The following is a 138,452-nucleotide window of genomic DNA, read 5'->3' as shown; positions in this document are numbered from 1 at the left end:
TAAAACGTACTGAAGAAATATTTAGTGTTTCTGGCTAAGGTTCTGCTAACTGACCCCAGTGATCAGAGAAACATAAAGCTGTTTCAAACGTTATTTTACTTCTTACTTAAGATTAACATACTTTACAATCACCCTTGTTTCATTTCCCTTCTTCAGTGGAACTGTAGTTCACAAATATTTGTGAATTTTCTGCTTTTCCTATTCTTCACTAACCAAGTATGCACCCATATTGTATTACTACGCAAAAGTAGCACTTTTTAAATATTCAGTGCTCCAAACTCTGTTACATTCGGAATTACCGAAAACAGTGGTCATACGGACGGTGATCACTAAAAGCACGTACGCTATCTAATCATGTAGGGCAGGAGCGCACCAGGGGGGACCGTCCAATACTGTGGGGATGAGTCCATAGTAAGCATGTGCGTCAGTGATGCTTGGTATACACATGAACGATAGTGAAAAAACATTTCAAATAGCTTAAAAAGATATGACTGTCAGGTTGGTCACACAACTGTATATTTTCGCCGACTTTTAATCATCAGGTAAAATATTTTATTCGAGTGAAAAACATTTGTCTGATGCTTAAATTTCGTATAATTTTATCAATTTCCTTGTTAATATTGATATTTTGGGGGACGACATGCGTAACTTACCCATTATTTGCGTCTTAGTTTACACACATTACCACTGTCGTTGGGGTGTTTGCTCCCTACGCACTCAGGGGTGTCATTTAGAGGGGACAGTTGCCCCCCCCCCAAAGAGTTTGAGGTTTGCGTATACTTTAATCGATTGTCTACTAATATATTAGTACACATGAGTCTTACGTCAGTTATGCTTTTGCTCCCTTCAAGCGAAGTCTGAAATGAAGGCCCTGTACGGACGCACCACCGCAGGGAACCACCAGATTAGCCCTGCCCTACTTTTTGACATTGTAAAAAAATGAAATGAAATCTTTGAGTTTTACGTCCCACGCTTATGCCGGTTAGGCTAAAGGAGACGGTGATGATGAGTAATGAATGAAATGGTGGAATGAAGAAAGTGGGAGGAAACGGGAGAACCCCGAGAAAACCCACGCACACGGTGTTTGTCCACCACAAAGTTCACTTGGCGGGGGCTGGGATCGAACCCGGAACCCCAAGCACCAGAGATGAACGCTGTACCACTGAGCCACCGCGGCTCCTTTTGACATTGTAGTTTGTATGACATATGTTCGCACGCTGTGTACGCGTAACGGCTAAGTGCACCGAGAAATCCAACTCCTCCCATACAAAAGAATATTTCAAGGTTCTAGAAGTAGATTTCCTCTCGAATGAAGTACAGATACAATAAATTCATATATGGAATCATAAGATACGTCTGTACACAAAAGTGTATCTACAATGAATTTACGTATGGATCTTCAGTCTAAACATTGTTTATAAAGAAGCAAACGATGCTGAGACTTTCGACTTATGAGTATAGGCTACTTTTGTTTTCGAAATGTAAAGTAATTCTCTAAATTTTCCTTTTTCTGAAGCAATTATTCGAAGTCTATCTTCATTATCTCATCCTCTTGAAAGGAGCCTTTTTGATAGACACAGGCACTGCATTCTAGATGCCTTTATCCTAAGTTTGTAATAAAACTTAGGTTACAGTATGTGGATAATCGCAATTGTATTTGGTTGTGAGAATACTGGTGTCTTGTCTCATATTTTTAAAATTTTTTTGGCAGAATTGGTAATTTTATGATTGTTGAGTATTAGTTGCTGCTCAATATTCTTTTGTTCATAATATACAGGGTGGCCCAAAAGTAGGTATATAGTACCGATCTGATCAGTTCACAGCATTTTATATAATTTCTTATTGTTATCCATCAGGCAGATTTAATTTCTTTAGTATTTGTTCTTAATGTGTTGTAGAAGGCCGAAGTCCTTCTCCTTCATCTGCATATCAAAATGCAGATGAGGGGCACATTTACATATTATTATGTAAATAGATTAATTTGTGATACAATTAATTGCTTGAAAATTAGTATGCATATTGAATATTATCTAGTTATTATGATTAAAGATGTTTAAACACCGAGCGTAGTACGGAAATATTAATACAATATTGTATTATATTGTATTTATTCATGTATGTTATTTCTTTTATAGGCTAGGTATATTCAAGTTAATTGCGTGCATCTCATTACTGGGTCATTGTATTATATATAGTATACATGGGAAAGAAGGAAGAGAGTTATTATATTACTCTACATTGGATTAATTAACGAAGAAATAAGCATATTCTATGGAATCATGCACTGAGTTTAGAATCTTGGAAGACGGAGCTACGCTGACAGAGAGTTTTTTTTTTTTTCTCGCGACTCTTCGTCGCCTGGAATACTGTATGTGAGGTCCTTCACAACTCACAGTTGCAGGAAAGCACCATATGAGCGTGAGAATAAGACTCATTATACACAGGAAGGATTCTACTCACTTCCTTTAGTGAAGCAACGTTGATTTGGAAACATTGCTTACAGACGCTCAACTTCTATTGTTGAAAATGTTGTAAAAATTTTAGCATCAACATGTGAGTTTTTGGATTTGTATAGGTGTGATTTTGTGAGCAGCGAGCTTGAAGCGTCTCTTCCGCCTCCCCTTCACCCATGTCCAGTATCGTCAGCGGACGGGCCTAGAATTTTTACCCAGGATGCACAGCAGTTTTGAAATGTTTACTTTATTTTGATTCATTTTTCTATGTAAAATATTAATATTAACGTATTACGCTCACTCGTTCTTGGAAATACCGTTCAAAATTCATGACTATTTTTGTCAACGTGTATCCCTTTCGTACAAGACATTTGGCTCTTGTAATTGTCAAAATTAACAATAACTAAAGATGTTTTCCGCTCTCCCGCTCCTACAAACATGGATGCCGATTAGTAGCAGACAGTTGAAAGGCAGCCGCAGGAAAATAGGCTTATTTCAAGTACTGTGAGAGATGACAGTTTATGACACTATTATGAATGTATTCTATGTAAAATTTGCTTTATTTCTGTATATAGTATCATGTATTTCTCTTATTTGTAGTATTAGTTACAAGTGAAAATAATTATGTGTTTTGGAAAACTCCATAGACTTCAGTTGTGAACAGGATTTTCAAATGTTACCGCTATTTGAAATGATGGCAGCACATGTCAAAGGATGGCTGGAAGAATGAGCAGCCAGAAGCAGGCTTCCGAGTTGGTATTTGCGGAAGACCTCCCAGTAGAATCGCCGGAGGCATAACAACCTTTGTTGAAAGACTCGAAAAGGAGCGAGTCCTTCCTTTTCTTGGTTTTGGTGCGTTTAATATACTTGTTCGGTGAGTGAACAAGTTAAGTTGGTTCTTAGCTCGAGAAGAGTAAACATTATACGATTGCGGAAGGAAGTCATCTATACTTCCTTAATTATCGGGCAGTTTTGACCCAGGAAAACGTGTGAGCATCGGTCTCCCAAGGATTTCCTGTTGAACATACATGAACCGACATGTATCGGGAAACCGTGTGTGTGGTGAACTTTGCTTTTACTCAGTGCCTTCTATTGTGAGATACATCAAAGCGTTGAACAGTGCTAATATTTGAAAGTTGTGAAAACTAAGTCATCCGTATCAACGACGATTTACCATGAAAAGTTACTTTTAACATCATTTGTTTTTTTTTTATCACGACACAGTGCTATCTGTAACTCGTATGAAGCAGAACTAAGTAGACAGTTTTGTCTAAAAACCCTATGTTAGCACAGGGGAGCATTTACAACTTCCAGTATGGAAGTGGAAACATAAATATACAATATCTCTAGTTGAGATATTATAGGCCTGTCACGTCATTTAAGGCAGTGCCTCCTTGGACTTTTGAACAAGGATCTAAGCAATAGGTAAATTGCTTGTTTAATGGATATATAATATGTCCACGTCAAGATAATTCGTCCTCCAGCTTATTAAATTGAAAGAACATTGCAGCTTCTCCAGTGGAATGGAAATGTACAACGACGTGGTGACGTTAAGCAAGAACTGTGCGTGTGAGTGTTACTTCTGATACTGGAACAGTGCGCCGAACATATTAACATATTTATCAGTTTATTTTTTTTTTTTTTATTTTATATTCTTCAAAGTGTGCATCAATATTATTTGTGTTTGAATTCCTCCTCTCTGAGACAGTCAGACATATTAACTCACAAAATAATGAGGAGCTAAAAATTTGTAGTTTAAATTCAAAGCATTTTCTGAGATCAAACAGATCTCTAAAATTCAAGTTTCAACACATCCTCTTTTATTTTTTTTATATATATATAGTGAAAAGAAAATTTTAGTGTATATATATATATATATTTCATAGTGTGTGGTGAGTAGTGCACTACTGGAATAAAGTTCAAAGTTAATGTGTAAATGGAGTGTTAACGTATTATCAGCACTCATCCTATGTTCTACAAACACGGAAATAAACCGCCATCTTTACCCAGTATTTCCATTGGTGTTCTTGCTGCAGGGTGAGTACCTGTTACTAATTCAAAATGTTTTGTTTCAGGAGTGTGAGACAAGGAAGCATTTTCCCTTGTTGTTTGTATATCTGACCAGCTCTCTGAATGGGGCCCAGAGAGTATTATGCCCATAGAACCAATGCTTACAGTCATGAGTATAGTGAGTTTAAAACAGGCTGCTACCTGTTAGTTTAAAGTAAAGATTTTTTTTTAACCTATTTGTTATTTGCATAAACTCACTAAAGTAGCTTCTAGGCCATGACTGTCATACAGAGTACCCTGAGATCTGTTGTTCTGGTTTAACTAAATTTCATATGCTCTACCGAATTTATATTTGTGGCAGTGGCGGCTTCACAGGAGATTACTGTTCTCTCCAAGCAGGGAATTAGGTATGCAGATGCCGGTAATTTGCATTTTATGAAAATTTTGAACCTTGTTTTGAATATTCCCAGCCACTCCACCTTATTTTATTAATTTTATTTGTGTTGGTGTTCTTTGGTATCCTTGGTTTCGGCTCTGGCTACCTGCACCTCACAGTGTGTTTACTTATATCTTAAGCTCGAAAGAGCCGAAGAAAATAAACCCCTAAACTAGAATGTTATACTTGATCTATCTTGATGTTATCTAGTCAATGCAGGGGTGTATACCTACTTTTGGGCCACCCTGTATATATATATATATATATATATATTAGTATTCTAGCTGTAAAATCCAAATACAGAGAAAAGTAAATATAATCATAGTAGGGGTGTTATTATTGTTAATATTATTTTAATAAATTCGAGTTGCTTTCGTGCATATATTGAAGACGACTTTTTATTAGCTCCTGAATCTGGGAAGTTAGTATTATATCTACAGTAACCAGTATTCTATTCATAATTTGGGCGAACGTTACAATACACGCTCTAGCTTGCATCGATAAGTAGGGCCACTTTAAGAGGATATAGTACAGTAAGATAGGGTAGAGTAAACATATGGTAGGGATAGGACAAGGTTTCTACTGATCTGGAGAAATCTATTTTCCTGACTTTCCCACGAAATTCCTTGACTTTCATGATAGTTGTTGGATGATACTGATCTAAGTAATGAATAAATAACTGTGAAGGCAAGAGTTTACTTTGTGCCGATCAGCCTTTTAATTTGCCCAACCTCTGCGGGGCTTCTAACCTGTTCCTACTGCTACTCCTACTACTACTTATACTACGGAGTACCGGTTCTAGTCACTGTTCGGCACAAAGTGAACTCTTACCACTGTGGCAATTTATATATGAGAACATTTATTCTATATAGACAAATAGTAATCAATTGCTCATACGTACATTCCACTTACCTCCCATAAAAATCTGAGCAACGTCCCATACTATGATCATTATCTACTCACAAACTTCTGACAACCAATCACTCTGAAGATACTTCTTATACATTCATTTGGCTGAAACTGACGTACAAATAATGTTAGAAAAAATTTATATTTTATAAAATTTCCCTGATTTAGTCTTTTTCCCTGAGCTTGCCTGACCCGCACCATTTACCCTGAGATTTTCTTGACTTCCCTGACCATTAGGAACGGATCAGCATTAGGGAAGTTTTGATTCATTTCATAAAATTAATGTTTCTGAGTCAGTATACCAGCTGGAGCGGGCATTGTAAAGTTAACCCCATATTTTTATAACTCAACCTTGATAAAAACTATATGAATGATGCCAAGATGTAACTACACAATATCGCAATAACAGAGAATGAGCGTAACATGTAAGAGGTACATAATATACTTACTTCGTAATGGGATTCGAAATTTAATATATCTGACATTTTGTACCGCGTATTCTTAACTTCTCATTTCATAATTACACTTCCACAAGCTACACCATTAGTAAAACAAACATAATTAAACGCATTTTGACACAACACTTTCTTTGTCGTACCACGGTAAAAACTCCGCTCATACAGTGTTGTCAGTTAAGCAATAGTAACTTTCCTGTTAGCAGCCTGAAATTCCCCAAGTGGATGCATAATTCCCACCGAAAACTTAGTATTTCTTCTGAAGAGGAACAGACATGAACGTGTCATCCAGACATCCGAATCAAACCTAGTCCATTCGATAAACATAACAAAAATATGTTCATGCAAAAAAAAAAAAAAAAAGTCATAAGCAACGGAGTAAGTCCCTGGGGCCCATTTAGACGGAAGTATTTATCGTAGCATTCCTCGTAGCAAAAATCGTATCATCGATATCGTACCGTGTAAAGTAACAAATGCTATAGCATTTTCCGTGCCATGGCATATCCTATGGCATTTCTTGTCGATAGAACCTGTTCTATTTCGTAGCATTTTCCCCAGCATTTCTGGTCTGATTGCAGTGCCGTGATGTGTTAAAACGAAGCAAAAGATTTTGGGCCTTATGCAGAGTCGTTTTGACGTCTGATTAAAGTCATACTACTGGGTTGACTAACGAATGGTTATCAAAATTGTATTCAGAGTCTCTGATTAGGTCGTAGTATTTGTCGAAGTTAATCACATGTGACTAATTAATCTAGAGCAGAAGCTAATCTTTTACCCACGGTTTACCGTGCGACACAATATTTCGTATTTCATATATTTTCATTTTTACAGACTACGCATGCACTCATCTACTTTTCCGCAGTTGCCACATTTATTTTCCTCACCCGATGCATTGGAGTTATATAAGTTAATTATACCCAAATCATCTTATTAGTTGTACTCAAAGTAGACTCTGAATACCATAACGTGCACCTTCCTTAGTAAAAGTTTAGTATGCCTACTAACTAGTCCGTGACTAAACTTCGATTAACGACTTCTCTCTGAATACCGCCCTTTGTGTCAAATATCCAGGCTCTTTGTTTTGTGTGGGAAATTGAATTGTAGTAAAGAAAAATGAGTTGGAGTAGGGATGCTCTTTGCCCACATACTTCTTTGCGATTTTCGTTCTTTTAATATGACCGGCGAGAACTGTTGTTACAATTACTATAGGTTTAGCTACCTCACGCTTAATTTCGGAGTCATAATTGCGCTCTTCTCCAGTGATTTGTTTGCTATGTCACGACAGATGCTTATCAAATGCTACCGTTTAAAAGCACCATATATTTTTGATGCCATAGAATATTGTATGAAATTTTTGGGAGCACATCTGCTATGAGAAAGCATCCTTACTCCGTCTAAAACTAGCCTTGGTATAAAGAAAATCGTAGACTCGCAGTGAAATAGCTATTGCATCAACACTATTCATAGTTTATAGTTCATTCTAGTAGTAATGGCATGACTTGAGGCAATTTTCCGCCCCCTGGAGCGTGGCGCCCGCCGCCGCCGCAAAAATTTTGCGCCCCGGACGCCCATTTTGGGGGTTGCATGTTATGACTCATAGGGTCACGTGATGTTAGGCCATGTCTTTTTTGGGTTACGTGATGTTAGGCCACGCCTTTATGGGTTACGTGGTGTTAGGCCACGTCTTTATGGGGTAGTTTTACCGAGGGGAGTTGATTTTGTTTTCTTTTACGGCATAAAATTTTGGAGATCGTTACTTTTTAATGGAATATAGGTGTATGTATAGTTTACTTTGCGGTATATAATTTCAATTTTTGCGCCCCTAGGCCACACCCCGTTCGCCTTTATGGGGTAGGTTGTTGATTTTGTTCCCTTTACGGTATAAAATTTGGAGATTGTTACCTTATGATGGAGTACAGGTGTATGTGTAGCTTATTTTGTGTTACTTGATTTTAACTTTTGCGCCCCTGGAGTGTGACGACGCTGAAATTTTGCGCCCCCGGCCCTTTAGTTTACATAGTTTACGATCTGCCTTTATGGGGTAGTTTCGCGTATGAGTTTATTTGTTTCCTTTTATGGTTATAAATTTGAAGAATGTTATTTCCTTTTTTTACCTTATAGGATGTATATATAGCTTTCCTTATTTTTGTTCCCTTTGATACGCCCATGCGCACACCTTAGCATTACGTCATGGGGTCACGTGGTGTTAGGCTTTATGGGTAGACCTACCGAAGGGGTGCAGGGGTACATAGGACCACATCCCTTAAATTTTGGAAATTGCCAAATCTAAAAATTTGGTATGGTAGCCTAGGATCATAGTATGTACCTCTACTAGTATTGGGGGTTCACCTCGTTTCCTTTCTTGGTTAAAAAAAATTGCCAAAAATTTAAATTTCGGAGGATTTTTGACCTAATTGATTCCTTTGATGAGGTCTTATTACCCTATCTGGATATAGTGCATATACAGGGTCAATTACCTTTCATAAGACATGGGTATATTTGTGCACCCCTTTAAAAAATTTGGGAGGAGTACCTTGGCCCACCCCTTAAATTTTGGAAATCGCCCAATTTAAACATTTGGTATAATAGTATAAAACTCTAATATAGATTACTATAAATTTGGGCGGTCTACCTCGTTCCCTTTTAGGGGTATAAAATTGCCAAAATATAAACGTAAGCAATACGTTGTATCACGAGTTTGGTTTTTGACCTAATTTATTCCAATGGATGAGGTCCTATTACCTTATATGGTCATGTATAGGGGTCCATCTCCTATTATAAGACATAGGTACATTTGTGTACCCCTTGAAATTTTTGGGAATGGTACCTTGGTCCACCCCTTAAGTTTTAGAAATTGCCAAATTTAAACATTTGGTATCATAGTACTGGACCCTAATATATATATTACTATAAATTTGGGTGGTCCACCTCGTTTCCTTTTAGGAGCCATTTTGTTCTGCTTTAGGGGTGAACATGGATACAGTGGTCCACCTCGTTCCCTTTTAGGGGGCATTTTGTTCCGCTTCAGTTGTGAACATGGATACCTTGGAATCGTCCCGAGTTCGATTCTTGGTGCTAGTTTAAGAAATGTTGAATTTAACGTCACCGCGAAAACGATGGTGAGAAATGATAGGAGGAAACATGAACTTGCTTCGTTGTGGATTGAAGCAGAGACCTCATACATTAGAGACAAGCACTAAGCGACCGTACACGTGTGTTGATTACTATGTAATGGTCCCGAATTTGATTCTTGGTGCTAGTGAAATAAGAAAACATCATAAACTTACTTGCTTGCGGATTGAAGCAGAGACCTCACACATCAGACATAAGAGCTGAGTCACCATACTCCATTGAGAAGTTCAGTTTGTTGATTACTATGTAATGGTCCCGAGTTCGATCTTTTGTGTTAGTTTCAGGAAACGTTGAGTTTAACGTCCCCCTTGTAACGATGATGAAAAATGATAGGAGGAAACATGAACTTACTTCGTTGTGGATTGAAGCAGGAACCTCACACGTTACAGACAAGCGCTGAGTCACCGTACTCCATTCAGTGCGAACAGTTTCGCGTATGAAAAGAAGATGAGCAGATTTAAACAGATTATGTTACATTACACATTTCAGTGCGAGCAGTTTACACTAGGTTTATGTTTCATATAGAAAGATAGAAGATCTGTGTTGTCATGTTTATACTTCGTGTGCGACTTTGACCTTGAAGAAAACCTTGCTGACTCAGTGCTAAGCATTGACATATACACATAATCTTATTGTTTAGTTGGCTGTATTTAGAGATGAATCAGACATTTGAGGTTGTTGGTTCGAATCTAGTTGTGTTCGCTGTAACTCAGTGCCTGAGCGATACTTACCGAAATTTTCCAGTGTTGCCAACACTATCAGGATGAATCGATTCATTTAGTCGGAGCAGTTTCGTGACGAAAACTGATTTTTGTTTTGTACACAAAATTTTTTCTGAAACAGAATTTTGTTTGTACATAAAATTTTTTTCTGAAACAGTTTTTGTTTTGTACACAAAAAGATCTGAAACAGAATTTTGTTTTCGTACACACAAAATTTTTTTCTGAAAACATTTTTTTTCGTACACAAAAAATTTTCTGAATCAGTTTTTGTTTCGTACACAAAAAAATCTGAAACAGAATTTTATTTTGTACACATTTTTTTTATTTCGTACACGAAAAAAAAGTTCTGAAACAAAAAATTTAGTTTGATTTTTTTTTCATAAAACATTTTTTAGAAATTTTATTTTATCGGTTAACTGATTCAGAAAAAAGAAATTGAAATCGCAGGACATGAAAAGAATTTGATTTTAGGATGTGAAATAAAACACAGAATCATGTTTTTGTACATTTATTTTTAGCATGTGAAATAGAATACAGAATTTCTTTTTCTTCAAAGGAAGACGTGTCCGTGACGGGTACAAATTCTGTAAAGAGAAAATAAAACATATGAATATGCATGATAATATTTATTTTGTTTCCTGTGAAAGAAGAAAAACAGATTATTAACATCGAACTAACTGATCAGGAGAGAGTGAGGTGAGAAAAGAAACGCAAATGTGACGTACCTAAATTCTTTTTTTTTTTCCACTGGTTTCTGCAAGGTGATGTCATCTGTGAGTTTGTCTCCGCTCGTGCATCGTTGAAGCATGTCCCGTGCACCGTCTTGATTCTTTGCCCCGTCTTTGGGAGGTGATGTTGGTGGGGTTAGGGAAAAATATGGCTGTTATTCTGTTCTGGCTTTTTTATACCCATAGGGCAATGTCTCGTATGTGTCTGGTATTAATCGGCGTTTTTTATAGTTGAAACTGTACTTCTTTTCTTCAGGTTTTGTGACAAGATGATGATCGTGGGTTCTGTAAATTTTGTGCGGCGTGCTAATGGAGATTTTTTCACTCGATTGATTTATGATCATTTGCTCCAGACTATTAAAATTTAACTTTTGACTTGCAGTATAATTGAGTGTAAACCCACGAATTTTGCATACATAACTGGTTGATTTCGTGTCGGGGTCGTAGATTTCCAAGGCGTATTGTTTTGGGCCACCAGACACGAATTTTTTAATGTATGCTTTTGGTCCAATTGATTCCAGTTCATTTGACATTGAACCAAGAAATACTTCTGGTTCTATTGTGGGCTGTAATGGTCGCTGCGTGAATATCACGGAATCTGTATCGAAATATAGTACTTTTTCTTGCAGCAATTGTAAATATTTGTAGAGTTCCAGACGATCTTGACACGTTGCAAATGCTCCAAGGACAACATTAGCATTGTGATTTTGTACTGGAACATCATCTTCATACTGCCAATAAAGGTATAACAATGAATCATTAACAGGTAAAATTTGGTTGACTTTTATATCTGGAGCAGTTAATTTCTGATACAGTTCTTTGGGGTCGTTAATGATGGTCGTTTGGCTGAAATTGTCTCTTATAGCGAGTCGTCCCCAGAAGGCATTCATACAGAGTTTTGCAAGACTACGACGTGCTGAATTTTGAAATTATATTTGCTGCATCCAAAGTTATGCCTTCACGTTGTTGTACCATTTGAATATGCTGCTGCTTTTCTTCTTCGGTGACGCAATTGGCAGGCCAACCAGAAGCTTCCAGCTTCGATTTCAAAAATGTGTTAATGTATTCGTTGAATAATCCGCCAGTCTTGGTTTCTGGATCATATACGGTGATGTCGTAATCCCAAATTTCGTAAATTTCAATGACTTGATACCCAAGTTCAATGGCTTTTTGAATTTCATAGGACACCCACGTTCCTGTTAGACTTCGTTCACTGTCCGAATGTGCACATTCAGAATCTTGATTTAATGCTGTGGCACAGGCAGCACAAAGTGGAAACAACAACTTCTTATTTGAGCGAAATGGCAGCACTGGATGAAACACATTTCTGCTAGGCAAAATCTTCAACTTGACCAATCCGTTGACATCTTGAATGTCGGGCATTTCTGGATCTCCCTGTAGATATATTCGTGGATGCCCTATTGGATACCGTCCACATTTATTCACGTAAGGATACAGGGAAACGATATCCAAGAATTTTATTTCTTCGCCTTCATTTTCATTTGCGACGTGATACAATTTAATGGCATTTACACGGCCACCATAGAAGCTGTCTCTTGGATTTAATGGTGTCTTATTAATATGAGGATGTGTGCTTAAAGAAGAGGCCAATGCTGGATTGGATTTTAACACTTGACGAAATTCACATTCCCACATTGCATGTATTTTATATCCCATGGATCGTAATAACTTCATTTTACTCTGTGTTCTCTCGGAGCGATAGTTAATTGTTTCTTCGGAGTTCTCATAAATGGGCTGATCACGGCCTGTAGGGATACATAGAGGACAGCCATGATAAAAACAGCCGGCATGCTCATACACGTGTTCCTCTTTAGTGTCGGGATCTTGGTAGTAGCCGTCCAGATGAAAACCAGCAACATAAACTTCTTTTCCTCTCGCAGCATGCAGAATTGAATGACCCTCTTTTTATCCATGTAGGCAAGCCACTGCAAAGCAATCCGTGACTGATTGTTTCTGTGACGATATCCTCGTGCAGGAAGAATACTAATAGTATTGGGTTTTAAGAAATTTCGTCGAAATACTAAATTGCAGTACTAATAATTGAAATACTAATAAGAGAGAGAAATTATCGTTCAATAAAAAGAGTATTCAACATCTGAAAATGGAGAGGTTTAGGTTAAAGAAATTAGAGAAGAACCAGGAGAGAGGGGAATACAAAATTGAAGGGTAATAAATTCTCGTTGTTAGAAGGATTTGAGAGCACTAATGTTGAGGACACTTGGGTTCAAATTAGGGATAGCATTAAAATTTCAACAAGAGAAAAATTGTGGCACACGGAAATACATAGGAACAAAATCATGGTTCGACCAGGAATGCACTAAACTAACGGAGAAGGGCAAATACGTGAAACTGCTTTGCTACAAAATTCGAACAATATTACTACACTAAATTTCGTTGATATCAGACGCCAAACTTCTATCATGTTTAGAAGAGAGGAGTGTGATTTTTTGAAAGCTTAAATTAATGAACTTGAAAATAATAGTAAAAGAAAAAAGTTCGAGGCATGTTTAAGGGCAGAAGTCATTGGGTAAGGACAGAAGTCATTGGAGAGGTTTTATGAACGCGGCTTTGAATCTCTGGGTTCTATAGGCCATAGAGTTAGTTAGTTATTTTTTTATGGTAAAAATATTTTGTGAAATATAACGGAAATTCAGAAGGTTTATGTTCTGTCTGTACGTAGATAGATAAAACAGAGCACAACCAGGCCCGTGCTGGCCCTTCGGGACACCGGGACGCGTCCCGGTGCGCCCTCCGAAACATCACAGTATAAATGAAGGTACTAGTTTTTAGTAATAAATTCTTACAGTTTTATTGGTATATTGGTACTCACTGCGCCCTTTACATTAGACGCCCTTGCGAAACCACATCGAAGATGAACAATTTTATTCACTATTCTGTATACCGCAGTTCTGTACAATAAATACATACAGTTACTGCTGGTAAAGAATCCGTGAAAGGTACAGTGCGCCCTTTACATAAGTCGCCCTACGAAACATCACATTATAGATAAGCGGTTTTAGTTATCCTGTATACCAGCTTTGTATAATAAATTTAAATAGTGACTGTTAATAAAGAACCTGTGAAGGATAGAAGGCGCTCTTTACATAATTACCCTGCTAAATATCACATTACATTAAAAAAAAAATATTCTTCTGTATTTCAGTTTTGTATTCTAAATTCATACAGTTGCTATTAGCAGAGAATAGGTAGAGTATAATCACTTACAAAAACATTATAAAGTTAGGTAGCTATAAAACGAAACAATGTGATACATCAAGAAGAATTCGGATAGTCAAACGTACCATGCATTCATGAAATACTTCATTGACACTAGCCTCTAATTTACGATTTTTACGGCATCGAAGCTTTCACAGTCTTAATATGCATCTATATATCCGAGCATATTGATTGTTCCTGTGGATTTTAAAGGAGTGTTCGGATTATCAGTACCTCTTGTATTTCTAAAATATAGCTATATTAATTTCCGTGAAATGTGGTCTTCCTGTCACCACGGCATGGCGCGTCCTCAGGTTGTGGGTCAAGGAGAAGGCCTCTAGATATAGAGGTTAGCTGCAAATATACTGAATAAGCAGTCGCGGACAGACAACAAGGAGTGATCTTCCAGCTTGGGGATTTGGTGTGAGGCTAACAATCTCATCCTATATATATATATATATATATATATATATATATATATATATATATATATATATATATATATATATATATATATATATATATATATATATATATATAAGCATTGTTCAGATATACCCGCAGAATCATCGGATCAGAACTGATAACTTGGCACGAACTCAGCAAAGTAAAATCGACATGAGATTTGGAACATGGAATATAAGAAGTCTCTATAGGACAGGCGCCTTAAAATTTGTAACGAATTTGTTTAGAAATCAAGCATGGACCTAGTGTGATATCAGGAAATTAGATGAGAAGGAAATGGAGGAGTCAAGTCGGGAAATTTTACGTTCTTTTACGGGGAACGCATTAAAAATTACCAATTAGGAACAGGGCTTTTCGTTCACTAACGAATAATATCAGCAATTACGTGGGTTGAATTTGTTAATGATAGATTTTCTTTTACTTCTCTTAAGGGTCGGTAGTGTAATATTATTGTTTTAAATCCACATACCCCAACAGAAAATAAGGATGACGATAAAAAAAGATAGTTTTTAAGAAAGAATAGAACGTGTGTTTGATCATCTCCCGCAATACCATATGAAAATTCTGTTAGGCAGTTTCAATGCGAAGGTAGGACGAGAAGCTATTTTCAAACCGATTATAGGGAATAAATGTCTGCATAAGGAAGGTTGTGACAATGGCGTTAGACTCGTGAACTTTGCAACATCCAGAAACCTTATCGTGAAGATTATAAAATTCCATCACGACATTCATAAATATACTTGGACTTCATGACATGGAAAAGCACATAATCAAACTGATCACGTTTTAGTAGACAGAAGAAAACACTCTAGCACAACTGATGTTCGGTCGTTCAGAGGAGCTGATTGTGATACTGATTACCACCTGGTAGCAACGATAATAAGAGAGAGACTATCATCGAATAAAGGAAATATTCAATATCTGAAAACGGAGCGGTTTAATATAAAGAAATTAGAGGAGAGTCAAGTGAGAGTGGAGTCAGATTGAAGTGTCAAATACATTCTCGGTTTTAGAAGATTCGGAGTGCACTAGTGTTCAGGATACTTGGTTGAAATTAGAGATAACATTAAAATTTCAGGAAAAAATATTGGGGCACGCAGAAATACATAGGAACAAACCATGGTTCAATCAGGTATGCACTAAATTAGCAGAGAAGAGAAAACAAAAGAAACAGGGTTGGCTACAAAATCCGAAGGAAATAACTACATAAAACTTCATTGTCATCTTGCGGAAAACTTCCAAAACTTTTAGAACAAAGAAATGCTATTTTTGAAAGCTAAAACTAGTTAACTTGAAGATAATAATAAAAAACAAAAACATTCGGGACATGTATAAATGCATCGACGAACTTAAGAAAGACTATCAACCTCGTGCTTATCTATTAAAGAAAGCCAACGGAAGAGTTCCCACTGATCAGGATTGCATCTTAAATAGGTGGAAAGATTTCTGTGACAATTTGCTTAACACGTAGCCAAAAACAAATATTCATGGAGAAAGTGAAATGCATACAGCAAAACCGTATATTTCAGAACCTAACCAGACAGAAATAGAAATCGCTATTTAAAATTAAAGAAACACACATCTCCCGGTGTAGACGAAATTCTGGTTGACTTAATTTTAGCTGGAGTGGAAAAATTGTAGAGCAAGATGCACAAACTCATTCTCTTTATCTGGAACAAGGAGGAATTTCAATAAGAATGAATAGAATCAATAATTGTTCCAGTTCAGAAGAAAAGCAAAAAAAAAAAAAAAAAAAAAAACTGATTTAATAATTATTGATTCATTTCTCTACTGTCAACATCTAATAAATCCTCTTAAACATTCTATTTGCAAGATTAACTCCATACGCAGATGAAATTATTGGAGATTATCAGAGCGGATTTAGGTAAAATCGATCAACTATTGACCAGATATTTACCATTCGACTAATACTTGAAAAGAAATGGGAATACAATATCCTGGCACATCAATTATTGACTTTAGACTCAGGTAGGAGGGAAACATTGTACAACATGCTTATAGAATTTGGAATATCGAAAAAGGTAGATTAGTTAAGTTATGTTTAAATGAATCTCAAAGTAAGGTTCTAGTAGAGAAATTCTTGTTCATGAGCTTTCACGTTGGCAATGAACTGAAACAAGGAGATGCGTTATCACCATTATTATTTAACTTTGTTCTGGAGAACACTATATGGAAAATCAAAGCAATCAGGTCCTAGAGTTGAATTGCATATAACGTATGCTGATGATGTAAATTTAATAGGGGATGATAAAACAATGGAAAGGAATGAAGAAATCTTAATTAACGCTCGCAGGGATATGGGCTTAGAAATGCAGAGAGAAATAAATACATGGAAGTTTGTCGAGATCGTAATACTGCATTTTATGGATGCGTTAAAATAGCAAATGATATATATTTTCGACAAAGTGGATACTTTGAAATATCTGGGATCATTATTAACAGACCAAAACCATAATCACTAAGAAACTTGATGTCAACTGAAAACAGGGATTTCGTGTTATTATTCAGTTAAAAATCTTTTGTTGTCGCGAATTTTGTTGAGGAATTTGTGGCTTAAAATATAAAAACGAGAATCATGCCTGTTGTTCTGTATGGTTGCGAAACATGATCACTGACTTTGTTGGAAAATCGGAGATGAAAGTATTTGAAAATAAGATTCTTAGATCAATATTCAGACTCCAAAAGGAACGGAAAGGGGGAATGGCGGAAACTTCATAACGAGGAACTGCATAATTTATACGTTTACCGAACATTGTTAGGGTCATCAAGTCTAGGAGGCTCAAATGGGCAGGTCATGTAGCCAGAATGGAAGAAATTAGAAACGCTTTCAAAGTTCTAACTGAAAATTCAAATAGGAAAACGACCATTAGGAAGACCGAGACGCAGACGGGAGGACAATATTGAAATGGTTTTCGCAGAGATTGAAATATAAAGTAGAAACAGGGTTTCTAGGTAGAAACTAGAAAAGGACAGAAATCAATGGAGAGCTTTTGTAAACGCAGCAATGAACCTCCTACGTCCATTGGCGTGCTATATTAAGTTGTTGATACATTTAGCTTCTTTTTATTTGACAGAAATGTTATTACAGGAACTAAAAAGTTTTTCTGTAGTAAAGAGGATTTCGATTCGAGGTTAGCTATTTACGTTAATACTAAAACAAATTTGGTGGTGATTTTGATATAAAATGGCACCCATACTTTCTTTCAAAGTCTCTCTCTCTCTCTCTCTATATATATTCCCGTTTGGGGCCGCGGTGGCTCAGTGTTAGAACGTTCACCTCTGGTGCTTGGGGTCCCGGGTTCGATCCCAGCCCCCACGAAGTGAACTTTGTGGTGGACAAACACCGTGTGCGTGGGTTTTCTCGGGGTTCTCCCGTTTTCTCAAATTTTCTTCATTCCACCATTTCATTCATTACTCATCATTACCGTCTCCTTCAGCCTAACCGGCATAAACGTGGGACGTAAAACTTAAAGATTTTTATATTCCCGTTTGTATGGGCGCCCTTTTAGTAGACTTGTCCACCGCCCTCATTAGTATCCCAGCACGGCCATGGCTGAAGACCGTGGAGCATAGAAGCTTCTCAGTTGCGGCAAGTGATCTGCCAATAATGTCAGAATACCTATCATAACGACCACGGGCGTCTCTGGCTGGGGGTGGGGGAACGAGGGGGACGCGTCCCCCAATATTTTGAAGTACAAAATATTCAATATTTTATTCTAATTTAATTTATATGCTAACGACAAAATAACATATAAATAATAATAGCTATGTTTATTTGGAATATGACATTCAGGCTGTGAAACGATTATAACAAAGTTCTTGATATAGCTCAGGGGCCCCAGAAAGGTAAACAGAAAGATAAGAAATGGAATCGAAGATAATACACAGGTTGGGCTAGGTTTCCATTTAAATAACTTTCTTTGTTGTTCCCTCGAAATTTTACATGTCAGAGACGCCAGTGATGACGATGAAATCATATGAAACTTTATTCACGAGGCGAGATGCAGCCTACTTGTCATGCCTACTTAAATACCGCCAATTAACCGTTCATTCTGCTTTTGGAGATATGTATATCTTGCCAATTTTCGTTGATTTTTATTAAACTTTATAAAAAATATATTATTATTATTATTATTATTATTATTATTATTATTATTATTATTATTATTATTATTATTATTATTATTATTATTATTATTATTGTATGTGATATCACAGAGAAAATAAGATAATCTTGTTATTTTCTCTGCGGTGATATCGAAAATTCAGATTTGTAATTAGGAAGGGTTAGCCAAACTCGAACTGGCAACATTGATCGAATGGCGGGTTAGGATTAGATTGAATAGAATCAGCGTTTATTTTACTTTCGTGCTCTGAACGTAGGTAAAGACATTCTGGTCTCATTGTTTTAAATGAGCGACCTTTCCTTGTCTATCCAAACTAATTGTAATTTTATTTTTATTTACAACGTAGAGTGCGATTATGGTTTAACGGAATGTATTACGCATTTGTCTATCACTTGTTATTCTTATGGATATGGTGCAAAACAATAACAGTTTTTATATATAAGTAAAATCTGTTATACGGTGCATAATAATAGCTGTCATGTTAATTCAAAAAGGAAGACTGATTAAGGAAATTATACCCTTCGTGCCGCAGATAAGGTCCAGTATTTTCAGTTTTAAAAACTCGGAGGTAATAGTATACATGAGAACCCCCTGTCTTCCGTGCGCGAGGATACTTTATATTATATATTTATACGTTACCAAATTAAATCACTGCGTTGTCTTCATTATATGTGCTTAACATTCTATTTTTACTTTCTAGAATAAATTTTGTTGATTTCGATTCGAAAAATGTTAAATATTTTTAAATTTATATCATGATGCAGACCAAAATCCTTGTTGCATATAATGTAATGCGCTATAGCATATAAAGTACAAGGGCAAATAGGTACGTTCTTTTTTATTTTCGTATCAGTGGATAAGTAAATGAAAGTGGGTTTGTTACCTCCTTTCTAAGTTCGTAGATACTCAATGAATAATCCCTAAAAGTATGAGCGTCCAGCTTCTTCTGGAACTCAGACGGTCTTACGTATACTATATCCAACTCGGAATTTTTGTCATTTATGAGAAAATTCATTGTTATTACCTTAGAAAATGCTTCTTAATCCTTCGGTGCACATTCGTTTTAAGACAGCTGTACCGTTTGCATAAAAATACTGTGTTCGGAAATGTACCATGAATACTAGTGTGAAAAACGAACTGTGCTAGATGGCCACTAAATAGTACGAATTCTATGTAGCCAAGTCACGGCAGAAGTGCAGCAGGGACCGAAAGATAGTGAGCGGGTGCGTTCGTAGGGAGAAGGGGCGTCAGCGATGGTGGGTATGTGCGTAAATGAGGAAGTCGCAAAAAATACCAAGTTCCTTTTTTAATTTTGCACCAATACTCCATAGATAACTAAACTTTATCTTGTTATCGACAACTTTGTGTCCTCGAAGAAATAATAGCTTTTACTGCCGATTTTTGCAATTACGTTACATGCTATCAACACCATGCGGGTTTACTTTTGGCGCACCACGCGAAATATTTTTTTGAAAAATTTTAATTGAGTAATTTCCTTTTCATTCTCTCCTAAAAGATTTGAATTGGGCGACATGAAAATATTTAACTTCAGATAGATATAATTAAAGGGGATCACCAGAAGCAATTGTTACAAGTTACATTTTCTTTTTACGATTTGCGTATAAATACGGTTTCCGGATGTATGACAAAAAGTAGGGGTTAAGTTTAGAGTTACCCCTCCGCTTTTTATAAAAATGGTGTAAGAAATGATAATTTGAAGTTCTTATTTGATGTTTAGGAATGTAAGTTCGGCAGGAAATTTATGTTTAATAGGAGAAAAGATATGTGGAAGTTAGTACTATTTGCCGGATGCGGAATCATACGCGGAAGGTTTCAGCAGCATGGTAGTTGTAAAATATGGCGAACAGTTGTAACGGATGCGTAAGAATAATGAAGAAAACCTTTTAAATTTTTGTGAAGCCCACGGAGTACTGAAGTCAAGTGAAATGTAAGAATTTTTAATACTTTAAGCACTGTTTTTTGTATGTTGCAAAGTCCAAGGGCACCTTCAGACTGGAGGGGCAATTCTAAACTTAAGCCAAAAGTAGTGTAATACAAAGCAACCTGTGCTAGGTGGTCACTAAACGCACGAATACTATCTAACCGAGTCAGGGCAGTGTCAAGCTATTGGGCCCTCGCGGCTTGCGTTCGAAGTCAGCAGGTGCATCTGCGATGGTGGGTATACGCGTAAATAAAGATAGTGAAAAGTAACATTTAGCAAAGGCAGAAGTTTCAGTAGCACCTGTCATGGTTTCATACTAGTAACGCTTTACTTGTAAACATAAAATATGACATCTGTACACTGTGCAGAAATACACCACCGGTGAAAAATAACATCTATTAGAGTCATCTTTCATGTGCACTCACATGTCAGTTTATCAATCGTAAAGCACTTGTAGTGATTTTACACTAGTAACCCTACACTTGTAAACCTAAAACACATCTGTATTTCTTTGTATAAAATTCTATCGCCTGCAGAAATGTGTTACTTATAAATATGTCTTTTCATACAAAGTATTCAATTTTACCTGTAAATTTTCCAAAATGTGGTGCGCCAAAAGTAAACGAGCACCATCCAACACGATGTTAGCATTTGAAAATGTAACTGTTCCTCCATTTCATTATTTTGGCAGTTTTGGATTTGGATGTCAGAATGTTTTTGAGGTAAAATTTCGTATTTTCTGTATTTTTTGTTGGTTCAGGTTAGAATAGGTTACTTTCAGTTAGGTTAACTTTGTATTGCCCCCCTCGTTCCAAAATTATCCCTTTATTTTTAATGCCTTCCTATGTACCGTATATGCCACACTTTCTGCTGAATTTTAATAGTCTGTGCCGCTCCATGAAATAACTCATTTTCTTTACCAATATAGGTTGTTATAAATGTCATGGGAATGACAGATCCGTCACATGCAACTGTTATCTTTGAATGCTGAGAATTAATTTCCTCACTGCATCGTAATGTCTGACGTCAGCATATCTTCACTAAAAGTAGTACCAACCGCACCCAGCTACTCACACTTGCATATAGTATATTACATTTCTTTTGTTAGCATGCTTTTATATGTATATATATATATGGGTGATACCACGAAAAAGGGAAATTTTCACTTGGAAAATTTTTGTTCCGTTGATGGTCGCCTATTTCGAAAAAAAATATCAGATGCACTTACTACTACTAAGTACATGTTAATTAGGTGTTCAGCAGAGCTGAATCGTTATTGGTCTAGTAAATAAAAAATAATAAACTTTTCAGCACCCACGGAGTTCAGACCATAGGTCACGGAGTTGAGATTAGTTAACACGGAGTTGAAAATTGCTGTGGAGTTGAGAAACGTGATACATCTGGGTGATAAGTTTTGGTTTATAAGTGGTTAAGCGTATAATTTACATAAAAATTGAAATAATTTTCCAATAGTTTTTGTAAGTTAGAATTATTCTCCTTATGTTGAATAAAATTCTAACAAAGTAGATGACACGTAATTTGTTATACAAAATTACTCCAGAAAACACTGCAAACATATGAAAATATATCTAATGAAGGTTCAAAAATTGAGTATATATATATATATATATATATATATATATATATATATATATGAATATGTGACGCAAATAAGAAAAAAGAAATACACATACACTTATCGAATATTGAAAAATTATTGCGCTTTCAATATGTTGACTATCATATGGAGAGGATAAACTTTTCACACCAGCTTATGAAACTGACGAAGTAGTCACTAAACCTGTCTATTGTCTACTTCATTTGTTTTCTGAACTTATGTAAACCGTCCGTCTTCTCTGTGTGATCAAGTCAACACGTTGAAAGTGCAATACTTTTTCAACATTTGGTAAGTGTATTTGTACCGTATATTTGGTATATATACAAGGTGTTTCTAAACAATTCACACATCGTTTGGGAGCTGATTCCTGACACCAAGATAAGACGAAAAGTATAGACAACTTTGTGGACAAATGCTTCCTTTCGGAGTTATAAGCTGCCGAAAACATGAAAAAATGAACTTTAAAGGTCCATAGCTCCAAAACTATGAGACCTGCCGTATCGGGTCACGACTTCACTTAGGAACTAATATGTGCACTATCCAAAAATATGTTTCAGAATCCTGAGGTACTCACGAAGCAATTTTGATAGAGGGAGTTTGGCTACGGGCGTATAATCTGAAGTACTCACCAACTACTTCTATAAAAGTTGTTGTGGAAGTACCGCAAGATTCTGAAACATGGATATTTGGATAGCGCAGATACTAATTCCTAAGTGAAGTCTGACCCGACTACGGTAGGTCCCATAGTTTTATGCTATGGACCTTTAAAGTTCATTTTCTTCATGTTTTCTGCAGCCTATAACTGCGAAAGGAAGCATTTGTGCACCCAGATTGGTCTATACTTTTTATCTTATCTTGGTGTTAGGAATCACCTCCCCAACATTGTAGGTATTGTTTTGAAACGCCCTGTATAATGCACACTAAATGACAGTGTAAGGCACTCATCGTTTCTGTTTTCTTTGGATAATTCGATGTTATTTGTTAAGTAGCCCTCATTTTCCACTCCAATGAAGGAAATGCCTTGAGGAAACAGGGAAGGGCTGTTCTAGTCTACACAGAATGACAACTGCCAACGCTTTTTAAACATCAGGTTTAGTAGGCCAGGAGAAATTTCTCCCGATCCGCGTCATAAAATTGACTCAGACTCTTCGACAATCCCTAAAAAGAAAACAATTAGCTGATCATAAGATTGAGACGTCAATAGGTTAAAAACAGATACCATCCATCTTGACTTGACTGAAGTTTTACCTCCGGCTACCTGACAGCCCCAATTCTGAACTTCCGCGAAACACTCCTTAAATGGGCTAGGACCCACCAGCCGGCCTTTGAGTGTGAATGACACGTGGTCAGCTTGTTGGCTCCTACGACCGTTGTGATGGTCTGCGCGATTAGGTTTCAGTACATCTCTACTCAAATGAGTTTTTCAATTGCCTCACTGTGCGAAGTAAACACCATTAATTTTTGAGCTTCCACCGGGAAACAAACCAAGAACCACGCACGAAAGGCGAGCATACTAGTCACTAGACCACAAACGAAGTTTATTTCTATCAATATATTGAAAGAACAAATATTTGGAAGAGCATGAGCATAACAAACACTATAGGATTCTCAACTCCGTGAACTTGTCTCAACACCGTGGATTCCTTAGTTTTCAGATGGACATGGAGTTGAGAACCATGGAGTTGAGAAAATCGAATATAATTTATCTTTACCGGCCCACTTTTTAACCAGTACATGTGAGTAATTGTGTACGAATTTTCTACGTTAAGGCGTAGGTTCCTCAAGGAAAAGAAGGTATATACCATACAAATACATTCAGTAATAAATGCCATGGTGTTGAGTATCAATTAATATACACACCTGCTTTCCACACACAAAAATATTTTTCCTATAGCTTTTAACACATGCACACAACTTTTTCTGTTCTTCAGTCAAACATGTCTGCCTTGTCTTCTTGTGGGTGTTGCCAATGTGGACGACCATGCTATCTGTTGAGAGCAATGATCATTTTTTCTATTGCCATGGAGTTGAGACGAAATAGAGGTGACAGAAACGAAGCATAGTCAAGCTTTCGAAAATAATCGTTATAAAGGTTTATTTTCCACAAAACTGAAACATTGAAGTGTTCTCTTCCATTTAATTACCATTAAATGATGTTTGATTTGCGACTTCAGTTGTAATTTATTGATTAAAATCAGTCAACTGTAGTCTGTGACAGCCCACGGTGTTGAGAAATTAGGTAATAATTAATTTTTTACATATGTTTCGTGTTACATTTGCAAACTGTTATACATGGCATACCTACTTTGTGACAGTTACTACCAAACAAAATAAAAATGAGGTGATTCTTTCTAGTAGTAGTTTGAAGAAATGCCCGTGACAGAAAATTTCCCTTTTTCGTGGAATCACCCATATATATATATACAGAATTTCTAAACGATGGTTTCTGGTCTATTTTCTCGTCTCTGCATTGGGAAAAGTCTTTCTATGAAACACTTATTTCGAATTTCCAAAAATATTGCTATGCTCCAGTTGGTGTTTATTTAGGATATAAATATCATCTGAAGCTTTGAGTTTTCAGGGTTCCACCAGGAAACGTTCTTTTACCAAGTTATGATGTGAACAATTTAAATATCGAAAGATGTCTTCCTCAAGTGTCCAACACCTGACCTAAACCTATCCATGGTAAGTCCAGTCTCAGATCACTCATCAAAAAATTCTAGTTAAATCAGTTTTACTAAGGTTTCAAAGGTTGAGTTAGGTTAGGTGGAAACCCCAAAGGAGAGATTTGAAAGATCTTCACTAAGACCTGAAAAAATATATAAAGTCATATTATGTCCAATCCTGTAGTATTCTAGAGCTGAACCATGTAAACAAAATTATCAGCCAGGTCTTAAGCGTCCTGACGTCAACTGGATTCGAACCAGGAGCCTTCCAAGAACCCTAGACTGGTCTCGTAGAGAAAGACCAAGAATCTCAATTAAAAAAAAAAAACTTTCTAACTAAATTTCATTAACAAACGCGCAAGCTTGTTATAATAAATAAAAAGCAGCATTTGGTCTTTATTAAATAAAAAGAATAAATTGAAATAAAATTTTGAGTTTTACTTCCCACGGTTATGCCGGTTAGGCTAAAGGAGACGGTGATGGTGAGTAATGAATGAAATGGTGGAATGAAGAAAGTGGGAGGAAGCGGGAGAACCCCGAGAAAACCCACGCACACGGTGTTTGTCCACCACAAAGGATAAATTATAACACAAGAAAACAGAAAAGTATCTTTCAAGTAACCCCATGGACTCCTCTTGTCAGTTTTGTCTTATATACGAGTGTTCTTTTCTTCTAGTACAGTCCGCGGCATAAAATTTGTTACAAAAATTCTAAGTCCAAATGAATAACAAACTCTTGCCCAGTTTTCTTATGCATTCCCGCAATACATGTATCAATCGATTAGTTGCTTCTGGTATTTATTCCAACTCCTCCCCGTCCTCCACCTCTCCTTGTCTAAAGCAGTGTGTGTGACGTAGTACACTTTCCATTCAGCTGAAAAAGAAACAGGAATCAAGTTTATAACGTTATAGCTTTGAAACAGTCTTTTCCATTCGTTTGTTCTGAAATATTTTTAAGAGCCTAAATTAAAGGAAAGTCACACAATCTTCCCAGAGCTTCATAAATATCTTTAGTTTCATTCTTTTCTTTCTTTAAAGAGTGCAAGCTAGTAAGATGCTCCCTAAGAAATCTATGGAAATTGCCAAGAGCTCTAAAATATCTACGGACAGAAACAAGTTTTATTCAATGATTCATTTAATTTCTTTTCAGTAAGTGCAAGCAAATGTTTCAGGGGCGTCATTTGGGCAGGACAGGAGGGTGTAATTCCCCCTCTCTTGAGCTTCATAAATACGTATTTTTTGATCAAATGTATAGTAATACACTAATAAAAAGTGAAAATCTTACGTCGCCGGAGAATCTCTTCCTCCCTCCCCGAATAAAGTCTAAAAGACACTGGTTTTAACAACAAACCTATAGAGCTACGATAGCATATTGCTAAAGAGCTTACATTTGGTTTCAAGAGTCGAAGGTTTGATCTCAAGCCATATTACTTCCTAGGTGACATTGAGAGAGAGAGAGAGAGAGGAATTCAAGTATGAGACAGAGAGGGATGATTTGTATACACAGATTTAGAATTGGGGAAAAAATGATCGGACAGCATTCGTATTATGACGAAAATTCTGATTTTGTGAAAGATAAGAAGGGAAGTTTTCGAACTGCGAGGATCACACTAGGCAGTTGTCGAATTAATGTGGAGAACTCTTTTTAGAGCATCAGATGATTACGAAAGGAGAGAAAGATTTTCAGAACTGAGGAATTAAGATTTTAAAAAATCTGATTTCGGCGACGGGTTTCGAACCACGAACCTTGTGTTTATCGAACCATGACTTTATCCATTCTGCTACGGAGAATTCTATTACTCGTTCACATACGTTTCCCTTAGCTGCGTTGAAAGCTACCTTAAGGGGATATTCCAAAAGTTGACTCGGTGGATGCGCCGTTCAGATAGGACGTAAACCTCTTGTAACTTAGTTACAATGTGCAAAATGAACTTCCTCTTCTTCAGGACGCTTTTTAAAGCTTTAAAATTTGTTACTATTGTTTTAATTAAGTTACATTTGATAGAACCATCTGATAAAGTAGTGCCAAGCCCTGTGCGTCATTGTCTGTTAGGTGAATGGTTAATGTAAGTTACTTTTACGTGGATGGTCCGAGCTTCCAATCAAGACCATTCTTATTGATTATTTTATTTGAGCTACGCTCATACTGTATATTCCACAAGTTCAATTTTGAAGTAATGTAGTCACAGCTAGTTTAATTCGAAATAATTTTCCAATATTATATTTGTTACTAAATTGACATGGCACTCCTCACTGTTTGTAGCCCTGTGCATAAATGCAAAATTGTTTTAAAAGTATATTTTACTTTCAAGTTTTATTGTTTTTTTTTTAATTGTCCTTCAACTTTATTTTATAATTATTGTCTATTTCTTAATTATAACATATTTTCTATTTATATTGTATTCTATGTTACACGTTTATTATTTATATTTTATGTCTTACCTTTGAAGAGGAGCTTTTGACAATTCAGAGGAGCAGGGACATACACAGGATGCAGGCCTTGGCAATCCAGAGCTTTTGCCCCCACGAAATCACTACTTTTTTGTTTGTATATATATCTAATTTTATAGATGGTGATAGCAGGGGCGGATCCAGGGGAGTGTGTTTGGGGTGATCGCATCCCCCAGAATAGGGAACTTTTTATACTTTTTATTTTAAAAATAAAAGATATCCTAAGTATTTTTCATCTTTGTATTATAAACGTAAATTAAAACCTAAAGTAGATAGGCCTTACTTTCTTAAGAAATTTAATTCTACAGAAGAGCTCTTTCTCATTTTCTATTTTTTTCTTTTCTTTTTTTGCAATCCACTCTTACCTTGATTTGACTTCGAACGACCGCCCCTCCCAAACAATCATCCTGGATCCGCCCCTGGATGATAGACATTTTAGTAAAATATGCCCTCAATCGCTGAAATAAATTCCTGTCAAGCTTTCGATAGCTGAAATAAATTTCTGTCTACGGCCCTGCAAAACAGTGACGATTTTAGGGAGTGATCAGTTAGTAATGCCTCCCTGGAGCAACGACACTTCCCCAGAAGTCATATCTCCGATAATTCAGAATGTGATTTGTGCATTATCACTTTTCACTCTGTGTCTTGAAACGCACCGAAAAGGAACTGTTCTGAAGTATTTACTGGTTCTCCCTATGACCCCATTTCAGTATGGCCAACCTTGGACATATACACATCTGAAATATCACCTTTTATGTCAGTGATCCCGAAAACTATCCATTCGACACAAATATAGGATATTTTCGATTCTTTATTCCTGTCACCCTCCCATTGTCAACTCGAAGCCAACCAAGGCTTATTTTGGACTTACGCAGCATCCACAGTGTCACTTTTCATCTTTGCATATGAATTCGACACTAATTTCGTTTTATTTGACTACTTTTACATGTCACCTTCACCTCTTGGTAGGGATTTTTTTCAGTATCTCGCCCCTACAACTATGGAGAAATTTCAACCAACTAAGTATAATTATAAATTATCATCTGAAACACAACAGTACGGGTGATCTTTTTCGCAGAGGAATTCGTTAACTACTGTTTCAATATCAATGTATTGGCTTTTTTTGCTCTGCATGCCGGAGATTGCCAAACAGCTAAACTTCATTCTGTACTATTGTGCTATGAATATAGTGGTTTAATTCACTGAATACTCGCTTAGATGATGCTCTCGTCACAGGAAAAGTGATATACAGTTATAAAAGAAAAACGAAACGAAATATTTAAGTTTTACGTCCCACGTTATGCCGACTACGCTAATGGAGACAGTGATGGTGAGAAACGAATGAAATCGTTTAATGAAGAAAGTGGGAGGAAACTGGAGAGACCCGAGAAAACTCATGCACACGGTGTTTGTCCATAATAAAGTTCATTCGGCGCAAGCTGGTATCTAACCAACAACTCCATGTACCATAGGTAAAGTTATAAAAGAATAGCGTCTAAACAAATACGGAACACTACTATCAATGAGAGTTGTATAAGATTAGATTTTTATTTATTTCATTCTAAGTTGAAATTTCAATCAATCTTGATCTTCATTACTGTTCGAAATCCGGACCAACCAGTATTCCCTACTAGGGTAAAAATTAATTGATCGCCAACAGAAATCCAAAATCCTCTGTATAACCCCACGTTCCATTATTCCATATACACAATTAAGAGTTCAGCGTAACCTACCAGTTAATAAGTTTTCTTCTTCTTATTATTATTTTTAACACCTCAAAAATATAGGCTCATAATTGAACCACTGATCGGAAAAAGGAAATAAGTACATAAAAATATTTTTTCCACTTTTAAGCTTTTCTCACCAATTGCAGTGCTACAATACAAGATTCAAGATTCTTCTTCTTGTCTTAGAGTTTGTCAGTTTTTTTGCTACAATTAATGAGTTATACATGTGTTGAAACAAATACAAATACGGCTCGGGAAAGTTTTTTAGCGTTTCTGAAAACTTAGGTCTGATGTACTTACTCCCTTTTGCTGGAAATAGTTGCTGCAAGGACGTGATAAATCTTTTCAGTAGACTTCACAGTCTATAGCTGAGTGATTCCATTTCAAATCGTCCAGGGACTGTCTCAGATTTAGCTTATATTTTAAAATAAGAAACTACGTACAAAATTATTAGACCCATATTTTTTCTTTTTGCTGAAAAAAAATTTTTTTCGATATACAGCCTTCCTAAATGGCCGCCCTCCTCTCGGATTGCCCGAAAAACTGAAAAACATGTCAAATTAAAACTTTTATTGTAGAGAAACGAGTGTACTTAGTATCATAATCGCAATAGCAGGAAGAGTATAAAGTTGTATGTTTCGTTGGAGGGCCAAAATTCGTCTATTGGTCCAATAGGAATCGCGCAATTCACTCGCAATGTTCCCAACTTTGATGAAATTTTTGCTAACTTCAAACATTTTTTTTCCTGTCCTCACGAGCAATATCAACCATCTGCTTCTAGCATCGAAATCTACTCCATAAGGTCTCTTGAAAATGTAAAGGACTTACGTTTCTGATTACTACAATGTATAAATGTTTTTTTTTCTTTGTTAATTATATTATGATTGTATAAGCTTATAAAAGTCATAGTTATGTATGTATTACATTATCTGTAAGTTTTTTTTATAGCATATATGTAATTATTTCGTAATTTTGACAACTGTATGCGTGCTCGAGAATATTCTCATTTGTATGCAAAACAGGCAAATAAATAAATAAATTTTTACACCTCCTCAAACATATTTATATAGATTTTTACCCCCTCCCCAAATATTTCAATGACGCAGTTTGCGTCTTAGCCCCCCCTCTGTGGGCACCCCTGTCTTAGATGAACCCTCTGGGTGGGAAAAGTATGGTTGGATATTTACATTATATATAGACCTGGATATTTGTAAATCGTGAGTTGGAAAATACAGAGGATTTGTGCTTGCCAAATAAGTGGGAACCGTGGTAATTTTCTTTAGATCTTGTGTTACGATTATGTACCTTAACATCTTATAAATGTTTCGTTTGTGTTTCACGTACATTATACAATCTACTTCGTAAAGAGTTAGTAAAAAAAGTTCGTTATGAATTCTAAATTCTATATGTATGCGTGTGTTTGTTATTTGCGAATTTTTCAATTTTGATCCCTCCATTCGATAGAGCATCAAAACCTATCTGAGAAAATGATGGAATTTTTCGCGTCACTCTTACCGTTCCTGAGATATTTGCAAAAAAAAAAAAGTTCTAATTTCAGATTTAAGGAGCCATATCGTAAGTCGTAGAGAGATGATATTTTGCGAATTTTTCAATTTTGATCCCTCCATTCGATAGAGCATCAAAAACTATCTGAGAAAGTGATGGAATTTATCGCGTCACTCTTACCGTTCCTGAGATATTTGCAAAAAAAAAAAAGTTCTAATTTCAGAAGATTTAAGGAGCCATATCGTAAGTCATAGAGAGATGATATTTTGCGAATTTTTCAATTTTGATCCCTCCATTCGATAGAGCATCAAAACCTATCTGAGAAAATGATGGAATTTTTCGCGTCACTCTTACCGTTCCTGAGATATTTGCAAAAAAACAAAGTTCTAATTTCAGATTTAAGGAGCCATATCGTAAGTCGTAGAGAGATGATATTTTGCGAATTTTTCAATTTTGATCCCTCCATTCGATAGAGCATCAAAACCTATCTGAGAAAATAATGGAATTTTTCGCGTCACTCTTACCGTTCCTGAGATATTTGCAAAAAAAAAAAAAGTTCTAATTTCAGAAGATTTAAGGAGCCATATCGTAAGTCATAGAGAGATGATATTTTGCGAATTTTTAAATTTTGATCCCTCCATTCGATAGAGCATCAAAACCTATCTGAGAAAATAATGGAATTTTTCGCGTCACTCTTACCGTTCCTGAGATATTTGCAAAAAAAAAAAAGTTCTAATTTCAGAAGATTTAAGGAGCCATATCGTAAGTCATAGAGAGATGATATTTTGCGAATTTTTAAATTTTGATCCCTCCATTCGATAGAGCATCGAAAACTATCTGAGAAAATGATGGAATTTTTCGCGTCACTCTTACCGTTCCTGAGATATTTGCAAAAAAAAAGTTCTAATTTCAGAAGATTTAAGGAGCCATATCGTAAGTCATAGGGAGATGATATTTTGCGAATTTTTCAATTTTGATCCCTCCATTCGATAGAGCATCAAAAACTATCTGAGAAAATGATGGAATTTTTCGCGTCACTCTTACCGTTCCTGAGATATTTGCAAAAAAAAGTTCTAATTTCAGAAGATTTAAGGAGCCATATCGTAAGTCATAGAGAGATGATATTTTGCGAATTTTTCAATTTTGATCCCTCCATTCGATAGAGCATCAAAACCTATCTGAGAAAATGATGGAATTTATCGCGTCACTCTTACCGTTCTTGAGATATTTGCAAAAAAACAAAAAAAAAAGTTCTAATTTCAGAAGATTTAAGGAGCCATATCGTAAGTCATAGGGAGATGATATTTTGCGAATTTTTCAATTTTGATCCCTCCATTCGATAGAGCATCAAAAACTATCTGAGAAAATGATGGAATTTTTCGCGTCACTCTTACCGTTCCTGAGATATTTGCAAAAAAAAAGTTCTAATTTCAGAAGATTTAAGGAGCCATATCGTAAGTCATAGAGAGATGATATTCTGCGAATTTTTCAATTTTGATCCCTCCATTCGATAGAGCATCAAAACCTATCTGAGAAAGTGATGGAATTTATCGCGTCACTCTTACCGTTCCTGAGATATTTGCAAAAAAAAAAGTTCTAATTTCAGAAGATTTAAGGAGCCATACCGTAAGTCATAGGGAGATGATATTTTGCGAATTTTTCAATTTTGAGCCCTCCATTCGATAGAGCATCAAAACCTATCTGAGAAAATGATGGAATTTATCGCGCCACTCTTACCGTTCCTGAGATATTTGCAAAAAAAAAAAGTTCTAATTTCAGAAGTTTTAAGGAGCCATATCGTGTCATAGAGAGATGATATTTTGCGAATTTTTCAATTTTGAGCCCTCCATTCGATAGAGCATCAAAACCTATCTGAGAAAATGATGGAATTTATCGCGTCACTCTTACCGTTCCTGAGATATTTGCAAAAAAAGGTTCTAATTTCAGAAGTTTTAAGGAGCCATATCGTGTCATAGAGAGATGATATTTTGCGAATTTTTCAATTTTGAGCCCTCCATTCGATAGAGCATCAAAACCTATCTGAGAAAATGATGGAATTTTTCGCGTCACTCTTACCGTTCCTGAGATATTTGCAAAAAAAAAAGTTCTAATTTCAGAAGTTTCAAGGAGCCATATCGTGTCATAGAGAGATGATATTTTGCGAATTTTTCAATTTTGAGCCCTCCATTCGATAGAGCATCAAAACCTATCTGAGAAAGTGATGGAATTTATCGCGTCACTCTTACCGTTCCTGAGATATTTGCAAAAAAAAAGTTCTAATTTCAGAAGTTTTAAGGAGCCATATCGTGTCATAGAGAGATGATATTTTGCGAATTTTTCAATTTTGAGCCCTCCATTCGATAGAGCATCAAAACCTATCTGAGAAAATTATGGAATTTTTCGCGTCACTCTTACCGTTCCTGAGATATTTGCAAAAAAAAAGTTCTAATTTCAGAAGTTTTAAGGAGCCATATCGTGTCATAGAGAGATGATATTTTGCGAATTTTTCAATTTTGAGCCCTCCATTCGATAGAGCATCAAAACCTATCTGAGAAAGTGATGGAATTTATCGCGTCACTCTTACCGTTCCTGAGATATTTGCAAAAAAAAAAAAGTTCTAATTTCAGAAGATTTAAGGAGCCATATCGTAAGTCATAGGGAGATGATATTTTGCGAATTTTTCAATTTTGAGCCCTCCATTCGATAGAGCATCAAAACCTATCTGAGAAAATGATGGAATTTATCGCGTCACTCTTACCGTTCCTGAGATATTTGCAAAAAAAAAGTTCTAATTTCAGAAGCTTTAAGGAGCCATATCGTGTCATAGAGAGATGATATTTTGCGAATTTTTCAATTTTGAGCCCTCCATTCGATAGAGCATCAAAACCTATCTGAGAAAATGATGGAATTTATCGCGTCACTCTTACCGTTCCTGAGATATTTGCAAAAAAAAAGTTCTAATTTCAGAAGTTTTAAGGAGCCATATCGTGTCATAGAGATGATATTTTGCGAATTTTTCAATTTTGAGCCCTCCATTCGATAGAGCATCAAAACCTATCTGAGAAAATGATGGAATTTATCGCGTCACTCTTACCGTTCTTGAGATATTTGCAAAAAAACAAAAAAAAGTTCTAATTTCAGAAGATTTAAGGAGCCATATCGTAAGTCATAGGGAGATGATATTTTGCGAATTTTTAAATTTTGATCCCTCCATTCGATAGAGCATCAAAAACTATCTGAGAAAATGATGGAATTTTTCGCGTCACTCTTACCGTTCCTGAGATATTTGCAAAAAAAAAGTTCTAATTTCAGAAGATTTAAGGAGCCATATCGTAAGTCATAGAGAGATGATATTCTGCGAATTTTTCAATTTTGAGCCCTCCATTCGATAGAGCATCAAAACCTATCTGAGAAAATGATGGAATTTATCGCGTCACTCTTACCGTTCCTGAGATATTTGCAAAAAAAAAAGTTCTAATTTCAGAAGTTTTAAGGAGCCATATCGTGTCATAGAGAGATGATATTTTGCGAATTTTTCAATTTTGAGCCCTCCATTCGATAGAGCATCAAAACCTATCTGAGAAAATGATGGAATTTATCGCGTCACTCTTACCGTTCCTGAGATATTTGCAAAAAAAAAAGTTCTAATTTCAGAAGTTTTAAGGAGCCATATCGTGTCATAGAGAGATGATATTTTGCGAATTTTTCAATTTTGAGCCCTCCATTCGATAGAGCATCAAAACCTATCTGAGAAAATGATGAAATTTTTCGCGTCACTCTTACCGTTCCTGAGATATTTGCAAAAAAAAGTTCTAATTTCAGAAGTTTTAAGGAGCCATATCGTGTCATAGAGAGATGATATTTTGCGAATTTTTCAATTTTGAGCCCTCCATTCGATAGAGCATCAAAACCTATCTGAGAAAATGATGGAATTTATCGCGTCACTCTTACCGTTCCTGAGATATTTGCAAAAAAAAAAAAGTTCTAATTTCAGAAGATTTAAGGAGCCATATCGTAAGTCATAGGGAGATGATATTTTGCGAATTTTTCAATTTTGATCCCTCCATTCGATAGAGCATCAAAACCTATCTGAGAAAGTGATGGAATTTTTCGCGTCACTCTTACCGTTCCTGAGATATTTGCAAAAAAAAAGTTCTAATTTCAGAAGTTTTAAGGAGCCATATCGTGTCATAGAGAGATGATATTTTGCGAATTTTTAAATTTTGATCCCTCCATTCGATAGAGCATCAAAAACTATCTGAGAAAGTAATGGAATTCTTCGCGTCACTCTTACCGTTCCTGAGATATTTGTAAAAAAAAGTTCTAATTTCAGAAGTTTTAAGGAGCCATATCGTGTCATAGAGAGATGATATTTTGCGAATTTTTCAATTTTGAGCCCTCCATTCGATAGAGCATCAAAACCTATCTGAGAAAATGATGGAATTTATCGCGTCACTCTTACCGTTCCTGAGATATTTGCAAAAAAAAGTTCTAATTTCAGGAGTTTTAAGGAGCCATATCGTAAGTCATAGAGAGATGATATTCTGCGAATTTTTCAATTTTGATCCCTCCATTCGATAGAGCATCAAAAACTATCTGAGAAAATGATGGAATTTTTCGCGTCACTCTTACCGTTCCTGAGATATTTGCAAAAAAAAAGTTCTAATTTCAGAAGATTTAAGGAGCCATATCGTAAGTCATAGAGAGATGATATTCTGCGAATTTTTCAATTTTGATCCCTCCATTCGATAGAGCATCAAAAACTATCTGAGAAAATGATGGAATTTTTCGCGTCACTCTTACCGTTCCTGAGATATTTGCAAAAAAAAAGTTCTAATTTCAGAAGATTTATATAGCCATATCGTAAGTCATAGAGAGATGATATTCTGCGAATTTTTCAATTTTGATCCCTCCATTCGATAGAGCATCAAAACCTATCTGAGAAAGTGATGGAATTTATCGCGTCACTCTTACCGTTCCTGAGATATTTGCAAAAAAAAAAAGTTCTAATTTCAGAAGATTTAAGGAGCCATATCGTAAGTCATAGGGAGATGATATTTTGCGAATTTTTCAATTTTGATCCCTCCATTCGATAGAGCATCAAAAACTATCTGAGAAAATGATGGAATTTTTCGCGTCACTCTTACCGTTCCTGAGATATTTGCAAAAAAAAAGTTCTAATTTCAGAAGATTTAAGGAGCCATATCGTAAGTCATAGAGAGATGATATTCTGCGAATTTTTCAATTTTGATCCCTCCATTCGATAGAGCATCAAAAACTATCTGAGAAAATGATGGAATTTTTCGCGTCACTCTTACCGTTCCTGAGATATTTGCAAAAAAAAAGTTCTAATTTCAGAAGATTTAAGGAGCCATATCGTAAGTCATAGAGAGATGATATTCTGCGAATTTTTCAATTTTGATCCCTCCATTCGATAGAGCATCAAAAACTATCTGAGAAAATGATGGAATTTTTCGCGTCACTCTTACCGTTCCTGAGATATTTGCAAAAAAAAAGTTCTAATTTCAGAAGATTTAAGGAGCCATATCGTAAGTCATAGAGAGATGATATTCTGCGAATTTTTCAATTTTGATCCCTCCATTCGATAGAGCATCAAAAACTATCTGAGAAAATGATGGAATTTTTCGCGTCACTCTTACCGTTCCTGAGATATTTGCAAAAAAAAGTTCTAATTTCAGAAGATTTAAGGAGCCATATCGTAAGTCATAGAGAGATGATATTCTGCGAATTTTTCAATTTTGATCCCTCCATTCGATAGAGCATCAAAAACTATCTGAGAAAATGATGGAATTTTTCGCGTCACTCTTACCGTTCCTGAGATATTTGCAAAAAAAAGTTCTAATTTCAGAAGATTTAAGGAGCCATATCGTAAGTCATAGAGAGATGATATTCTGCGAATTTTTCAATTTTGATCCCTCCATTCGATAGAGCATCAAAAACTATCTGAGAAAATGATGGAATTTTTCGCGTCACTCTTACCGTTCCTGAGATATTTGCAAAAAAAAAGTTCTAATTTCAGAAGATTTATATAGCCATATCGTAAGTCATGGAGAGATGATATTCTGCGAATTTTTCAATTTTGATCCCTCCATTCGATAGAGCATCAAAACCTATCTGAGAAAGTGATGGAATTTATCGCGTCACTCTTACCGTTCCTGAGATATTTGCAAAAAAAAAAGTTCTAATTTCAGAAGATTTAAGGAGCCATATCGTAAGTCATAGGGAGATGATATTTTGCGAATTTTTCAATTTTGAGCCCTCCATTCGATAGAGCATCAAAACCTATCTGAGAAAATGATGGAATTTATCGCGTCACTCTTACCGTTCCTGAGATATTTGCAAAAAAAAAAGTTCTAATTTCAGAAGTTTTAAGGAGCCATATCGTGTCATAGAGAGATGATATTTTGCGAATTTTTCAATTTTGAGCCCTCCATTCGATAGAGCATCAAAACCTATCTGAGAAAATGATGGAATTTATCGCGTCACTCTTACCGTTCCTGAGATATTTGCAAAAAAAAAAAAAGTTCTAATTTCAGAAGATTTAAGGAGCCATATCGTAAGTCATAGGGAGATGATATTTTGCGAATTTTTCAATTTTGATCCCTCCATTCGATAGAGCATCAAAACCTATCTGAGAAAGTGATGGAATTTTTCGCGTCACTCTTACCGTTCCTGAGATATTTGCAAAAAAAAGTTCTAATTTCAGAAGTTTTAAGGAGCCATATCGTGTCATAGAGAGATGATATTTTGCGAATTTTTCAATTTTGAGCCCTCCATTCGATAGAGCATCAAAACCTATCTGAGAAAATGATGGAATTTATCGCGTCACTCTTACCGTTCCTGAGATATTTGCAAAAAAAAAGTTCTAATTTCAGAAGTTTTAAGGAGCCATATCGTGTCATAGAGAGATGATATTTTGCGAATTTTTCAATTTTGAGCCCTCCATTCGATAGAGCATCAAAACCTATCTGAGAAAATGATGGAATTTTTCGCGTCACTCTTACCGTTCCTGAGATATTTGCAAAAAAAAAGTTCTAATTTCAGAAGTTTTAAGGAGCCATATCGTGTCATAGAGAGATGATATTTTGCGAATTTTTCAATTTTGAGCCCTCCATTCGATAGAGCATCAAAACCTATCTGAGAAAATGATGGAATTTATCGCGTCACTCTTACCGTTCCTGAGATATTTGCAAAAAAAAAAAGTTCTAATTTCAGAAGATTTAAGGAGCCATATCGTAAGTCATAGGGAGATGATATTTTGCGAATTTTTCAATTTTGATCCCTCCATTCGATAGAGCATCAAAACCTATCTGAGAAAGTGATGGAATTTTTCGCGTCACTCTTACCGTTCCTGAGATATTTGCAAAAAAAAGTTCTAATTTCAGAAGTTTTAAGGAGCCATATCGTGTCATAGAGAGATGATATTTGGCGAATTTTTCAATTTTGAGCCCTCCATTCGATAGAGCATCAAAACCTATCTGAGAAAATGATGGAATTTATCGCGTCACTCTTACCGTTCCTGAGATATTTGCAAAAAAAAAAGTTCTAATTTCAGAAGTTTTAAGGAGCCATATCGTGTCATAGAGAGATGATATTTTGCGAATTTTTCAATTTTGAGCCCTCCATTCGATAGAGCATCAAAAACTATCTGAGAAAATGATGGAATTTTTCGCGTCACTCTTACCGTTCCTGAGATATTTGCAAAAAAAAAGTTCTAATTTCAGAAGATTTAAGGAGCCATATCGTAAGTCATAGAGAGATGATATTCTGCGAATTTTTCAATTTTGATCCCTCCATTCGATAGAGCATCAAAAACTATCTGAGAAAATGATGGAATTTTTCGCGTCACTCTTACCGTTCCTGAGATATTTGCAAAAAAAAAGTTCTAATTTCAGAAGATTTAAGGAGCCATATCGTAAGTCATAGAGAGATGATATTCTGCGAATTTTTCAATTTTGATCCCTCCATTCGATAGAGCATCAAAAACTATCTGAGAAAATGATGGAATTTTTCGCGTCACTCTTACCGTTCCTGAGATATTTGCAAAAAAAAAGTTCTAATTTCAGAAGATTTAAGGAGCCATATCGTAAGTCATAGAGAGATGATATTCTGCGAATTTTTCAATTTTGATCCCTCCATTCGATAGAGCATCAAAAACTATCTGAGAAAATGATGGAATTTTTCGCGTCACTCTTACCGTTCCTGAGATATTTGCAAAAAAAGTTCTAATTTCAGAAGATTTAAGGAGCCATATCGTAAGTCATAGAGAGATGATATTCTGCGAATTTTTCAATTTTGATCCCTCCATTCGATAGAGCATCAAAAACTATCTGAGAAAATGATGGAATTTTTCGCGTCACTCTTACCGTTCCTGAGATATTTGCAAAAAAAAGTTCTAATTTCAGAAGATTTAAGGAGCCATATCGTAAGTCATAGAGAGATGATATTCTGCGAATTTTTCAATTTTGATCCCTCCATTCGATAGAGCATCAAAAACTATCTGAGAAAATGATGGAATTTTTCGCGTCACTCTTACCGTTCCTGAGATATTTGCAAAAAAAAAGTTCTAATTTCAGAAGATTTATATAGCCATATCGTAAGTCATAGAGAGATGATATTCTGCGAATTTTTCAATTTTGATCCCTCCATTCGATAGAGCATCAAAACCTATCTGAGAAAATGATGGAATTTATCGCGTCACTCTTACCGTTCCTGAGATATTTGCAAAAAAAAAGTTCTAATTTCAGAAGATTTAAGGAGCCATATCGTAAGTCATAGAGAGATGATATTCTGCGAATTTTTCAATTTTGATCCCTCCATTCGATAGAGCATCAAAACCTATCTGAGAAAGTGATGGAATTTATCGCGTCACTCTTACCGTTCCTGAGATATTTGCAAAAAAAAAGTTCTAATTTCAGAAGTTTTAAGGAGCCATATCGTGTCATAGAGAGATGATATTTTGCGAATTTTTCAATTTTGAGCCCTCCATTCGATAGAGCATCAAAACCTATCTGAGAAAATGATGGAATTTATCGCGTCACTCTTACCGTTCCTGAGATATTTGCAAAAAAAAAAAGTTCTAATTTCAGAAGATTTAAGGAGCCATATCGTAAGTCATAGGGAGATGATATTTTGCGAATTTTTCAATTTTGATCCCTCCATTCGATAGAGCATCAAAACCTATCTGAGAAAGTGATGGAATTTTTCGCGTCACTCTTACCGTTCCTGAGATATTTGCAAAAAAAAGTTCTAATTTCAGAAGTTTTAAGGAGCCATATCGTGTCATAGAGAGATGATATTTTGCGAATTTTTCAATTTTGAGCCCTCCATTCGATAGAGCATCAAAACCTATCTGAGAAAATGATGGAATTTATCGCGTCACTCTTACCGTTCCTGAGATATTTGCAAAAAAAAAAGTTCTAATTTCAGAAGTTTTAAGGAGCCATATCGTGTCATAGAGAGATGATATTTTGCGAATTTTTCAATTTTGAGCCCTCCATTCGATAGAGCATCAAAACCTATCTGAGAAAATGATGAAATTTTTCGCGTCACTCTTACCGTTCCTGAGATATTTGCAAAAAAAAGTTCTAATTTCAGAAGTTTTAAGGAGCCATATCGTGTCATAGAGAGATGATATTTTGCGAATTTTTCAATTTTGAGCCCTCCATTCGATAGAGCATCAAAACCTATCTGAGAAAATGATGGAATTTATCGCGTCACTCTTACCGTTCCTGAGATATTTGCAAAAAAAAAGTTCTAATTTCAGAAGATTTAAGGAGCCATATCGTAAGTCATAGGGAGATGATATTTTGCGAATTTTTCAATTTTGATCCCTCCATTCGATAGAGCATCAAAACCTATCTGAGAAAGTGATGGAATTTTTCGCGTCACTCTTACCGTTCCTGAGATATTTGCAAAAAAAAAGTTCTAATTTCAGAAGTTTTAAGGAGCCATATCGTGTCATAGAGAGATGATATTTTGCGAATTTTTAAATTTTGATCCCTCCATTCGATAGAGCATCAAAAACTATCTGAGAAAGTAATGGAATTTTTCGCGTCACTCTTACCGTTCCTGAGATATTTGTAAAAAAAAGTTCTAATTTCAGAAGTTTTAAGGAGCCATATCGTGTCATAGAGAGATGATATTTTGCGAATTTTTAAATTTTGAGCCCTCCATTCGATAGAGCATCGAAAACTATCTGAGAAAATGATGGAATTTTTCGCGTCACTCTTACCGTTCCTGAGATATTTGCAAAAAAAAGTTCTAATTTCAGAAGATTTAAGGAGCCATATCGTAAGTCATAGAGAGATGATATTTTGCGAATTTTTCAATTTTGAGCCCTCCATTCGATAGAGCATCAAAACCTATCTGAGAAAATGATGGAATTTATCGCGTCACTCTTACCGTTCCTGAGATATTTGCAAAAAAAAGTTCTAATTTCAGGAGTTTTAAGGAGCCATATCGTAAGTCATAGAGAGATGATATTCTGCGAATTTTTCAATTTTGATCCCTCCATTCGATAGAGCATCAAAAACTATCTGAGAAAATGATGGAATTTTTCGCGTCACTCTTACCGTTCCTGAGATATTTGCAAAAAAAAAGTTCTAATTTCAGAAGATTTAAGGAGCCATATCGTAAGTCATAGAGAGATGATATTCTGCGAATTTTTCAATTTTGATCCCTCCATTCGATAGAGCATCAAAACCTATCTGAGAAAGTGATGGAATTTTTCGCGTCACTCTTACCGTTCCTGAGATATTTGCAAAAAAAAAGTTCTAATTTCAGAAGTTTTAAGGAGCCATATCGTAAGTCATAGAGAGATGATATTCTGCGAATTTTTCAATTTTGATCCCTCCATTCGATAGAGCATCAAAAACTATCTGAGAAAATGATGGAATTTTTCGCGTCACTCTTACCGTTCCTGAGATATTTGCAAAAAAAAAAGTTCTAATTTCAGAAGATTTAAGGAGCCATATCGTAAGTCATAGGGAGGTGATATTTTGCGAATTTTTCAATTTTGAGCCCTCCATTCGATAGAGCATCAAAACCTATCTGAGAAAATGATGGAATTTATCGCGTCACTCTTACCGTTCCTGAGATATTTGCAAAAAAAAAAGTTCTAATTTCAGAAGTTTTAAGGAGCCATATCGTGTCATAGAGAGATGATATTTTGCGAATTTTTCAATTTTGAGCCCTCCATTCGATAGAGCATCAAAACCTATCTGAGAAAATGATGGAATTTATCGCGTCACTCTTACCGTTCCTGAGATATTTGCAAAAAAAAAAGTTCTAATTTCAGAAGTTTTAAGGAGCCATATCGTGTCATAGAGAGATGATATTTTGCGAATTTTTCAATTTTGAGCCCTCCATTCGATAGAGCATCAAAACCTATCTGAGAAAATGATGGAATTTTTCGCGTCACTCTTACCGTTCCTGAGATATTTGCAAAAAAAAAGTTCTAATTTCAGAAGTTTTAAGGAGCCATATCGTGTCATAGAGAGATGATATTTTGCGAATTTTTCAATTTTGAGCCCTCCATTCGATAGAGCATCAAAACCTATCTGAGAAAATGATGGAATTTATCGCGTCACTCTTACCGTTCCTGAGATATTTGCAAAAAAAAAAAAGTTCTAATTTCAGAAGATTTAAGGAGCCATATCGTAAGTCATAGGGAGATGATATTTTGCGAATTTTTCAATTTTGATCCCTCCATTCGATAGAGCATCAAAACCTATCTGAGAAAGTGATGGAATTTTTCGCGTCACTCTTACCGTTCCTGAGATATTTGCAAAAAAAAGTTCTAATTTCAGAAGTTTTAAGGAGCCATATCGTGTCATAGAGAGATGATATTTTGCGAATTTTTCAATTTTGAGCCCTCCATTCGATAGAGCATCAAAACCTATCTGAGAAAATGATGGAATTTATCGCGTCACTCTTACCGTTCCTGAGATATTTGCAAAAAAAAAGTTCTAATTTCAGAAGTTTTAAGGAGCCATATCGTGTCATAGAGAGATGATATTTTGCGAATTTTTCAATTTTGAGCCCTCCATTCGATAGAGCATCAAAACCTATCTGAGAAAATGATGGAATTTTTCGCGTCACTCTTACCGTTCCTGAGATATTTGCAAAAAAAAAGTTCTAATTTCAGAAGTTTTAAGGAGCCATATCGTGTCATAGAGAGATGATATTTTGCGAATTTTTCAATTTTGAGCCCTCCATTCGATAGAGCATCAAAACCTATCTGAGAAAATGATGGAATTTATCGCGTCACTCTTACCGTTCCTGAGATATTTGCAAAAAAAAAAGTTCTAATTTCAGAAGATTTAAGGAGCCATATCGTAAGTCATAGGGAGATGATATTTTGCGAATTTTTCAATTTTGATCCCTCCATTCGATAGAGCATCAAAACCTATCTGAGAAAGTGATGGAATTTTTCGCGTCACTCTTACCGTTCCTGAGATATTTGCAAAAAAAAGTTCTAATTTCAGAAGTTTTAAGGAGCCATATCGTGTCATAGAGAGATGATATTTTGCGAATTTTTCAATTTTGAGCCCTCCATTCGATAGAGCATCAAAACCTATCTGAGAAAGTAATGGAATTTTTCGCGTCACTCTTACCGTTCCTGAGATATTTGCAAAAAAAAAGTTCTAATTTCAGAAGTTTTAAGGAGCCATATCGTGTCATAGAGAGATGATATTTTGCGAATTTTTCAATTTTGAGCCCTCCATTCGATAGAGCATCAAAACCTATCTGAGAAAGTGATGGAATTTATCGCGTCACTCTTACCGTTCCTGAGATATTTGCAAAAAAAAAAGTTCTAATTTCAGAAGTTTTAAGGAGCCATATCGTGTCATAGAGAGATGATATTTTGCGAATTTTTCAATTTTGAGCCCTCCATTCGATAGAGCATCAAAACCTATCTGAGAAAATGATGAAATTTTTCGCGTCACTCTTACCGTTCCTGAGATATTTGCAAAAAAAAGTTCTAATTTCAGAAGTTTTAAGGAGCCATATCGTGTCATAGAGAGATGATATTTTGCGAATTTTTCAATTTTGAGCCCTCCATTCGATAGAGCATCAAAACCTATCTGAGAAAATGATGGAATTTATCGCGTCACTCTTACCGTTCCTGAGATATTTGCAAAAAAAAAGTTCTAATTTCAGAAGATTTAAGGAGCCATATCGTAAGTCATAGGGAGATGATATTTTGCGAATTTTTCAATTTTGATCCCTCCATTCGATAGAGCATCAAAACCTATCTGAGAAAGTGATGGAATTTTTCGCGTCACTCTTACCGTTCCTGAGATATTTGCAAAAAAAAAGTTCTAATTTCAGAAGTTTTAAGGAGCCATATCGTGTCATAGAGAGATGATATTTTGCGAATTTTTAAATTTTGATCCCTCCATTCGATAGAGCATCAAAAACTATCTGAGAAAGTAATGGAATTTTTCGCGTCACTCTTACCGTTCCTGAGATATTTGTAAAAAAAAGTTCTAATTTCAGAAGTTTTAAGGAGCCATATCGTGTCATAGAGAGATGATATTTTGCGAATTTTTAAATTTTGATCCCTCCATTCGATAGAGCATCGAAAACTATCTGAGAAAATGATGGAATTTTTCGCGTCACTCTTACCGTTCCTGAGATATTTGCAAAAAAAAGTTCTAATTTCAGAAGATTTAAGGAGCCATATCGTAAGTCATAGAGAGATGATATTTTGCGAATTTTTCAATTTTGAGCCCTCCATTCGATAGAGCTTCAAAACCTATCTGAGAAAATGATGGAATTTATCGCGTCACTCTTACCGTTCCTGAGATATTTGCAAAAAAAAGTTCTAATTTCAGGAGTTTTAAGGAGCCATATCGTAAGTCATAGAGAGATGATATTCTGCGAATTTTTCAATTTTGATCCCTCCATTCGATAGAGCATCAAAAACTATCTGAGAAAATGATGGAATTTTTCGCGTCACTCTTACCGTTCCTGAGATATTTGCAAAAAAAAAGTTCTAATTTCAGAAGATTTAAGGAGCCATATCGTAAGTCATAGAGAGATGATATTCTGCGAATTTTTCAATTTTGATCCCTCCATTCGATAGAGCATCAAAACCTATCTGAGAAAGTGATGGAATTTTTCGCGTCACTCTTACCGTTCCTGAGATATTTGCAAAAAAAAAGTTCTAATTTCAGAAGTTTTAAGGAGCCATATCGTAAGTCATAGAGAGATGATATTCTGCGAATTTTTCAATTTTGATCCCTCCATTCGATAGAGCATCAAAAACTATCTGAGAAAATGATGGAATTTTTCGCGTCACTCTTACCGTTCCTGAGATATTTGCAAAAAAAAAAAAGTTCTAATTTCAGAAGATTTAAGGAGCCATATCGTAAGTCATAGGGAGGTGATATTTTGCGAATTTTTCAATTTTGAGCCCTCCATTCGATAGAGCATCAAAACCTATCTGAGAAAATGATGGAATTTATCGCGTCACTCTTACCGTTCCTGAGATATTTGCAAAAAAAAAAAGTTCTAATTTCAGAAGATTTAAGGAGCCATATCGTAAGTCATAGGGAGATGATATTTTGCGAATTTTTCAATTTTGATCCCTCCATTCGATAGAGCATCAAAACCTATCTGAGAAAGTGATGGAATTTTTCGCGTCACTCTTACCGTTCCTGAGATATTTGCAAAAAAAAAGTTCTAATTTCAGAAGTTTTAAGGAGCCATATCGTGTCATAGAGAGATGATATTTTGCGAATTTTTAAATTTTGATCCCTCCATTCGATAGAGCATCAAAAACTATCTGAGAAAGTAATGGAATTTTTCGCGTCACTCTTACCGTTCCTGAGATATTTGTAAAAAAAAGTTCTAATTTCAGAAGTTTTAAGGAGCCATATCGTGTCATAGAGAGATGATATTTTGCGAATTTTTCAATTTTGAGCCCTCCATTCGATAGAGCATCAAAACCTATCTGAGAAAATGATGGAATTTATCGCGTCACTCTTACCGTTCCTGAGATATTTGCAAAAAAAAGTTCTAATTTCAGGAGTTTTAAGGAGCCATATCGTAAGTCATAGAGAGATGATATTCTGCGAATTTTTCAATTTTGAGCCCTCCATTCGATAGAGCATCAAAAACTATCTGAGAAAATGATGGAATTTTTCGCGTCACTCTTACCGTTCCTGAGATATTTGCAAAAAAAAGTTCTAATTTCAGAAGATTTAAGGAGCCATATCGTAAGTCATAGAGAGATGATATTTTGCGAATTTTTCAATTTTGAGCCCTCCATTCGATAGAGCATCAAAACCTATCTGAGAAAATGATGGAATTTATCGCGTCACTCTTACCGTTCCTGAGATATTTGCAAAAAAAAGTTCTAATTTCAGGAGTTTTAAGGAGCCATATCGTAAGTCATAGAGAGATGATATTCTGCGAATTTTTCAATTTTGATCCCTCCATTCGATAGAGCATCAAAAACTATCTGAGAAAATGATGGAATTTTTCGCGTCACTCTTACCGTTCCTGAGATATTTGCAAAAAAAAAGTTCTAATTTCAGAAGATTTAAGGAGCCATATCGTAAGTCATAGAGAGATGATATTCTGCGAATTTTTCAATTTTGATCCCTCCATTCGATAGAGCATCAAAACCTATCTGAGAAAGTGATGGAATTTTTCGCGTCACTCTTACCGTTCCTGAGATATTTGCAAAAAAAAAGTTCTAATTTCAGAAGTTTTAAGGAGCCATATCGTAAGTCATAGAGAGATGATATTCTGCGAATTTTTCAATTTTGATCCCTCCATTCGATAGAGCATCAAAAACTATCTGAGAAAATGATGGAATTTTTCGCGTCACTCTTACCGTTCCTGAGATATTTGCAAAAAAAAAAAGTTCTAATTTCAGAAGATTTAAGGAGCCATATCGTAAGTCATAGGGAGGTGATATTTTGCGAATTTTTCAATTTTGAGCCCTCCATTCGATAGAGCATCAAAACCTATCTGAGAAAATGATGGAATTTATCGCGTCACTCTTACCGTTCCTGAGATATTTGCAAAAAAAAAAAAGTTCTAATTTCAGAAGATTTAAGGAGCCATATCGTAAGTCATAGGGAGATGATATTTTGCGAATTTTTCAATTTTGATCCCTCCATTCGATAGAGCATCAAAACCTATCTGAGAAAGTGATGGAATTTTTCGCGTCACTCTTACCGTTCCTGAGATATTTGCAAAAAAAAAGTTCTAATTTCAGAAGTTTTAAGGAGCCATATCGTGTCATAGAGAGATGATATTTTGCGAATTTTTAAATTTTGATCCCTCCATTCGATAGAGCATCAAAAACTATCTGAGAAAGTAATGGAATTTTTCGCGTCACTCTTACCGTTCCTGAGATATTTGTAAAAAAAGTTCTAATTTCAGAAGTTTTAAGGAGCCATATCGTGTCATAGAGAGATGATATTTTGCGAATTTTTCAATTTTGAGCCCTCCATTCGATAGAGCATCAAAACCTATCTGAGAAAATGATGGAATTTATCGCGTCACTCTTACCGTTCCTGAGATATTTGCAAAAAAAAGTTCTAATTTCAGGAGTTTTAAGGAGCCATATCGTAAGTCATAGAGAGATGATATTCTGCGAATTTTTCAATTTTGATCCCTCCATTCGATAGAGCATCAAAAACTATCTGAGAAAATGATGGAATTTTTCGCGTCACTCTTACCGTTCCTGAGATATTTGCAAAAAAAAAGTTCTAATTTCAGAAGATTTAAGGAGCCATATCGTAAGTCATAGAGAGATGATATTCTGCGAATTTTTCAATTTTGATCCCTCCATTCGATAGAGCATCAAAAACTATCTGAGAAAATGATGGAATTTTTCGCGTCACTCTTACCGTTCCTGAGATATTTGCAAAAAAAAAGTTCTAATTTCAGAAGATTTATATAGCCATATCGTAAGTCATAGAGAGATGATATTCTGCGAATTTTTCAATTTTGATCCCTCCATTCGATAGAGCATCAAAACCTATCTGAGAAAGTGATGGAATTTATCGCGTCACTCTTACCGTTCCTGAGATATTTGCAAAAAAAAAAGTTCTAATTTCAGAAGATTTAAGGAGCCATATCGTAAGTCATAGGGAGATGATATTTTGCGAATTTTTCAATTTTGATCCCTCCATTCGATAGAGCATCAAAACCTATCTGAGAAAATGATGGAATTTTTCGCGTCACTCTTACCGTTTCTGAGATATTTGCAAAAAAAAGTTCTAATTTCAGAAGATTTAAGGAGCCATATCGTAAGTCATAGAGAGATGATATTCTGCGAATTTTTCAATTTTGATCCCTCCATTCGATAGAGCATCAAAAACTATCTGAGAAAATGATGGAATTTTTCGCGTCACTCTTACCGTTCCTGAGATATTTGCAAAAAAAAAGTTCTAATTTCAGAAGATTTAAGGAGCCATATCGTAAGTCATAGAGAGATGATATTCTGCGAATTTTTCAATTTTGATCCCTCCATTCGATAGAGCATCAAAAACTATCTGAGAAAATGATGGAATTTTTCGCGTCACTCTTACCGTTCCTGAGATATTTGCAAAAAAAAAGTTCTAATTTCAGAAGATTTAAGGAGCCATATCGTAAGTCATAGAGAGATGATATTCTGCGAATTTTTCAATTTTGATCCCTCCATTCGATAGAGCATCAAAAACTATCTGAGAAAATGATGGAATTTTTCGCGTCACTCTTACCGTTCCTGAGATATTTGCAAAAAAAGAGTTCTAATTTCAGAAGATTTATATAGCCATATCGTAAGTCATAGAGAGATGATATTCTGCGAATTTTTCAATTTTGATCCCTCCATTCGATAGAGCATCAAAACCTATCTGAGAAAGTGATGGAATTTATCGCGTCACTCTTACCGTTCCTGAGATATTTGCAAAAAAAAAAGTTCTAATTTCAGAAGATTTAAGGAGCCATATCGTAAGTCATAGGGAGATGATATTTTGCGAATTTTTCAATTTTGAGCCCTCCATTCGATAGAGCATCAAAACCTATCTGAGAAAATGATGGAATTTATCGCGTCACTCTTACCGTTCCTGAGATATTTGCAAAAAAAAAAGTTCTAATTTCAGAAGTTTTAAGGAGCCATATCGTGTCATAGAGAGATGATATTTTGCGAATTTTTCAATTTTGAGCCCTCCATTCGATAGAGCATCAAAACCTATCTGAGAAAATGATGGAATTTATCGCGTCACTCTTACCGTTCCTGAGATATTTGCAAAAAAAAAAAGTTCTAATTTCAGAAGATTTAAGGAGCCATATCGTAAGTCATAGGGAGATGATATTTTGCGAATTTTTCAATTTTGATCCCTCCATTCGATAGAGCATCAAAACCTATCTGAGAAAGTGATGGAATTTTTCGCGTCACTCTTACCGTTCCTGAGATATTTGCAAAAAAAAGTTCTAATTTCAGAAGTTTTAAGGAGCCATATCGTGTCATAGAGAGATGATATTTTGCGAATTTTTCAATTTTGAGCCCTCCATTCGATAGAGCATCAAAACCTATCTGAGAAAATGATGGAATTTATCGCGTCACTCTTACCGTTCCTGAGATATTTGCAAAAAAAAAGTTCTAATTTCAGAAGTTTTAAGGAGCCATATCGTGTCATAGAGAGATGATATTTTGCGAATTTTTCAATTTTGAGCCCTCCATTCGATAGAGCATCAAAACCTATCTGAGAAAATGATGGAATTTTTCGCGTCACTCTTACCGTTCCTGAGATATTTGCAAAAAAAAAGTTCTAATTTCAGAAGTTTTAAGGAGCCATATCGTGTCATAGAGAGATGATATTTTGCGAATTTTTCAATTTTGAGCCCTCCATTCGATAGAGCATCAAAACCTATCTGAGAAAATGATGGAATTTATCGCGTCACTCTTACCGTTCCTGAGATATTTGCAAAAAAAAAAAAGTTCTAATTTCAGAAGATTTAAGGAGCCATATCGTAAGTCATAGGGAGATGATATTTTGCGAATTTTTCAATTTTGATCCCTCCATTCGATAGAGCATCAAAACCTATCTGAGAAAGTGATGGAATTTTTCGCGTCACTCTTACCGTTCCTGAGATATTTGCAAAAAAAAGTTCTAATTTCAGAAGTTTTAAGGAGCCATATCGTGTCATAGAGAGATGATATTTGGCGAATTTTTCAATTTTGAGCCCTCCATTCGATAGAGCATCAAAACCTATCTGAGAAAATGATGGAATTTATCGCGTCACTCTTACCGTTCCTGAGATATTTGCAAAAAAAAAGTTCTAATTTCAGAAGTTTTAAGGAGCCATATCGTGTCATAGAGAGATGATATTTTGCGAATTTTTCAATTTTGAGCCCTCCATTCGATAGAGCATCAAAAACTATCTGAGAAAATGATGGAATTTTTCGCGTCACTCTTACCGTTCCTGAGATATTTGCAAAAAAAAAGTTCTAATTTCAGAAGATTTAAGGAGCCATATCGTAAGTCATAGAGAGATGATATTCTGCGAATTTTTCAATTTTGATCCCTCCATTCGATAGAGCATCAAAAACTATCTGAGAAAATGATGGAATTTTTCGCGTCACTCTTACCGTTCCTGAGATATTTGCAAAAAAAAAGTTCTAATTTCAGAAGATTTAAGGAGCCATATCGTAAGTCATAGAGAGATGATATTCTGCGAATTTTTCAATTTTGATCCCTCCATTCGATAGAGCATCAAAAACTATCTGAGAAAATGATGGAATTTTTCGCGTCACTCTTACCGTTCCTGAGATATTTGCAAAAAAAAAGTTCTAATTTCAGAAGATTTAAGGAGCCATATCGTAAGTCATAGAGAGATGATATTCTGCGAATTTTTCAATTTTGATCCCTCCATTCGATAGAGCATCAAAAACTATCTGAGAAAATGATGGAATTTTTCGCGTCACTCTTACCGTTCCTGAGATATTTGCAAAAAAAAAAGTTCTAATTTCAGAAGATTTAAGGAGCCATATCGTAAGTCATAGGGAGGTGATATTTTGCGAATTTTTCAATTTTGAGCCCTCCATTCGATAGAGCATCAAAACCTATCTGAGAAAATGATGGAATTTATCGCGTCACTCTTACCGTTCCTGAGATATTTGCAAAAAAAAAAGTTCTAATTTCAGAAGTTTTAAGGAGCCATATCGTGTCATAGAGAGATGATATTTTGCGAATTTTTCAATTTTGAGCCCTCCATTCGATAGAGCATCAAAACCTATCTGAGAAAATGATGGAATTTATCGCGTCACTCTTACCGTTCCTGAGATATTTGCAAAAAAAAAAGTTCTAATTTCAGAAGTTTTAAGGAGCCATATCGTGTCATAGAGAGATGATATTTTGCGAATTTTTCAATTTTGAGCCCTCCATTCGATAGAGCATCAAAACCTATCTGAGAAAATGATGGAATTTTTCGCGTCACTCTTACCGTTCCTGAGATATTTGCAAAAAAAAAGTTCTAATTTCAGAAGTTTTAAGGAGCCATATCGTGTCATAGAGAGATGATATTTTGCGAATTTTTCAATTTTGAGCCCTCCATTCGATAGAGCATCAAAACCTATCTGAGAAAATGATGGAATTTATCGCGTCACTCTTACCGTTCCTGAGATATTTGCAAAAAAAAAAAGTTCTAATTTCAGAAGATTTAAGGAGCCATATCGTAAGTCATAGGGAGATGATATTTTGCGAATTTTTCAATTTTGATCCCTCCATTCGATAGAGCATCAAAACCTATCTGAGAAAGTGATGGAATTTTTCGCGTCACTCTTACCGTTCCTGAGATATTTGCAAAAAAAAGTTCTAATTTCAGAAGTTTTAAGGAGCCATATCGTGTCATAGAGAGATGATATTTTGCGAATTTTTCAATTTTGAGCCCTCCATTCGATAGAGCATCAAAACCTATCTGAGAAAATGATGGAATTTATCGCGTCACTCTTACCGTTCCTGAGATATTTGCAAAAAAAAAGTTCTAATTTCAGAAGTTTTAAGGAGCCATATCGTGTCATAGAGAGATGATATTTTGCGAATTTTTAAATTTTGATCCCTCCATTCGATAGAGCATCAAAAACTATCTGAGAAAGTAATGGAATTTTTCGCGTCACTCTTACCGTTCCTGAGATATTTGCAAAAAAAAAAGTTCTAATTTCAGAAGATTTAAGGAGCCATATCGTAAGTCATAGGGAGATGATATTTTGCGAATTTTTCAATTTTGATCCCTCCATTCGATAGAGCATCAAAACCTATCTGAGAAAATGATGGAATTTTTCGCGTCACTCTTACCGTTCCTGAGATATTTGCAAAAAAAAGTTCTAATTTCAGAAGATTTAAGGAGCCATATCGTAAGTCATAGAGAGATGATATTCTGCGAATTTTTCAATTTTGATCCCTCCATTCGATAGAGCATCAAAAACTATCTGAGAAAATGATGGAATTTTTCGCGTCACTCTTACCGTTCCTGAGATATTTGCAAAAAAAAAGTTCTAATTTCAGAAGATTTAAGGAGCCATATCGTAAGTCATAGAGAGATGATATTCTGCGAATTTTTCAATTTTGATCCCTCCATTCGATAGAGCATCAAAAACTATCTGAGAAAATGATGGAATTTTTCGCGTCACTCTTACCGTTCCTGAGATATTTGCAAAAAAAAAGTTCTAATTTCAGAAGATTTAAGGAGCCATATCGTAAGTCATAGAGAGATGATATTCTGCGAATTTTTCAATTTTGATCCCTCCATTCGATAGAGCATCAAAAACTATCTGAGAAAATGATGGAATTTTTCGCGTCACTCTTACCGTTCCTGAGATATTTGCAAAAAAAAAGTTCTAATTTCAGAAGATTTATATAGCCATATCGTAAGTCATAGAGAGATGATATTCTGCGAATTTTTCAATTTTGATCCCTCCATTCGATAGAGCATCAAAACCTATCTGAGAAAGTGATGGAATTTATCGCGTCACTCTTACCGTTCCTGAGATATTTGCAAAAAAAAAGTTCTAATTTCAGAAGATTTAAGGAGCCATATCGTAAGTCATAGGGAGATGATATTTTGCGAATTTTTCAATTTTGAGCCCTCCATTCGATAGAGCATCAAAACCTATCTGAGAAAATGATGGAATTTATCGCGTCACTCTTACCGTTCCTGAGATATTTGCAAAAAAAAAAGTTCTAATTTCAGAAGTTTTAAGGAGCCATATCGTGTCATAGAGAGATGATATTTTGCGAATTTTTCAATTTTGAGCCCTCCATTCGATAGAGCATCAAAACCTATCTGAGAAAATGATGGAATTTATCGCGTCACTCTTACCGTTCCTGAGATATTTGCAAAAAAAAAAAAGTTCTAATTTCAGAAGATTTAAGGAGCCATATCGTAAGTCATAGGGAGATGATATTTTGCGAATTTTTCAATTTTGATCCCTCCATTCGATAGAGCATCAAAACCTATCTGAGAAAGTGATGGAATTTTTCGCGTCACTCTTACCGTTCCTGAGATATTTGCAAAAAAAAGTTCTAATTTCAGAAGTTTTAAGGAGCCATATCGTGTCATAGAGAGATGATATTTTGCGAATTTTTCAATTTTGAGCCCTCCATTCGATAGAGCATCAAAACCTATCTGAGAAAATGATGGAATTTATCGCGTCACTCTTACCGTTCCTGAGATATTTGCAAAAAAAAAGTTCTAATTTCAGAAGTTTTAAGGAGCCATATCGTGTCATAGAGAGATGATATTTTGCGAATTTTTCAATTTTGAGCCCTCCATTCGATAGAGCATCAAAACCTATCTGAGAAAATGATGGAATTTTTCGCGTCACTCTTACCGTTCCTGAGATATTTGCAAAAAAAAAGTTCTAATTTCAGAAGTTTTAAGGAGCCATATCGTGTCATAGAGAGATGATATTTTGCGAATTTTTCAATTTTGAGCCCTCCATTCGATAGAGCATCAAAACCTATCTGAGAAAATGATGGAATTTATCGCGTCACTCTTACCGTTCCTGAGATATTTGCAAAAAAAAAAAAGTTCTAATTTCAGAAGATTTAAGGAGCCATATCGTAAGTCATAGGGAGATGATATTTTGCGAATTTTTCAATTTTGATCCCTCCATTCGATAGAGCATCAAAACCTATCTGAGAAAGTGATGGAATTTTTCGCGTCACTCTTACCGTTCCTGAGATATTTGCAAAAAAAAGTTCTAATTTCAGAAGTTTTAAGGAGCCATATCGTGTCATAGAGAGATGATATTTGGCGAATTTTTCAATTTTGAGCCCTCCATTCGATAGAGCATCAAAACCTATCTGAGAAAATGATGGAATTTATCGCGTCACTCTTACCGTTCCTGAGATATTTGCAAAAAAAAAGTTCTAATTTCAGAAGTTTTAAGGAGCCATATCGTGTCATAGAGAGATGATATTTTGCGAATTTTTCAATTTTGAGCCCTCCATTCGATAGAGCATCAAAAACTATCTGAGAAAATGATGGAATTTTTCGCGTCACTCTTACCGTTCCTGAGATATTTGCAAAAAAAAAGTTCTAATTTCAGAAGATTTAAGGAGCCATATCGTAAGTCATAGAGAGATGATATTCTGCGAATTTTTCAATTTTGATCCCTCCATTCGATAGAGCATCAAAAACTATCTGAGAAAATGATGGAATTTTTCGCGTCACTCTTACCGTTCCTGAGATATTTGCAAAAAAAAAGTTCTAATTTCAGAAGATTTAAGGAGCCATATCGTAAGTCATAGAGAGATGATATTCTGCGAATTTTTCAATTTTGATCCCTCCATTCGATAGAGCATCAAAAACTATCTGAGAAAATGATGGAATTTTTCGCGTCACTCTTACCGTTCCTGAGATATTTGCAAAAAAAAAGTTCTAATTTCAGAAGATTTAAGGAGCCATATCGTAAGTCATAGAGAGATGATATTCTGCGAATTTTTCAATTTTGATCCCTCCATTCGATAGAGCATCAAAAACTATCTGAGAAAATGATGGAATTTTTCGCGTCACTCTTACCGTTCCTGAGATATTTGCAAAAAAAAAGTTCTAATTTCAGAAGATTTAAGGAGCCATATCGTAAGTCATAGGGAGGTGATATTTTGCGAATTTTTCAATTTTGAGCCCTCCATTCGATAGAGCATCAAAACCTATCTGAGAAAATGATGGAATTTATCGCGTCACTCTTACCGTTCCTGAGATATTTGCAAAAAAAAAAGTTCTAATTTCAGAAGTTTTAAGGAGCCATATCGTGTCATAGAGAGATGATATTTTGCGAATTTTTCAATTTTGAGCCCTCCATTCGATAGAGCATCAAAACCTATCTGAGAAAATGATGGAATTTATCGCGTCACTCTTACCGTTCCTGAGATATTTGCAAAAAAAAAAGTTCTAATTTCAGAAGTTTTAAGGAGCCATATCGTGTCATAGAGAGATGATATTTTGCGAATTTTTCAATTTTGAGCCCTCCATTCGATAGAGCATCAAAACCTATCTGAGAAAATGATGGAATTTTTCGCGTCACTCTTACCGTTCCTGAGATATTTGCAAAAAAAAAGTTCTAATTTCAGAAGTTTTAAGGAGCCATATCGTGTCATAGAGAGATGATATTTTGCGAATTTTTCAATTTTGAGCCCTCCATTCGATAGAGCATCAAAACCTATCTGAGAAAATGATGGAATTTATCGCGTCACTCTTACCGTTCCTGAGATATTTGCAAAAAAAAAAAAGTTCTAATTTCAGAAGATTTAAGGAGCCATATCGTAAGTCATAGGGAGATGATATTTTGCGAATTTTTCAATTTTGATCCCTCCATTCGATAGAGCATCAAAACCTATCTGAGAAAGTGATGGAATTTTTCGCGTCACTCTTACCGTTCCTGAGATATTTGCAAAAAAAAGTTCTAATTTCAGAAGTTTTAAGGAGCCATATCGTGTCATAGAGAGATGATATTTTGCGAATTTTTCAATTTTGAGCCCTCCATTCGATAGAGCATCAAAACCTATCTGAGAAAATGATGGAATTTATCGCGTCACTCTTACCGTTCCTGAGATATTTGCAAAAAAAAAGTTCTAATTTCAGAAGTTTTAAGGAGCCATATCGTGTCATAGAGAGATGATATTTTGCGAATTTTTCAATTTTGAGCCCTCCATTCGATAGAGCATCAAAACCTATCTGAGAAAATTATGGAATTTTTCGCGTCACTCTTACCGTTCCTGAGATATTTGCAAAAAAAAGTTCTAATTTCAGAAGTTTTAAGGAGCCATATCGTGTCATAGAGAGATGATATTTTGCGAATTTTTCAATTTTGAGCCCTCCATTCGATAGAGCATCAAAACCTATCTGAGAAAATGATGGAATTTATCGCGTCACTCTTACCGTTCCTGAGATATTTGCAAAAAAAAAGTTCTAATTTCAGAAGATTTAAGGAGCCTTATCGTAAGTCATAGGGAGATGATATTTTGCGAATTTTTCAATTTTGATCCCTCCATTCGATAGAGCATCAAAACCTATCTGAGAAAGTGATGGAATTTTTCGCGTCACTCTTACCGTTCCTGAGATATTTGCAAAAAAAAAGTTCTAATTTCAGAAGTTTTAAGGAGCCATATCGTGTCATAGAGAGATGATATTTTGCGAATTTTTAAATTTTGATCCCTCCATTCGATAGAGCATCAAAATCTGAGAAAGTAATGGAATTTTTCGCGTCACTCTTACCGTTCCTGAGATATTTGTAAAAAAAAGTTCTAATTTCAGAAGTTTTAAGGAGCCATATCGTGTCATAGAGAGATGATATTTTGCGAATTTTTAAATTTTGATCCCTCCATTCGATAGAGCATCGAAAACTATCTGAGAAAATGATGGAATTTTTCGCGTCACTCTTACCGTTCCTGAGATATTTGCAAAAAAAAGTTCTAATTTCAGAAGATTTAAGGAGCCATATCGTAAGTCATAGAGAGATGATATTTTGCGAATTTTTCAATTTTGAGCCCTCCATTCGATAGAGCATCAAAACCTATCTGAGAAAATGATGGAATTTATCGCGTCACTCTTACCGTTCCTGAGATATTTGCAAAAAAAAGTTCTAATTTCAGGAGTTTTAAGGAGCCATATCGTAAGTCATAGAGAGATGATATTCTGCGAATTTTTCAATTTTGATCCCTCCATTCGATAGAGCATCAAAAACTATCTGAGAAAATGATGGAATTTTTCGCGTCACTCTTACCATTCCTGAGATATTTGCAAAAAAAAAGTTCTAATTTCAGAAGATTTAAGGAGCCATATCGTAAGTCATAGAGAGATGATATTCTGCGAATTTTTCAATTTTGATCCCTCCATTCGATAGAGCATCAAAACCTATCTGAGAAAGTGATGGAATTTTTCGCGTCACTCTTACCGTTCCTGAGATATTTGCAAAAAAAAAGTTCTAATTTCAGAAGTTTTAAGGAGCCATATCGTAAGTCATAGAGAGATGATATTCTGCGAATTTTTCAATTTTGATCCCTCCATTCGATAGAGCATCAAAAACTATCTGAGAAAATGATGGAATTTTTCGCGTCACTCTTACCGTTCCTGAGATATTTGCAAAAAAAAAGTTCTAATTTCAGAAGTTTTAAGGAGCCATATCGTGTCATAGAGAGATGATATTTTGCGAATTTTTCAATTTTGAGCCCTCCATTCGATAGAGCATCAAAACCTATCTGAGAAAATTATGGAATTTTTCGCGTCACTCTTACCGTTCCTGAGATATTTGCAAAAAAAAGTTCTAATTTCAGAAGTTTTAAGGAGCCATATCGTGTCATAGAGAGATGATATTTTGCGAATTTTTCAATTTTGAGCCCTCCATTCGATAGAGCATCAAAACCTATCTGAGAAAATGATGGAATTTATCGCGTCACTCTTACCGTTCCTGAGATATTTGCAAAAAAAAAGTTCTAATTTCAGAAGATTTAAGGAGCCTTATCGTAAGTCATAGGGAGATGATATTTTGCGAATTTTTCAATTTTGATCCCTCCATTCGATAGAGCATCAAAACCTATCTGAGAAAGTGATGGAATTTTTCGCGTCACTCTTACCGTTCCTGAGATATTTGCAAAAAAAAAGTTCTAATTTCAGAAGTTTTAAGGAGCCATATCGTGTCATAGAGAGATGATATTTTGCGAATTTTTAAATTTTGATCCCTCCATTCGATAGAGCATCAAAATCTGAGAAAGTAATGGAATTTTTCGCGTCACTCTTACCGTTCCTGAGATATTTGTAAAAAAAAGTTCTAATTTCAGAAGTTTTAAGGAGCCATATCGTGTCATAGAGAGATGATATTTTGCGAATTTTTAAATTTTGATCCCTCCATTCGATAGAGCATCGAAAACTATCTGAGAAAATGATGGAATTTTTCGCGTCACTCTTACCGTTCCTGAGATATTTGCAAAAAAAAGTTCTAATTTCAGAAGATTTAAGGAGCCATATCGTAAGTCATAGAGAGATGATATTTTGCGAATTTTTCAATTTTGAGCCCTCCATTCGATAGAGCATCAAAACCTATCTGAGAAAATGATGGAATTTATCGCGTCACTCTTACCGTTCCTGAGATATTTGCAAAAAAAAGTTCTAATTTCAGGAGTTTTAAGGAGCCATATCGTAAGTCATAGAGAGATGATATTCTGCGAATTTTTCAATTTTGATCCCTCCATTCGATAGAGCATCAAAAACTATCTGAGAAAATGATGGAATTTTTCGCGTCACTCTTACCATTCCTGAGATATTTGCAAAAAAAAAGTTCTAATTTCAGAAGATTTAAGGAGCCATATCGTAAGTCATAGAGAGATGATATTCTGCGAATTTTTCAATTTTGATCCCTCCATTCGATAGAGCATCAAAACCTATCTGAGAAAGTGATGGAATTTTTCGCGTCACTCTTACCGTTCCTGAGATATTTGCAAAAAAAAAGTTCTAATTTCAGAAGTTTTAAGGAGCCATATCGTAAGTCATAGAGAGATGATATTCTGCGAATTTTTCAATTTTGATCCCTCCATTCGATAGAGCATCAAAAACTATCTGAGAAAATGATGGAATTTTTCGCGTCACTCTTACCGTTCCTGAGATATTTGCAAAAAAAAAGTTCTAATTTCAGAAGATTTAAGGAGCCATATCGTAAGTCATAGAGAGATGATATTCTGCGAATTTTTCAATTTTGATCCCTCCATTCGATAGAGCATCAAAACCTATCTGAGAAAGTGATGGAATTTATCGCATCACTCTTACCGTTCCTGAGATATTTGCAAAAAAAAAGTTCTAATTTCAGAAGATTTAAGGAGCCATATCGTAAGTCATAGGGAGATGATATTTTGCGAATTTTTCAATTTTGAGCCCTCCATTCGATAGAGCATCAAAACCTATCTGAGAAAATGATGGAATTTATCGCGTCACTCTTACCGTTCCTGAGATATTTGCAAAAAAAAAAGTTCTAATTTCAGAAGTTTTAAGGAGCCATATCGTGTCATAGAGAGATGATATTTTGCGAATTTTTCAATTTTGAGCCCTCCATTCGATAGAGCATCAAAACCTATCTGAGAAAATGATGGAATTTATCGCGTCACTCTTACCGTTCCTGAGATATTTGCAAAAAAAAAAGTTCTAATTTCAGAAGTTTTAAGGAGCCATATCGTGTCATAGAGAGATGATATTTTGCGAATTTTTCAATTTTGAGCCCTCCATTCGATAGAGCATCAAAACCTATCTGAGAAAATGATGGAATTTTTCGCGTCACTCTTACCGTTCCTGAGATATTTGCAAAAAAGAAGTTCTAATTTCAGAAGTTTTAAGGAGCCATATCGTGTCATAGAGAGATGATATTTTGCGAATTTTTATATTTTGAGCCCTCCATTCGATAGAGCATCAAAACCTATCTGAGAAAATGATGGAATTTATCGCGTCACTCTTACCGTTCCTGAGATATTTGCAAAAAAAAAAGTTCTAATTTCAGAAGATTTAAGGAGCCATATCGTAAGTCATAGGGAGATGATATTTTGCGAATTTTTCAATTTTGAGCCCTCCATTCGATAGAGCATCAAAACCTATCTGAGAAAATGATGGAATTTATCGCGTCACTCTTACCGTTCCTGAGATATTTGCAAAAAAAAAGTTCTAATTTCAGAAGTTTTAAGGAGCCATATCGTGTCATAGAGAGATGATATTTTGCGAATTTTTCAATTTTGAGCCCTCCATTCGATAGAGCATCAAAACCTATCTGAGAAAATGATGGAATTTATCGCGTCACTCTTACCGTTCCTGAGATATTTGCAAAAAAAAAAAAGTTCTAATTTCAGAAGATTTAAGGAGCCATATCGTAAGTCATAGGGAGATGATATTTTGCGAATTTTTCAATTTTGATCCCTCCATTCGATAGAGCATCAAAACCTATCTGAGAAAGTGATGGAATTTTTCGCGTCACTCTTACCGTTCCTGAGATATTTGCAAAAAAAAGTTCTAATTTCAGAAGTTTTAAGGAGCCATATCGTGTCATAGAGAGATGATATTTTGCGAATTTTTCAATTTTGAGCCCTCCATTCGATAGAGCATCAAAACCTATCTGAGAAAATGATGGAATTTATCGCGTCACTCTTACCGTTCCTGAGATATTCGCAAAAAAAAAGTTCTAATTTCAGAAGTTTTAAGGAGCCATATCGTGTCATAGAGAGATGATATTTTGCGAATTTTTCAATTTTGAGCCCTCCATTCGATAGAGCATCAAAACCTATCTGAGAAAATGATGGAATTTTTCGCGTCACTCTTACCGTTCCTGAGATATTTGCAAAAAAAAAGTTCTAATTTCAGAAGTTTTAAGGAGCCATATCGTGTCATAGAGAGATGATATTTTGCGAATTTTTCAATTTTGAGCCCTCCATTCGATAGAGCATCAAAACCTATCTGAGAAAATGATGGAATTTATCGCGTCACTCTTACCGTTCCTGAGATATTTGCAAAAAAAAAAAAGTTCTAATTTCAGAAGATTTAAGGAGCCATATCGTAAGTCATAGGGAGATGATATTTTGCGAATTTTTCTATTTTGATCCCTCCATTCGATAGAGCATCAAAACCTATCTGAGAAAGTGATGGAATTTTTCGCGTCACTCTTACCGTTCCTGAGATATTTGCAAAAAAAAGTTCTAATTTCAGAAGTTTTAAGGAGCCATATCGTGTCATAGAGAGATGATATTTGGCGAATTTTTCAATTTTGAGCCCTCCATTCGATAGAGCATCAAAACCTATCTGAGAAAATGATGGAATTTATCGCGTCACTCTTACCGTTCCTGAGATATTTGCAAAAAAAAAGTTCTAATTTCAGAAGTTTTAAGGAGCCATATCGTGTCATAGAGAGATGATATTTTGCGAATTTTTCAATTTTGAGCCCTCCATTCGATAGAGCATCAAAAACTATCTGAGAAAATGATGGAATTTTTCGCGTCACTCTTACCGTTCCTGAGATATTTGCAAAAAAAAAGTTCTAATTTCAGAAGATTTAAGGAGCCATATCGTAAGTCATAGAGAGATGATATTCTGCGAATTTTTCAATTTTGATCCCTCCATTCGATAGAGCATCAAAAACTATCTGAGAAAATGATGGAATTTTTCGCGTCACTCTTACCGTTCCTGAGATATTTGCAAAAAAAAAGTTCTAATTTCAGAAGATTTAAGGAGCCATATCGTAAGTCATAGAGAGATGATATTCTGCGAATTTTTCAATTTTGATCCCTCCATTCGATAGAGCATCAAAAACTATCTGAGAAAATGATGGAATTTTTCGCGTCACTCTTACCGTTCCTGAGATATTTGCAAAAAAAAAGTTCTAATTTCAGAAGATTTAAGGAGCCATATCGTAAGTCATAGAGAGATGATATTCTGCGAATTTTTCAATTTTGATCCCTCCATTCGATAGAGCATCAAAAACTATCTGAGAAAATGATGGAATTTTTCGCGTCACTCTTACCGTTCCTGAGATATTTGCAAAAAAAAAAGTTCTAATTTCAGAAGATTTAAGGAGCCATATCGTAAGTCATAGGGAGGTGATATTTTGCGAATTTTTCAATTTTGAGCCCTCCATTCGATAGAGCATCAAAACCTATCTGAGAAAATGATGGAATTTATCGCGTCACTCTTACCGTTCCTGAGATATTTGCAAAAAAAAAAGTTCTAATTTCAGAAGTTTTAAGGAGCCATATCGTGTCATAGAGAGATGATATTTTGCGAATTTTTCAATTTTGAGCCCTCCATTCGATAGAGCATCAAAACCTATCTGAGAAAATGATGGAATTTATCGCGTCACTCTTACCGTTCCTGAGATATTTGCAAAAAAAAAAGTTCTAATTTCAGAAGTTTTAAGGAGCCATATCGTGTCATAGAGAGATGATATTTTGCGAATTTTTCAATTTTGAGCCCTCCATTCGATAGAGCATCAAAACCTATCTGAGAAAATGATGGAATTTTTCGCGTCACTCTTACCGTTCCTGAGATATTTGCAAAAAAAAAGTTCTAATTTCAGAAGTTTTAAGGAGCCATATCGTGTCATAGAGAGATGATATTTTGCGAATTTTTCAATTTTGAGCCCTCCATTCGATAGAGCATCAAAACCTATCTGAGAAAATGATGGAATTTATCGCGTCACTCTTACCGTTCCTGAGATATTTGCAAAAAAAAAAAGTTCTAATTTCAGAAGATTTAAGGAGCCATATCGTAAGTCATAGGGAGATGATATTTTGCGAATTTTTCAATTTTGATCCCTCCATTCGATAGAGCATCAAAACCTATCTGAGAAAGTGATGGAATTTTTCGCGTCACTCTTACCGTTCCTGAGATATTTGCAAAAAAAAGTTCTAATTTCAGAAGTTTTAAGGAGCCATATCGTGTCATAGAGAGATGATATTTTGCGAATTTTTCAATTTTGAGCCCTCCATTCGATAGAGCATCAAAACCTATCTGAGAAAATGATGGAATTTATCGCGTCACTCTTACCGTTCCTGAGATATTTGCAAAAAAAAAGTTCTAATTTCAGAAGTTTTAAGGAGCCATATCGTGTCATAGAGAGATGATATATTGCGAATTTTTCAATTTTGAGCCCTCCATTCGATAGAGCATCAAAACCTATCTGAGAAAATTATGGAATTTTTCGCGTCACTCTTACCGTTCCTGAGATATTTGCAAAAAAAAGTTCTAATTTCAGAAGTTTTAAGGAGCCATATCGTGTCATAGAGAGATGATATTTTGCGAATTTTTCAATTTTGAGCCCTCCATTCGATAGAGCATCAAAACCTATCTGAGAAAATGATGGAATTTATCGCGTCACTCTTACCGTTCCTGAGATATTTGCAAAAAAAAAGTTCTAATTTCAGAAGATTTAAGGAGCCTTATCGTAAGTCATAGGGAGATGATATTTTGCGAATTTTTCAATTTTGATCCCTCCATTCGATAGAGCATCAAAACCTATCTGAGAAAGTGATGGAATTTTTCGCGTCACTCTTACCGTTCCTGAGATATTTGCAAAAAAAAAGTTCTAATTTCAGAAGTTTTAAGGAGCCATATCGTGTCATAGAGAGATGATATTTTGCGAATTTTTAAATTTTGATCCCTCCATTCGATAGAGCATCAAAATCTGAGAAAGTAATGGAATTTTTCGCGTCACTCTTACCGTTCCTGAGATATTTGTAAAAAAAAGTTCTAATTTCAGAAGTTTTAAGGAGCCATATCGTGTCATAGAGAGATGATATTTTGCGAATTTTTAAATTTTGATCCCTCCATTCGATAGAGCATCGAAAACTATCTGAGAAAATGATGGAATTTTTCGCGTCACTCTTACCGTTCCTGAGATATTTGCAAAAAAAAGTTCTAATTTCAGAAGATTTAAGGAGCCATATCGTAAGTCATAGAGAGATGATATTTTGCGAATTTTTCAATTTTGAGCCCTCCATTCGATAGAGCATCAAAACCTATCTGAGAAAATGATGGAATTTATCGCGTCACTCTTACCGTTCCTGAGATATTTGCAAAAAAAAGTTCTAATTTCAGGAGTTTTAAGGAGCCATATCGTAAGTCATAGAGAGATGATATTCTGCGAATTTTTCAATTTTGATCCCTCCATTCGATAGAGCATCAAAAACTATCTGAGAAAATGATGGAATTTTTCGCGTCACTCTTACCATTCCTGAGATATTTGCAAAAAAAAAGTTCTAATTTCAGAAGATTTAAGGAGCCATATCGTAAGTCATAGAGAGATGATATTCTGCGAATTTTTCAATTTTGATCCCTCCATTCGATAGAGCATCAAAACCTATCTGAGAAAGTGATGGAATTTTTCGCGTCACTCTTACCGTTCCTGAGATATTTGCAAAAAAAAAGTTCTAATTTCAGAAGTTTTAAGGAGCCATATCGTAAGTCATAGAGAGATGATATTCTGCGAATTTTTCAATTTTGATCCCTCCATTCGATAGAGCATCAAAAACTATCTGAGAAAATGATGGAATTTTTCGCGTCACTCTTACCGTTCCTGAGATATTTGCAAAAAAAAAGTTCTAATTTCAGAAGATTTAAGGAGCCATATCGTAAGTCATAGAGAGATGATATTCTGCGAATTTTTCAATTTTGATCCCTCCATTCGATAGAGCATCAAAACCTATCTGAGAAAGTGATGGAATTTATCGCATCACTCTTACCGTTCCTGAGATATTTGCAAAAAAAAAGTTCTAATTTCAGAAGATTTAAGGAGCCATATCGTAAGTCATAGGGAGATGATATTTTGCGAATTTTTCAATTTTGAGCCCTCCATTCGATAGAGCATCAAAACCTATCTGAGAAAATGATGGAATTTATCGCGTCACTCTTACCGTTCCTGAGATATTTGCAAAAAAAAAAGTTCTAATTTCAGAAGTTTTAAGGAGCCATATCGTGTCATAGAGAGATGATATTTTGCGAATTTTTCAATTTTGAGCCCTCCATTCGATAGAGCATCAAAACCTATCTGAGAAAATGATGGAATTTATCGCGTCACTCTTACCGTTCCTGAGATATTTGCAAAAAAAAAAGTTCTAATTTCAGAAGTTTTAAGGAGCCATATCGTGTCATAGAGAGATGATATTTTGCGAATTTTTCAATTTTGAGCCCTCCATTCGATAGAGCATCAAAACCTATCTGAGAAAATGATGGAATTTTTCGCGTCACTCTTACCGTTCCTGAGATATTTGCAAAAAAGAAGTTCTAATTTCAGAAGTTTTAAGGAGCCATATCGTGTCATAGAGAGATGATATTTTGCGAATTTTTATATTTTGAGCCCTCCATTCGATAGAGCATCAAAACCTATCTGAGAAAATGATGGAATTTATCGCGTCACTCTTACCGTTCCTGAGATATTTGCAAAAAAAAAAGTTCTAATTTCAGAAGATTTAAGGAGCCATATCGTAAGTCATAGGGAGATGATATTTTGCGAATTTTTCAATTTTGAGCCCTCCATTCGATAGAGCATCAAAACCTATCTGAGAAAATGATGGAATTTATCGCGTCACTCTTACCGTTCCTGAGATATTTGCAAAAAAAAAGTTCTAATTTCAGAAGTTTTAAGGAGCCATATCGTGTCATAGAGAGATGATATTTTGCGAATTTTTCAATTTTGAGCCCTCCATCGATAGAGCATCAAAAACTATCTGAGAAAATGATGGAATTTATCGCGTCACTCTTACCGTTCCTGAGATATTTGCAAAAAAAAAGTTCTAATTTCAGAAGTTTTAAGGAGCCATATCGTGTCATAGAGAGATGATATTTTGCGAATTTTTCAATTTTGAGCCCTCCATTCGATAGAGCATCAAAACCTATCTGAGAAAATGATGGAATTTTTCGCGTCACTCTTACCGTTCCTGAGATATTTGCAAAAAAAAGTTCTAATTTCAGAAGTTTTAAGGAGCCATATCGTGTCATAGAGAGATGATATTTTGCGAATTTTTCAATTTTGAGCCCTCCATTCGATAGAGCATCAAAACCTATCTGAGAAAATGATGGAATTTATCGCGTCACTCTTACCGTTCCTGAGATATTTGCAAAAAAAAAAAGTTCTAATTTCAGAAGATTTAAGGAGCCATATCGTAAGTCATAGGGAGATGATATTTTGCGAATTTTTCAATTTTGATCCCTCCATTCGATAGAGCATCAAAACCTATCTGAGAAAGTGATGGAATTTTTCGCGTCACTCTTACCGTTCCTGAGATATTTGCAAAAAAAAGTTCTAATTTCAGAAGTTTTAAGGAGCCATATCGTGTCATAGAGAGATGATATTTTGCGAATTTTTAAATTTTGATCCCTCCATTCGATAGAGCATCAAAAACTATCTGAGAAAGTGATGGAATTTTTCGCGTCACTCTTACCGTTCCTGAGATATTTGTAAAAAAAAGTTCTAATTTCAGAAGTTTTAAGGAGCCATATCGTGTCATACAGAGATGATATTTTGCGAATTTTTAAATTTTGATCCCTCCATTCGATAGAGCATCGAAAACTATCTGAGAAAATGATGGAATTTTTCGCGTCACTCTTACCGTTCCTGAGATATTTGCAAAAAAAAGTTCTAATTTCAGAAGATTTAAGGAGCCATATCGTAAGTCATGGAGAGATGATATTTTGCGAATTTTTCAATTTTGAGCCCTCCATTCGATAGAGCATCAAAACCTATCTGAGAAAATGATGGAATTTATCGCGTCACTCTTACCGTTCCTGAGATATTTGCAAAAAAAAGTTCTAATTTCAGGAGTTTTAAGGAGCCATATCGTAAGTCATAGAGAGATGATATTCTGCGAATTTTTCAATTTTGATCCCTCCATTCGATAGAGCATCAAAAACTATCTGAGAAAACGAGGGAATTTTCCGCGTCACTCTTACCGTTCCTGAGATATTTGCAAAAAAAAGTTCTAATTTCAGAAGATTTAAGGAGCCATATCGTAAGTCATAGAGAGATGATATTCTGCGAATTTTTCAATTTTGATCCCTCCATTCGATAGAGCATCAAAACCTATCTGAGAAAGTGATGGAATTTTTCGCGTCACTCTTACCGTTCCTGAGATATTTGCAAAAAAAAAGTTCTAATTTCAGAAGTTTTAAGGAGCCATATCGTAAGTCATAGAGAGATGATATTCTGCGAATTTTTCAATTTTGATCCCTCCATTCGATAGAGCATCAAAAACTATCTGAGAAAATGATGGAATTTTTCGCGTCACTCTTACCGTTCCTGAGATATTTGCAAAAAAAAAGTTCTAATTTCAGAAGATTTAAGGAGCCATATCGTAAGTCATAGAGAGATGATATTCTGCGAATTTTTCAATTTTGATCCCTCCATTCGATAGAGCATCAAAACCTATCTGAGAAAGTGATGGAATTTATCGCGTCACTCTTACCGTTCCTGAGATATTTGCAAAAAAAAAAGTTCTAATTTCAGAAGATTTAAGGAGCCATATCGTAAGTCATAGGGAGATGATATTTTGCGAATTTTTCAATTTTGAGCCCTCCATTCGATAGAGCATCAAAACCTATCTGAGAAAATGATGGAATTTATCGCGTCACTCTTACCGTTCCTGAGATATTTGCAAAAAAAAAAGTTCTAATTTCAGAAGTTTTAAGGAGCCATATCGTGTCATAGAGGGATGATATTTTGCGAATTTTTCAATTTTGAGCCCTCCATTCGATAGAGCATCAAAACCTATCTGAGAAAATGATGGAATTTATCGCGTCACTCTTACCGTTCCTGAGATATTTGCAAAAAAAAAAGTTCTAATTTCAGAAGTTTTAAGGAGCCATATCGTGTCATAGAGAGATGATATTTTGCGAATTTTTCAATTTTGAGCCCTCCATTCGATAGAGCATGAAAACCTATCTGAGAAAATGATGGAATTTTTCGCGTCACTCTTACCGTTCCTGAGATATTTGCAAAAAAAAAAGTTCTAATTTCAGAAGTTTTAAGGAGCCATATCGTGTCATAGAGAGATGATATTTTGCGAATTTTTCAATTTTGAGCCCTCCATTCGATAGAGCATCAAAACCTATCTGAGAAAATGATGGAATTTATCGCGTCACTCTTACCGTTCCTGAGATATTTGCAAAAAAAAAGTTCTAATTTCAGAAGATTTAAGGAGCCATATCGTAAGTCATAGGGAGATGATATTTTGCGAATTTTTCAATTTTGAGCCCTCCATTCGATAGAGCATCAAAACCTATCTGAGAAAATGATGGAATTTATCGCGTCACTCTTACCGTTCCTGAGATATTTGCAAAAAAAAAGTTCTAATTTCAGAAGTTTTAAGGAGCCATATCGTGTCATAGAGAGATGATATTTTGCGAATTTTTCAATTTTGATCCCTCCATTCGATAGAGCATCAAAAACTATCTGAGAAAGTGATGGAATTTTTCGCGTCACTCTTACCGTTCCTGAGATATTTGTAAAAAAAAAGTTCTAATTTCAGAAGTTTTAAGGAGCCATATCGTGTCATAGAGAGATGATATTTTGCGAATTTTTAAATTTTGATCCCTCCATTCGATAGAGCATCGAAAACTATCTGAGAAAATGATGGAATTTTTCGCGTCACTCTTACCGTTCCTGAGATATTTGCAAAAAAAAGTTCTAATTTCAGAAGATTTAAGGAGCCATATCGTAAGTCATAGAGAGATGATATTTTGCGAATTTTTCAATTTTGAGCCCTCCATTCGATAGAGCATCAAAACCTATCTGAGAAAATGATGGAATTTATCGCGTCACTCTTACCCTTCCTGAGATATTTGCAAAAAAAAGTTCTAATTTCAGAAGTTTTAAGGAGCCATATCGTAAGTCATAGAGAGATGATATTCTGCGAATTTTTCAATTTTGATCCCTCCATTCGATAGAGCATCAAAAACTATCTGAGAAAATGATGGAATTTTTCGCGTCACTCTTACCGTTCCTGAGATATTTGCAAAAAAAAGTTCTAATTTCAGAAGATTTAAGGAGCCATATCGTAAGTCATAGAGAGATGATATTCTGCGAATTTTTCAATTTTGATCCCTCCATTCGATAGAGCATCAAAACCTATCTGAGAAAGTGATGGAATTTTTCGCGTCACTCTTACCGTTCCTGAGATATTTGCAAAAAAAAAAGTTCTAATTTCAGAAGTTTTAAGGAGCCATATCGTAAGTCATAGAGAGATGATATTCTGCGAATTTTTCAATTTTGATCCCTCCATTCGATAGAGCATCAAAAACTATCTGAGAAAATGATGGAATTTTTCGCGTCACTTACCGTTCCTGAGATATTTGCAAAAAAAAGTTCTAATTTCAGAAGATTTAAGGAGCCATATCGTAAGTCATAGAGAGATGATATTCTGCGAATTTTTCAATTTTGATCCCTCCATTCGATAGAGCATCAAAACCTATCTGAGAAAGTGATGGAATTTATCGCGTCACTCTTACCGTTCCTGAGATATTTGCAAAAAAAAAGTTCTAATTTCAGAAGATTTAAGGAGCCATATCGTAAGTCATAGGGAGATGATATTTTGCGAATTTTTCAATTTTGAGCCCTCCATTCGATAGAGCATCAAAACCTATCTGAGAAAATGATGGAATTTATCGCGTCACTCTTACCGTTCCTGAGATATTTGCAAAAAAAAGTTCTAATTTCAGAAGTTTTAAGGAGCCATATCGTGTCATAGAGAGATGATATTTTGCGAATTTTTCAATTTTGAGCCCTCCATTCGATAGAGCATCAAAACCTATCTGAGAAAATGATGGAATTTATCGCGTCACTCTTACCGTTCCTGAGATATTTGCAAAAAAAAAGTTCTAATTTCAGAAGTTTTAAGGAGCCATATCGTGTCATAGAGAGATGATATTTTGCGAATTTTTCAATTTTGAGCCCTCCATTCGATAGAGCATCAAAACCTATCTGAGAAAATGATGGAATTTTTCGCGTCACTCTTACCGTTCCTGAGATATTTGCAAAAAAAAAGTTCTAATTTCAGAAGTTTTAAGGAGCCATATCGTGTCATAGAGAGATGATATTTTGCGAATTTTTCAATTTTGAGCCCTCCATTCGATAGAGCATCAAAACCTATCTGAGAAAATGATGGAATTTATCGCGTCACTCTTACCGTTCCTCAGATATTTGCAAAAAATAAAGTTCTAATTTCAGAAGATTTAAGGAGCCATATCGTAAGTCATAGGGAGATGATATTTTGCGAATTTTTCAATTTTGAGCCCTCCATTCGATAGAGCATCAAAACCTATCTGAGAAAATGATGGAATTTATCGCGTCACTCTTACCGTTCCTGAGATATTTGCAAAAAAAAAGTTCTAATTTCAGAAGTTTTAAGGAGCCATATCGTGTCATAGAGAGATGATATTTTGCGAATTTTTCAATTTTGAGCCCTCCATTCGATAGAGCATCAAAACCTATCTGAGAAAATGATGGAATTTATCGCGTCACTCTTACCGTTCCTGAGATATTTGCAAAAAAAAGTTCTAATTTCAGAAGTTTTAAGGAGCCATATCGTGTCATAGAGAGATGATATTTTGCGAATTTTTCAATTTTGAGCCCTCCATTCGATAGAGCATCAAAACCTATCTGAGAAAATGATGGAATTTATTGCGTCACTCTTACCGTTCCTGAAATATTTGCAAAAAAAAGTTCTAATTTCAGAAGTTTTAAGGAGCCATATCGTGTCATAGAGAGATGATATTTTGCGAATTTTTCAATTTTGAGCCCTCCATTCGATAGAGCATCAAAACCTATCTGAGAAAATGATGGAATTTATCGCGTCACTCTTACCGTTCCTGAAATATTTGCAAAAAAATTCTAATTTCAGAAGTTTTAAGGAGCCATATCGTAAGTCATAGGGAGATGATATTTTGCGAATTTTTCAATTTTGAGCCCTCCATTCGATAGAGCATCAAAACCTATCTGAGAAAATGATGGAATTTATCGCGTCACTCTTACCGTTCCTGAGATATTTGCAAAAAAAAAGTTCTAATTTCAGAAGTTTTAAGGAGCCATATCGTGTCATAGAGAGATGATATTTTGCGAATTTTTCAATTTTGAGCCCTCCATTCGATAGAGCATCAAAACCTATCTGAGAAAATGATGGAATTTATCGCGTCACTCTTACCGTTCCTGAGATATTTGCAAAAAAAAAAGTTCTAATTTCAGAAGTTTTAAGGAGCCATATCGTGTCATAGAGAGATGATATTTTGCGAATTTTTCAATTTTGATCCCTCCATTCGATAGAGCATCAAAACCTATCTGAGAAAATGATGGAATTTATCGCGTCACTCTTACCGTTCCTGAGATATTTGCAAAAAAAAGTTCTAATTTCAGAAGTTTTAAGGAGCCATATCGTAAGTCATACAGAGATGATATTTTGCGAATTTTTCAATTTTGAGCCCTCCATTCGATAGAGCATCAAAACCTATCTGAGAAAATGATGGAATTTATCGCGTCACTCTTACCGTTCCTGAGATATTTGCAAAAAAAAAAGTTCTAATTTCAGAAGTTTTAAGGAGCCATATCGTGTCATAGAGAGATGATATTTTGCGAATTTTTCAATTTTGAGCCCTCCATTCGATAGAGTATCAAAACCTATCTGAGAAAATGATGCAATTTATCGCGTCACTCTTACCGTTCCTGAGATATTTGCAAAAAAAAAGTTCTAATTTCAGAAGATTTAAGGAGCCATATCGTGTCATAGAGAGATATTTTACGAATTTTTCAATTTTGAGCCCTCCATTCGATAGAGCATCAAAACCTATCTGAGAAAATGATGGAATTTATCGCGTCACTCTTACCGTTCCTGAGATATTTGCAAAAAAAAGTTCTAATTTCAGAAGTTTTAAGGAGCCATATCGTGTCATAGAGAGATGATATTTTGCGAATTTTTCAATTTTGAGCCCTCCATTCGATAGAGCATCAAAACCTATCTGAGAAAATGATGCAATTTATCGCGTCACTCTTACCGTTCCTGAGATATTTGCAAAAAAAAAGTTCTAATTTCAGAAGATTTAAGGAGCCATATCGTGTCATAGAGAGATGATATTTTGCGAATTTTTCAATTTTGAGCCCTCCATTCGATAGAGCATCAAAACCTATCTGAGAAAATGATGGAATTTATCGCGTCACTCTTACCGTTCCTGAGATATTTGCAAAAAAAAAGTTCTAATTTCAGAAGATTTATGGAGCCATATCGTGTCATAGAGAGATGATATTTTGCGAATTTTTCAATTTTGAGCCCTCCATTCGATAGAGCATCAAAACCTATCTGAGAAAATGATGGAATTTATCGCGTCACTCTTACCCTTCCTGAGATATTTGCAAAAAAAAAAGTTCTAATTTCAGAAGATTTAAGGAGCCATATCGTGTCATAGAGAGATGATATTTTGCGAATTTTTCAATTTTGAGCCCTCCATTCGATAGAGCATCAAAACCTATCTGAGGAAATGATGGAATTTATCGCGTCACTCTTACCGTTCTTGAGATATTTGCAAAAAAAAGTTCTAATTTCAGAAGTTTTAAGGAGCCATATCGTGTCATAAAGAGATGATATTTTGCGAATTTTTCAATTTTGAGCCCTCCATTCGATAGAGCATCAAAACCTATCTGAGAAAATGATGGAATTTATCGCGTCACTCTTACCGTTCCTGAGATATTTGCAAAAAAAAAAAGTTCTATTTTCAGAAGTTTTAAGGAGCCATATCGTGTCATAGAGAGATGATATTTTGCGAATTTTTCAATTTTGAGCCCTCCATTCGATAGAGCATCAAAAACTATCTGAGAAAGTGATGCAATTTATCGCGTCACTCTTACCGTTCCTGAGATATTTGCAAAAAAAAAAGTTCTATTTTCAGAAGTTTTAAGGAGCCATATCGTGTCATAGAGAGATGATATTTTGCGAATTTTTCAATTTTGATCCCTCCATTCGATAGAGCATCAAAACCTATCTGAGAAAATGATGCAATTTATCGCGTCACTCTTACCGTTCCTGAGATATTTGCAAAAAAAAAGTTCTAATTTCAGAAGATTTAAGGAGCCATATCGTGTCATAGAGAGATGATATTTTGCGAATTTTTCAATTTTGATCCCTCCATTCGATAGAGCATCAAAACCTATCTGAGAAAATGATGGAATTTATCGCGTCACTCTTACCGTTCCTGAGATATTTGCAAAAAAAAAAAGTTCTATTTTCAGAAGTTTTAAGGAGCCATATCGTGTCATAGAGAGATGATATTTTGCGAATTTTTCAATTTTGATCCCTCCATTCGATAGAGCATCAAAACCTATCTGAGAAAATGATGCAATTTATCGCGTCACTCTTACCGTTCCTGAGATATTTGCAAAAAAAAGTTCTAATTTCAGAAGATTTAAGGAGCCATATCGTGTCATAGAGAGATGATATTTTGCGAATTTTTCAATTTTGAGCCCTCCATTCGATAGAGCATCAAAACCTATCTGAGAAAATGATGGAATTTATCGCGTCACTCTTACCCTTCCTGAGATATTTGCAAAAAAAAAAGTTCTAATTTCAGAAGATTTAAGGAGCCATATCGTAAGTCATAGAGAGATGATATTTTGCGAATTTTTCAATTTTGAGCCCTCCATTCGATAGAGCATCAAAACCTATCTGAGGAAATGATGGAATTTATCGCGTCACTCTTACCGTTCTTGAGATATTTGCAAAAAAAAAGTTCTAATTTCAGAAGTTTTAAGGAGCCATATCGTGTCATAGAGAGATGATATTTTGCGAATTTTTCAATTTTGAGCCCTCCATTCGATAGAGCATCAAAACCTATCTGAGAAAATGATGGAATTTATCGCGTCACTCTTACCGTTCCTGAGATATTTGCAAAAAAAAAAAGTTCTATTTTCAGAAGTTTTAAGGAGCCATATCGTGTCATAGAGAGATGATATTTTGCGAATTTTTCAATTTTGAGCCCTCCATTCGATAGAGCATCAAAAACTATCTGAGAAAGTGATGCAATTTATCGCGTCACTCTTACCGTTCCTGAGATATTTGCGAAAAAAAGTTCTAATTTCAGAAGATTTAAGGAGCCATATCGTAAGTCATAGAGAGATGATATTTTTCGAATTTTTCAATTTTGAGCCCTCCATTCGATAGAGCATCAAAACCTATCTGAGAAAATGATGGAATTTATCGCGTCACTCTTACCGTTCCTGAGATATTTGCAAAAAAAAAAGTTCTAATTTCAGAAGATTTAAGGAGCCATATCGTAAGTCATAGAGAGATGATATTTTGCGAATTTTTCAATTTTGAGCCCTCCATTCGATAGAGCATCAAAACCTATCTGAGAAAATGATGGAATTTATCGCGTCACTCTAACCGTTCCTGAGATATTTGCAAAAAAAAAGTTCTAATTTCAGAAGATTTAAGGAGCCATATCGTAAGTCATAGAGATATGATATTTTGCGAATTTTTCAATTTTGAGCCCTCCATTCGATAGAGCATCAAAACCTATCTGAGAAAATGATGGAATTTATCGCGTCACTCTTACCGTTCCTGAGATATTTGCAAAAAAAAAGTTCTAATTTCAGAAGATTTAAGTCATAGAGAGATGATATTTTGCGAATTTTTCAATTTTGAGCCCTCCATTCGATAGAGCATCAAAACCTATCTGAGAAAATGATGGAATTTAGCGCGTCACTCTTACCGTTCCTGAGATATTTGCAAAAAAAAGTTCTAATTTCAGAAGTTTTAAGGAGCCATATCGTGTCATAGAGAGATGATATTTTGCGAATTTTTCAATTTTGAGCCCTCCATTCGATAGAGCATCAAAACCTATCTGAGAAAATGATGGAATTTATCGCGTCACTCTTACCGTTCCTGAGATATTTGCAAAAAAAAAAAGTTCTAATTTCAGAAGTTTTAAGGAGCCATATCGTGTCATAGAGAGATGATATTTTGCGAATTTTTCAATTTTGAGCCCTCCATTCGATAGAGCATCAAAACCTATCTGAGAAAATGATGGAATTTATCGCGTCACTCTTACCGTTCCTGAGATATTTGCAAAAAAAAAAAAAGTTCTAATTTCAGAAGTTTTAAGGAGCCATATCGTGTCATAGAGAGATGATATTTTGCGAATTTTTCAATTTTGATCCCTCCATTCGATAGAGCATCAAAAACTATCTGAGAAAATGATGGAATTTTTCGCGTCACTCTTACCGTTCCTGAGATATTTGCAAAAAAAAAAGTTCTAATTTCAGAAGATTTAAGGAGCCATATCGTAAGTCATAGAGAGATGATATTTTGCGAATTTTTCAATTTTGAGCCCTCCATTCGATAGAGCATCAAAAACTATCTGAGAAAATGATGGAATTTTTCGCGTCACTCTTACCGTTCCTGAGATATTTGCGAAAAAAAAAAAGTTCTAATTTCAGAAGATTTAAGGAGCCATATCGTAAGTCATAGAGAGATGATATTTTGCGAATTTTTCAATTTTGAGCCCTCCATTCGATAGAGCATCAAAACCTATCTGAGAAAATGATGGAATTTATCGCGTCACTCTTACCGTTCCTGAGATATTTGCAAAAAAAAAGTTCTAATTTCAGAAGATTTAAGGAGCCATATCGTAAGTCATAGAGAGATGATATTTTGCGAATTTTTCAATTTTGAGCCCTCCATTCGATAGAGCATCAAAACCTATCTGAGAAAATGATGGAATTTATCGCGTCACTCTTACCGTTCCTGAGATATTTGCAAAAAAATTCTAATTTCAGAAGATTTAAGGAGCCATATCGTAAGTCATAGGGAGATGATATTTTGCGAATTTTTCAATTTTGAGCCCTCCATTCGATAGAGCATCAAAACCTATCTGAGAAAGTGATGCAATTTATCGCGTCACTCTTACCGTTCCTGAGATATTTGCAAAAAAAAAAAGTTCTAATTTCAGAAGATTTAAGGAGCCATATCGTAAGTCATTGGGAGATGATATTTTGCGAATTTTTCAATTTTGAGCCCTCCATTCGATAGAGCATCAAAACCTATCTGAGAAAATGATGGAATTTATCGCGTCACTCTTACCGTTCCTGATATATTTGCAAAAAAAAAAGTTCTAATTTCAGAAGATTTAAGGAGCCATATCGTAAGTCATAGAGAGATGATATTTTGCGAATTTTTCAATTTTGAGCCCTCCATTCGATAGAGCATCAAAACCTATCTGAGAAAATGATGGAATTTATCGCGTCACTCTTACCGTTCCTGAGATATTTGCAAAAAAAAAGTTCTAATTTCAGAAGATTTAAGGAGCCATATCGTAAGTCATAGAGAGATGATATTTTGCGAATTTTTCAATTTTGAGCCCTCCATTCGATAGAGCATCAAAAACTATCTGAGAAAGTGATGCAATTTATCGCGTCACTCTTACCGTTTCTGAGATATTTGCAAAAAAAAGTTCTAATTTCAGAAGATTTAAGGAGCCATATCGTAAGTCATAGAGAGATGATATTTTGCGAATTTTTCAATTTTGAGCCCTCCATTCGATAGAGCATCAGAAACTATCTGAGAAAATGATGGAATTTATTGCGTCACTCTTACCGTTCCTGAGATATTTGCAAAAAAATAGTTCTAATTTCAGAAGATTTAAGGAGCCATATCGTAAGTCATAGGGAGATGATATTTTGCGAATTTTTCAATTTTGAGCCCTCCATTCGATAGAGCATCAAAACCTATCTGAGAAAATGATGGAATTTATTGCGTCACTCTTACCGTTCCTGAGATATTTGCAAAAAAAAAGTTCTAATTTCAGAAGATTTAAGGAGCCATATCGTAAGTCATAGAGAGATGATATTTTGCGAATTTTTCAATTTTGAGCCCTCCATTCGATAGAGCATCAAAAACTATCTGAGAAAATGATGGAATTTTTCGCGTCACTCTTACCGTTCCTGAGATATTTGCAAAAAAAAAGTTCTAATTTCAGAAGATTTAAGGAGCCATATCGTAAGTCATAGAGAGATGATATTTTGCGAATTTTTCAATTTTGATCCCTCCATTCGATAGAGCATCAAAACCTATCTGAGAAAATGATGGAATTTATCGCGTCACTCTTACCGTTCCTGAGATATTTGCAAAAAAAAAAAAAAAAAAGTTCTAATTTCAGAAGATTTAAGGAGCCATATCGTAAGTCATAGAGAGATGATATTTTGCGAATTTTTCAATTTTGAGCCCTCCATTCGATAGAGCATCAAAACCTATCTGAGAAAATGATGGAATTTATCGCGTCACTCTTACCGTTCTTGAGATATTTGCAAAAAAACAAAAAAAAAGTTCTAATTTCAGAAGATTTAAGGAGCCATATCGTAAGTCATAGGGAGATGATATTTTGCGAATTTTTCAATTTTGAGCCCTCCATTCGATAGAGCATCAAAAACTATCTGAGAAAATGATGGAATTTTTCGCGTCACTCTTACCGTTCCTGAGATATTTGCAAAAAAAAAGTTCTAATTTCAGAAGATTTAAGGAGCCATATCGTAAGTCATAGAGAGATGATATTTTGCGAATTTTTCAATTTTGAGCCCTCCATTCGATAGAGCATCAAAACCTATCTGAGAAAGTGATGCAATTTATCGCGTCACTCTTACCGTTCCTGAGATATTTGCAAAAAAAAAGTTCTAATTTCAGAAGATTTAAGGAGCCATATCGTAAGTCATAGAGAGATGATATTTTGCGAATTTTTCAATTTTGAGCCCTCCATTCGATAGAGCATCAAAAACTATCTGAGAAAGTGATGCAATTTATCGCGTCACTCTTACCGTTCCTGAGATATTTGCAAAAAAAAAGTTCTAATTTCAGAAGATTTAAGGAGCCATATTGTAAGTCATAGAGAGATGATATTTTGCGAATTTTTCAATTTTGAGCCCTCCATTCGATAGAGCATCAAAACCTATCTGGGAAAATGATGGAATTTATCGCGTCACTCTTACCGTTCCTGAGATATTTGCAAAAAAAGTTCTAATTTCAGAAGTTTTAAGGAGCCATATCGTGTCATAGAGAGATGATATTTTGCGAATTTTTCAATTTTGAGCCCTCCATTCGATAGAGCATCAAAACCTATCTGAGAAAATGATGGAATTTATCGCGTCACTCTTACCGTTCCTGAGATATTTGCAAAAAAAAAAAAAAAGTTCTAATTTCAGAAGATTTAAGGAGCCATATCGTAAGTCATAGGGAGATGATATTCTGCGAATTTTTCAATTTTGAGCCCTCCATTCGATAGAGCATCAAAACCTATCTGAGAAAGTGATGCAATTTATCGCGTCACTCTTACCGTTCCTGAGATATTTGCAAAAAAAAAGTTCTAATTTCAGAAGTTTTGAGGAGCCATATCGTGTCATAGAGAGATGATATTTTGCGAATTTTTCAATTTTGAGCCCTCCATTCGATAGAGCATCAAAACCTATCTGAGAAAATGATGGAATTTATCGCGTCACTCTTACCGTTCCTGAGATATTTGCAAAAAAAAAAAAAAAGTTCTAATTTCAGAAGATTTAAGGAGCCATATCGTAAGTCATAGGGAGATGATATTTTGCGAATTTTTCAATTTTGAGCCCTCCATTCGATAGAGCATCAAAACCTATCTGTGAAAATGATGGAATTTATCGCGTCACTCTTACCGTTCCTGAGATATTTGCAAAAAAAAAAAAAAAAAAAGTTCTAATTTCAGAAGATTTAAGGAGCCATATCGTAAGTCATAGAGAGATGATATTTTTCGAATTTTTCAATTTTGAGCCCTCCATTCGATAGAGCATCAAAAACTATCTGAGAAAATGATGGAATTTATCGCGTCACTCTTACCGTTCCTGAGATATTTGCAAAAAAAAAGTTCTAATTTCAGAAGATTTAAGGAGCCATATCGTAAGTCATAGAGAGATGATATTTTGCGAATTTTTCAATTTTGAGCCCTCCATTCGATAGAGCATCAAAACCTATCTGAGAAAATGATGGAATTTATCGCGTCACTCTTACCGTTCCTGAGATATTTGCGAAAAAAAGTTCTAATTTCAGAAGATTTAAGGAGCCATATCGTAAGTCATAGAGAGATGATATTTTGCGAATTTTTCAATTTTGAGCCCTCCATTCGATAGAGCATCAAAACCTATCTGTGAAAATGATGGAATTTATCGCGTCACTCTTACCGTTCCTGAGATATTTGCAAAAAAAAAAAAAAGTTCTAATTTCAGAAGATTTAAGGAGCCATATCGTAAGTCATAGAGAGATGATATTTTTCGAATTTTTCAATTTTGAGCCCTCCATTCGATAGAGCATCAAAACCTATCTGAGAAAATGATGGAATTTATCGCGTCACTCTTACCGTTCCTGAGATATTTGCAAAAAAAAAGTTCTAATTTCAGAAGATTTAAGGAGCCATATCGTAAGTCATAGAGAGATGATATTTTGCGAATTTTTCAATTTTGAGCCCTCCATTCGATAGAGCATCAAAAACTATCTGAGAAAGTGATGCAATTTATCGCGTCACTCTTACCGTTCCTGAGATATTTGCGAAAAAAAGTTCTAATTTCAGAAGATTTAAGGAGCCATATCGTAAGTCATAGAGAGATGATATTTTGCGAATTTTTCAATTTTGAGCCCTCCATTCGATAGAGCATCAAAACCTATCTGAGAAAATGATGGAATTTATCGCGTCACTCTTACCGTTCCTGAGATATTTGCAAAAAAAAAGTTCTAATTTCAGAAGATTTAAGGAGCCATATCGTAAGTCATAGGGAGATGATATTTTGCGAATTTTTCAATTTTGAGCCCTCCATTCGATAGAGCATCAAAAACTATCTGAGAAAATGATGGAATTTATTGCGTCACTCTTACCGTTCCTGAGATATTTGCAAAAAAAAAGTTCTAATTTCAGAAGATTTAAGGAGCCATATCGTAAGTCATAGAGAGATGATATTTTGCGAATTTTTCAATTTTGAGCCCTCCATTCGATAGAGCATCAAAAACTATCTGAGAAAATGATGGAATTTTTCGCGTCACTCTTACCGTTCCTGAGATATTTGCAAAAAAAAAGTTCTAATTTCAGAAGATTTAAGGAGCCATATCGTAAGTCATAGAGAGATGATATTTTGCGAATTTTTCAATTTTGAGCCCTCCATTCGATAGAGCATCAAAACCTATCTGAGAAAATGATGAAATTTATCGCGTCACTCTTACCGTTCCTGAGATATTTGCAAAAAAACAAAAAAAAAAGTTCTAATTTCAGAAGATTTAAGGAGCCATATCGTAAGTCATAGAGAGATGATATTTTGCGAATTTTTCAATTTTGAGCCCTCCATTCGATAGATCATCAAAAACTATCTGAGAAAATGATGGAATTTATCGCGTCACTCTTACCGTTCCTGAGATATTTGCAAAAAAAAAGTTCTAATTTCAGAAGATTTAAGTAGCAATATCGTAAGTCATAGGGAGATGATATTTTGCGAATTTTTCAATTTTGAGCATATCTTCGTAAAACAACATATCGTAGAACGGTTTATTAGAACTCTTAAACAAAATATGTGAAAAAGTTGAGTACTTAAGGAAAGTATAAATGGATATTTATATTACAAGAATTGTTTAATGAGTAACAATCAATATAAAGTCTGTAGAAGTTAATAAGGAAAATTAATTCTTTTTAAGTTCGCTCTGGCAATGCTCATGGAGCATTCTCAACTGTTCTTAATATTTTAATAATTATCTGCTCTGAGTTGTTTTAACTTACAATGTAATGTTTTACTTACATCCATCGTTATTTTTTCAATTAACAAATTTACGAAGTACATCATTTTTTTTTTTTTTTTAATACAGGTTATATTTACAAAGGGTTAACTTGGGTAAGGTCTCTGTTACTAATTTGAAATTTTCACGGGTTTTCGTTTTATAGTTTTCGTCTCACCTTTGACAATTTGGTTCTCTAGTTCGTTTTTGTGGATATATATTTATCCTTCTGCCCATACTTTGACAAGCTTCGTGTTGTAAGTGCCATAAATAAAATGAAATTTAAAAAAAACTGAATAAAGAAAAAAACTTCATTGATATGTTTGACTTCGATGTATTTTGATTTGTCTCATATAGCCCAGGATTTTTACTAGTGCTGCCTGTTTACGGAGAATCGACATGCAGATCACAGTATAACAGTCTAGTATCACCGAAGACCTCAACTATAACTTGGAATCGAAGTGGAACACCGACTCCCTACGTCTCACTAGAGAGAGCACTCATTGTGGAAATACGGCTGGTGGCGGATCCAAGGTCGCAATCGCACCCCCTCCCCCAGAAGAGGAAACTTTTTTTATTTTATATATATAAATAAACCCATCCCAGAGTTTGGAGCTCTTAAAAGTAGCTCTAAGTAGCAGTAGTACAACCCCCCCCCCCAGAAGTCCGTCCTGGATCTTCCCCTGAATAGGGCCCACATCTCGCTTTTATTTTACTGAAGGCCAGATTTATTACCAGTACCCTACTCGTGTACGAAGTGTCAGTCAAGGAGAGGAAGAAAAAATCAGACCTAACAATTTTCAAATAAAAAAAATAAAATAAAACATTTGAAAAACGTCGATAAAACAAATCTGAATTTGGATGGATGGAGGTGTGAACTCAGAATTGACCCATCCATTTAGCATTCAAAAAGACAGTGAGCATGACTGATCTTTGATTGCTCATTGTTGCCTTTTATCGGCGAGAGAACTGCTCCGTGTGTTATTCAGCACTCTGATTTTTCTTTACGATGGTCTTCTTCACAACACTGCAAAAGTTCTTCACAAATGTTTCGGTTGTCACTTGACAACCGAACATTCACTCTTCGATTAGAAAATTCGGGCCACAGTGTCGTCATTACCCAATGTTACAGGGCTCCCAGAGCGGACTTCATCAGTGGCGTTCTCGGCCCTCTCTGAACATCTTATGCCAGCTATCCGGATTGGGATTGGTTAGAAAGTCATCACAAGGCCTCTTGAATCATCCGATAAGTGTCTCCTGGGATCTTGCGTATGCTCCAAGGCAGTGGTTCTTAACCGATGTGTTCTCAGTGGTAGAGCGTTCACCTCCGGTGCTTGGGGTCCTTGGTTCGATCCCAGCTCGCACCGTGTGGACTTTGTGGTGGACAAGCACCGTGCTCGTGGGTTTTCTCGGGGTTCTCCCGTTTCCTCCCACTTTCTTCATTCCACCATTTCACTCATATCTCTTCATCACCGTCTTTTTTTAGCCTAACTGGCATAACCGAGGGTCGTAAAACTTAAAGATTTCATTTCATTTAAACTGTGTCGCGACACACTGGCGTGGAATTTAACAATAATTACTTAAAATCGAGACGGATTGTACCAGTCAACATCTCCAGCTGTAGCATAATGCTCAGTCCTATATAAAATCATTATAAAAACTAATTGGTTTCACTAACTCACTCTATGGCTTATGGAACCCGAAGGTTCAATGCCGCGTCTTCCATCCTAGCTGCATGACTTGTCCACCTCAGCCTCCTAAACTTGATGATCTTAACAATGTTTGGTAAACCGTATAAATTGTTTAGTTTCTTGTTATGAAGTTTCCGCCATTCCCCATTCCCGTTCCTCTTGGGTCCGAATATTCTTGTTTTTAAGGACTCTCAGGATCTTGTTCTTAAATATTTTCAGTCTATGTTCTTCCCTCAAAGTAAGTGACTATGTTTCGAAACCATACGGAACAGCAGGTATGATTATCGTTTTGTATATTTTAAGCTTCAGATTCCTCGATAGAATTCGCGACGACAAGAGATTTTGAACCAAATAGTAACACGAATCCTAGTAACACGAATCCCCTGCGTTTAGTCGACATTTAATTTCATCGTGAATATGATTTTCGTCTGTTAATATTGATCCTAGATATTTGAAAGTATCCACTTTATCAAAAGTATTATTTAATATTTTAACGTATTCATAATTTGCCTATTACGGTCTCGACGCACTTCCATGCATTTAGTTTTCTCTGCATTTACTTCTAAACCCAAGTCACTGCAAGAGTTTAATAAGATCCCTTCATTTCTTTCTATTGTTCTCCTGTCACCCCCTATTAAATTTACATCATCAGCATATGCCATAATCTGGTGAACCCCGTTCAACTCTAGGCCCTGGTTGCTATCTTTGATTTTTCTTATAGTGTATTCCAGGACAAAGTTGAATAATAATGGCGACAACGCATCTCCTTGTTTCAGGCCATTCTTGACGTGAAAGCTCGTAGACAAAATTTTGGATTCATTTAAACACCCGGACTTTACTTTGGGATTCATTTAAACATGCCTTAATCAATATAATAAATATTATTATTATTTATAATAAAAAATATCAAACAAGTGGGTCGCGATGTTCTGGACGCTCAGTAAAGTGTGCCTTCAGTCAAAGAAGGTTGAGAAGCACTGCTCCAGGGACTTCTCCATCACGACTTCGACGACACTTTCAAAGAGGGTTTCCCCTGCCTTGACGCGGAGCTAACTGCCGCACGGTGCGCTATGTTCTCAAAGCCCCCACCGCACACCCTATCTGGCGGGAACGCTCTGCTACGGGTAATCGCATCAGAAAATAATGTGACTTATTACTTCAGGAACACTCTTCATTAGAGTCATTATTATTATTATTATTTCCAGGTAAGTGCTCAGAGCAGTGAGAGACGTATAATGATCCGTTATAGAGTGTTCGCATTTGATATCCAAATTTAATTGTAAATCATGCAAACTTGGCTTTTTTAATTTTGTGGTTAATGTATGTAACACTTTCGTTTCTTTTACTTCCTTATTCCACCAATTTTCGCAATTTGTTTGCTTGCATTTATAATATCTTTCGGCATGCTAATCTTCATCGGATAACCTTTATTTTGTTTACTTTGCTAAATTGAACACAGACTTCCACAAAAAGCGACAGAACTTCCTTGTTTGCGTTTATATTTCGTATATATTTTATTATTGAGATTTCTTAGATATGTGTACCTTGTGTGAAACGTACATAAGTGTGGTTGTAATAATATTTATGTATTCATGACAAAGCAAAATTCGGTATGAGAATTAAGTAACATATTAGAGACTTAGAGGAAGACAAAGCTGCAGTTTGAAGTTTGACTCATCACTTGCATGCTACTAAGCATAATATAAAAAAATGTTAAAATTTTCCATAAGCGTCTCCCGAAAACTGCGAGAAGCATATATTTATAAATCTTATCTGCAATCTGGGATACATCAGGTACATGTTTTGTGTAAACCTAAAAATTGTACTACCCGTAGCAGCGCCTTGAGATATTTTATCAAAACCAAGAGTCCAGCCTTAAATACTTATAAAAGAAATTTTGATAAAGAATGAGATTTCATATTAAAGACTTTTACTAGCGAGATATGTATTTGTAGCTTTCTGTTACCTAATGCGGTTATGCTTACCCAAATCGATATGTTTTATTGAAAGCTATAAAGGTTTCAGTGAATTCTATTACTTTCCCCAGTTGGCGAAACTTTTTTTCAAATGCTTCTCACACACCTAATTCGTATGAGATTTTCTTCATCTCAAATATAGATGATAGATACTAACTTGCTGTAAGTGGAAAAACTTATTCACCTAAGTGCAAATCGGCAATGGATTTTTCTCCTTTAATACATTAACAGTAAATATCTCAGTTGAGTTAAGAATACAATTATGGTAAATTTTCAACTAAATATTTTAAACCATTGCTAATAAATAAGGACTTGGATTTTAAGATTTTAACACTATATACATAACCGCAGATTAATGATAATGCATATCTTGGGTCAGCGTTGTCAGTTCCAACTGTGGTCATGCATAGGTCATAAGTAACTAAAACCTTTCAATTTTAGCTGTGGAGTTTCTGTGATATCACTGTCACCTGTAAAATGATACTCATAGTGGATATTATATGATTAGTTTGTAAACAATTTCTGTTGTTGTCAACTATTAAAATGTTTATGTTAACAAAATTATTGTTAGTGTGGAACTATTATTTATTGTTGAAATTCCTGATTAGACAGTCAGTCCGATTGCTTATCCAGTTGTCCAAATTTAACCCTATATTTTTAGTTCTGATGAAATATCACTCAAGCTTTTATTTTAAGTAATGACACAGTTTTGTGAATGACGTTAAATTCGTAATTTTGTTTGTTTGATTCGAGTTTAGCATTCCATTCAGCGGATAGGCTATTTGAGACGTGGACCTATAGCTTAAGGTGGGATCCGAACCACTTGACCTGTTGGAAATCGAACCCGGGTCTCCCACACCAAAGGCGCGTACGCTAACTGCGTAGCCACGAGGGAGCTCACCTTTTATTTTGTATTATGGAATGTTAAAATGTTTTGATAATTCAGAAACTCCAGCTGAAAAGGTTATAAAACTATTTTAAAGGCAATTGACCCATTTGCGAGTCTACCAAGCTTGCTGTGAATGTGACAAAATTTATATTCTAATACAAAGGACATTAGAACGGTGAAGTGGAGATTCTGCAGTATCGGACTTGTATTTGATTTTGTCAAAATACGTGCGATAAACGTGAAATGGATTGATTTTCTTTAGAACCTCTAATGCTTTCTTTAAGTCTTTTTATTGTGTTTAATCATACTTATACCACCATCTTATTCATATTTAACTTAATAAACACCAGAGTGATTTTCTTAACTGATAAAATATTGTTTATAGTCAGTTAATTTTTTCAATGGAAATTGGAGGTTTCATGTGAATTTGTATTTTTTTGAACTGTTTTCTTAAATCTGTGTTTATGAAATAGGGGTTTGTTACCTATTTCTGATTCATGAGAGGTTTTAGATTCTTAATTTCTGATTCTGTAGATCTTGAAGCTACAGAGTGCTATGTTCAGTCGCGTGTGTATAAGCTCGAAACTCTAAAGATGCTAGTGTATTTTAACCTTATTAAATGAATTTATCAGGCTTACCTTGAAATTAAAACGAAAGTCGATGTATTTCTCCAAGCATTTGCAGTTGGTATAGCTGGTTGTGATGATGGGGTAAAAGATAACATCTGATCATCATCTATTTATTGGATAATTATACAAATTGTTACAGTCAGTTTTTACCTACGTCGAATACTTCTTTAGAAAAGGAAATCTTATCTATAGAAGGGATACTTTAAGTAGTAGAAGCCACTTTTGGGTTACATTAGTGGTTGAGACACTATAGCACTTGAAAGTTTAAAGTGTGATGTTATTAAATTTTGAAACATCGACGATATTTTCAAATAACGGCAATTTCGTACAAACGATGTCTTGTAAATTTCACATTTCTCATTGAAAGTAAGTTGTATTATTCCATAAAGACATTTCTTTTGCAGGATTTTGCAGCAAGACACGTTAAAGATGAAACCGAAGATACACAACGATCATGACACTGAGACATACAAACTGTCGACTCCAATTGGAGATATGCATGTTGTAAGCTGTTCTTCTGGTCTGCATTCAGTCTCACAGGACAAGAATATTGTAGATGAGAACTTTAACCCAGTGAAAGGGTAATTGTTTTGTATCTTCGGCAGTATCTTATCAAGTATATAACCTCTCATGACATTACTTTTCTTACCTAAATGTTTTGCCGGAAGTTGTAGCCCTTTTACTTAATCAAGTTGGGCGGGACTACTAAGCCAATAGAAGAGGTTAAATGGGCAGCTTTTCCATTTCTTTTCTATATGACTAGATACTTTGAAACAAAGTTCTGTATCCTTACGATACGAGTTTGTGTTCAAATTGGGCTTTAGATCTTGACCAGATTAGTTTATAATTAATCAAAAACATGCTCTTATTACTTTACTCTGAGCCGTAGAATGTCGAATAGGTGAAACAAATATTATATACGGGAATGAATTATACAAAATTATGAATTAAGTATTTGTAATTTACTGAGATATAGCAATATTATTGCTTTGAAACGAAAAGATCAAAAAATAATTCTGGCAAAACAAAATGAAGAGGTAAGGTAGTATTAATAAAGATTGGCTACTGACCAATGAATCCTCCCTTGGGAAGCCTAAATATTTTCCATACGTTTCGGAACGCCTAGCTGGTTCCGTCTTCAGTGAACAAGGATAAAAACGGATAGGAGATAAAAGGTATAAAACAAGGGATTTATGCCACTAAATAAATAAATGTAACGTAAAGAATGGATCCTGAAATGTCACGAGCAGAGCAAAACGCAAAAAGAATGAACTGGATCGAAGGAAGCACGTTGTCTATGTTACGTCACTATTGCCAGATTCAAAATATGCATCTAAGGTAGGTAAGCAAATTCTATCAATGTTGCCAGTATCCAGATTTAAAGCAGGTATTTACTTATAAATAAAAAAAAAGAAATTAAATCTTTGAGTTTTACGTCCCACAGTTATGCCGGCTAGGCTAAAGGAGACGGCGATGATGAGATATGAATGAAATGGTAGAATGAAGAAAGTGTGAGGAAACGGGAGAACCCCGATCAAACTCACGCACACGGTGTTTGTCCACCACAAGGTTCACTTGGCGGGGGCTGAGATCGAACCCGAGACCCCAAGCACCACAGGTGAACCCTCTACCACTGAGCCACCTGTTTATAAATAAAGAATGATTCTTTAATCACCCGTTGTTTCTTTGCTTTTGTCGAACCTGTTACATTAATCTGTTTGATGTTATTTGTATGTTCTAAATGAAGCGCCAATCCCGACATGCCCTATTGTACGTTTTTTTTGATTGTCTAATATGTTCTTTAATTTGAGTGTTAATACTGCGTTTCGTTTGGCCTATTATGTATGAGGAGTCACATTTAATTTACTCTTTTTGCGCTTTGCTCTGCTCGTGACATTTCTTTATATCACATTTATTTAGTGGTATATATTCCTTGTTTTAGACCTTTTATCTCTTATCTGTAATCCTTGTTCCCTTGCCACTGAAGACGGAACCAGGTTGGTGTTCCGAAACGTATGGAAAACATTTAGGCTTCCTAAAGGAGGATTCATTGGTAAGTTTTTATTTATTTATTTATTTATTTTATTTTTTTTTTTTAAATTTGAATATCCCTTTCATGGGACCGTATAATTTTAAGGTAAGGTAGTAGGTTTTATAGGAAAAAAGGACTCTGAGAAACTTGGTGCGAGGTCGTAACTTGGGTGAGATCGCTGTTCAAGTCTACATTCTGCCTGATTCAGATTGTACTCTCCATTTTCTTCGTTGTTTGTTTTTCGTTGGTTTTCCTCTAAATATCCTCTTGTTGCACAGGTTCTTCCAGTATTTAAACTAAACTATCCCGGAGTGTTGTTGACGATTATAGAGAATTCTCAAGGGTTTTTTCATCCACATGTAAAGTTCCGGCGTCAGTTTTCTATCAGAATCGATAGTCATTATTCAACACAGAGATTCCGAAAGGCTAAGTCAGTTGTAAAAATATGTCAAAATGCAGGAAGGAGGAAAAAGGATGTTTTTATAGGATAGAAATATTCTTACTACTTATATATTTCAAAAATTACGTAAGTACTTCTAGACAGAAGTACATGTCAACAAACAACAATGAATGGAGAAGAAATAGAAAAGAAAGAAGGAAGTACTCCCTTGGGTTGCTTAAGCAAAATGAATACGGATGCTTGGCAGGAACCTAAAACAGAAAACATGATGGATTAATCTCTTTTTGTAACAGATTGAATCAAAAGTCTGGACACGGTGTAATAAATCGAGAACTTAACTTCGGATCGAAAAATCAAAAAACACGTGTTTAGTAATATTAAAAAATCTATCTGATGAAACCAAACCTGACCTTCTAGACCCACCCCCTGGGGCTTGAAGTGGGGTCAATTTTGACATTTCTAATGGAAACCCCAATTTTTGATTGCAGATTTGGATTCTACGGCCCAAACTATGTAAAGTTTCATCAACACTTTTCCGTCGATGCATAACATGGCGCAGTAATCGGGGAAAATAAATGGCCCCTAAATACTCCCATTTCGTTCATGAGCTTGGTAGTATTTCCGACCTCTGTTCTCGTTCAGTGTCACTGGTTCACTTGTCTATTCCTTCTCGTCACTGGATAGAAGCACACTACACAGAAACAGAAGACAGAGAAAGGCACACCTTCTTCATTCGGGCTTCGGGCAGTATCAGTGTTGCAAACCAGAAAATTCAAAAGCGGCGAGTAGAGGACAAAAAATAAAACAATTAAAAGTAAAAGGAAAATTGAAGAAAAGTATAGCTATTGAAGTATCTGCTTATTGCACTATGGTGTTATTTGACTTCTGTGTCTAAGATGAAAATGTATTGATATAACTGTTTTCTAATCGCTAAAATATGACATTCATTAGGGTCGATTGTACCATTCTCTGATAAAGATAAATTATCGGAATAATCCAACCTTGTCGCGGTAGTAGATCTCATCTTACACAAAATAACACATGACCACTGCGACCAGTGTTATCTTATGTGACGATTAAAAGATATCAGGATAATGTAGAATTGGCTGTATAACGTGCAAATGTTTGAATGGTGTGAAATTATCAAAAATAGCCTGTAACTGCCAAGCTAATTTATGTTTGAAATAACGGATGAACCAAAAGTTTGGCCACGGTAGAGTAACTGGAGAAATACACTTCTGATCATAAAAGCGCAAAAAAAAAAAAAAAAAAAAAAAAAAACAAACAAACGTATTTAATATGTTTTAAGAAGCTATCCGATGATATCAAACACAACACTCCGCCCCCACCTTCTGGAAAGGAGTGGGGGGGGGCATTGATTTTTCAAATGGGAACTCCAATGTTTTATTGAAGATTCGGAGACTGCATCCCAAATAATGTAAAGTATAATCAAAACTTTTTCGTCGATGTGTGATATCATGCTGTAATCGGCGAAATTAGATGCTCCCCTCTTCGTTTATGAGCTTGATATTAGCTCCGACCGTCTGTACAAGGTGCAGTATTTTGAGAAATACGCGTCGGATCAACAAAGTTATTCAATGGTACCAAACACGATACCGCGCCCTACCGCTAGGTGGGGTTAGCTGAAAGATTTGAAATGGAAGCTTTTATTTCTTATTGCAGAGTTGGATTCTGCCCACAAACCTATACAAGATTTAGTCGAAACATCGTTGTCGCTGTGTGACGTGGCGCTGTAATGGCGAAATCAGGAGAACTTCCTATATGAACTTTAATTAGCTTCAATGCTGTGGACGTGATGAAAGAAGTATACATGTGATCAAAAAAACAAAAGAAAATGTGTGACTATTGGGTTTGTTAGGGTGTTTATCGTTCCTTTTCCGCAGTGGGACGAAAGAGACGGGACCTACAGTTGAAAGTGAGATCCGAACCTCTATTACGTTTTGGAACCGAGACGTTCACCATGAACAATTGCCGACGAAGTTTGTCCGACCGTCGTCGATTATTGGGTGACAGCAGCGAAAAGGGTGTGCTAGTGCTGGTTCAAAGGCGGCTGCCTATTTGTCGGCTTGGCAGCGAACACCGTGACGGCCCCGCCGCTGTTCAGGAACGGCAGCTATGAGACAGACGGTTGTCTTGGCCCAGCAGTGGCACGATGTCGTCCCCCGAAGCGACGGCATCATGATTTTCACCATCATTTCGCCTGACTATTGCGAATAGTCGGACTACGACTCACGAGACTGCTCGCAGTCTCTCATAGTTTTAGATGGGTGAAATTATTATTGAATTCTTTCTTTACTTCTTCTCATTATTATTATTATTATTATTATTATTATTATTATTATTATTATTATTATTATTATTATTATAGTATATTATATTATTATCTGCTAGTAGTAGTAGTAGTAGTGATGTAGTAGTAGTCTGTAAAGGGTAGTAGTCTGTAGTAGTATGTTTTATTTTTATTTTTAATCCTTTCATCCTTTAATTTTTAAATGTCTATAATGTGCAGTGGCGTATTTAGGGGGGTGGCTTCGGGCTTAAGCCCCCCCGAAATCTTACTTAGTATAGTAAAGTAAATGAAATATCTTGCAGAATTTTCACATTTCCAAGCAGGCCCCTCCCGAAAGTTAGCAAAGCCCCTCCCGAAACAAAATCGTCAATACGACATCATTAATGTGTCATCAATAAATTAATCACATCTTACCCTAGACAAGATTAGATTCTGTCGTTCCAATATAATTTCAAAACTAAAGGAGTTACCACTAAAGAGCATTGTGTGAACAGAGTGCACATTTCAATACATATGTATGGTACCACCTTAATTTCGTGGCATGGATGGGGCCACGGTGGCTCAGTGGTAGAGCGTTCACCTCTGGTGCTTGGGGTCCTGGGTTCAAAACCTGCTCCCGCCAAATAAACTTTGTGGTGGGCAAACACCGTGTGCGTGGGTTTTCTCGGGGATCTCCCGTTTCCTCCCACTTCCTTAATTCCACCATTTCATTCATCTCTCTCATAATCACTGTCTCCTTTAGCCTAACCGGCAAAATCGTGGGACCTAAAACTCAAAAATTTCATTTCATTTTTGTGGCATGGAGTCCTCTTAAGTACGTTGATGGAACTTTCGTTCGGGATAGACATGACGAAGGTTATAGGCGTAACCTGTAATTTGGGCATTGTAGTGGAGCATTTGTACAAGAAGTGATACCTGTGTGTGTGTGTGTTATTCGTTTCATTATTGTTTCCTCTTCTCACATGGAACGTATGGATGTGTGAATTATAACACGTTTAGTGGCACGTGACATGGGATTGCAACATTGGGATGGCATTGCTCGTTCGTTCATTCACATGTTAAAGCGACGTTCACCTGAGCAATTCGTTTATAAGTGGCAGGTCGTTAACAGTGACGGATCTGTTGGTAACGATTCTCGGTCTAACAGCAAAATGTCTTTCTTTTTCACCCCGAACAGTTAATTTACTTTCGCCGATTATGGCGCCATATAATGCATCAACGGAAAAGTGTTGATTAAACCTTACATAGTTTGGGCCGTAGAATGCAAATCTGCAATCAAACATTGGGGTTTCCATTTGAAATTTCAAAGTTGACCCCACCCCAGCCCCCAGGGGGTGGGTCTAGAGGGTCGAGTTTGGTTTCATCAGATAGTTCTTTTAATATTACTAAACACGTGTTTTTTGGTTTTTCGATTCGAAGTTAAGTTCTCGATTTATTCCACCGTGTCCAGACTTTTGATTCACTCTGTATATGTTGACCATGTTGAATTTAGTAACTTTGAAGTTCTGGAATATTTCTTAAAAATTCTTTAGTAGTTGTTGTTATTGTGTATTTTGTTGTAAGTTATTGTAAAGAGTTTTTGTTTTAATTGTAATGTGCGGTTGCTTAATGTACGAAAAATCTTCATAAAGTAATTTTTCTAAGGAAAAATACATAACGCATAGGAGTTTTGGTGAAAGAATCAGTATTCTGTGTGTAGGCAATGGCTTCTTTAATTCTCAAAATAGGAAGAACTCGCTCGGTGGTAGGACCGGGGAATACGCAGGATAATGGATAATTATGAAATCCAAAGTGGCTGTTTAAGCCACCGGCTCTTGAGCAGAATGTGTGGGGGCATTTTCATGGAGAACTCGTACTCTTGAGTTAGTATTCCTTAACGTTCGTTGATTGCAACCCACATCTTGGTTAGACATCACACCGCGGTAGTTCAGGAAAGTTTCTACATTATCTTCCTTCACAGTTTCAGACATTGGCCGTTTTTAGAGTTTGTGACCAGTGATGCTTCCATTGCTTGTGTCTTCGTCTCTCTTTGGACGGTAATGATACATTTAGCATTCATCCATAGTGATCAATCAGTCTTTTGGAAAGCCCTGATATGCATTGCCTAGCCGAAGCATTTTAACTGTTGCTTCCTCTCTGTACTGAATTTATGATGTCAACAAGCGCGGGATTCAGCGGGCGGTCTGCCTTTGTCATGTACAGCTTATTGTGCATTATGCTAAATACTGACCCTGGCCGTGTCCAAAAGTACATAGTGCACACTTCGAGGCTGCACACTCGAAGTCTACAAATGGAGTGCACACTAAATAGTGTACACTTCATCAAATTAGCTTTTGCTCCGCACTTGATTCCAACGCCTCATAGTGGTGGAACATGGAACATAGATAACAAAAGAAGGGAGAATTTGGCGTACTAGCAAAAATAAACATGCTTTTTTTTTTTTTTTTTTTTAGATGAATGATTTTCCAGTTATATTAATATAAATATATCGTACAGATTGACAATATGGGGTAACCATAAAATGACTTAAGTTTCTTTCATATACACTAACAGCTTCAGCTTTGCCGTACCTGCAAACATGTTTCATTTCGGATCTTTCACGCGCAGATTAACAAGAGCGGAGCGTAAATGCAATAGCTATATATATATATATACATATATATATATATATATATATATATATATATATATATATATATATATGTGTGTGTGTGTGTGTGTGTGTGTGTGTGTGTGTGTGCGTGCGTGCGCGAAAGAACAGTAGCACTGGTGGTTAGGGCGCTGACGACACTATTGCAAAGTAGCTTAGGAATTTTATTGCAAGCGAAAGTAGGCAATTTGCAAGATCGGTAGGACACCGAAAGTACTGAGGGAAGCGTTATTTATAACAATATGGCTTAAAAGTACTTTGGGAGGGAGTTCATATTGGGTATAAATGCTTCTTGTATGGAATATGACACATAGTTGTTGTAGTTCTAGTGTATTGCTCCAGTTACAGGTATAATGATTGGACTATTTCTGCCATACTGCGCTAGTAATGAAGTTCCTTAGATGCTACTCTTAGATGTTATGAAAATTAAGAGACAGTTTTATGAAAAAATACAGTATGTCTTATGTAATCGCTCTCATTGTTCGACTATACGGAAGTAATTAGTTGTTCATAATCGTTTCATAGTGGGTACAGTAATGGAATTATATGAATTAAGAGGAAGGCTAGTTTTTACTTTGGCCATTTCATTCAAGGAATCGTTCAATGAACCGATTCGTAACGAAGACAGAAAATAACGTGCCCTCCGGGGCTCTAACCCGCCTTCACTCGCTGACGCTCGCTCGGCAATACTATGTGAAAATTTTGGTACAGAAAGGAACCAACCTAGCTACTAACCTATATGTATGGGCTAAAAGGCAAGTTTTCAAAACCAGTACCGCAACATCAAATCACTGAATCGAAGAAATGAATGAAATGGCCAAAGTAAAAACTTACCAAGAGGAATTTGCGAAATCTTTGATAAATGTATGGAAAGAAATTTTTGATATGTATTTCACTTTTGGGGCAGCTGTCAAAAATGCAAAATGTACGATAATTGGCATATTAGTCTCTCACAAGTGCAAGGAAATATGGTAGCTTTGAATGGAATTTGTGTAGAATCAAAACTAGAAAATTAGGGTATCTACCTACGAATTAACATTTGCAGCTGCAGCTGTAACTGTAGCTATAGAAAAATGAATAATCTAGGTTATCATTATTATATACTAGAGCTTAATATTTTAATTCATACGGAATTAATATTTTTCATTTACGTGCAAATAGCTGTATTACCGATAGTCTAATTATCTCAATTAAGCTACATAAACCACGTAATATTTAAACACAAATGTCTTTATAGCATAATAAAGAAACTATTTGGTTGCTTTCCCTTTGCATGCTGAGAACAACGTAAATAGGTTTGTTATTTATGTAACATTTTTATATTTCATTTGTAATATCACTAAATTGTATATTTATGAACTAAATTGAGATTAGATCAACTCAAATAAATTCACCTCAACAAAAATATTAAAAGTATGGCTTTTAAAATTTTAATAGGTTATTTTATTAGATATCGGCATGTTAAGCACACAAGTATTCTAACATATTGTACATCCTCGCACACTACGCACTATGCACTCGCAGACTTGTGAACTTGGACCTTTTGACGCACACTAGGTGACGTCAGTTCCGGAAATAAGCGTACTTCAAATGTGCACTTGTATCTTTTGGACACGGCCCCTGTCTAATGTTCATCTTCCTTGCAGTCACCGCAATGGTAACACGATGGTCTGAAAGCACGAGAGTCCGCTTTCTTCATAATTCCGGGTTCGTTCGAATGAGAAGGATGTCCTGGAGCCTTTTCATTGTTCAGAACACCTCACTGTAACGTTGCATGCCATATCACTGTGCTATATGCTGGAGCAATCCCTCCTTACACTGCCTCAAGTCTGTCATATATTTCTTTGGTGTGGTTTTTTCCTCTCCCTTTCAAAAACAGAAAAGGAATCACAAAGTTCAGTTGGCACGGCGAGTTGCTAGCGTGGCTCCTTGACCTTCAGCAGAACTACTACGTGCAAAATGTGTGTGTATTCAGTAGTTAAATATCAGAGTCTTTCTTATGTTGTAAATTCTTGATACAATCCTACAAATAAAAAGAAATTATTATTACTTTATGAACATTTGTCGTACATTTAGAGTTAGTGTCATCCCTTGAACTTCCTTCCCCCCCCCCCCTTTAAAGTTATCCATAGATGAGGAAATCGTATAGAGACAGAAGTGAAATAAATTATACAGCCATTAATATTATGTACCATAGCCTTGTAAATACATATGGGTAATAATAGGAATTCAAAAATAGTAATTTGGAATTATTATTTTCAGAACCAAAGTACAATTATTAAATAATAAAAATGCTGTTATACATAGCCACGCTAAAGATTGTATCAAGTGGTTAGATGCTTACTTTGAAAATCCATTTTCTGTGAAAAGTAAGAAGCAGCCAAATATTTGTGTGGCACAAACAAACGGTAAGTGAACAAAATCGTTCTAATTATTTTTTGAATGTACATTTTCCTTTATTCTTCTTACATTATCTATGCCCAATACGATTATTATAAACTTTACTCTTTTATTCCAAAGTAAGAACTAGTAAATTATACGCGCATATCATTACAAGGTATCATATCGGGTATTCAACGGACAATAAGAAAATTTAAGTCAGTTCCAAACGGATTATTAATTTTGTGTGGGTTCTCGAGCACACTGCAGCTTTCTTGGAATGATTAATAGTTCTGTACTGTCCGGAGATTACTAATTCTCCCCATTGAAGTCGTTTCTTAATTTAAAAAAAGGAAGGAGGAATGTCATTATTAGCTTGGACCACAATTAAATTCGTCACTCGTATAAAGTAAGATTATCCAAACGTGAAGTTCTATCCTTCCAGGGGAGGAAATGTTCGTCTCATTCCCGAATCGGTGAATGGACGAGTCGTTGGTTCCGGTAGTGTATGGTTTCTATGGAGCTCTCGGATTGGATTAAATTAGCGCGTTGCAGTCATACCTTGGAATTCGTACCTTGCAGTATTGGAACTACTCGTAGTACTAAAAGAGGGATGTTAGTTTGCCTTAATGTTGCAGTACCGAATCTGGATACATCGATAGACTCCTACTGGCTAGGAGAGTTCCCTCCACCAGTAGGTATAGCTGGTAAATGGGGTTCGGCCCGTTGCACTATGAGTGTAACTCATTAGTCTTCTTCAGAAATGTTTTCTTGTATATTATTGGAATTTGAACGTAGCGAACACTTCTCAGTTACGACTTACGGAAGCTGTCTTTAGGTAGAGTAAACATACTACCATATGCTATGTTGTCTACTGTGTTAGGAAGAAAATAATGCATATTGGGATACATATTTTTTGGTATTCGTTTCGATTCAAGTGATAACCATTTTTGTTAATGATATCAATAAATGGCAAAACTATTTGTTTCTACTTTAATTCTAATAGATAAATAGCTGTTTGAGCCATTCAGCCTAAATTGATAAAAGTGAGGGAACTGTTTCAAGAAAAATGGGTTATTGAAAAGTTAGGACTTCGGTTATTGATCTGAATCAGATATCCAAACTCGCAAACCTGTCTCTCAGGCTCAAATTCAATAATTGAGCATGAGCCCTGTAATCGAATAGAAAGTCACAGTCCGAATACGCTCGATCGCGAGCCCCAATGAGATTAGTTAATAGTAGATCAAGAAAGCGCGAACCCCAATGAGGTTTGTAAATGGTAAATCAAGAAAGCGCGAGCCCCAGTGAAGTCGGTGAATGGTAAATCAAGAAAATGCGAGTCCCAATGAGGTTAGTGCATGGGAAATCTAGAAAGCGCGAGCCCTAGTTTACTTAGTGAATGGGAAATCTAGAAAGCGCAAACCCCAGTTTATTTAGTGAATGGGAAACCAAGAAAGCGCGAGCCCCAGTGAGGTGAATGAATATTAAATTGAGCAAGCGCGTATTGCCCAATGCCTACCATGTGAATGCCTGACTTCTTGGAGAAAATTATTATCGTTCAATATTGAATTGCAAGTTGAAAATCAATCTTATTTTTCTTCACACAATGTCTTCTATAGATACGACTCAATGAAGATTCAAAGTAGAAAGAACACAACTAGATTGCGAATAAAATGTGTATCTTCAGCTTACTTTGCATGTAAGTAAATTAACCGCCACACTACCAAAGCCACTGTCTAATCAGCCACACTCTTGAGATTGGTTGAGTTGAGTTTAACGTCCCGTTCAGCAGCGAGGCTATATGAGACGTGGACCTACTGATTAACGTGGAATCCGAACCACGTGAGCTCCCGCCGGGAATCGAACTCGGGTCTCCCATGCCAAAGGCGCGTACACTCTTGAGGTTGGTGTTCGTCCACTTAAAGTACATGAACTGTATTACAGTAATGTGGAAGAAAGTTTTAACGAAACAAGCACAAGTATTTTTTAAACAGTAAATAGTCTGTGTACTTTTTCGGATGTAATTTACAAGAAAAGATGTCTTCGTTGTTTGTATATTTTGGTAAATTGTATTACAGGTGTTTGTGATATTATTTTATATGTGAAATGGAAACAAGGAAATATATGTTTGGTTTGGATGTGCTATATCGTATGGTGTTGTACTAGTATAGTGAAATAAGAGAAGGTTAATAGTTTTCGTCTCCATAGCAAGTATACAATACAAACACTTAAGTGTCACGCACTCGCTTATTAAGTAAATTACAAAAGTCCATGAAAATTATTAACACAGAGCTCCTGTTGTGCTTGGATAATCCAGTGACAATATTAATGAACGATTGTGACAATTGCACGTCGGAAATCCTGCAATCACGCTCGCTAACCGTTCAACTACTACACAGGACAGGGTTGGATCGTTTAAACATGGTTTAGGGAAACAATTGGTTTAAAGAAAGAAAAAAAAAATAAACAAATAAAACAGTAAGTAAGAGCAAAAATGCCACAAATCATTGAACTTCATGCTGATGTTTCCACATGTCTCACAGCACCTATATTTCAAGATCTTTTCTTATACATTTACAAACCCAGGAAACATGATTGGAAGTGATTTATTGAAATCAGAAGTATTTTCGCTGTATTTTTCATTCAGGAAACTACATGGACTAAATTAGGTCTTTTGTAGTATGTAGTCTTTTGAAATTGCTCAATAACGTGTAGAAACTGTGTACAGTGATTTCACTTACGCAGGTGTGTCTTTTTTTTTGTCATTCTGAAATGACTTAAAATACTCACAAGAATGCAAAATCAGTATAACGTATTTCTCCCAGGTGCCCTCCGTAGATGAATCGGAAGACTCGTCACCTTTGTAATCAACGCTTCCAGGTTGAAGTCCAGGTGGAGGGCAATTTCTCTCGTGTGAAAATCGAGCAGTGGTTCGGATCCCGCTTTATGCTGTAAGTTCCGTTCTTCACAACTCTCCTGTTGCATAAGGAAGTTAAACCCAAACAAATTTAATTTCTCTTCATATGTATTCTAAATAAAGAAAGCAAATTCATTTAAACTGAAAAAATAAACTTTAAATAATAATAAAAACTTTTCTTTAAAAAAATTGCCTTTGTGGTGGACAAACACCGTGCTCGTGGGTTTTCTCGGGATTCTCCCGTTTCCTCCCACTTTCTTCATTCCACCATTTCACTCATCTCTCATCATCACCGTCTCCTTTAGCCTAACCGGCATAACTGTGAGACGTAAAACTCAAAGATTTCATTTTTTTCTTTACTATGTTTTTTTTTGTTTGTTTTGTTTTGTTTCACTGGACTTTTCTTTAATCTCATCTTTGTTGTTGTTCTAAGTGGAATAGTTAACAGTTCTCTAGTGTATATTAACTATTTCAAATCATATCGAACACGTTTTTATATTTTACTACCTAACAAATGCAAACAAGTTGAAATAAGTAATTGAACAAAAGATGTTTACAAGAAAGGAACGGAAATATTTTAGTCAGTAGTACAGTAATAATAATAATATGGACATGGAAAAACTTTAATATCACAGTGTAGTTGTTGCAAATAGGAATGAAATTAATGAAAAAATTAATAGTAGCCCAGTGAGTGGAAATTCGTTCGTTCGTTGAAGTGTTGAATAATAGTTTTGGCGGAGAATTATAAAAATTAGAAAATTAGATCAACTTGGTAGAGCAAGGTATAAATTTGATAAGGTAAAATATTAGTTAGGGAAATAGCTCTGATATTGGTGGTCTCTAAAGGTAGTTTGGTTTCATTCTTCTCCAATGAACAAAATGTCAAAGTGGCTTCGACTTTTTTTTTTTTCCTTGTTAAAATCGATGTGAACTGCCTGGCTTACATTCAAACGATCGATCCAGTATTAAGTTTTCTATTGGTTTTGTATTAGATTTCTGGTCGTTGCCTTGGCACGTTCACTGGAAAAGCCGAACACTTCAACATCTGACGTAAGATGGCGTCTTGTTGGAATCCTCTAACTCATCTGGGTGACAGGGGCCCGCGGTGGCTCAGTGGTAGAGCGCTCACCTCTGGTGCTTGGGGTTCCGGGTTCGATCCCAGCACCGGCCAAGTGAACTTTGTGGTGGACAAACACCGTGTGCGTGGGGTTTCTCGGCGTACTCCCGTTTCCTCCCACTTTCTTCATTCCACCATTTCATTCATTACTCATCATCACCGTCTCCTTTAGCCTAACCGGCATAACCGTGGGACGTAAAACTCAAAGATTTCATTTTTCAATTGCCAACACGAGGAAAGGAATACATGCTCAAGGTTTTCGTAAATATTTAGGAAATATTTGATTCTATATAGGCTAAGAAATGGATGTGTGGAGGAAGTTACAGAATATACAACTTCTTAATATCTATTCTTCATAGAATATAATGCAAACAATTAGGCCAAATCATCTAAGATGGGCGAAGCACATTCGTATGTAAAGCTGTAGTTGGAAAGGGGATCAAAGAGAGTGGAAGTGAGGTTAATAGAAAACATATTCTTAGGCGATAGGTGACAACAATCGTGACTGCATTGGCGTGGCCCAGGAGATAGGATCCAGCAGCAGACTCACATTTGAGCGCCAATAAAGCTTAGGCTGTGTAAAGTCATCAAATTGAGTATGCGATTTATACTTTGTATCACGATAACTTCTAAAAGCTGGAAGAAAAGTGAATACAGTTACCAGGAAATTTATTCCAACTCTTACCTATAGGAAGGACATTAAATCAAAATAGTGGTGAAGGTGCAAATTGTCCATCATATTTTTTTCAAGAAACCTATTTCATTTCAGTTTTGTTACTTTATATTAAGGTTATTTTTTCTGTCAGAAATGTTCGACAGGAAGGCAGGAATATGTCTGCAGTGTAGTAGTTTTAGAAGTCATTGACAAAGATGCCAGCACACACTGAAATCGTTTGATTAAAAACCCAGTTACTTCGTGATGCATAATAAGACTGTTCTTATTTGAATTATCGGCAATCTTTTACAAATACATCAGTGAAGAAGAGAATACAAGTTACGTACATTTTAATGACGCCATCATTTCTGTCATTTCCATAATGAACAAATGGAAAAGGCATTAAGCGTATAAGGTGTGATCAAAAAATATGGTGAACGAATTTTTTAGTAGCAACTCTGACGCTACAACCATTTGATGTAATTTGTCTGATCCGTTGGGACAGGAAGCGTCAAGTTGGAACATGTTTTGAGTTGTCAATCAGCGTTCAGAGCCGCTAGAGTGAGGTTGTGTTTACCGTATTTGTCGTACATCAACAATGCGTGAATATTGAGGTTTGTTTCAAGTTGCAAAAAAAGTGCCAAAGAAACTCAAGAAATATTAACATTAGTGTATGGCGACAATGCTATAACTCTGAAGACTTTACAAGTAGTATAAGCGATTTGAAAGCCAAAATGAGTCGGTAGAAGACGAGCAGGGTTCGGGACGTCCATTAACCTCAGAAACAGAAGAAAACGTGCAAGAAGTGACAAAAATTGTTCGTTCAAACACACAAATAACAATTCGAGAGCTTTCCAAAGAACAAAACATCTCGTAGGGTCCGCACAAAGCATTTTAATCACCGATTTGGAAATGAGAAGAGTGAGTGCGAAATTTGTTCCCCGATTTTTGACTGACGAACAGGAGTTTTTGGCCGGAAAAATATTCCTGTCCTGTCAACATCCACCGTACTCTCCAGATATAACATGATGCGACTTCTGGTTCTTCCCCAAAATTAAAACCGTGCTTAAAGGTAAACGTTTTGGCACCATTTATGACATTGACAAGGCCACGACAGAGTAACTGAATGCCCTGCCAAAAGAAGCCTTTCAGAAATACTTCAAGCCATGGATTCAACGCTGGGATAAGTGCATTGCTAACCAAGGACAACACCTTGAAGGAGATTAAATCAAATTCCACTAAGCTTATTACTTTGTTTTTAATAAAATTATTCACCTTATTTTTTGATCACAACTTGTATGTTTCTGGAGTATGAAGTAAGAAAAAACTGTATAATAGAGGAAAACATTCATCAATACGAAATCAATTGATTGATTTGCACACAAAACATTATATGTTCTGACTCCTTTAACTTGGCATGGTAAGGGTGAAGAGTGATTTCTGTTGGGAAAATTTCTTACGTTGTCTTAATTATTTTTCTCGTACATCAGAGCTTAATTTACTTATTTATTATTTGATTTTTAGTGCTTCCTTATTAAATTTATTTTCATCTATCTGACATATCTGTTGTAAATACAATTTCTTGGCGATATTGCTGAAAATAATCATACGACGGTGTAAAAAAATGTAGGCATCTGCTGTGTGTACATATATTGTAACATGATAACAAGAATTACGATTTTCATGTTGCAGGATCATTCCAAGAAAAAGTTTGGTTAACATTACGTGATGATGTGGGACCTGGCGAAACTGTGTCTTATGGGTCACTTGCACAAATGGTTGGATCTCCAGGTAATAGTGACGTAAAAACTTCTGATCGTTCTGCTATTTTTTTTCATTGGTCATTCCACATATTAGCATAAGTAATACGTATTCGTAGTTGTTATTTCTCAATATTTTTTGAACGGGATAACTTTGAATACTTTTCTGCAGAGAGAGTAATTTTCCATTAAATTTTAAGAAATTTACACTGAGAAAAAGTACAAGCTCTTTGTTTTCCTGTTCGTTTGTTAAAGGAAGCCGCTATGGCTCAGTTGACCGTTCATTTCTCGTGCGTGGAATCCCTGGTTCTATCCGAGCTCGCGCTAAGTGGACTTGGTAGTGTACATATCCGTGTAGTGGGTTTTCTAGGAGTTTTCCCTTTTAATCCCACTTTCTTGATTCCACCATTTCGTTCATTTCTCATCACCACCGTCTCCTTTAGCCTACATGGCATAACTGTGGGTTGTAAAATTGAAAGATTTCATTTCATTTTTCATTAAAGTTTGGCGTCCCTTTTCATTAACGAACTATATAGGGCATGGACCTACATTTTGAGGTGAAACCCGAACCACCACAACTCGCTTAGTGTTCTTCCATAGGAAATCGAACCCAGAATCTTATGCTCCAAGGACGCTTACGCTTGCAAGTAGATAAGCAGGGAGGGCTATATTGTCTTTTTTGTGAAAATTAAATAAGTAAAATTTGTACATGGTATTCTTTTAAATCAGGTATGCAGAGGTTGATTCATTTATATTGAGACGAATTTGAATGTGTCACTTACATGGGAAATGCTGTGTTTGCACCACTGGTTGTGTTCGAACTGCAGATCAGCTCTACCGACTATTGCCCGGCATCACGAGTTTCCACTGGTGACTGCGTTGCAATTGGACCGCCGGTATTGCATCCTATTCTTCTTTACAGCCTTTTCACAGGCTAGAGAGTGTGCGGACTCGACGATGGCATTTGTCCATTTCAATAGTCCATTGGGCTGGCATTTGGAATGTTAGAGAAGGGAATTTGCTGCAATTACAGTTTCCTGTTCTATACGTCAATAAAATACCAGCTATGTTTTCGCTGTGTGGCTGGGTGCCTCGTCTTGATGCAGTTCAACCTGGTTCACGTCTTGTCCATACAATGCTGAGATTTCATCCTGGTACATTTCAGTCAGGATATGAGTCTGGTTGTACATAGCATTGATTTTGACGTTTCAAGCTCCACCTTTTGGAGACGTAGTTCGCCCCTGTACGGGAAATCGGTCATAATCATGAATCCTTTTGGGAAGCTCTGTGCGCACTGGCGGAAGAACGTGCTTCGGCCTTTGGCGTCAACAAGTCTGATGTAATGGCATGAACTTTACCACATTCTGTGAGGAAAGTCCATGTCTCATCAAAGGTAACAAAAAAAAAAAAAAAAAAAAACTTCCACTGATCACCCACGAGATGACGTTCATAAGCCTCCTGCAGTTCTTTTTTCGCTAAGCCACATGACACGGTTTCAGGACGTGCACACTGCTCTTGTGAACCGCCATGAGGTGTAAATCTCTGTGAATGGCGCGGTTGATTGTTGCCTGCGATGTGCGGCATTTGCTGGCCATCGCACGCTGTGTGTGTGGGCTTTTCGGAGGTCGTCATATACTCAATCACGTGCAACAGCGGCGGGGTCTTCTTCACAGGAGACTGGTTTCTGGTGCTCGCTTCGGTTTGGTAGGCCCAGGACACTGTGTCGCATATTTCCGTATATTACGATTTACAGTGGCATGAACTACACGAAAATTGCGCACTCGATACATTTCTACAATGTGCGACGCCGTGAACTTAGCGTCGGAAAGTGTCATAATGAACACCTTCCAGAATCTCTTCAGTTTCGGCGGCATCATATATGCTCGACCAAACTGCTCTACTAAGTGACTAACAAGATACTGTTGCTTGGAAAAGAACAAGTTGGAAAAGAATATACAGTTAAAGAGTTGCTATTGTTCACGTTTGGAGTAATATCCAGTTATATGATGAAGCAGTATGGCCAGTTCAGGATGTGGGTAGATGTCTCGAGAGAGAGGTGTATAGCACGCAGTCATTGCTGAGAGACTTGTGGATGTAATTACTGTAAAATGGAGCGATAGAGCAAGAGTGGGGATAGAGGAATGGTAGCAAAAGTGGAAATAGTGTAGGCAAATAAGGATAGGACGAAAATAACGATAAATAAAATAGTACATTTGTGTACAATAAATATTGCCAGAGGGTAAAAGTGTATTAGTGAAAAGTCTAGTGCTGGTCGACTATTAAAAACATGATAGTGGCCTTTGCCACTATCATTATTATCATTATTCGGTAAGAGAAAAAGGGAAACTAAACTCTGGTACACAGCGCAAAGCATCACGCGCTAAAAACTTCAGTTTTGTCCGGTAGATGTCAACCGCTGGAGGATGTTTACTCATCTAGCGGCGAAACATGTAACTTCTACTACTTTTCCAAAAATCATGCTTCATAAATTCGCGTTCGTTCAGGAGTTATTATATGGAGTAACGGACAGACGTAATTCGTTGTCGCCCGTTAAGATGTTAACTCCAGTAACGGAGACACCGAAGCAATTGCTTTAGGTATGTATTACAAAAAAACAAAATTAAAACCCTGCTTTCGTTCAAGAGTTATCGTGTGGAGTAACGAACGGACATAAGTCACCGTTACCCGTTAAAACGTTAGCGCAGCGTTTCCCAACCTTTTTCAACTTGCGGCACACTACGGGTGTAACTTGAATTCTCGCGGCACACTCATATTATTATTATTATTATTATTATTATTATTATTATTATTATTATTATTATTATTATTATTATTATTATTTGCAAATATAAAATACCATGGTAATTTTTTTCTGTGATTACTGATCTCCTTCTCACAGAGATGAAAGCCTGATCACTGGTTTTCCCCTATGCTAATTCATTTGCTTATTTTTTATTCTAATTTTAAAATAGAAAACAATTGCAATGAAATTTAGGACTCAGATTGTTAAAAATACGCTTTCTTTTTCGAAAACTGTATCCAACCTTTCACTAAGAACGAAGATCACTAATAACGAACGAACAAAGAAATGTCTTGTACTTTTAACTTTGCTGTTTTAACCAAAACCAGTGCATATTATTGCAATCACACAGCTTGCGATGCGTCGAAGTCAAAACACAGCTGTTGAACAAAATGTTCTGTCATTCACGTGCGAATGAGTGTTCTACGAACGTTCACTTGATGCGTACCGTACAAGTGCTTCCATTTCTCGGTATTAGTATGACTCTCAATTGAAACATAACATAGCAGCTAACCGTGGAAATGTATACGAGCCGAAATACTGTCTGCTACACAGTAATAGATGTAGAATAATATATTACAATTACAGTAATTTTTTCCATGGTAGAAATTCATAGTAATGTGAAATACAAAAATATACATTTTTTTCCCTATGTCTTACAATTTGGTTGCTATGGAATTAATAATTTTGTTTCGATTTCCTCACGGCACACCAGTGTGCCGCGGCACACCGGTTGGGAAACGCTGCGTTAGCGTATTGATTCCATTAACGAACTCGATAGAAATATTCGTTGTAACTATCCATCGCCAAAATTGAATTCAAAACTTCACTTCCGTTCAAAAGTTATCGGAGTGAGACACGTACGGATGTGCTAACATTGTAATATTATACAGGTAAGTCGCTCTTGTATGATGCTACTAATGAAGAAAGAAGTTTATAGGTGTTTTATTTCAGGTTTAAGGTTGTAAGACTGGAAATATGGATAATCCCATTTGTTTCTGCGGGGTGAATGTCGCAGTGAAGGATATTTAACATGCAAACACGAAAAATTCGGTGCATGATTGAGGTGTGATGGTCTGTGTGCCGCGGTACGGGTAAATGAAGAGTCTGGGTTCTGCACGATTAACGATGATTGTTGATGGATCTAGTAGGAAGATTTGGTTTCCTCCGATGTAGAATTCAGGCTGCGTCTTTCCTCCTTTCTCTCTAGTGGTTTCTTCATTCTGAACACCAACTCGTACTTGACTGGGAGCACACTATTATACATCCAAGTACTACTTTCAGTATAGTCGACCGTGAATCTTTATTGGACATCCGTTCTGCTTTCGTAGTTTCTTTCTTTTTCTATGCTCTGAAGACGAGATCACATTCGTAAGCTTTCATGGTGTCATATACAGGGTGGCCCAAAAGTAGATATACACCCCTGCATTGATCAAGTGTAACATTCTAGATTATGGGTTTATTTGCTTCGGCTCTTCCGAGCTTAAGATGTAAGTAAAAACACAGTAAGAAGAAATAATAAAGAAACTAAGTCTACTTGATGGATAACAATAAGAGAGATTATATCATGCAATGACCTGATCAGTACGGTGTTGTATACCTACTTTTGGGTCACCCAGTATAATATCGTCTTTCCACAGTTTCTGTCGAAACTTGCCTCACCTTAACCGCAGTAACTTACCGGTTTCTTTGTTATCACCAAAGTCAAGTAGTGCATCCCTCGTCATACCACTAGGAGAGACCAGATAACATTGGCGAAGTGACTTGCTTACCCAGCGTAGTGATGACAACTAATGAGCTATTTAAAGTAAATATAAAGCAAGCTGACAGTAGTGAAGCTGTCTTGTAAATATACGAATATCTTATCTTATTTCGATTCTCATATACCGGTCGGTACCCAGTGTGTAATTATCTTACTTTTTACTCTAAAAAATAAAATATTTGAAACATAGTGCGTAAAGGTAGGCAATATTTTGAATTTATGTAAAGTTATAAGGTGTGAGTAACATTATTTTAAATATTAAAAGAAAAGTTAATAATTGTAACATCTAACTAAAAGCTCTATATTTATTTATTTTACATAAATTTATTTCATATTGTAAGAAAATAATTTTAAGTGAGATAAATAAATGTAAAGTTTTTGGTTAATGATGTTAAAATTATAAATATTTGACTTTTATTTTTGGTAACTCACAATATGGTTGCTATCTGGAATCAATGACACGGAACACAGGACCAAGTACACTAAAGGCACACGCGCTAGCTATTAGATCAGTAATAACAATGATAATATATACCGTAGCTGATCTACAGAAGTCATCTAATTTTGATTAAACTTGGCATAGGAATAGACCTTCAGTTGTTTGGTATAAATGTAAAAGTTTTTTTTTTTTTTTTCAGACCTTTGGTTTCCGATTTATTGACTATCAAAGTTGGATTTAGACTTAAAACCGATTGCTATTTAGAATAATTACATTAGGAAACATTGATCTTAAATGTTAACCTGCTAAAACGGTTAATAATTACGGTAATGTATCTTCAATAATAATAATAATTTTAAAAAATGCTAAAAGTATAAAGAAGAAATTTTTCTACAATGGAGGAACTCAATGCCAGTGGCGGATCCAGGGGGGCGATCGTCTTCCCCAGAAGAGGAAACTTTCTTATTTTATATATATAAATAAAACCCATCCCGGAGTTTGGACCTCTTAAAAGTAGTTTTAAGTAGCAGCATTCCAACCCCCCCCCCCTCAGAAGTCCATCCTGGATCCGACCCTGCTCAATACTTGTTAAAAATACTTATAATATATGCTTTGATTGAAACAGGTGCTAGCCGAGCAGTCGGAACAGCAATGGCTTCCAATCCTATTCAGATTATTGTTCCGTGTCATCGAGTGATCCGAAGTAATGGCTCAATTGGTCTGTATGCATATGGGTGCAAGAACTCTGTTAAAGTTTGGCTCTTGCAGCATGAAGGAGTGAAGCTCTCTGATGATAAAAAGATGATACAAAGAAGAGAAGTGTCCTAAAGTTACATTCTTCATTACTTATTCTGTGTATATTATATTATGATATGTACTTCGATCAGTATGAACGCCACTAAATTCAGTAAAATAATACAAATGCTTCGTTAAGTTTGAATAGGTTTTCGTATCTAATAACCATTTTCGTGTAGTAATATTTGTGTCGTAAGCAGACTAAAAAAAAAAAAAAAAAAAAAAAAAAAGTACGGCATATGTATATAGTATGTATAAAGACATTTTTACTGATATTTGCTTGTAATTTTTTATCATTCAAATGAAGCTTTCGCATATATTTTTATATAAGTAGTCAATTTAATACTGTATCAGAATGTATCTCATTTTGTATTCTTATTTTTAACATTTTGTTCTAAAAATTATTATACTCTTTCCAGCTTTTTTTTTCCCCCGTAAAATATACTTATTTGCATTCGAAATGTCATGTTTTGTCTTTTGGAGTTTATTTTGTGTGTTGAACAAAACTTTGAAATAATGAATCTGTTGTTTTATTAACTTTATTAATAAAGTACTTCGTAGAAACTAGTAATTTTTGTTGTTACTAACATGTAAAAATACATAATATATATTTTTATGTTACTTTCGTACTGGAAAAATGAAGGAACCTCTTGAAAAGTACAAGTAACATTTGAAAATAATTATCTCACTAGAAATATTGGGACTTACAATTTTCTTGTTACCTCAGTCTATTTGATTTCTCGTGTTTGTGTTGTAAAAAAAAATTAAACTCGATTCTCGTTTACAATCGTTATTAACAACGTCTTCTTTTTTTCATGTACAGGGTGTCGCACAAAAGGGTTTACACTGTTTCAACTTTAGTAACTCGAACCAAACTAAACAAAATATAATTTTTAAAAGTCACAAAGATGCAGTACCATGCCGTGCCGTAAGGGGAGAGAGAGGGGCGACGGCTCCGGACGCCGAAGTAAGGGGGCGAAAAATTCGGGAGGAAAAAGAAAAGATAAATATAAAATGGAAGAAAAAAGTAATAAAACGTGCTCAAAATCACGGAAAGGGGGTTTATTTTTGAAAATTTTCTTACGATTTGCATCAAACATGGCACTTCGCGGCTGGTCTGTCGACCTTACTTGATATGTACGGTGCATCATCGTATACTCTCGCCCCGCTTGCTGATTTTCCACGGCACGGCACTGCAAAGATATTCAAAGCATTACTGATTATGTTCTAATGTGGAGTATGTTCAAAATGCCCTCCATTGACAATACATCGTCGGGAATGCTGTGGAACAGATCACAAACGTGTGATGTTTTCCATTGGAATAGAGTCAGAGGCAGTCTCAATAGTTTCTGTCATGGGATTCAGTGTACGTGGTTTTGTGGCGTAGGCGGTGCCATTTATAGTTCCCCACAGGAAGAAGTTAGATCGGGAGATTTGGGTTGATACTTGACACTTCCTCGTCGGCCTATCCACCTCTCAACAAATGTTTCATGCAGGAATATTCACACGTTTCGATGGTAATGTGGCGGTGCGCCGTCTTGTTGAGAAAAACAAATCTTCATCTGGGTACAATTGATGAACAGCTGGCACATTTCTTTCTGGAACATGTTAAGGTACTCTACACCTGTAATTGTTCTGTTAAAAAGGAATAGCCCGACAAATTGTCTGACAGACATACCACACCACTGATAACCCAGGAAGATTAACAGTTTGTTCTTCCATAACATACAATTTATGTCGTGCCAGTACACACGGTTGTAGCGATTGATGATTCCATTCAATTTAAAAGTCGCCTCATCAGTGAAATCAGTCAACTGTCCATTATCGCAAATCTATTCACAAAATTGGAGGCGCCTATCTAGATCATCCTCATTGATTGCGTGAAGCAACTTGGGAATGTAAGGTTTCCATTTTCCTTGCTTTAAAATACGGCGAACGCTTGATTTGTTGACTCATGATTCACGCGAAGCTCGCCGTATGGACTTCTGATGGGATCTTGCAAAAATTTAAACCACTGATTCCACCCCTTTTTCGTCCACTACTGACTTTTCCTGCCACATAGTTCCTTCCCTCTCAAACTTGTTGCATAACTCTGTAATGTTACACGTGATGGTGGCACAGTATCAGATTTTCTGCACTTCTTTTGTGTTCTCAGATTTCCAGAAACACCTTAAAATCCACTTTCGTTGCTCAAAGGAAAGGTTTCCAGCCATCTTGTCAATTACTTGTCGCTACTGGCATCTGAACTGAAAATAAAAGGAAAACAAAACAAATGAATGGGAAATAAAACCAAAACAAATGAATGGCTATACACACTAGTCATGAGAGCGCCAAATAGTAATAATTTAATCAGGTTAACTTTAATACCTTCTCTGTTATTAACATTCAAACAATGTAAACTCCTTTCTACATTTTCTCGTGGCTATGTGGATATCGTACGCGCTTTTGGCGTGGGATACCCGGGCACGATTCCGGGAGGGAGATTATGTAGTTGTATTCCACATTGTTGTAGGTCCATGTCTTATATAGCCTCGCTGCTGAACGAAACTAAACTGAAATCAAATCCAAATATTTATATAAGAAACAATTGAATGTTTCCTGGCGACGTGATTCTAGTAAGTCTTGGTAAATGTATAGACATCTAACGTTTCGCATGCGGATATATTCATCTTCAGGAATTGTAATGAAGAGCCCCGAGGTATGGGCATGTATATATGATGACTATTTAGGGGCAGAGCTATGGGGGCTTGTGATTGGCTGACGGAAATGCTGGCTGCTGATGGGCTTTTGTTGTGGCTACTAGAAATGGCTTTGTTGAATGTCTGTTTTTGTTCCTGGAAAGAGCCGACCAAATAGTGCTGAGATGAAACCCATTGTCTCTATTGAGACTGTTCCTTTTCCGTGGGGTAGCTGTGGCTTCCTTTATTGTTCTGTCCCAAAAATTGTTGCAGTTGGCTACTATGGTGGTATTTGTAAAGTCAATTCTGTGTTCAAGTTCTAGGCTATGCTCTTCTAGTCCTGACTTTTCGGGTTGCTGAAGTCCTATGTATCTGTTGTGTTCTGTACATCGTTGTTATACTGTACGTCTAGTCTGTCCTATGTATGCTCTGCCACATCCGCATGGTATATGGTATACACCAGGTGTGCGCAGGTGAAGGTCGTCTTTCACTGGTTTGAGTAATATAATGTTGGCTGGAAGTTTATGAATAACTCTTATACCATGTCTGGCATCCTCATTCTTAACTTTTTGCCAACTTCTGCGTGGAGTGGTTTGAAGGTGAAGCTGTCGTTGCTGTGGTTCTTAAGCCGTTCTGTTACTTTAGATATGTTAACGATACTTTTGCTATCCGTCCACATGGTCCTGAAACACTACAGGATTCTCTGGAATGTCTCAACAGTCGTCACCCCCAAATAAAATTCACCATGGAAATGGAGAAGAATGGATGTCTCCCCTTTCTTGATATTCTGGTTCGATGTAAACCTGACGGAACGTTAGGACACACGTATTTAGGAATCCGACACATACGGGTCTTTGGCCGTGTCCAAAAGATACAAGTGTGCATTCGAAGTACGCTTATTTCCGGAACTGACGTCACCTAGTGTGCGTCAAAAGGTCCAAGTTCACAAGTCTGCGAGTGCATAGTACGTAGTGTGCGAGGATGTACACTACGTTAGCACACTTGCGTACTTAAGATGGGAGTTCTTCGTCGTAGGAAGAACAATAATGTCAAAGTGACTTAATAAAATTTTTAAAGACATATATTTAATATTTTTGTTGAGGTGAATATATTTGTGGGTGATCTAATAATAGTTTACTTGATAAATATACAAATTAGTGATTTTACAAGTGGAATATAAAAATGTTACGCAAATAACAAACGTATTTACGTTGTGTTCTTTGAGTATGCAATAGACTTTAAAATAGTATAGGGAAAGCAACCAAATAGTTTCTTTAATAATGCTATAAATTCATTTGTGTTTAAATATTACATGGTTTATGTAGCTTAATTGAAATAATTATACTATCGGTAATGGAGCTATTTGCACGTAAATGACAAATTTTAATGGCGTATGAATTAAAATGTTAAGCTCTATCATAGAATAATGAATACCTAGCTTATTCGTTTCTCTATACCTACAGCTGCAGCTGCAAATATTAATTCGTAGGTAGATAGGCCTAATTTCTAGTTTTGATTCTAAACAAATTCCTTTCAAAGCTACCAAATATACCAATTACCATACATTTTGCATTTTTGACAGCTGCCAAAAAGTGAAATACAGATCAAAAATGTATTTCTCCACATTTATCAAAGATTTCACAAATTCCTCTTGGTAAGTTTTTACTTTGGCTTTTTTTTTTATCGATTCAGCGATTTGATCTTTCGGTTCCGGTTTTGTGAACTTGCCTGTTAGCTCATATATATATATATATATATATATATATATATATATATATATATAAAGTTAGTAACTAGGCTCCTTTCTATACCAAAGTTTAATATTTAATACGCATATTATGCCGAGCGAGCGTTAGCGAGTGAAGGCAGGTTAGAGGTTCGCAGGGGATGTTCTTTTCAGTCTTGGTTACGAATCGGTTCATTGAACGATTCATTGAATGAAATGGTCAAAGTAAAGACTTGCCTTCCTTTTATTTTATATAATCCCATTACGGTGCCCATTATGAATTGATTATGAACAAATAATTCCTTCCGTATAGTTGAACAATGAGAGCCACTACATTGCATACCGTATTTTTTCATAAAATCGTCTCTTAATTTTCATAAAATTCTTATTAGATTAATAGTAGCTTTTTAGGATTATATTTCGACGAGGCGATTTGTTTCGTTACTGAGTAACCATTTTCGTAGTGGGAAGCATGTAGGAGAGACAGCGGGTATATTTCAAGAAAGATGTAGGGCGCCAAAAGCATATTGAAGTGCACACAAATGTTGAAGTGCATACAATGTACAGAACTCATTCGAGCGGGCTTATAAGATAGTAATCTTTTATTTTTTTTAACATATTATTTTAATTAGGGTTATCCACCTTGAGTACACGTGATCCTTATAAATTGGTATTTCATAGTGATATAATAGCTTTTTCCTGTAAATTTTGGCCCTCATGTTGTTCAACTCCACCATTTCTTTCCTTGTCATCCTTATAAGTGTTAACTTTTGGTGTAGATTAAGAATATGGAGACACTGTTTTGAAGATTTACGGGTAAAATCTATATATTCACAAAGAAAGAGTAACATATAAGGAACTTCAACATTAGCACAATATGGTAGAAATAGTCTAATCAGTATGCCTTTAACTGAAGCAATACAGTAGGCCTATAACGACGACAATTATAGTGTCATTGTTGTGTATTTACCGTACATAAAGGAATTATACTCAATATGAACTCTCTCCCAAAGTAGTTATGAGCCACATTATTGTAAATAGCGCTCCCTTCGGTGTCCTAACGCTCTTGCAAATTGCCTACTTTCACCTGCAATAAAATTCCTAAGCTACTTTGCATCAGTGTCATCAGCGCCCTAACCACCAGTGCTACTTTTCTTCCGGGGGATTAATAAATATTTCCTCGCGCAAGCATGCCTAATAAAATAGAACATTGCCATAGTTTAGTGGTTTTCATGCTGATAAATATTTGCAGATAGGGCAAAGCTGAAGCTCTTGGCATACATGAAAGAAACCCTTAAGTCATTTTATTGTTACCCCATATTGTCAATCTGTACGATATTTTATCTTTAATATAACTGGAAAGTCATTCATCTAAAAAAAAAAAAAAAAAAAAGCATGTTAATTTTTTCTAGTACTCGAAATTCTCCCTTCTTTTGTTATCAATGTTCAACATTCCACCAGGATGAGGCGCTGTAAACAAGTGTGGATCAAAAGCTAATTTGACAAAGTGTACACTATTTAGTGTGCACTCCATTTGTAGACTTCAAGTGTGCATCCTCGAAGTGTGCACTATGCGCTTTTGGACACGGCCTTTATTTCAACACAAGCATCTTCCATCACAAGTCACAACGTCTTATAGTGCTAACACCTTGACCCATAGAGCTGTCTCCGTAAGTGACCAGGAAAGTTTAGAAGAGAAGTTCAACAATCTTCGTTCAACGCTACAAGAGAATGGCTACAATCTTACAGATATCAACATTGCCAACAAAGTGATCAAAAAGAGTGAGGACTATCTCACTACTACCGCAATTTCCTTTCCTCGGCCGCACCACCGGCAAACTCAGCAGAATACTTTCTAGATATAGTATAAGAGTTATTCATAAACTCCAGCCAACATCAGATAATTGCTCAAACCAATGTGGCTACTAGAACTGGGGCGCGGTAATTTTGGCACCGGAAATTTTGGCACCAGTAGTTTTGACACTGTAATTTTGGCACCGGTAATTTTGGCACCATAAAACGAAGCAAACGGAAATTTTGGCACCATTTATAATTGAAGTACAGAAAATGTGAGAAAATACTCTGATGTAATAGATATTTAAATTCACATGTTATTAACTAGGACTGTTCCAGCGCGACGAATCAAATCAGTGACAAATGTACAGTCAGCGACAAAATTTCTTTCTCTTCGGTAAAATTTATTTGCCTATAACTTTGGAATTGATGGACTGATTTGAGAAGTTTTCTGTAATTTATGGAAAACTGTATCTTCTTTGAGTTGCTGAAGACTGCACTGTGTTCACTGCACTGGGTTTGTATTCTACTTTCAAGTGCAAACAGTAACAGCTGATTCGAACCATGGAAATTGAAGTACAGAGAAAAAAAATAGAAAATACTCTGGATATAATAGATGTTAATGTACCAATTTATTTTGCATCGAAACTTCCGGCTCCCCTCTCACGCATATCCCAAAGCCTCATTAAAAGTTTAAGATTGAAATTGAAACAAATCCCTGAACGTGATTGGCTTGTTACACGGCGGTGCTGAAATCCGATTGGCCGGTCAACGGAAAGCATTCGGTGTAATCTGCTCTGCAAAATAAATGGGTACATTAACATCTATTATATCCAGAGTATTTTCTAATTTTCTTTCTCTGTACTTCAATTTCCATGGTTCCAATTAGCTTTTACTGTTTGCACTTGAAAGTAAAATACAAACTCATTAGAGGGGAATTTTAACTTGCTTTGAATATATAATGAAACTGCCAATAGTATATTTACCGGTGTCTGTATTGTCAGTAACAAAAGTAATTTTCCTATGTTAAAATTTCTTCCGCGAATATCTCTCGAATGGACGCACAGATTTGAGTGCAATATTCAGGAACTTAAAGCAGATATAGTTTTCGGTAAATTTCAGAAAACTACTCAAATCAGTCCATCAATTCCAAAGTTATAAAGAAAATAAATTTTAAAGAAGAGAAAGAAATTTTTTCGCTGACTGTACATTCGTCACTGGTTTGATTCGTCGCGCTGAAGCAGTTCTAGTTAATAACATGTAAATTTAAGTATCTATTACATTCAGAGTATTTTCTCACATTTTCTGTACTTCTATTATAAATGGTGCCAAAATTTCCGTTTGCTTCGTTTCTTGGTGCCAAAATTACCGGTGCCAAAATTACTGTGTCAAAACTACTGGTGCCAAAATTTCCGGTGCCAAAATTTCCGCCTTTCACTAGAACTACCAATGTGGCTCAGTCCTGTCTGGTCGTCCTTTTTTAGTAACAAAAATAGACATTCAGGAAAGCCATTCCTCGTAGCCACAACAACAACCAATCAGAAGCCAGCATTTCCGTCAGCCAATCACAAACTCCCTTTCATAGCTTTACCCCTAAATAGTCATCATATATACATGCACATGCCCACTTTTCGAAGCTCGTTAAAACCGATCAAAGTATGTTGCGTCATTTTTATTCCATTTATCTCCATCGTCCGCCATTTTTTATTCTATTTATACTAGAATAGAATATATTTATACTCCACAATGGCGCTGTAAGGATATCATCATCTTGACGTTTTTTTACAATGTGGTCATATTGTCCGCGTGAATTAAAATATATACGTACCAGTAAAAATAACGTGTACCAAAAGTGAAGGATCCCCATGATGTTCACCAACAAGAAACAGGCCTTCCTATACTTTCCAAAATTACAACATGCCCCCAATTTCATATATATAAAACAGGATCACGCCAACAAGTGTTAAAAGTAAAGACCTCCCATGGCAGATCACCAAAAAAGAAAATTGCCTTATACATTCAAAAATTTCAACATGCCCTAGGAATCTAAACCAAAATAGAAAGTTACAGAAATAATACTACACCAAAGTGGCACACCAGTTTACATTCTTTCAATTACTATTCTCTATTGTTTCTTTTAAAGAAGGGCCAAAAAGGGTAAATTTGGGGGATGGCATCCAAGCTCTTGGGCTGGACAGGTGCCTCTGTTCTGAGTGATATTTTTAGATAGAACAGATCACAAGTCTAAGATGCTAATATGCCACCGTAGCTCTATGACTAATACTTTTTGGAGATATACACCTCAGGCCCGTAGCCAGCCCAAAAATGTAGGTGGGCCTGGCTGAAGTTAGGGGGCCCGATTCAGCCATATGATAGTTCACCATATTATAGTTCATTTGTAAGCCTACCGTGAAAATTTTAGGGGGGACCGGCCCCCTAGACCCCCTGGATACGGGCCTGATTCACCTTCAAGGGCTCATTTTGTCCCAGTCTTACAAAATTTGCATACCTCAACGCATGCCGATTATTGCAATTTAAAACCCAACTTCTGCGTTGACTTGAGTAAACTCATTGATGTAATGGTACGTAAACGGTAGTGTACAACTTCTACCCAGCTAATATTATTATATATAGTCTAGCGTATACTTACCTTAAAATAATGAAAGTACGAGCACATACGGGATTATATGCTATGTTTTTGAAAACGATTGAGCGTATACCTCCGAAAAATTCTAGCATTACATGGCTACGTAAGCCGTTAAGTAATGAGCCCCTACATTCCATTTTCCCACATTTTCGTCAAGCTTGAGCGATCCCGAGGGACTCGAGTTTTCTGTTTCTATGAATAAATTCATCTCTCAAATGCTATAAATAATATTTAGAAAGCGGTGTTTCTTGTACCCTTTTCTCCAGTGCATTGGATATTGCGGAAGATGGTGCTTGCTTGTATTGATCCATACAATAATAATTTGATAACCAATGAAGAAATTATTTTTCATTTAGCATAATGTTCTGTTTGATATGAAGTAACAAAAATAGAAGAGATTATTTCCTTTCACAATTCAATCTACGTAAATAGAAAGACAATGGAATAACTAGATGCTGGCACAAATCCTGAGTTTTTGTGCTGTTCAGAGTTGCTAGTTATATATACATTTATGTGTAAATCTGGAGATTTTTCATTGCAATACGGCAAATAAGATCTGGTATGATCTACGTATCTATTGCATTGTAAACAAACACGTTAATTTAAAATTGTGCAGTGGAAGCTAAGATTAAAATAAGGACCTTGTACCCGAAAGATCTTGTATCTTTTTATTTATATGAAAACAGTAGTAGATAACGAGATTTTTTTTAATGGATTCAAAATCGGAAGAGTATACAAGGTATCCCAAAAGTAATGGCGAAAAATGAAACCACAAATTCCTGACATCAAAATAAGAAAAAAAAGTTTATATGACGCATAATCCAGAAGTGGATAGGGGCCAGTGGCGTGTGGTGAAGGGCTTTGTTTGGGTAAGCAATCCTAAGTATAAAATTATTACGAACGCCCCCCCCCTGCTAAACTTAAGCCTGTCCTCTCCGCTGGTCTAATGGCTATTAGATGCACCAAAAGTGCATGGGGGCCCCGGGTTCGATTCCCGACCGACGGGAGGGTACATAAAATTTAATTTCACCATTTTTCACTTTCATAAATTATACGCCTTCTTTAGCCTAAAAGGCATAATATGGGACGTTAAATAATAAAAAGAAGTAATTTCATTTTATATTGAGAAAATTTAATTGCAACTTAAACTGTATTGTTTCAACTTAATTATTTGAAAATGGATAATAATGATTCTGAATATGAATGTGCTCTTGCTTTTTATTATTAGGACAAGTAAAGAATTAGAGCTATTAATTAAGCATGGTTTCATCCTACAGTGTACAGAAGGCCGAAGGGTTGGGCACAACCAAGCACATACGCAGAATTTTTGTTGGGAGGGGACCAAAGTTTGACAATAACTTACATCACCTTTTGTAAAATCACCCCCCAAAATTTGACTAAATTTACGGAAAAGTCTCAATTTCGGGGTGTCCGGACCCCCGGATCCACCCTCTGTGTACGTCCCTGAGCACAACAACTAGTAAGAGATAAAATGGGAGAAATAAATATGAAGCACGCAAATACAAGTGAAGATAAAATTCTTACCTCTTTTATTTGAAGTGTAGTTGAATCATCCTCTGTTTTTGCTAAGTCTTCTATGACACTGTCACAAAATTCTTGATGCTGTTGTAGGAATGTTAACAGTTCCTTCTCCAATGCTATCAGAGGTAGATTTGTAAGTCTTTCCTGCCCTTGCGTGTTGCGTGCATAGTTCTTAATGTTTTTCAGTTTTTAAAAACTTCGTTCCACTGACGCACTACTTGCTGGAATTGTTAAAATTAATTCACATAACTTTGTCACTTCACTATATGCCTTCTCCAGCTCATTGGTTTTGACGAAACGCAGAAGATCATTGGCCGATTTATGATGCATGTCTTCCGACAAATATGTCACAATTAGTTGTGATCTTAAAGCACTGAAGTCAAAAACAGCAGCATATGTTTCTCTCAAAGACTGAAGTGCTATTTCTGGAAAACATGTTGTGTATTTTTGAAAGTTCTTTGCATTGAGTAACTCCAGAAAATGCAGGGACTCCAAATTACTGAATCCTTCTCTCAGTTGCTGTAATATTACTTCGAATATTTCACAATACAGACATTTATATTGCATTTTGCAATCCACACTACCGGCGCTTTTTTGATGTTTTGTTGGTGGTTCTTGGGCTTCACGTATTTTATTCCAAAATTCCTCAAATGCTTCTCTCTTGTTTTGCAGAACTCTTTCGAATTCCTTCACTTTATCTACACAATAACCAACGTCAGAAGCTTTAGTCTGCTAAATATCATAAAGGGTATCCGTAACTGGGAAATACAGGCAAATACTTCTAGTCAGCCATTGTAGTAATGAAGTCACCCATTGTACTTAAAATTCCCCGAGCTGCTGTAAAACATTCTTGACCCCAATTCTCTTTGGAGCTGGAAATAATTTCGAAAAGGTCCATAAGTTCTTTCTTGTGCTCATAGATCGTTTGAACAAAATTGTAATTCCAACGTGTCTGTGAAACATGGGGCAGTCTCTTTTGTATCTTTACATCTAGAGCGTGGGTTCTCTTCATAGATGTAGAGAAAAATGCAGCAATTCCATTAAGGGTTAAGAAAAATATGCGATACTCTCTAACTTGAGATGCTGCTTGAGGGAGAACTAGATTCAATCTATGAGCAAAACGGTGAACAAACAAAGCCTGTGGATGTCTGTTTTACTCTAGTTGTAGACCGTTCAAATGACTCGCCATCACAGTTGTGTAATGATATTGTGCAGTTTATTGAAAAAAAAAAAAAAAAGAAAAGAAAAGAAAAAAAGATGAATTTTTCCATCTAGGTACATCCTTCATTTGTAGAACATGTTTACCAGTTGTGATCCTGAATCTAAAATGTTCATTTAAGAATAACAAGACAATTTCCAATTCCAAAATAATTTTAGGTCAAGAAAAGAAATCAAAACTAAAAACAGAAAGACAAACAGGTACTGTCCTACAAATGAAGGATGTAAAAGTGAGAAGAAGGGGCCTATATAAGTGGTCAAAGAGATATTGAAAGGGCTTTTTGCAAGGGAGTGTAAGGCAGATTCGTTTAGATTATTCGTTAGGCTGCTCATGGAGATAGTTTCAAGCTCTGGATTCAAAAGGGACAGGATGGCGAAAATATTCCTTTTGTAAGTTTATCCTTTTTATTAACAGCAATATCTTATCAGAATAGAAGCTCACATAAAGACAGAATGGCAGGTCTCCTGCTAATCATGATTTAAAATGATAAAATAGTTTTCTTATTGTAAATAATTTTATGGTAAAGGTCATGTAAAATTTAATATTCAATGACCTAATAAAATTTCATTATTTTGGTAATGGAAGTCATACTTTTCATAAACGGCTCCTCTAAATTTATATAAGAAGTAAAAGTAGTTAATATAAAATACAATTTAACAATCTAAAACACTATGCTACCTTAAAATTCGTCTCCTCTTTAACAAAATTCTATTTTTTCTAGTAAAAGATAAAGAAATAAATAAAGAGGGATGAAACAGTTGCACCATCATAGCTTTGCGTGACCAACTTTTCTACACAGTTATATTCTTTCATGAGGTCACTCAAGGCTTCAGCTGTCCTATTCTCCGAAATATTTAAAAATCTAGAAAAACCTTTTGTGATTTCCTCTTCTACTATAACGTATCTCATGACTACAGAGAGCTGAGCCAAACTAGCGACGTCTGTAGTTTCGTCTACAGATATAGCTATAAACTTTGTTTCTTTGGTTTTTTTTTTTTAATATGTGTCATCATAACACTACTGATTGATTCAATTAAATCATTTTGTATAATATTTGACAATCCAGTGAATAGTGTTCTAGTTTCTACGAATGTTCTCACAAGGGAACCTTCCAAAAATGATAGTTGCAGTGAAAGATGTGACCTATGCCAATTGAAAGAGCTGTAATACAGATGAGCATTCCCAAAAAATTAGCTGCCCATAGCAATAGGTTCAAGAAATATAAGGGGTGGAAGTTCGGGAAACAGCAAGGTTGGACAAGGGGGAAAAAGTGCAAATTCCGCAAAAAAAAAAGGGGGGGGCACGGCAAAATACAATGCTGACGAGTGATGTATAGAAAGACTACTTGCCACAATAGGGAACAAATGAAGGCCACCAGTGGGATTAACAGTGTTACCAACTGCAATGAAAAGTACATGTTTTGCGAAGAGCACTATATGAAGTGAGTGCAATATTCAGTGACAATCTGCCATGTAGAACATAAGATATGACGTGTATAATCAGTGGTACAATCTAACAAAAGAGAATAGAAAAAAACAGAAGTACGAAAAATACGAAGTTGGCCATAATGCGCCATATTTGATCACGAGCTGTGCATATTAGAACGAACAAAACAAGAAAGCACCAAGTATGCAGGAAACCGACGTACCTAGAGTCGAAAAGAAAAACGAGTTCCATAGTTGGCATCGCTGGCCATGAACATCCAGACAAGTCTAATATAGTTAGGCCACTCGCTTCACAAAAAGAAAATTCCGGCAATAGGCATCACTCGGAATGCATCAATGCTAGAGTGATTGAAATTGTTGGGTTGAGCCAACAACCGATAATAGAAGTAGTGAACATTATGTCATGGTTGGGTCGTATGTGGGAATATACAGAGTGACCCACTAAACTTTGTGACCTTAAAGATTTGCGAAACGAACAAAAATGTGACGGATCCAGTTGTGCAGGAATGTACCAATGTCAGGGGGTGATAGAGGTCTGTGAGAAGCAAGTGCCCCCGGATCCCAAATAACTTTTTGGGAATGCCCAGGAGCCAACTTCAAACTTTCAAATGGCAACAGGGACCGAGTGGTACCTCTCTCGATAGATCTTGGAATGTGCAACAACACCTATAGGAAACATTTGCTATATGAAGCATGTTTTCAAAATAGCCGCCACAAATATATGTTGTGTCTTAACATGGCATCGAACATTGTGATCTCAAATTGTTGCGAAGCGAAAAGAGGTGTTGCAAATCCAATTGCACAGGAATGTACTCTTGTCGAGGGCCAAGAAAACTTTGTAAAAAGCAAGTCCCCCAGTGCCCCCATCATAAGGCTCGAGGGGTCAACTGCAACATTTCAAATGAGAACAGGGGGCGGATGATATTTCTCTGGATAGATACAACACCGCCTATAAGAAACATTTGCTATATGAAGCACGGGTTTTAAAATGGCCGCCAAAACTGCACGTTGTTCTTGTCACCGAAAAGATATTTTTGGCGGCCAATTTGAAATCCCATATAGTAAATATTTTTGATATGCGTTGTTGCATATTCCAAGATTTATCGAAGGAAATATAACTCGACCGATGGTGCTATTTGAAATTTTGAAGTTGGCCCCTGAGACCCTATGACGGAGGACTTGGGGGCACTTGCGTCTCACAAAAGTTTGTCGCCCGCTGACATGCATACACTCCTGCACAACTGGATGTGTCACATTTTTTTCGCTTTGAAACTATTTCAGTCGCAGAGTTAGGTGGGACACTCTGGATATATCATATAGGCGTTGATAGTACTGCAGAGAGCAACACACAGCAGATCAAGCCTTTGATTATGTTTGTTTTCTACAGGTGTGGATATGTGATAGGAAGACCACCAAAGGTTCCGACACCTCTAGAGTACTGTTTCGAGACATTCACAGGCGATTATTGTACCATGTGTGACGGATTGGTAGTATTCCGCTGTGCTCACTGCAAATGTATCTTCTGTTTGGACCATTGTCTCATCGAACAATTGCACGTACAATTTGGACGAGCATGTACAAATGATGCGAAGGCTAATGCCTGTTGCCGAAATTTTCTTTTTGTGAATCGAGTGGCCTAACTATATTAGAATTGTCTGGATTTTCATGGCCAGTGCTGCCAACTTTGGAACTCGTTTTTCTTTCCGACTCTAGGTACGTCGGTTTCCTGCATAGTTGGTGATTTCTTGTTTTGTTCGTTCTAATATGCACAGCTCGTGATCAAATGTGGCGCATTATGGCCAACTCCGTCTTTTCCGTATTCGTACTTCTGTTTTTTTATTTTCTTTTGTTAAATTGTACCACTGATTATACACGCCATATCTTATGTTCTACATGACAGGTTGACACTGAATATTGCACTCACTTCATATAGTGCTCTTTGCAAAACATGTACTTTTCATTGCAGTTGGCAACACTGTTAATCCCACTGGTGGCCTTCATTTGTTCCCTATTGTGGCAAGTAGTCTTTCTATATATCACTCGTCAGCATTGTATTTTGCCGTGCTCTCCTTTTCTGCGGAATTTGCACTTTTCCCCTTGTCCAACCTTGCTGTTTCCCGAACTTCCACCCCTTATATTTCTTGAACCTATTGCTATGGTAATCTAATTTTTTGGGACTGCTCATCTCTGTTATAGCTCTTTCAATTGGCATAGGTCACATCTTTCACTGCAACTATCATTTTCGGAAGGTTCCCTTGTCAGCTTCTCATCGTACTGACACAACAACTTGACAAGCTCGACATAATTTCTTCTGTTACTAGAATCAGATGATTCATCCTGTTCCCTGAAAGCCAGTTCTTGTTTACCTAAGAAACACACTTCCTCTAAAAGTTTTTCGTCATTTTATGCTCTTTCAAAAAATGTATAGGGTACTTATATTAGTGTAGAACTAATACCGCTTGAGTGTGCGAAACTGATCACGGCGCGGCCCAAGAGTGACTTTCACACAAACGGTAGATATTAGCAGCTGATGATAATTAATATATATATATATATATATATATATATATATATATATATATATATATATATATATATATATATATATATATATATATATATATATATATATATATATATATATACAGTGTAAACCTGAGCGTCAAGGGGGGGCTATAGCCCTCACCTTGGATCCGCCACTATATATATATATATATATATATATATATATATATATATATATATATAACCTTGTCTACCTGCAAGTATGTAATCCTGATTATTAAGTCTGTCTACGATCTTATTAAAAATATCCAATTTTAATATCAATTGAGGGGCTTTTCGGAAAATATCTCTCGTCGAAACAAAATTTTTCTGAAGAATGAAAAGTGAGCTTTCTCTAGTACACAGTATGAGAAACTGAAATTATATTTCCTGATACGTGTATATCTGATATCTTTTAAAACATTCACAAACATGCAGCTTTATATTCATTTTTCTGAAGAAAAAAATCGACAAGGGTTGTTTCTGCTAGAAGTCCCTCGATTTATGTACTACAATGGTACGAGCGAAATAGAGCAGGAACTAGATTTCCAAATTGACTTCAAGAAAGAATGACGAACAATTTGCCATCCACGTTTTTTTATATATGTATATTACCACCTTTCTCGCTTAATACTTACTGTAACGGTAAGAAAAAAGAGCAAACAGTAAGATATGCCACATACATTTATAAATGATCAGTTTCTAAACTGTTAAATCTTATTTACAGTAGCACTTGCCTATTATTAACCCTAGATTACAAAGCCTCATTTTTTGTCACGTCGTCACAAAGCCTTCGTAATTTTTACGACGCAATGGTTTCTTATATATATCTACTTGATTTTTGTATATTTTCAAAATTTAAAAATTATCTAGGATTTAGTTGTATGTCTATATCACAAATATATATATCTTGTTTGTTTACGTCCAGTGCAGGGAAAATAAAAAAAAAAATATTTTCGCCACATGTGTATTTGGAAATTTAAAAAATATGGTGCCTGGAGAGGAAAAATTGAATATGAACTTTTTTTTTACTTTCTAACTATATTTTGTAAACTAGAATATATAAGGTAAAATAAAAAAAAATACACTTGAGTATGGAGCAAGAAAACATGTTTAGGTGGAACCGTAAATATCGTGAAGTTTTAACACTGAAAAACGGAAAATTTTAAATATTTCACAGTAAAAGTTAAGAAAGTTTTTTTTTTTTTTTTTTCAGTTTGATTACAATGTTCATATAAAACTGTTCACATAATATTGTTCAAATAACACTGTTCCGACCATTAGCATTTGCATATCTTTAGTCTGTATCGCAGTTTACACAGCAGATTGCTCTTATGTTCCCCACAAATTGCATTGTGACAATGGTTGCAGTAATTGGTAGTCATTCTTTTCTTGGCAGAAGGACAAAAGGAACAGATTTTCGTTGCACCTGCAGGGCAGCGACCATTCGCATTTACAGGTTCCCAGATTCTCGGAGATCATAGTACTAAGTTTCTCTGCAGTGACGGTGTTTGCAAGCGAGTTTTCATGTGTGGAGTTGTTAGTTCCATGCACAGTTCTTTCATGGAGATCTTGCGTTGTTTGTGTGTTGTGGAAGAACCATGTACATGAACCATAAGTGTCAGCGGCAGGGGTGCGTCAGCGGCGGATGGTACAGAGTCAAGAGTGGCGGACGTGGATGTTGAAAAAGAGGGCGTAACATTAGATAATGGGACAGAAAAGGGACAATACACAGTTTCTCTCCGTTTTCTTTTCGTTCCTGAAAGTGATCCTTCAGCAGATGACTCTTTAGAATCCAATGCACTTTCACTACCATCTAATGTATAATCAGGGTCGGCGACTGTGTCATCCATGTCTTCTACTTCGTCATCTACTTCATCTTGCTCTACTTCATCTTCCACCCCTTCATCACTTTCAACAAATAATGCTTGATGTCGTTGTCATCTTCGTTGTCATCATAATCTGACAAATCCTCATTCAATAACTGTCTTATGCGGTCTATTTTCCGCTCTTCTCCATCTCCCATGACACTGACAATATATATCAACCCAAAGAGCCACCACTATGTACACACTACAATTAGAACAACTTGTAGAGTAAAATTCTAACGTAAAATAAAAAAAGTAACGTAATCACAAAGCCTTCGTAAATTTTACGACGCACTGCTGAAATGAGGCACATACATCCGATCTACGCGACTGCCAAACTAGAAATGACATCTATCGGCTATGGTAGGAAGGTACTGGGGAAATGGCAATGCTCGGAAATGTGGTTTTTAAGTTCTATCGTTTTTGCAAATGGCGCGTCGTAAAATTTACGAAGGCTTTGTAATCTAGAGTTAAGATTGTGTACAGTTGCTATAATACAAAAAATCTATAATAAGAAACGTAATAGAAGGAAACCATATGCTTAAGGAATCTCTACACAAGGGAACAAATTATTTAATTTCTAGAATTTGTTCTCAACAATGTTAAGCCACTCTTATATCTTAAGAAAAGACAATAATTCAGAATGAGACAACTATAGACCTATAGTTATAATCCCTGTAGTAGCCAAACTTGTTGAAATTTTGCTCAATGGTAGAATAGGTAAATATTTTGAGAGTAACTCATTGTTCAGTAGCCCCCAATTTGGATATAGAGAAAGATTAGGTACAACTAAAGCAACAACTTCTTTAGTTAAAGATCTTTTAAACAGCTTAGAAAGAAAATATATTTTTTAAAGTTATATTTTATGACTTGTCAAAAGCGTTCGATACGATATCTTATAAGATTATTTCAAGTAAATTAAAATATTATGGTTTTCAACATGATGCGTTAAACCTTATTAAATCATACTTATCAGACAGATATTAAAAAGTACGATTCCATAATTCGAACTCCAAATACTTGCTAGTAGGTTCTGGGGTACTACAGGGGTTCTGGGTCCCATTTTATTCCTTATTTATATCAATGACCTTCCCAAAGTAGCTACTATTCCCGCTGAAGGCTATCTTTTCACTGATAACTTTGGAGTCTGTGTAAGTTCTAAATCAGTTGTCGAAAGAGAACAATCAACCCAAGATATAACAGCTGTAGTTGAGAACTGGAGTATTGCAAACTAATTGGGCCTTATGCAGAATCGTTTAGTGCAATACTAAAGAGTTCGACTAACATAGGTTTCCTGCAGTAATCAGACCTTTAGTATGACGCTAATCTAACGTGAAAACGACTCTGCATAAGGCGAATAGATTTTAAACCTAAGTGAATTACAAGATCTTGATGTTACAAATAACAATCTAGATTACATAGAAAAGGATTCTAAAGTTAATTATTTTTTGGGGGGAGGGATTTGAACTTGATTCAAAATTAAACTGGTACAATCACATTGAAATCACGGCAGGTAATGTAACCATTGTTGCCAGATCCGAAGATCAAAAAGTAGAGTGTCTGTGCTCCAAACGTAGCAGATTTGAACTATATGTAGCCCAAATATATAGAAATGAATTATTTGGCAAGTAATGACTGGTAATAATGATATAATTTTTAACATGAGCTGGAAGATATGCTGGACATATTGCAAGAAATTGTTGACGAAAACAGTTCTAGACTGGATACAGCGAGACAAAAACAGCCTAGGAAACGCCCGCATACAAGAAGGTGTGACGAAACCAAGAACAACTGGGGAGTAACCTGAAAAAAAATGCCCCAGATAGATAGTTGTCAAGAAGGCTTGGAAAGACCTTCATCCAACAGTAGATTGATAATGGTTGATTATGATTATGATGATTTTATTATATGTGGAACTCAGAGGTAAATTAAACCAAGTTAATTTCGTAATTCTACAGGAGAAGCGAAAAACCGTTTCCTTAAGTAAGATCTATAGTACTGTTTTTTACTTATACTAAGTAGTTACGAAGTAGTAGGATGTTTTAGACTTATATTATTACAGCACTAGAAAGAACATAGTCTATTAAAAAATTATTCTTAACTCAATTTCGACCAAAAAATGACTTAGCATAGTCTACTTCTAAAGTTCATTTATATATATATATATATATATATATATATATATATATATATATATATATATATATGAACTTTAGAAGTAGAATATGCTAAGTCATTTTTTGGTCGAAATTGAGTTAAGAATAATTTTTTAATATTCTATATATATATATAGTCCACATATATATATACTTTTACTAGAAAAGGTATGCTAAAAATGGATCCAAAATTTAACGAAAATGGTACAGCGAAAAAAAAAAAATATTTTTGACCTTTCAATCCTTCATATTGCAGCAAAACTACGAAAATTAACACAAAAGAAAATTAGAAAGTTCAGAATTACTTGTTTTGGCGAGGGAGAGAAAATAGATACAAATAGCTTCGCAAGTAATTTTCAATCAGTATAAAATTTCAACGTAATGAACGCACGATTAGTTTTCTCGAATAAAGACCACATGCACCGCTGAGAGCTCAGGTAACCAACTAATAAAAGCTATACTATTTAACAAACAGCTTTTTTTGTGTTACACAAACCTAACAATGTTTTGTGATTTTATATATGAAAAAAATGTAGCGTATTTTAAAGATATATAGTCCGCAAATAATTAAAAGTAGCCCAAAAAAGTAGCATGTCGCCTAACATAAAATTTTTGTAGCGAGAGTACTTGAAAAATCTCCCAATTCGCTACTTGTAGCCAGGCCGGTAGCCAGCCCAAAATGTAGGGGGGGCCCGGCCTAAGTTAGGGGGGGCCGATCTAACTATATTATAGTTCATCACCATATTATAGTTTATTTGCAAGCCTACCGTGAAAATTTTAAGGGGGCCCGCGAAAATTTAGGGGGGCCGCCCCCCAAACCCCCCTGGATACGGGCCTGCTTGTAGCAAAATCTGGCAACACTGAATGTAACAAAGAGTATATACATGTTGAGAAAATTAAAAAGTTGCGTTAGTTTGAAAATCTTAAGAAGAATTGTTTACTTTGCCCAAATCCACAGCTTCCTATCATGTGGTACTATTCTTTGGGGTGGATCTAGTAACACTCATAAGCTTTTAGAGCTGCAAAAGAAAGCTGTCAGATTGTTATGTAGTCTTCTTTCTCGCAGTTACTGCAAACCTAGCTTTAAGCTACTCAAAATGATGACTCTTCCTGCTACTTTTGTGTTTCAATGTTTAATGTGTGTAAAAGAAAACAGAGATAACTACCCTGAACATTCCAGGTATCATTCATATAAAACAAGATACAGAAATAATATAATGAATACCAAAACACAAAAGAGTTTCATTGGCACATCCGCAAAATTATTCAACTCTCTCCTTAAAGCACTGAGAGATGCCGAAGTAGGTACTTTTAATAAAAGTAAGCTTAAATCACTCTTATTATATAATTCAATATGTGATATAGAAGAGTTTTTCAAAATTACAAAGTAGTTAAATAAGACATTCCTCATTTTGAGATTTAAAAAATATATAATGATAAATAAATAGAAGTATATAGTTAACGGATCATCTCCAAGTTTCAAGAACAATATAGGAGAGTGAAAACGTTTCAAAATAGAAGTGACGACATGTTTTGTTTGTAACACGGATGGTTTTAGAAAACTGAAAACGAAAACAATCCTAGTTCCAACTTTCAGTTCCGTGAAAGGTAGAAATGAAAGTGCAATGAAAGTACTATAAAAAAAAACCTTAGACAATTTAGTCAATTCGTTCAAAGATCTGTCAACCACACGCCTCCTAGTGTCTACTCGTGCTTACTCGAGACAGGATCAGTGACTTCGGAAAAGTGTTGTGCAGCACCTGGTTGCAATGGACGCTATAATAATAATGTAAGTACGCTATCAAGAACTCTGTTAATAACTTTAGTGAAAACCACATAAGACAGTCCTAACGTGTAAACGAGAATGTGAACCTCTCAAGATATCATGATACTATTATTCATTTTATAGGCACCTTGATGATGGTTAAGTTTATATTAACTTTGTAACGCATAATTGTAATAAATTAGTTTTCTTTATATCATGCCTATGAAAATAAGTTACTAGCTCTATACTACCTCCCTCAATCTTAGTCAAAGTCAATCTCAATCAATCTTATTTTTTTAAGTATTTCTTATAAAGTGACAAATAACATAGAATTGAAGAACAATGAGAAAAATGAATTGACATGTGTAGTAGTTACCTATAGTATTGTGCTGAAATCGCTATTCTTTATATTGCATTGGAATCATAATCGAGAATGTATATATATTAGAATATGTATTACAGTTATATCTAACAAGGGACATCACCCAATTGTCCGGCTCCGATTTCAATGAAATTTTTATTGCTGATTAGAGGACATGTATTCATTACTTGTGATGATAGAAATTTTTGCCATGGTGCAAGTTTTCTATTTTTTAATAATTTTTAAAGGTTGGGATGTGGTTAATAGAGATTACTACAGAAGTCCCTTACTACCCTTTGTAAACGGAGTGTTAATGAAAGAACAACCATGTGGATACGTATAGGGCCTAGAGGGAAGTCGTATGGTACGTATGGCCTTGACGGCAGCCATCTTGAAATCTGCCATTTTTAATTAAAGTCAAGTTTTTAAAATAGGAATAGGGCAATATGACACATAATTTTGGGCTAGAATTTAATCAGAAAGACAATGGTGAAGTTAGTTTTAAGATGCGACCATTTGGTGAAAAGTTACAGGTATATTAATTGTTTATACTTACTGTGTGGGTAAGTCCCTTACCTCCGCTTCTAACCCGCGTATTAATGATAATAAGTGGATAATGGTTTCGGTAATACATATTATGCCTAGAGGGAAGTAATACGATAAGGGTATCATTGACGGCAGCCATTTTGAAATCCGCCATTTTGAATTAAAGTGAAGTTTTGAAAACTGAAAACCATAGCATTTGGCACCACATTTTAATAGTAAATTTTCCCCAAAAGCCAATGGTATGCTTATTTTTGTTCTATAGTTAACCAATATGAATTTATGACTCTTCTACTGTGCACGAAACGTCCATTATTCGATCTTTCAAATTTTCAACTCTCCTAATTTTCATCGCATGTTTTAAGATTCCAACTGGCACTTTGCAATTGTTTCCATGGCTCATGTTTTCTAAATTTATTTTCTTTTTTTAAGAGTTGCGATTTGTCAGTTCATGAATAGTGTTGGGATAAGCATCCAGCAATCTTTCTGAAGTTTGAAGACTTGCCATGTAATTACTAATTTCATAGGCAATGTAATTATTTATTTCCTATACCTGCCCTTCAAAAACTCGTTTACTGACATGAATCATCGCAGAACGAAAGAACTCCAACTTTGCATTCAGACAATACCGAAGACGTAGCTTGTAATGGATAGTAGATGAGACGAGAAATAAGTTGAAAATTCACTTCAAAAAAGGAAACGAAATATGATTGTTGTGTAAATCAATGGTCTTTTGTTTTGTTTTATATTAATTTGTTTATTGTATATTTATTTATGTATTTATTTTCTATGGCAATATTTTAGCTAGTCAGACAAAAAAGTAATTCGTTTTCTAACGATTGTTGTCGATGGTTCATGTTTGTAAGATTTATAATCAGTATTGATCAGGAACTCGTTTAAGTTACATCTCTTTATAAACAAGTTACCTGTTTTCATATTTTGTTCACGGTATAAACAGTGTGTTGGGAACAGTCATATTATGTCTCTTTGATATTTTCTATCATTGCTGCTGTTCCTTTAAAGTTATAAAGTCGTATTTATTTTTTTAAAAAATACTGTTTGTCGTTTGCGCAACATGTAGGCTACATTTCATGATAATTTTGAGTTCTTGTTACACCAATTTCTTATAATTTCATTTGTATTTCTTTACAGCGCATAGGTCCATAGGTACCTCATGTACTCTGGGTTAAAATAAATAATTACACTGCCTAGGAAATTAATAATTACATGGCAAGTCTTCAAAATTCAGAAAGATTGCTGGATGCTTATCCCAACATTATTCATGAACTGACAAATCGCAACTCTTAAAAAAAGAAAATAAATTTAGAAAACATGAGCCATGGAAACAATTGCAAAGTGCCAGTTGGAATCTTAAAACATGCGATGAAAATTAGGAGAGTTGAAAATTTGAAAGATCGAATAATGGACGTTTCGTGCACAGTAGAATTAGTCATAAATTCATATTGGTTAACTATAGAACAAAAATAAGCATACCATTGGCTTTTGGGGAAAATTTACTATTAAAATGTGGTGCCACATGCTATGGTTTTCAGTTTTCAAAACTTCACTTTAATTCAAAATGGCGGATTTCAAAATGGCTGCCGTCAATGATACCCTTATCGTATTACTTCCCTCTAGGCATAATATGTATTACCGAAACCATTATCCACTTATTATCATTAATACGCGGGTTAGAAGCGGAGGTAAGGGACTTCCGCACATAATAAGTATAAACAATTAATATACCTGTAACTTTTCACCATATGGTCGCATCTTAAAACTAACTTCACCATTGTCTTTCTGATTAAATTCTAGCCCAAAATTATGTGTCATATTGCCCTATTCCTATTTTAAAAACTTGACCTTAATTCAAAATGGCAGATTTCAAGATGGCTGCCGTCAAGGCCATACGTACCATACGACTTCCCTCTAGGCCCTATACGTATCCACATGGTTGTTCTTTCATTAACACTCCGTTTACAAAGGGTAGTAAGGGACTTCTGTAGTAATCTCTATTAACCACATCACAACATTTAAAAATTATTAAAAAATAGAAAACTTGTACCATGGCAAAAATTTCTATCATCACAAGTAATGAATACATGTCCTCTATCAGCAACAAAAATTTCATTGAAATCGGAGCCGGACAATTGGGTGATGTCCCTTGTAAGTGTAAGACCACACTCCATATATTTTAATTTCTGATGCTTTTGTAAATATCCTATATATATATATATATATATCCAGGGCCGGATTTAGGGAGGGTACACCGGAGCACGTGCACCCCCCTCCGTCCTGAATGTACAGTATCTAAAGTGAGAAACTGGCAGTGGAAATAGCAATACTTTCCTAAAATTTCATGTCATGTTTCCGTTTCGGCCTTAAAAGAAAGCAGTTTTGCTAAACACAATGATTTAAGTCAGTTCCTCATACACATCACAGAACATTTCTTGTACAGAATTTAATGTAGATTATTTTTTGTAATAACATATTTTTCTCTAAAATGCTTTCCATGCGAGATATTTACAAAAAACTAATTTTTGGCGCCATTTTTCCAAGATGGCGGCTAAATCCGGGATGGTAGAGTAGTGCAAAATTAGTATGTTGTTACAAACACTTATATAAAGAAAATAAAATTTGTTCCAGCTTTCCACCTTTTATTTTCCTTATTCGACCCTAAATCATCCTTTATTGACTGGCCTATTAAGCGACATCAGGTGAGAGAAAGTGAAAACAAATTTGTTCTTTCCCCGCCGCCGTATACAGATGAAAGAGCAAAAATACTCGGCAAAATGAAGAGTGGTGCAGGGACTGATGAGGTATGTTTTGCTAATTTATCTTCTGATTTTTATTTTATTATTTTTTTAGAGGTGTGCAATTTAACAATATAGCGCCTGGTATCATTATCAGTAGGATGTGCAGTGTAGTTACGTATATGGCACAAAAGGGTAGGATTTCCTACGAGATATGTCGTAACATTTTTTCCTAAGATATTTCCTAGGACTTAGCTCATAGTGTATAGAAAGCTTTACTATTTATCTTTTGATGCGACAAACGTACAGAGGAAACTTTTGTTTCCTTCCTTTCCTCCACGAACTTGATTAGACGTCCAAACTTTCTGTGTGTAAGTATAAGCATTCTTATAAGAAAACAAACACCTGTCTTCTTGTAAGAATTGTTATTGTAAATCATAACATAGCTTGGATGTCTAATCAAGTTCGTGGAGGAAAGGAGAGAAGCAAAAGTTTCGTCATTAAAATAAGTCCATTTTATCCAGAACATCACACAAGGTCATGAAATAATAATTTATGTTGTGTAGTATTATTCTTCAGGTTGACATGATTTAAGGGGCTCTCCAATTACCTTGACGACCGACATGGTAGGGCTGAATGTGGAAATGGCTATTGACATGAAGTATATGCATATCGAAAAGTTATACATGTATAATAAGTCTGCAAATAATAATCCATCCTACATTTTTCTCAAGTCTTCCTTTGTTGTCGATGTACAGGTGATAAGGAATCGATGTACAGTATAAGGAAGTCTTTCAAACACATTCGCAAGGAGAATTAAACACACTATTATTATGATTATGATTGCTTTCTTGCCTTAAACAAGTTTGTAGCGAGAAATGAGAAAGTACAAGTATATATAACTTTATTGATTAATTCTGTCAAAAGATTTGAAGAATTGGAAAGCTCTCGCTCTATCCAGAATCAACTTTCACAGTCGACTGAAAGAATATTATCAGTGTAAATGAACGTATGGCTTCAGATGGATTTGTCCTAGGTATTGCTGAAATTTAAATTGTATCTAGCGCTATGTTGCGAAAAGCATCAACCATTATTGTTATAGTATTTGCAACAGTAGGTTTAGTTCTGGGAGCTAGAAACAATGAAGTTGCGAATCTTGGAGAAGTTAACCATGAACATTTAGCTGATGTTTTTAATCTATTATTTAACACTTGGCATATATTACGTTGTCGAATATTTATTACTCACGATGTAGCTACAGGTATGTTTGCTAAGTGTATCTTTGGTGCATATTATATATATATATATATATATATATATATATATATATATATATATATATATATATATATATATATATATATATATATATATATATATATATTACTTCATTAATACAATTCGTATTTTATTAGGAAGTAGAAACTTTTGAACAATATTGGCTCATAGGGATTAGGATTGCCACCTTTCGAAAGCAAAATGAAAATGTAGGAACAACGCAAGACGTTAGTGCCTTTGTGTGTTGGCGGGCGGGGGAAGAAGATATGTGCAAGCCGTCTTTTTCCCGTAATAATATAAGTCTTTGTAGCGAAGAGCGAAACATACTTAGGTCTATTAGTTTCTAATTAATAAAAGGAAAGTGAGATTTTTAAATCATATCGGCCGTATCATATAATATACAATATAATAAAAACGTGCCAATTTAAAAACTATTAAATCTATGAACGGACTATATGTTGCCGAGTACTTTGCTACTAGCCTGCCTGCCTTCTACTGTTGTGTGAGATTTTCTCTTACTAGTTTGAAAGCTCTATATAAGAAACGTGGAAACTAAATTCGAGTAATACAGTATAACCTCGTTAACACGAACTCGTTTAAGCCGAACACTCGCTTAGGACGAACAAAATTTCGGTCCCGGCATCGCTGTATGTTATCTTATAGGAAGTTTTATCGGTTAGCACGAATTACGAACTAATTTTTAGTCCTTTGAGTCAATAAAGGTTTTGATTTAACACGAACTTTCAATCCTTTGTTGTTGTTTTTTTTTTTCAGATCATTTTTCTTAATTCAGATTTCACTCCAGATTAGTTTTGTCATACAGTATTTATACAGACGAAAATTGCCTTGTATATAAGAGAAAAACCAGAAACAGGTACCTATCCTCTCTTATGAGGTGTTGATTCTGTCCTCCGTCAAGGGCTGAACATGCAGGTGTTTGGCAGACGAGCTGGCGACAGCTCGAGACAAAACATATTCTCTCCCCTGTAACTCCAAACTGGCGACAGCAATCATAAATACCTTTCCGTTACTAGCAGTACTCACCCTGCTAGCGGAGTTATCAATTTTATAACTTGACCTGGATTTTCTGCGTGGAAACCTTTTTTTTTTTTTTAATTTCTAAGATAGGATAATAAACTTACTGTAGTAGTTTCACTTTTCAGAGGATGGTACCGAGACCGAAATTAGTCTCGATCTCGATCTTAACTCAAATTTGAGACCGAGGAGTGCTTTTCGAAATCTAGACGAGACCAAAACTCTCAGTCTCGTCTCGATACAATTCTGTGGATGGTATCAAGACTGAGAATAGTCTTGGTCTCGTCTCGAATTTGGAACCGAGGCGAGACCGAGACTACTCAGTCTCGTCTCGATACCATCTCTAATGTTTTCTATGACATACATAATATACTGTAGTGGTATGTATAGTCTGTATACTGTAGTGTGTATGTATGGAGAAAATGTATTCGAATAATAAAATTTGGGTCCCCGGTTAACACGAACTCCTCATTTTTCAGTCCCTTGGAATTCGTGTTAACGAGGGTTTACTGTAATAATAATAATAATAATAATAATAATAATAATAATAATAATAATAATAATAATAATAATAATAATATGCAAATAAGTTTCATTTCAAAGAATGAAACTACAATAGACTTTCAAATTATTCGAATTCAATATTCAAACGAAATAGTACTTTTACAATCTACCAGGCACGTACACAAGAATTTATTTCGGGAGGAATTCAAAGCTTGTGGAGGGTTCAAATTCAATATGAGAACGAATTATATTAAAATTTGTAAAATCGCCTCTAAAACTAAATTAAATTTATAGAAAAGTGAAGATTCGGAGAGGGGGTCCGGATACCCATGACCTACCCCGTGTGTATGTCCCTAAAGGAAGATCAAAGATAGAACCGGTTATTGTGACGCTAAATCAATTTTAGAATGCCATTATTGATTATTTCTGACTGTTTTGGATCCATGGAGCTTAACATTGAAGCCGAAGCCGAAAGTGATACTTGGTCTCTGTCACTTCCTGTTGCAATAGAGGAATAAACTCAGATGTAAAAGTCTCATTAAGGGGATGAAATACATGATGCAATTTGATTTCTCCAGACGGAAAGGTATAATACAGGATTATGACAAAGGATTTAATGATTAAGGATTATCACAGAAACTTCATATGTTGTTGTTGTGAGCAAAAATGCTAGAGAATGTTATTTAGAAAAGACTTACCGACGCGACATACACCAGGGAACTCGATTCAGCCTTTCTGCTGTCATTTTCCCAGGATACTTTGCAGTCGGTCACGTCACGTGGAAGTATCGCCAAGGATGTTATAAAATAGAGAACCTGCCCATACCACAAAATCGTGAAACCATACCTATCCTGTGATTGGTAATTGTCTCACCTGTGAAAGGTTATTTCGAATAATTTCTTCTCACTCCTATTAATACACCAATACGCAGTGGCGGCGGTTGGACGTTAAAAGTGAGGGGGCAAGACATGATCTGAATATTTGTATATAAATGTTAGTTTTCCTGGTTGTTTCTAACATTTTGTTTGACGAAAGGTTTTATAACTAATAGGATACTATATTTTCAGTTAAAATACCGTATATCGTATATAATAGTTTATTAAGTAAATTGAGAAGAACAACGCAAGTAGATACTAGCCCTTTGTACTCTTAAACAACGAAAGTGTAAGAAGAGATTTGATTCCTTGCTCATGAACATCTTAAAATTCTGTCTGGAAAATTGTGTGATCAGATTATTTAATAAATTTGCAAAACAAATAAATAGAAAGGATAATATTAATCATAGTAATGAATAATGATGCTTGTTTTGCAAAAGTTGTATTGAAACTGAGGATTAATGAAAAACTTAATATTTAATTCCACACATGATATTAAATGTATGTTATTACTCTTAGAAAATGAAAGACAGTAAATACTACAGGCATATGCTACGACATTTAAAGAAATATTTGCTTTTGCAACTTCTTGAAATATGTTCGTTGCCATTAGATGCAGATTTCACTTTCTTGGAACACATCAAAACACAACAATACTTACAATCCACACTTCAGTTATACAAAATAAACTTAAAACCTAGAATTATGTTCAATTTACTAAATTTTATTGTATATACACTCGTACATCCTTAAACACAACACTTCACTCGTATATTACACTACAAAACAATGGAAAAGGTAGAAGTTGTTTCTTATCACGCTCTTTTTAATCGATATTCCTTACTTTAGAAGAAGAAAATACATTTTAGGAACTGTCAATTTTTGAACAATTAAAGAATAACTTGTGAAATAGGCCCTACTTTTTTGCATAATGTTGTTTCGATTAGCTTCAAAGCGGCTCACTAACATATCGAGCCCTTGTAAGAAGAAATGAAAGTATGCTGAAATTGTGCTCCAATAGGTTATTTTTTGGGGTTATTTTCTGTGGCGATTAAAACGCAATTACTGTAGCTTTCTTTACTCCACGGGAAGACAACCAATACGTATTCACGCAACAGCAAATATTATATGGCAGCATTTTTTCCTATTAATCAGTAACACATACAAAATCGTTACATTTCCAAATGAAACTATATACATTAATTGGTTACTTAAAAAAAGTGCGGGGGCAACTGCCCCCCTTTGCCCCCCTAATCGCCGCCCATGCCAATACGTGCAACATATAACCATTGTATAATATAAATCTGAAGCAATAACTTAAATAAAAATTAATGACAGACACGCTACATGTCTACATACGAAGATCGAGTCTACATATATGGCGGTCATTCAGTTACCTAATAGGATGAAGATACATATGAGCAGATCCTCTATTTTATAACATCCTTGGGTATCGTGAGGTATCGTTCAAGAGAAAAGTTCTTCCCCTAGACGTCACGAACAGGGAGCCAATCAGAACGCTAAACGCGAACTGGGGCTACCTGTTATTTTATATACCTTGATGTACACGGCGAGAGTAGCCAAGGTTGGAAATCCCTGTCGGTAGACAACCTTCAGAGTTGAATACTGTACAAGGGACTTATAAACTGATCCAATATTAATAATCTAACACAAAATTATGTAAAAGATTATAACCTAGTATCACGTTCCGTAAATGTAGAGTTTTGCCGTAGAGTGACCTCACTGCTACAAAACATAAACACACTGATAATGTTTTGATTCCTTTATTTATAGTCCAGGCAAATTAGGAAAAATGGGGGAAATAATTTATAAAGTTTTGAAACGTTTGAAAAATACTTCTAAGGAGTGTACCTGTAAGAAACAGAGAAGTTCCCACCCGTAGGGGGGCGCGGTCCCCTCCCCCTCTAAAATACATTTTTTACCTTCGATTTTTACGCAAAACCGTTTATTTTTCGAGGAAACCTGTTATTACAAAAAATATTCGTCGTAAAATTGTGCATAAAAAGGACCTATGCATGTTTTTCGTGAGGCGAACCGTTTTCGAGATATTTTAGTTAAAAGAAGATTAAAATTGTATTAAAGTATGAATCAAAACAGATAAA

The 138,452-nt window shown here is 35.6% G+C and overlaps 2 protein-coding genes across 6 annotated transcripts in view; one reads left to right on the top strand and one right to left on the bottom strand.

Annotated features, from left to right (window-relative positions):
- Positions 1 to 6,430, bottom strand: part of LOC145684621 (uncharacterized) — a 117,509-nt gene extending 111,079 nt beyond the window's left edge. For both annotated transcript variants that reach the window (XM_081757013.1, XM_081757018.1), the window contains exon 1: positions 6,258 to 6,430. In XM_081757013.1, the coding sequence (XP_081613139.1) occupies positions 6,258 to 6,293 (36 nt within the window). In that variant the 5' untranslated portion in view covers positions 6,294 to 6,430. The remainder of the gene's footprint in view (positions 1 to 6,257) is intronic.
- A 12,396-nt stretch (positions 6,431 to 18,826) lies between these two features.
- On the top strand, positions 18,827 to 108,163 carry agt (O-6-alkylguanine-DNA alkyltransferase). Of its 4 annotated transcripts, none has more exons than XM_081757047.1 (5): positions 18,827 to 18,951; positions 85,984 to 86,160; positions 95,235 to 95,380; positions 101,733 to 101,831; positions 107,427 to 108,163. In XM_081757047.1, exons 2-5 carry the CDS (start codon positions 86,009 to 86,011, stop codon positions 107,627 to 107,629), a joined length of 600 nt encoding a protein of 199 aa, XP_081613173.1. In that variant the 5' UTR covers positions 18,827 to 18,951; positions 85,984 to 86,008; the 3' UTR covers positions 107,630 to 108,163. The 4 variants fall into 4 exon arrangements, with proteins under 4 accessions (XP_081613173.1, XP_081613176.1, XP_081613170.1 ...); XM_081757050.1 differs by having other exon boundaries at positions 18,861 to 18,947; XM_081757044.1 differs by lacking the exon at positions 18,827 to 18,951 and adding an exon at positions 19,092 to 19,232.
- The last annotated feature ends 30,289 nt before the right edge of the window (positions 108,164 to 138,452 follow it).

The sequence above is a fragment of the Thermobia domestica genome, chromosome 1 (assembly GCF_964235325.1).
Source record: "Thermobia domestica chromosome 1, izTheDome1.hap1.1, whole genome shotgun sequence".
Classification (NCBI taxonomy): domain Eukaryota; kingdom Metazoa; phylum Arthropoda; class Insecta; order Zygentoma; family Lepismatidae; genus Thermobia; species Thermobia domestica.
Note: the sequence above shows the minus strand (reverse complement) of the source record. Positions and strands in the feature narration are given on the sequence as shown.

Excerpts from the sequence above, each read along its gene's own strand:
- agt (XM_081757044.1), top strand. The coding sequence starts at position 19,174 with ATGTTAATTCAAAAAGGAAGACTGATTAAGGAAATTATACCCTTCGTG. Across the intron at positions 19,233-85,983 it reads CCCTTCGTGCCGCAGATAAG|GATTTTGCAGCAAGACACGT; the intron begins GTCCAGTATTTT and ends TTTCTTTTGCAG. Across the intron at positions 95,381-101,732 it reads TTGTGTGGCACAAACAAACG|GATCATTCCAAGAAAAAGTT; the intron begins GTAAGTGAACAA and ends TTCATGTTGCAG.